Source organism: Plecotus auritus, assembly GCF_963455305.1.
Source record: "Plecotus auritus genome assembly, chromosome: 1".
NCBI classification, from domain to species: Eukaryota; Metazoa; Chordata; class Mammalia; order Chiroptera; family Vespertilionidae; genus Plecotus; species Plecotus auritus.
This window is the reverse complement of record NC_137770.1, coordinates 206,998,154-207,142,332: the sequence shown is the minus strand read 5'-3', so window position 1 is coordinate 207,142,332 and position 144,179 is coordinate 206,998,154. Positions and strand designations below refer to the sequence as shown.

At 36.5% G+C, this 144,179-nt stretch overlaps 1 protein-coding gene across 2 annotated transcripts; it reads right to left on the bottom strand.

Annotated features, from left to right (window-relative positions):
* Window positions 1-49,236: 49,236 nt before the first annotated feature.
* Window positions 49,237-130,572, bottom strand: TECRL (trans-2,3-enoyl-CoA reductase like). 2 transcript variants are annotated; one of them, XM_080685762.1, is made up of 12 exons: window positions 130,151-130,572; window positions 103,688-103,739; window positions 86,180-86,224; window positions 79,280-79,383; window positions 70,423-70,538; window positions 66,762-66,867; window positions 65,518-65,590; window positions 65,102-65,145; window positions 54,964-55,021; window positions 51,916-52,001; window positions 50,896-50,941; window positions 49,237-49,971 (listed from the first exon to the last, which is right to left on the bottom strand). In XM_080685762.1, the coding sequence occupies exons 1-12, from the start codon at window positions 130,382-130,384 to the stop codon at window positions 49,844-49,846; spliced, it is 1,092 nt and encodes a 363-aa protein (XP_080541888.1). In that variant the 5' UTR covers window positions 130,385-130,572; the 3' UTR covers window positions 49,237-49,843. The 2 variants fall into 2 exon arrangements, with proteins under 2 accessions (XP_080541888.1, XP_080541887.1); XM_080685761.1 differs by having other exon boundaries at window positions 49,362-49,971; window positions 65,090-65,145; window positions 130,151-130,462.
* Window positions 130,573-144,179: the final 13,607 nt, after the last annotated feature.

Genomic DNA, 144,179 nt, shown 5'->3' with positions numbered 1-144,179 from the left:
TCTTTGTCTTTTGCTCTTGGCATTTTAATTATGGTGTGTCTTGGTGTGGTCCTCTTTGGATTCCTTTTGTTTGGGGTTCTGTGCTCTTCCTGGACTTGTAAGTCTATTTCTTTCACCAGGTGGGGGAAGTTTTCTGTCATTATTTCTTCAAATAGGTTTTCAGTATCTTGCTCTCTCTCTTCTTCTGGCACCCCCATAATTCTGATGTTGGTACGCTTGAGGTTATTCCAGAGGCTCCTTACACTATTTTCAAGTTTTTGGATTCTTTTTTCTTTTTGCTTTTCTGGTTGAGTGTTTTTGCTTCTTTGTATTTCAAATCTTTGACTAGATTCTTGTGTTCCTCTAGTCTGCTGTTAGGTCTCTGTATAATATTTTTTTTATTTCAGTCAGTGTATGTTTAATTTCTAGTTGGTCCTTTTTCATATCCTCGAGGGTCTCACTAAATTTATCTCCTTTTCTAGAAAATTCTTGAAAAACCTTATAACCGTGGTTTTGAACTCTATATCCAGTTGTTTGCTTTCTTCCATTTATTTCATTTGTGATCTATTTCTTTGTCTCCACATTTTCACTGCTTCCCTGAGTTGGAAGAGTAGCTTTGTGTGGTAGGTGTTTTATAGGGCCCAGTGGCTCAGCCTCCCCCAGTTACCTGAGGTGGACACTTTTGGTGCACCCCTTTGTAGACTGTGTGCACAACCCTGTTGTAGTTAAGTCTTGATTGTTGTTGGTATCACTGGGAGGAATTGACCTCCAGGCCAATTGGCTGTGAGGATCAGCTGTGTCTATGCTGGGAGAACTTCTGTGCTGGAGACACCCTTATGAGACAAGACTTGCAAAATTGCAAAAGCCTCTGTGTTCAGCTTGGATGGGGTGGAGTCTCAGGGCAGAGCAGACATCCTTGGCTTCCCATCAGCCCTGCCCTATGAGGCCCCTGGGTCTCAGTGTCCCTTGGTAACCGCTGTAAGCACCTCTGAGAGAAAGCCGCCCTTGAGTTTTGCCTGCTGCCAGACAGTCCAGTTTCTCCCCGAATGAGTCTGGGTTCCCAGAAACTTGCCTGGAACTGGAGTTCAGCACAGTTGGGAACTTCCATCTCCCTCCTGCTTTAGAAAGCCAGCCCTGCACTCAGCCTCCCGTGCACTCAGTAGTCAATCCTCTCTGCGCGCGCCTTCGGACCTCTGCCTTCCGCAGCTCCCCTGAGTCGCAGTGCTTTCTCTTTTCCTGACAGTCCAGATTCCCTCCGAATGAGTCTGGGTTTCCAGAGTCTCGCCTGGGCCTGGAGTTCAGCGCAGTCAGGAGCTTCCATCTCCCTCCCGCTTGGGAAAGCCAGCCACACACTCAGCCGCCCGTGCACTCAGCCGCCCGTCCTCTCCGTGCGCACGTGTGTCTCAGTACCTCAGCCTTTTGCAGCTCCTCTGAGTCTCAATGTGCTTTCCTCTTTCCTTCTAGTTGTAGAATTTCCACTCAGCCAGCTTTCCTGTGGTTCTGGATGGTGTCTGTTTTGTCTTTTAGTTGTAGTTTTGATATTGTTATGCGAGGCAGCAGTTTAGGTGTTTACCTATGCCACCATCTTGGTTTCTCCTAATTATGGTTTTTAAAAATAGCCTCTCCATCATAATGTCTACTTTAAACTCAAGGAAAAAAATAAGTAAAATTAAAAACTGAATAGATTGTTCCACATTTATAATCATAATCTGCATCATTGTTTTTCTAAATCTGTTCTAAATTTTTAAACTACTCTTTGACATTGTTCAGTTTTATGATTTAGAATTAGGATATAGTTTAAGCTATTCACTTTGGATCTCAAATAGCTTTAATAATTATTTAGGAATATGACATTTATGAAGAATAAATGTGGGCTCAGGGAAGTTCAATAATTTGGGACAGAGGAGTATTTAATTATTCTGATCTCTTAAATGGAAGCTCAATATGTTTCCCTCCACACTTTAATATAGCATTTTATAATACATGAAATGCATGATTTAACATGCAAATATATTGTTTTGAGGCAATTATTTTTCCTTTGACATATTTATAAGATTTCAGGTTAGTATATAAATGTTGACTATTTAAGGAACTTAAATATGTTCTCCTTATTAATTCCAAATGGTACATCATAAGTTTCTCTATGTGAACATTAGATGTTGAGTTTTAGCTATAGCTCACACTTAAAATTAAATTTTATGATCAGGTGATGAAGTACTCTTTGCAGATAAATATTAAAATACTAATGAAACAATCTTCCTTATGAAATCTTAAAAAAAATAGCAAGCTCTTGTTGCCCCTAGGTGTGAACCCCAATGAAAATCATCTAAGCAAAGAATATAGTAAATTTGTTTGTTTGTTTGTTTGTTTGTTTGCTTAATTGTTGTTAATCCTCACCTAAGGATATTTTTTCCTTTGGTATTCAAAGAGCATAGAAAGGAGGAGGGAGGAAAGTGAGACAGAGGAGAGAGAGAAAAACATCAGTGTGAGAGACACACAATTGGTTGCCTCCTGCAAGTACCCTGACCAGGGCCTGCAATGGAACCTCCAACCAGGTATTGTGCCCTTGACCAGGAATTGAACTCACAACCCTTCGGTTCTCTAACCCTGGAGCCAGGACAGAAGTTTTCGTAAGAAATGCTTTATCTGATGTCCTAGGGGAAATTAAAACAATTAGCACTTATACAGTTTGATCACTAAAGAAAGCTCTGCAATTGCCACTTGAAAATAGTGTCACTTAAAAATTTGTATATTACAATAGAAAGAATGGTTAAAATGAGTTTATTATAATGAAATATTAGTATGTAATATATTTGAAGATGATCAGTTCCACATTTTAGGAATTTAGATACTGAATCAGATTTAAAGAAGCAGTTAAAATTAGTCATTATCCAAGAGAGTTATAATGTTGGACTTACTAACATTTTGAAATAAACGTTGATACTAAATATAGAAATCTCTTTTTTTGCCGCTGACATTACAAAATTTGGGAGTTTATAATGACAATTATTCATTAACTATGGTTTTGTTCTTCTAATTGGTTGGAAATCATTTATTCAAGTATTTGTTGAGAACTAATTATATGTCAGATAAATTTTTAGGCACTGGTGTCATAGCTTATATTTATGGGAGACAGAAAATAAGAGATGGAAAATGGGCAAAATAATTAAGTCAATTACAAGATATATCAGAATATGATTATGAACAAAGAGGAAAATAAAACAAGAGGGATGAGGATTGCCTCATTAAAGAAGCTACAGAAGTCTTCAGAGAGATGACATTTGCTCAAAGATGTGTATTTTACCAAGAATAAACCATGAGAAGATCCAGTGTAATTATCTATTAGACAAAAGTCTTGCAAAATCTAAAAGCCCTATGACAGGAGTAGACCTAAGGAGTTCCACAAACAGGTAAAGGCCAATCTGATGAGCTGATGAAGAAGGAGAAGCATAGATGTTGTTAAGAAGGTTTTTGGGGACAGTCTCTATTTAATTGTTAGAGGATCATAAGCCTTCTACTCTCTTACTTTCATTCCATAAGTGATTTCATTTAATAATTTGCCTTTAAATAACAGATACATGCCAACAAATCTAAAATATATAATTCCGACCCTAAGATATTCTCTAAGAACAGATAAAACAACAAACACACAACACAAGGGATCATTTTGGGTTTCTCTCTGATGCATTGACCTAGAAACAATGACATTTCCTAGTAGTAAGAACCTTTGCATTCTGATTTTGGTTCCTAAATTCCATTCCACCAAAAAGAATGAAGTACCTTGGAGGAGCAGACAATTCTAGGACCAGGGCAAGAAAAATACAGAATGTAATTGCAATATCTATGGCCATGAAATTAACATATGCTCAAGAAAAATGGAAGAATTAAAAAAAAAAAAGCCAGCTTGAAGGGTCTAATCAAATCAGGCACACTTTGAGTAACCAAAAAATAATGCCAGTAAAGTATCAGCATTATATTCTAATAAATAATGTAAATATGCACAGTCGGCATTTATAGAAAGTAGAAAGAAAAAAAGAAATGAAGAGGAGAGGAAGCAAAATATTTTTTTCTCTAGCAGAATGTAAACTAATGAATGTAGAAAAATCCTAAATTTTGAAAATTAGAGAAAAATGATTCAAGCAAGAATCATTAGTTGATGCTAAAATAGGTAAAAGGGCGAAGAAGGAGAGATGGCAGAATTTCAAATTATCTTTGCAGGAAACTATTTGAATTAATTACAAAGGGAAAAAGGATAACTTTTCAGTGGAGAATGATAATAAATACCACCTCAGCCAACTTCACCAATAATGGAACATACAGATTATATGTTTCCTGATGCAGTTCATTGAGAAAGAAGAAATGTTATTTATTGTAATATTTCTGTCACATATGAATGACTTCAATAGAATCATGGCAAAACAGCAGGCAAATCTAGATGGAAGGTCATACTGCAAAACATATTGTCTGTTATTCTAGAAAATGTTAACCATGGAAAACAAAGAAAGTCTGGAGTTGGATTCTGGGTCAGGGAACTATAGTCATAAAAATTTTTTTGGACAATTGGTAAAATTAGAATATGAATTATATCATAGTATCCTAAGCAATATATTATGGATAATATTATAATAGATAATAATATTATATGTAATAGATAATAGCCTTAAATCAATTTTATATTTTCTAAATTTGAAATTTGTTTTGGGTTTGTGAGTGAAATTGTCTTTGTCCTTAGAAATACAGACTGGGAAGAATAAAGAGATAATGGACCATGACGTATCTAAGCACTCTTTTAAGATTCAGAAAAGTTTGTGTGTGTGTGTGTGTGTGTGTGTGTGTGTTGTGATGTCTCTGTGTGTAATGCAAAAGCGAGAGATGCTGCACATGTTATCAAATGTTAATAAAAGCTTAACTGGGTAAAGAGTATATGGGAGTTCTTTAATTTGTAATTCTAGATGAAAATATATGAGAACTTTTGTAGTTGTTATCCCTTCTGCCAGTTTGAAATATAATAAAAAATGTTTTTTTAATGTCAAAGGATTCAAAACGTAAAGAGATTAAATATACCTGCCCATCTTAAGCAACAAATAAAACGACAAACAGTTGCACACCACACAATATGATCCCTGAAAGAAGGGAAACTAACCACAATGTGTGAGCCCTAACGTTGTGGGTTTTTTTTTAATATACTTTTATTGATTTTTTTACAGAGAGGAAGGGAGAAGGATAGAGAGTTAGAAACATCAATGAGAGAGAAACATTGATCAGCTGCCTCCTGCACACCCCATACTGGGGATGTGCCCGCAACCAAGGTACATGTCCATGACCAGAATCGAACCTGGGACCCTTCAGTCCGCAGGCCGACGCTCTATCTACTGAGCCAAATCGGTTAGGGCCCTAACGTTGTTTTAACTTACTGTGTGAAGATAGGCTGCAGTGCCTGGAATTAGGTTCCCTGGAATAGTTAGTGTTTGCATACTTACAGTTTTTCAGATCTAAGCTAAAATCTACCTTCTCAGTGGCATCTTTCTTTAACTTTACCTCATGATCATATGATGACATTACATGGTGTTCATAGCATCTATAACCTGAAGTTATCTTTTCCATTTCTTGATTGCTTAATGTAGGTATCCATCCAAAGGAATGCGATACTTAAGAGAGCATGAGAATTTATGAGGCAAAATGTCTGAAAATTTATTTCCTCAATGCTTAGAAAAGTCCATGTATTAAATAAATATTCAATAACTATAAACTGATTGGTAATGCAATTAATAAATGCAAATTATACAAAATCAGTTATATAAAGATAGAGATTTAAAAAAACAACAACAAATCCTATATTAGTTGTTCTGAATGATTAATATTTATCAACTCATTTAATCCTCACAACAGCCCAAGGAGTTAGGGGATATTATCATTTTTATTTTGCATATAAAGAAACTAATTATAACAAGTTTAAATATGTTAGCCAATGCCACACTGGTAATAAGTGGCAAAGCCAATCTGGCTTGACTTCTGTTTTGAATCTCAAGTTTTGACCACATTGTAGGGATATTTACCTATTATGTGTTATAAATGTACTATATTTTCAAATGATCAAGTGAGGTTGAGAGTTCAAGGAGGTTTAGAGACATATTAAACAAATAAAGTAGAAGAAAACCCAGGAATAACAATATTACGACAAGACATCATCACATTAAGGGCCAATAGTTGAAAATAATAAGACAAGATGCTTTCATAATAATAAAAATATAACCATAAATTTTAAACAGACAAGTAAGAGATTCTGCATATATAATCAAATGTCATAAAATAAAAAATGTATAATTTACAAAGACAAACATGATATGGATTCAGGAAGAGCAAACTGAAATACAAGATGTTTTTGTTTCAAGTTTAAAAACTTAAAAATAATTGCTAATGAGTGTCCACAACTGCCAAATACTGAGGTGGGTTCTGAGGATTCAGAGCATAAAGTACTCTTTGTAACATTTCAACACTTAAAGAGGGATTCATTTCTCCACTTTCCAACATATTATTATAGGGATCTCTAGGTTTTAAACAAACTTAAAAAAATAAAGGACAATTTCGCCCGTTGCAACAACATGGATGGGCCTGGAGAATATTATGCTAAGCAAAATAAGTCTGTCAGAGTAAGAGAAGTACCATATGATTTCACTCACATGTGGGATCTAAGGAACAAACTGAACTAACAAGCAAAATAGAGATAGACTCAAGATAGAGAGCAGGCTGACATCTCTGGATAGGGGTGGAGGCAGGGGGTGTAAAAGGGTAGAGCAAAACAAAAAGAGGAAGAAAGAAATGGACAGGGACAACAGTGCGATGATTGTGGGGAGGGGGGTGAAAGGAGGTAGAAGAGGGTATAAGAGGGATAAATGGTGATGGAAAAAATATAAAATAAAAAAATATGCTACTATATCTGAGAAAATATCATTCATTTATTGTTGGCTGATTAGAAGATATAGGGGTGGGAAAAAGTAGGGTAATACTAATAATTAAATAAATAATAATACATGAAAAAATTTGTTTTGTGTACTCACAATTATAAACCTACTTTTGCCCATCCCTGTATTGCTAGGAGTTAGAAAGAACTAATTTGTAATGATGATTTTTTATATTTGTATATTATTACCACTCTTGAGTGGAAAGAGTACATTATAGCCTGTTGGTGGTGTGATTGTACACTCTGTGAAGAAAGTATACTTGCATGTGGTTATAGATGACATCACAATGTGAAGATGAAATTTAAAAAAAGGAAGGTATTGAGGTAGCTTGAAATTATTGCCTCATTGTTTAATTCTAAATTCCAAGTCAATTTTTTCTTTTTTTTTTCTTTTTTTTTGGGGGGGGGGTGGGTTGCAATTACAGTAGCTTGTTGTTTCAAAATATGATGAGATTTTGAGGAAATATTTTCCAAAAATTATTTAGTATTCTTTTGGAAGAATTTAAACTCATTAACAGCGTCAGAAGGAATATTCTGAATGCCCCTGTAGTTCTGTTCAGGACTGAACTGTTAAAGGAAGATTTATGTACACTCTTGTACAAATGTGGGAACCACAGTAGAACCATAATGATTTCTCTCCTTAAAATATATGTTAGCAACAATCCTGCATTTCTCCTCTAGGAAAGAAAAGTCTCTCTGGTGTCCCTAAGAGTGATATTCCTCTATATCTTTCTTAGTGGGAAGTGTTAGCACATGAAACAACCCTAAGGAACAGAAAGATAGTAGTAGTTTTAATATTATCTTACCACCCTCCATTCTAGAAATCCTCATTATTTAAAACTAGAGGCCTGGTGCATGAAAATTCATGCACTGGAGGGGGGGTTCCTCAGCCTGGCCTGCCCCCTCTCACAGTCCAGGAGCCCTCAAGGGTGGTAGGTGACCCGGCGATCAGGTCTGCTGCTGCTACTGCCGGCAGCGCAAGCCTCGGCCAGCCGTGGTTACCTGAGACTCAGGTGGCCCTGGGTGGCTGGGCAGCCGACATCCAAGGCTTGCATGCTCCTCGGGCCAGTCCTGGGCAGCTGGGCAGCAGACACCAGAGGCTTGCCTGCACCTCTGTACCTCAGGCTGGCCCTGGACGGCTGGGAGGCTGAGAGGACTAGGGGACTCCAGAGGCAGGCGCATGGCTACCTCCCCAGTGGGGCTGAGGGGATTGGGCACCACCATCTTGTGGCTAAGGGTGCCGCCATCTTTAAGGGCGTGGCAGTCAATTAGCATATTCCCTCCTTATTGGCTGTGGGTGCCGCCATCTTTGTGACGGCTTGACAGTCAATTAGCATATTCCTTCTTTATTAGATAAGATAGTGTATTATATTATCCATCTGGGAATAAGGAACAATCTTAAAGTCTTGAGGCATTATTCCACCAATGATATGGAACTGTCTTAGAAAGCCTATCCTATATAATAATCCTATATATAAAGAGGTAATATGCAAATTGACCCTCACGCCCTTGCATCACAAGATGGCTGTTCCCATGTTGTCACAAGATGGCTGCCCATGTCATCACAAGATGGCCACCCCCACATCATCACAAGATTACCGCCCCCATGTTGTCACAAAATGTCTGCCCTCACGTCATCACAAGATGGCCACCCCCACGTCATCACAAAATGGCTGCCCCCACGTTTATAATATTAAATATTGATGTTTATAATATTAAAATAATACAATTCCTAAGTATATTTACTGCTTATTGCAACTTAGACATCATTCACATGACTTAGAGTCAAAGATTAGTCAAGGCAACAGAATTCTTTACCCTAATTGCTATTTCAAGACTATGATTTTATACCTAGTAGGCATGTCACCTTGCTTATGGGCAGTGATTTTCTTGTAGTTAATAATCTTATGAGGCAAGGTTTCTAGAAGTGCTGTCACAGATCATCTTATTTTAAAGCGAGGGTGCCTGTTACAACTTGGCTTTAAGCATTCTGTCAATGCTTTGTTTAGTTTCAATTCCTGAATCACCAAGGATGCTCTTGATGGTAGAAGTTTCTCAGGAGCCAAAGAGTGAACTTGTATAATGTTGTTATAAATACCCTATATAATAAAAGGGTAATATGCAAATTGACCGGCCGGTGGAACAACCAGTTGCTATGATGCACACTGATCATTAGGGGACAGACGCTCAACGCTGGAGCTGCCCCCTGGTGGTCAGTGCACTCCCACAGGGAGAGCGCCACTCAGCCACAAGCCAGGCTCATGGCTGGTGAGCGCAGTGGTGGTGGCAGGAGCCTCTCCCACCTCCACAGCAGCGCTAGGATGTCAGACTTCGCCTTAGGCCTGCACCATGGGGAGCGGGCCTAAGCTGTCAGTCGGACATCCCCTGAGGGCTCCCAGACTGCTAAAGGGCTCAGGCCGAGCTGAGGGACCCCTCCCACCGACTGCCCGAGTGAACGAATGTCATGCACTGGGCCTCTAGTATTACATAAAATAATTTATAAATGACTAATATCTAAACCAAAATACTATCAGTTTTAAGCCACTTAATATTTTAAAGAACACACTAGGAAGATTATGAGAAAAATTGAGTGTTGAACACAATCTATTTAAGTAAATGTAAAAATCAAATCTGTAGTCCTGTAAGTCTGTAGAGCACTAAATGCACTTCAACTAACTGACAGTGGGGCAGCTCTTTAATGCAAATGTTGCTCTAGGTTCAGACTTGCATCATATGGAATTCATGGAAATAGCTCCGCTTGGAAAACCCATATATTTCAGAGACCAATATTGGCAAAAGTGCTGCCAGTCTATAAAAGAGATTGACTTTGCTTGGCCGTCATAGCTCTGGAATGTGGATTACAGCATAGGGAGTATAGTCAATAATATTATAATAGCTATGCATGGGGCCAGGTGGGTGCTTGAAGCATTGGGGGAACCACTTTATCAACTACATGATTTTCTGGCCACTATGCTGTACATCTGCGTGGTATTGACCTGGTATTGAAAGTAGACTGCAATTGAAAACAAAATATGTATCTGGGCACCCAAGTTTCCACAAATAGAAATCAGGCTACCAGTTTGTTTCTATGCCCCAAAGAAAGGCAAATTTTCAATGCTCACTTACTAAATTGCAAATGAGGTCGACAGAAAAAGAAGGGCAGAGCAATGGTCTGTAGAGCTACACAAGCAAGAATTAGGCTCAACATCTATTTCCCTGTATTAATGGAAGTATTTACTGTAATTATTCTATTATATTCCTGATTATATGTGTGGGGCATAGGGGACAGAGGTGGAGAAAAAATATTTGTGTGTTTTTTTTAAATTTATAGGTCTCTAAATAATGTGCAATCACATCTGGATTATGAAATGTAGATTGTAAAATCCTGGTATTTGATTTTAGGTAGTGATTAGATGAGACACTTGAGATAAAGTCTTGGACGAAAGTAAATATATATTTAGGTGAGAGAGAAGAGAATATTATGAATAACAGGGTAGAGTGTGGTAGATCAGATTACCCTTCAACAAATATTCCCTCGCTCCTCCAATGTCTCTCTATACATGTTGTAACTCTTCTACCTGCTATCTTCTTTTGTAAACAGTAAATGTCCCTTGGCATATTTATTAGTATGCTCTATGTTTCTGAACTTCTGCATGTCTACGGTAGTTGTGTTTGGGCAACGTTTATAAGAATAGTGAATGTAAACTAAAAATACCAAAGAAATATTAACTTATATTAAACATGGGTACAGTTTTTATGGATTGAATTGTACTGCCAGTCTTTTACAAAGAATGAGTTATGTTTTTTTATAATTTCTTATTAAACACTTTTTTAAACAGATTGTGATAATAATTGAAGCATTTTATTCACTTGCCTTGTCAATAATTCCCAATATTTCACTTAACTTTTTCCTCATAAACAATTCAATGAAATCTTAGACCTTGACTTCTGCCCAAATTATATATCATATCATAAATTATGCAGACTTTAGCTTAATAAAACTTATAACACAGTGCTAATTACATATAATTTATATTTAATAAATAAGTATTAATTTATAATAAACATAAGAATTTTATTTTTTCTCATCTAAATTAGAAAGAAACAAGTTTTCTGACATGTCATGAATGGGCAAATGTAATGGTAACTAAACATAATTTTTTCTTGCTATTTATTTACTGGTTAGAACACTTGTACAGAACAATTGTACATCACCTGAATGGCAAAGTCATATTTTTAAACCATCTGTGGCCTATTGTGAATGTTTAAACAAATAAAAGAACTGCTGTGATTTAACTGCATTTCCTTTGATGCTTAATTTGAAAAGGAGGAAATGACTTTTCTTAGTAATTTATTTTTGCAGATAGTATTGATAGTTATTTAGTAGCAAAAATAAATATGGCCCTAACCGGTTTGGCTCAGTGGATAGAGCATCGGCCTGCAGACTGAAGGGTCCCAGGTTCGATTCCAGTCAAGGGCATGTACCTTGGTTGTGGGCACATCTCCAGTAGGGGGTGTGCAGGAGGCAGCTGATAGATGTTTCTCTCTCACAATGTTTCTTTCTCAATGTTTCTAACTATCTCCCTTCCTCTCTGTAAAAAAAAAAAAAAAAAAAAAAAAAAAAAAATCAATAAAAATATATTTAAAAAATAAATAAATAAATATTAATTTGTCATGTAATACAGTATGTTCACTGTTTATGAAATAAATGCTCTTCATTTTTTAGATTTATTACTCAGCTCTTGATTGTCTTCATGTATGCATCCTATGAGAATTAGAGAATTTTTCTCTATTTCTAGTTTGATTTGTATGGCAATAGACCTTGACAAGGAAATAATGATAACAAAATAGTAGAGGATTTACATTTGCTTTTTAATCCTCTACTATTCTGCTCTGTTTCTATGATTTCAGCTTTTTTAGATTTCACATGTAAGTGAGATAATACAGTATTTGTCTTTCTCTCCCTAATTTCACTTAGCATAATGCCCTCAAGGCCCATCCATGTTGTCACAAATAGAAATATGTATTTCCATTTATCTGTCAATGGAAACTTAGATTCTTTCCATATCTTGGCTATTGTGAATAATGCTGCAATTAACCTTAGAGGGCAGATATATCAAGATTGCAGTTTCATTTCCTTAGGAGAAACACCCAGAAGTGGTCTACTTTTACCATTATAACTTTAGCATATTAATTGTAATTGTTTTAAATTTCTGGTCTAAAAATGCCAACGTTTCTGCCATGTCTGATTCTGATGAATGCTCTTGAAAGGAGCTTTTAGGGGTAAAATAGGCAGGTTTAGATTGATTTAGGAATTAGGGGGTCTATGAGGGAGAACCATGGGGCTGCAAAGTTGGGAGCTGCCAGAAGACATACATTCACAGAATAAGGGGGCTGGGAGCTGCCAAAAGGTATACATGCACAGAATAAAAGAGAAAAAACACTCCTTTCCAGAATAAGGAAGAGGAAGCCACTCATTCGCAGAATAAAGGGGAAAGCCACAGGGAACAGAAAAACAAAAGGGAGAAGAGGAGGGGGACCCCACATCAGGGTTTGAGCTCTGAAGCTGCTGTCATGACCAATCAGAGGGGATATCAGGACACCAAGAACTGCAGCCTTTATAAACCTTAGGAAAGAGGGACTTGGTGGGTCTCTCTCCCCCTCCCCATGTGGGAGTCTGAGCTTGTTTCCCAATAAATTTCCACCTTTTCCTATACCACGTTTTGTCTGTGACTTCATTCTTTGATTCCACCTGAACAAGGACCCGGGAAATCACCTTTGCATCCTGTCCAGAGGAAAACAACGTGTTCCAGTTTAATTTCCGTGTTTCATTGTTTCTTCAAATTTTGTTTTTTGCCTTTTAGCATGCCTTGTAATGTTTTTCTTGATAGCCAACCTAATATACTGATTAAAAAACAAAACAAAACAAAACTGTAAGTAGACCTTTACTAATGTAGTGGTAAGGTGGGGGGGTTGTGGGGGAGAGTGTAGTCTGTGATTATGTCTCCGTAATTTTGTGAGCCTGTGCCTCTGGACTGTGAACTTTGCAAGAGCTTCTCTTTTTCTCTCCTCTGCCCTTAGGTGGCACAGGGTGGCTAGAGCCTATTGGAGTTGCTTAATTTTCTTCCCCAGATCAATTAAGCTCTGATAATAGCCACCAGGTTAGGCTCTGGTTAATTCGTTTACCTGATGTTAGGCCTCCTTAAGAAAAACAGGGTGCTCTAGTAGTGCAATTCAAGGTGGCTCCTTCCCCTCCCCCCTGCAGGAAGGAGGAGGGTCTTTTCCTGGGATACTTATTGTGGCAAACTGGTGAAGCTCCTGGAGATAAAGTTCAGAGTATTGTGGAGGCCACCTAAGACTGGGTCCTCCTGGAGTCTGACTCAGAATTGTCTGCATTGAGCATCCAGCAATTCATCAATTACAGCCCAGACTTTCTTACCGCAGCACTGTTCTCCTGGTGTTTTCAGCTTTTGAGTCTGCCCAGGTAAGCCATGGCTTCCTCTGTTCACTTATCTGTCTCTTTAGTATTGGGGGTAGCCATTTGCCCTGTGTCCTTCCTGAAAGGTCCGCAGTGGGCTGGGGTCGTGCACCTATGACATGAGGCCATAATGTATCAAAAAAGATTTTATTCCAGCTACCTGGGTGCAGGTGGGCTGAGACCCAGAAAGGCATTAACGAAGAGAGCAGGGAGAGATGGGTTTTTATTAATCCTTGCTGGCTGCAAGCCAGTCTGCTGACGTAAGGGTCTGGTCCATCCTTGGTTCCTCCCATGCCAGGTGTCTTCTGGTTATCGGAACTGTGCTGTGCTCAAGGCTGCAAGCTTTCTGCAAGATATCTGCTAAGCGCAATAAGTCTTTCTCTGCCCCAGTTTATTCTCTTTAACCCTTTCATTTCCTTCTCTTACGGATTTAGGAATAATATTTTTCAATCTGCTCAGCTTTTTACGTGTTATAATGGACTAGTGATTTTCAAGCTTTTTGCCTGTAGTACCAGAAACTAGAAGTTCTTTATCTTTTGATTATATTGTCTGTGAGTTCTCCACAATTGAATATTTCAACACTTCTATTATTTTCAAATTTTCTCTCATGTTTTAAATCTTTGAGGTATACCTCAAGGCCTGCCTAACATTAGGGGAAACCAATTAACCAGAGCCTATATATATAAACTTACTTTTGTTTTATTGTTTTTTTTTGTATTATTTAAGTAGGATGTGTGTGTTTTTTTCTGATTTATTTATGAAATTAGAGCAGTTTTATTGAAATTCTACTTTTTTATTCTCCCTGAGTTGTTTATGTCTTGAGTTTTAAATTTATTTTTCAATGTTTAATCAAAAGCTTTCCTAGAATTTGTCGTTATCTTTGAGCATTAATTATTTTTAGTCAGAGTAAAAGGTTGATTGGAAATTTTATGTGCATAGAATCTGGTTGCCAAGGTGAAGGTCTTCCTCTGTGGTTGATGCAGCTGGCCAATTATTGGAATCTGCCTATCTTTTTTTCTTTCGTTGGCCACTTCCTCCAAGAGTAGAAAGGAATCTTTCAAATTCCATCCTAGCTTGAAAAGCCTAGCTACCACTATTCTTCTCAAATGACTACCTAGACATATGTTTGGTATATATTTTATTTCAGTCTTTCTGTTTTTAAGTAGCATTTCCACTTGCAGCTTGCCTAGAAACCATTGATTCTCTTGATTCAATCATTCCAGAAACCTGTAATAGTCAGATGTGAGATTGTGTGTGCATGTGTGCTGGGGGTGGGGGGGGGGGGAGGGCGGGAGAAGTGATTTGGAGAACCTCCTGGGCAAATAGGTTTGGAGACAATGGAATGAAGGTGAGTCAAACAAATTCTTAGATTTTATCCAGTCTACCAATTTTGGTTTTTTTTTGTTTGTTTTTTTCTGCCTAACCAGGAAAAACAGCTTAAATAAGCTCAAATTCCTAAGCTTTTGGAGGTTCTGTAGGGAGAATTCTCTTGCTTCATGTTTTCTCTCTCTGCAGACCTGGTTTTAATTATATTGAACTAAGCCTTAAATCTGTTGATGTGTTAGTTTCTTTAGGGAGACAAGTATTTTCTTTTGGGTTTCCTATACAAAGGAACCTAAGACAAGGACTTGTTTTCTAGTATTTTATTTGGAAGGCAACTTCAAGAAACAAGGCAGAGAGAAGGGGAAAGGAAAGAGACAAGAAGGAAAAGCTAATCCGTGTCTCCATTTTCAAAGCGGTTGTGGTTTATGTAAGCTTGATACCTGTAAGACATCTTAAGATACCTACAGAATTGCTTATTTTCTGCTTGAAGAATGGGAGCACAGGAAGGGAATGGAACCTAGGGCCGCAGAATCATCTGCTCAATTGTAGTACAAAAGTGTACCTGGAGCCCTGGCTAGGTGGCTCAGTTGGTTAGAGCATCATCCCATACACCAAAAGGTTGTGGGTTAATTCCTAGTCAAGGCAGATACCTGAGTTGCAGGTTCGATCCCCAGTCTGGGAGCCTGTGGTAGGCAACCAATTGATGTTTCTCTCTCACACCCATCTCTCTCTCTCTAGCTCTCAAAAATCAATTAAAATATATCTCAGGTGAGGATAAAAAGAGAAGTATACTTGAAAAAACAGATATAATTATCACTAAATTTGAAAATTTAATAAAATAGAATAAGAAGTTCAGGAACTAATATATATATATATGTGTGTTTCATCAAGTTGCCAGTTCAAAATGCAGAGATGGGTGTGTTCTTTAAGAAATATTCACCCCACATTTTATCTTGGGAAGTATTAAATGTATCCAAAAGTGTAATTTCATAGTACGAATACTGTATGTAGTAACTATATTGAATGCTGCTATGCTGCTCAATTGATTACACAGATTTACTTATAAACTCCTTTCTAAAAGTAAATATAAAATGGGTTTGTAGTTTAGATATTTCTAAAAATGAATTTCTTTTTATTATTCTTCATATATATATATAAATAAATAATGAATTTTTATGGACATAAAAACTAGGTGTTCAGGGACAGAAAAATATTTTGTAGTTTATTTTATGCTGTGGACTGTGGCAGCCTTAACTTAAATATTTTATACTTTAAGATTTTATTTTTGTACAGCCAAGAAAAAGTTAAGGATGGAATACATATATTTACTCACCAAGTTCACCAATAATAACAATAATAAATAATGTATGTTGTAGACTGGCTTTAAAAACTTTCCAAGTGCATGACAATGGGATGAGCATCCCTGTGTGACTTGCTATTGTTTAGAAGTTACTTTAACCCTTATTCTCCATTTTCCCTTATCCTATTAGAATACACAATGATTTACATTTTTAGGTAATACATATTGTTACCTTTAAAAACAATTCCTCCCCTCACTGAGTAAAATTATCCAAATTCTGAGTTAGATATGTTATGCATCTATTTTCAGATTCTTTGGTAGTGATTACATCAGATTTCTCTAGCTGTTTTTGATACCTCAATATACAGAGTGTCCTAAAGAAATGTATAAGTGCTTTGAATGATTATAAAGGCAGTGCTTACTAACATACAGTTCATTTTCAAAATTTAAAAGACTCTACAGAAATGAATAATATTTTTGCAATCCCTGTTTTCAAACTGATGACTACTCTGGTCCAGGCACTGCTGATAACGTGAAGCAATGGAATCAAAAACATCAAGAATCATTTCATTCAGTATTTGTGTGGTCTCAATGCATCAACTATTGCCAGTTTTGTACCATAAATATCTTTTATAAATCACCATTAAAAAAAAGTCTAGTGGCACTTTAGGATAATTTTTTGTTTTGTTTTGTTCAGAGTTTAGTCAGGTTTCAAATCAGTTAAACCTGAAAAAGATTGAAAATTAAGTGAGTTATCAGCTGTTAAAAGTGTGTATATATGATTTTGAGACACCCTATATATTTTTTAAATTTCTGTAAAATGATATTTGTGAAAAAGTATATTCAAATATAAGCTTTGTATTCATAACTATGGGTTTGTTTCATTCAATGTTTAAAATAATTTAATAATCATGTATCATTCATGTCTAAGTAATTAAATAGTATAAACTAATTTATAATAACAGCTATAAAATATTAAGCTCTGTAGTGATTTTATATTGGTAAAGAAAGGAATACTTGGGTGGAGTGTTTGCTTTAGATACATAGAACGTATTCATGTATGCTTCCATGTCTACATTTATATAGCACATTGCTTTTTTTCTTTTTCCTGATGATATATCACAGATCTGGTAATCAGTTGACCATTTGTCGCTTATATCACATTTTTTCATTTCAATATTTATATTATTGTAAATAATTTAGTCATAATATGTCCAATTGCATTCCTTCTTGGCACTGAAAATATTTCAGTTCAGATTTCATTAAGAGTGAGTAAGAACAAAACAAGGACAGACCAAAAAAAAAAAAATCTAAACTTAGGCAGGTATTTTATTTTTTCCCTTTAGAAGGATGTCACTGTAGGTTTTGCAATATTTTCCTAATCCAAAGAAAACAACTCTTCCAAAGAGTGATTTTTAAAATATAATAGTAATAGAAATATGGAGTTGAGAGTGACTGTGTGGTCACACCATTGCTTGAAGTTATTTTCTCCTGGTGTTGCTCTCTGCTTTTGTGGCCGCTGCTTGTTATTTAGCCATTTCTTTTCTCAAGTTCTCATTACATTGTGTGAAGGATAAATGGGAATATCACTTTCCTCCCAATATGGCAATGCCATCCATTAGCAAGAGTGAAACCACACATGAATAAATATAACAATAAAGACAGACTGACATCACAGAGACATCACTGATGCAATAATTAGATGTAGATATCCATATACTTACAATATTGATATTTTTATTTTCTTCCATAACATTTGTGTAAGAAGAATCTCAATAACTATAATATACAAAAGTTTCTCCAGTTTCTATGGAGTAGCTAATAATTCCATATAGTGCTAAATGGGCTCTTTTCACAGTTGACTTCAAGTAAAGCTTTGCACTATTTTGGTTGGAAATTTCTAAATAAGTAAATAATATTTCACCCAACAGTCTTGTTCTGCAATTTGAGTTACTGCAAATTCTTGGTTGAGTTATTATTTTCAGAAGCAGACAGGTGTTTGAATGTGAGTTAATTAACATAAAACATCCCTTATATATTATTGTTAGTTCATGCTTAGTTTTGTCAAGCAATCTGTTCAGATACGATCCTCCTTTTTAATACAAATAAATTATTCCAAAGATGTTATTTTTAAATTTTTTTCTTTAATGATGCATATTATTATAGCATAACTAATGACTCTGATATCTATAATTTATTCGTCTCTCCTGTTTTGGTATCATGAATAAGATAAATAATCTGTCACTATTTAGAATATATGTGACAAATACCATTGTTGTTTACACACTATTAATTCATTTCTACTGCCTTCGATCTTTTTTTTTTATAAACAAAGGAAGGAAAAGACATGATTCATATTGTGATAAATGTTAATGACATGAGAATTTATTTCATGAAAATTATATCTTTCTCCAATTGTTCGATGGAAACAATGCATTCCAAATGGATAAGGATAATATGCAAAAAAATAAGGAAAATATTAAAAATGCATACATTTATTTTTTCTTTTTCATTTTATTATTTTTTTCTTTATTGATGAAGGTATTGCATATGTGTCCTTATCTCCCCAATGTCCCCCCACACCCCCACACTCATGCCCTAACCCCCCTGGCATCTGTGTCCATTGGTTAGGCCCATATGCAGGCATACAAGTCCTTTGGTTCATCTCTCCTCCTTACCCCCACCCTCCCCTACCTTCCCTCTGAGGTTTGACGGTCTGATCAATGCTTCTCTGTCTCTGGATCTGTTTATCTTCATCAGTTTATGTTGTTCATTATATTCCACAAATGAGTGAAATCATGTGATATTTATCTTTCTCTGACTGGCTTATTTCGCGTAGCATAATGCTCTCCAGTTCCATCCATGCTGTTGCAAATGGTAAGAATTTCTCCTTTGTTACCACAGTGTAGTATTCCATTGTGTAGATGTACCACAGTTTTTTTGTTTGTTTGTTTGTTTGTTTGTTTTTAATATATTTTATTGATATTTTACAGAGAGGAAGGGAGAGGGATAGAGAGCTAGAAACATCGATGAGAGAGAAACATCGATCAGCTGCCTCCTGCACACCTCCCACTGGAGATGTGCCCGCAACCAAGGTACATGCCCTTGACCGGAATCGAACCCGGGACCCTTCAGTCCGCAGGCCGACGCTCTTTCCACTGAGCCAAACCGGTTTCAGCAAGTACCACAGTTTTTAATCCACTCATCTGCTGATAGGCACTTAGACTGTTGCCAAATCTTAGCTATTGTAAATTATGCTGCTATGAACATAGGGATGCATATATCCTTTCTGATTGGTATTTCTGTTTTCTTGGGATATATTCCTAGAAGTGGGATCACTGGGTCAAATGGGAGTTCCATTTTTAGTTTTTTGAGGACACGCTACTGTTCTCCACAGTGGCTATACCAGTTTGAATTCCCACCAGCAGTGCAGGAGGGTTCCTTTTTCTCCACATCCTCCCCAGCACTTGTCATTTGTTGATTTGTTGATGATAGCCATTCTGACAGGTGTGAGGTGGTACCTTATTGTTGTTTTGATTTGCATCTCTGGGATGATTAGTGACTTTGAGCATGTTTTCATATGTCTCTTGGCTTTCTGAATGTCCTCTTTTGAAAAGTGTCTATTTAAGTCCTTTGCCCATTTTTGATTGGATTGTTTATCTTCCTTTTGTTAAGTTGTATGAGTTCCCTGTAAATTTTGGAGATTAAACCCTTATCAGAGATAACATTGGCAAATATGTTCTCCCATGCAGTGGGCTTTCTTCTTGTTTTGTTGATGGTTTCTTTTGCTGTGCAGAAGCTTTTTATTTTGATGTAGTCCCATTTGTTTATTTTCTCCTTATTTTCAATTGCCCTGGGAGCTGTATTGGTAAACATATTGCTATGACAAATGTCTGCTATTTTGGTGCCTATGGCTTCTTCTAAGATTTTTATGGTTTCCCTTTTTACATTTAAGTCCTTTATCCATTTTGAGTTTATTTTTGTGTATGGTGTAAGTTGATGGTCTAGTTTCATTTTTTTCCAAGTATCAGTCCAATTTTCCCCAAACCATTTATTGAAGAGACTGTCTTGACTCCATTGTATGCTCTTGCCTCCTTTGTCAAATATTAATTGAGCATAATGGCTTGTGTCGATTTCTGGGTTCTCTGTTCTGTTCCACTGGTCTATATGTCTATTCTTGTGCCAGTACAGGCAGTTTTGAGACCAGTAGCTTTGTAGTATAGCTTGATATCTGGTATTGTGACCCCTCCAACATTGTTCTTGTTTCTCAAGATTGCTGCAGCTATTCGGGGCCATTTTTATTCCAGATGAATTTTTGGTGAGATTGTTCTAGGTCTTTGAAATATGCCATTGGTATTTTAATGGGGATTCCATTGAATTTATAGATTGCTTTGGGTAGTATGGACATTTTAATGATGTTGATTCTACCAATCCATGAACTTAACCAAGGAGATAAAGGACCTGTACTCAGAAAATTTCAGGACACTGAAAAAAGAGATAGAAGAAGATATGAACAAATGGACGAATGTACCATGTCCTCTCAGTTTCAATGGTGAGACTTTTAGATCAGTATAAATAAATAAAACTGGGATAGAAAACACTTTTATTATGTCCTAAAGGTTCTGAGTATTTTTCTGGACTTTACATGAGATGATAATAATAATTGATTGAAGTGTTAAGTGCATTTTACTTTCCCTTGAGTATAAGTGAAAAGATCAGCTAGCTAGCTTAACTCGGAAGGTTTAGGGAATGATGAGGGTCCAGGGGAGAGGAATGCTTAGATGGAGACTTGAAGATGCCAGGGTGTTTATCTTACTTATACAGAGGATAGAGAAATGCCACAGGAAGAGGGGGTCCAGGCAGATGGAAACATTTCTGGCCTGAGCAATTAAAACAACCATAGACCAAGGACCAAGGAGATCAAAAGCAACTTCAACCAGGAAGATAAGGGGAGAGAAAATCGGGGGGGTGGGGGGAGGCACCACATGGGCTTTAAGCTAAGAAACTGATACCAGGTAGCAGAATGACCAACAAGGAAAACATGGGGGTCCAACATTAAGGAAAGGGACCAATAAGAAAGGGTCAGGTTCAGACAAAGAACTGCAGCATTTATAAACCAGAGACAAAGGTATATGGAGCATGATGTTTTTATTTTCCCACTAGAGGCCTGATTCACGAAAATCACAGCCCCGGCTGCCTCGGCCCTTGCAGTCGTCCGGACATTCTGCTGTTCAGCCGTTCAGTCTATTTGCATATTATGCTTTTATTATTATAGGTTAGAGAGAGAGAGCAGGCTGTTCCCATTGTGGGGCCCCTTCCCATGGGGTCCCCTTTGGAGACACCCCTGCCCAGATAGAGTTTGTATCTGCTTCCAACAAACTTCTACATTTTTTATTAATGAAGCCATTTTATTCTTCAAATTTCATGAGGAGAAGTACCCATGGGAAGCAAAGTCTGCACCCTGAACCCCACATTTCATAAGTTTAGATGAAGAAAACCTGAGAGGCATGTAAACTAACACCTTCACTATATTAGGGCACATACCTCTTACTATAGATTTAATAAATTAGGTGAATTTTTTTTTTTTTTTAGTTTCATATATAGATCCATTTTAATACCAAAATGTCTTAACTATTTTTAAATTTTATATACATTGGGGCACATTTTCTGACCCAAACAAATGCATCAAAATCAAATAGAAAATTATTTTATTGTAAAATAAATGACTTAGTGATTTGAATCTCAACTAATAGCTCCAAAATAGCTTTTGTCAGTAGACAAAAGTGGCACACAGCTAGTGAAAATGCATATGTTATGATAGAAAATATAAAAACTCCCATCAATAAAAAAAGCTATAAAGCTGATAGTATCATTAAAGGAAAGGCTCTCATTTTCTGAGTTTTGAACTATTTTGTTAACAGTTTTAGTGAAATGGATACATCAACAGTGCCACATAGATAATTTATATGTCACAATTTTTTTGACAATAGTTGGACTTGCAGATGTGTTTCTTGATAATAGTACATTTTTCGCTTTAGGGAGTGATAAACTATCACTGGTAAAGCTGATGTCAGCGAATTCAACTACTTTGATCTTCATAAGTTAATGCTTTGAAAATTAATGAGACAGCTACATGTGAAATCAAAATCAATTTACTGTTTTCTACAGTGGGCCGAGAATGAATTATCCAATATAAAGTGTGGAACACTATAAAGTCTGCAATCTCATCTCACTATTCTTATGTTTTTATAATAAACTGCTCATGCTTTTTCCTTGCAGTTTATGACATCAAAGGGACTCTTCTGTAAATTACAGCAATAAATTTTACCTTACGCTGGGCAGATTTTACTTCTTTTTTCCCTGTCTGTCATCCTGCTTTCCAAATAATCAAGGTATGACAAAACTGATTAAAGATTTATCTAGATTTTGTGAAATATAATAAATGCCTTACTGGTTAAAAAATGGCAATGTAAAAGCAGAGTTAAGTTTAGACCAAGATGCTATTATTTAACATTACACCAACAAATGAGCGATATTCAGGTAACTGAAAATAGCTATCTTTATTATCACTGAATATTTAATTCCTCGTAGTCCAAGATAAGATGGATTCCTTTATTACCACTGGCATTTGGCAAGAGTTGATAATCAGTTATTAAAAAAAATGCATTGTTTACTACCATCTGCTGTCACATCTGTTTTACAAATGCATAGCTCCAAAGAGATTATATATAGGTTTGAATACAGGGGTGGATAAAAGTAGGTTTACAGTTGTGAGTATGTGAAACACAGAGTTTACTCTTATATTATTACTAGAGGCCCAGTGCGTGAAATTTGTGCACGGGGTGGGGGGTCCCTCAGCCCGGCCTGCACCCTCTCCAATCAGGGATCCCTCTTGAAATCTGGGACCGCAGGCTCCTAACTGCTTGCCTGCCTGTCTGCCTGGTTGCCCCCCAACTGCACCCTGCCAGCCTGGCCGCCCCCCAACTGCCCCCCCTGCTGGCCTGGTCGCCTCCTAACTGTCCGGAAGGAATTCGGACGTCCGGAAGATGTCCGGTCACCTGGTCTAATTAGCATTTTACCCTTTTATTAGTATATATTTATTAACTAGAGGCCCAATGCATGAAATTCGTGCAAGGGGCTTGGCCCTTGCAACCCTGGCTTCATCAGGAAGGTTATCTGGACGGTCATTCTGCTCTTTGGTCTAATTAGCATATTAGCTCTTAATTATATAGGATTATTGTATTTTTCCATACAAACAACTATGAACTTACTTTTGCCCATACCTGTATATAACAGATACTTCTAGATATATTTTAAATGCTAAAGAAAGATTGTTTTTTTCAAAATGTCTAATCTAACATCTGAATTTTCAGAATTTTTTCAGCATACCACAAAGTGTTATCAATTTATTTTACAAATTGTTGCTACCTTACCTATTCCCTCCAAGAATACTGACATATAATTGTTGTTATAAATTGATTTTTTTCTAAAAATCTACATATTATAAACATTTGATTATCCTCCAAAGTTCAGTATTTACAGTTCTGTCCTTTCCCCATCTCACTTATCATCACTCAGAGATGATACCCAAATGCATATTCCTGCTTTTGATCTCCTTTTTTGTACAATTATAGCACCTAATTTGACCTTAATGTTTTCCCTGTTAACTTCTGACATCTCCAAAATAAGCATATGGATATGAACATCTGCCTCTAGAATAAGTTTTCTTTTGTGTTTTCTTGTTTTATTTTTTACATTTATTGACATGTTTCTTTGTATTTATACCAAAAAATAAACCCTCACTTATTTCTCATAACTATTTGGTCACTAAAGGCTATTACTAAATGTTGGTCACTAATACTAGTGAAGGCTCATTATCAATGTTTCTCACTTTCAGTGATACTGGTGCTATTCCCTTGGAATTTTACTGGTTTCCTACCTGGTCCTTTTGCCTCCTATTTTTTAAATTTCTGTGTTTTGTTAATTAATGCAATCATACCGATCTTTACACTAATAGTTTCATTGTCTCACTTTCTTGCTTCAAAAACTCAAACTTATTTTTCTATTTAAATTTCTTCCTTTTATTACTCTATTGTTTATTTCCTTCTGACTTATCAATTTTTAACTAAAATTAGCAAGAATATATAAATATAATATAAAATATCTCTATATAATTATAGTTTTATTTTTTATCTCCTCCTCTTTAACAAGGTTTAATTCTCTATCCTGCAAAATTTCCATTTTCATCTCAACTGTTCACCACATTCAGATACTCTTCACCTCTTACTTTTCTCACCATCTGCATATCTTATACCCTTAATGCCCATACTGTTGAAAATTCCTGCCTTGTTTTATATATTGTAGAATTAACCACTAGAGGGAGACTTAATAGACACCCCTACTCACCCATCACCCAGCATAGTTTATAATACTTGCTCTATGTATGTACAGTATACACCAGCTTTTGTTCTTTTTTTACTCCTCACTGTTTTTCCTGAAGCTACTTCTATTTACTTATTTATTTTTACTTTTCCCTCTCTTTTAAAAAAATTTATTGTTGAAAGTATTACATATATTCCCCTAATCCCCCATTGATCTCTCCCGGCCTCCCCCACCCCCCAGCTCAGGCCTTCAGTCCCCTGTTGTCTAGGTCCGTTGGTTATGCTTACATGCATACAAGTTCATTGGTTGATCTCTACCCCCCTGCCCACCCTCCCTGACCTTCCCTCTGAAGTTTGACAGTCTATTCGATGCTTCTATGTCTATGGATCTATTTTTATTCATCAGTTTATGTTGTTCATTATATTCCACAAATGAATGAGATCATGTGATTCTGATCTTTCTCTGACTGGCTTATTTCGCTTAGCATAATGCTCTCCAGATCCATCCATGCTGTTGCAAATGGTAAGAGTGCTTTCTTTTTTACAGCTGCATAGTATTCCATTGTGTAGATGTACCACATCTTTTAATCCACTCATCTGTTGAAAGGCACTTAGGCTGTTTCCTAATCTTAGCTATTGTAAGTTGCACTGCTGTGAATATAGGGGTGCATATATTTTTTCTGATTGGGGTTTCTGAGTTCCATTTATAGGGAACTCATACAAATTAACAAAAGGAAGATAAACAACCCAATTTAAAAAATGGGCAAATGACCTAAATAGACACTTTGCAAAAGTGGACATACAGAAGGCCAAGAGGCATATGAAAAAATGCTCAAAGTCACTAATCATCCAGGAGATGCAAATCAAAATGACAATTAGATACCACCTCCCATCTAACATTATGATTATCATCAACAAATCAACAAGTGACAAGTGATGGCGAGGATGTGGAGAAAAGGGAATCCTAGAACATTGCTGGTGGGGATGCAGACTGGTGCAGCCTCAGTGGAAAAGTTTAGGGTTTCCTCAAAAAATTAAAAATGGAACTCCCATTTGACCCAGTGATCCCATTTCTAGGAATATATCCCAAGAAATATGATGTTACTTTTAACCAACCCTTTATGTATTACTAGAGGCCCAGTGCATGACATTCATGCACTGAGAGGTGGTCCCTCAGCCCAGCCTGCACCCTCTTGCAGTCCTCTCAGGGGATGTCGGCCTGCCGGCAGTCAGACATCCCTCTCACAGTCCAGGGCTCTCGCAGTCTGGGACCCCTCGCTCCTTACTGCCCGCCTGCAGCGGAGGTGGTAGAGGCTCCCACCACTGCTGCTGCGCTCACCAGCCATGAGCCCGGCTTCTGGCTGAGCGGCACTCCCGCTGTGGGAGCACACTGACCACCAGGGGCAGCTCCTGCGTTGAGCATCTGCCCCCTGCTGGTCAGTGCGCATCATAGCGACCTGGTCATTCCGCCAGTAGTTTGGCCGTTTGTTGATTTGCATATTAGGGTTTTATTATATAGGATAATGTTAAGACACAGGACAGTAGTCCTCTTCTTTGTCTAGGGGTAGATACATGCTTTGCTAGCTCCTGTTTCAAAGAATTCTGTCTTAGCAACATCCATTTTACAGTAAAGCTCTAGTTCCCACCAGCAGGAGGACCTTGAGGACTGCTACTTCAGGTCCTAGGCGACGTCGCTGTTCCCACCTAGTGCTAGATTCAGTTCTAGGTCCTTTTGTTTGTCCCTTAGTTTGTTTTTTCTTGGAGCAGGACACAGTCAGCAAGCTGCATTCTGCCTGCATCTGCAATGCTCCACTTCCCCCACCAGCCTCCGCCCCCTGGCCCTGTCCCTGACTTGCCTAGCCCTCTTCTATCTCCTCAATAGGTAATCCATAAAGCTGGCCTACAGATCTTAGAATATGAGGCCTCAAAATGTCTCCTGTCATGTCTTTATGCAACCCTTTCTTCCAACATTACTGAATAATCCATATCTCTGCTAAATATGACTACTTTGTCACTCAGATTTATCCAAGCATCCCCTCAGAGCCTACACCTCTTCTCTACAAATTCCTTTTACTCTTTTGCCTTTTATCTCTCTTATGTGGACACTGCTTCCCCTTTGGCACTACCAAATATTAGCTATTTCCCTTTGACTCACTACCTACTATTTCTCCTAGAGGTTAAATATGAGCCCTTTTCACTCACGTTACTACTTTTACACACTTATCCTATATATTAAAAGCCTAATATGCAAATTGACCAAATAGCAGAACGACTAGTTACTATGATGCACACTGATCACCAGGGGGCAGATGCTCAATGCAGGAGCTGCCTCCAGCCTGCAGGTCCCAGGCCCGCCAAGGTGGGTGCCAGTGGGGGCCCCCGATCGACCCACTGGTCGCCCCACAGATCATCCCTAATCGTCAGCCAGACCTAAGGACCCTACCCATGCTCATATTTTGTGCATCGGGCCTCTAGTTAGAGGTAAAAGGGTAAGAACTGAGGTTACAATTGTCCAGATTTACCATGCTGACATAACTTAAAATTAATAGTTTTGTCTCTGTTAATTGTGTCTTTGTTGTACAAAGCTAGTGGTGGAATAATCCAAATATTACCAAATGATAATATGCCCATAGTAAGAAGTCTTCAACATAAAATAAACTGATATTTAAAACTGTCTATGAAAAATTTTTGCAATGTCTTTTCCTGTCCTCAAAGTCAGTTGAATGAGAAATTTCCATGCACTCTATTTAGATCATTCCATGCCTTCAAGGATTGTTACTGAAATTAATCATGAAATATAATGATGTTTTTTCCATTGGTAATAAACATGTTTGACTGACCCTGCTGCTTCAACAGAAATGTCATGGAATTTAAAACTGTCTTTTCATAATCTAAGCACTCAAAGATCCTCACATTAAGAACCAATTTAAAATGGGTGGTTTCTTGAAGGTTTTTGTAGTAGACAACTTTGATGAAATGCAGAAAGCTCATTACAGAAATAGGCTCACAGTGTTCCATTAAGAAATAACACCTGCTTTTGTTTAAATTCTAGTTTGCAAGAGAGTTAATTTAGTGGACGGAACAACTAATCCTGTAACATGCATTTGAATGAAATAGAATACATAAAAAACAACTATGTAAAATGTTGGCTGAAATATGCCTATCTCTGTAAAGGTTTGTTTTTCAATTTGCAGCAAATGTGTTCTTGTGCAATGCTTACCAAAAAGCATATTTCACGATGATTTAATTTAAATAAATTTTACAGCTGCTATATATTCTCATTTTTATTTTGAAACACTTTTTAAGATTTAAATAAAGTGATGATTTTCATAAAAATTTACAGGAATGTGTTAAAAATGGAAATTAAGAAATGAAAAAAATTAAAGAAACTTTCATTTCTGGATAGTTCTTGAATAATAATAACCACCTATATCTAAATAAAAATAGGCAGCTCTAACTTTTTATAGCCCTTCTTTGTACTTCTCTGTAAGGAATCTGAGTTCTCAGAAAATAAAAGAAATTATATATAACTGAAAATTTTAAGGATTAAATGAGATGCCTTATTTGCATGGCTTAGAACGTATTTTAGTACTTTAAAATCCTCTTTGGCTTTGCACTCTGCTCTCCAATCCCACTAGGGCTGTGGTTTTGCCTCTGCAATGTGGCTGGGTGAGGGTTCTTTGCTTCTGTAGGATAGGGTAGGGTCCCTTCCAGCTGTGGGCAGAGGTCTGCTGAAAGCCAGGAATGGCTCCTTTTGAAACTAAGGAGGTAGCCCTGATGATCTCTGAAATCTCTGAATTGCTGTGGGGAGGGGCAGGGGGGTGTCATTCTTTCCTTCTCTAGAAGAATAGAGTGCATATACAGCCAATTAGCATTATGGTCCTGTCCTGTAAAATCCAAATAGTCTGATAACTTCCCTTCATTCCTTTTGATTTCCTTTGTATTCAGTTTGAACTGGCTGTTTTCCTGCTGGGGTACTGACTACTAGTAATTCCCTGGTTCACACACTTATCTTATCACATGATTGCTTAGCATGAATGTGATAAGATTCTAATTTTTTCCAATATAGATAGGCTGAGAATTCCCAAATTTAAGTTCTGGTTAATTTCTGCTTAATAATTCTGCCTCCAAGTTATTGCTCTCTTCTCACATTCTCCTATAAGCAGACAGGAGAAACCAAGCTGTTCCTGCAACACTTCTGTTTAGAAATCTCTTGAGCTAAATATCCAATTTCATGGCTCACAAGTTCTACCTTCCACAAAACACTGGAACTCTGACACAATTCAGCCAAGTTCTTTGTAAGGAGCTTCACCTTCCTTCAGTTTTTAGTAGCATGCTCATTTACATCTAAGACCTAAGAAGACTCTTCGTTAATATACATAAGTCTACCAACGTTCTGTTCTCGATTACTTACATATCCTCTAGAGAGATGGAAGCATTCTCTAGAGCTCTTCTTTTTTCCTTTGAGACCTAACCTGAATCACCTTTCAAATTCCCTTCACAGAAATATCAGATTTTTTATTTCTTACACTTCACCACTCTTCCAGCCTCTACTAAATATTCATTTCTAAAGCTGCTTTCATATTTTGGAGTATTGTTTACAGCAGTACCACCTCTTGGTACCAATCTCTGCCTGAGTTCAGGCTGCAATAACAAATTGTCAGGCTAGCTTGAACAGGAAACATTTATCTTTCATGGTTCTAGAGGCGGTGAAGTCTAAGATCAAGGTGTTGGTAGATCTGGGGTCTTATGGGAGTCAGTCCCTGCTTGCAGACTAGCTCTCTAGCTTCTTTTTTATATAGGCACTAATTCCATTCATGGGGGTTCTACTTTCAAGACCTAATTATCTCACAAATGCCCATCTCCAAATACCATCACATTGGGGATTCAATTTTAGCATATCAATTTTGGGGGCGGGGATACACAATCAGTCTACAACAATCCCCAAATCTCACCCACATGCCCATACCACATACATATGCTTTGGCCATGTTCTGTTTGTTATTTATTCTGGAACCACATTAAGGAAATGGAATTTCTATCTCATTTGTGAAGTAGAGGAAAAAGTGCATGGTGAAACCAAGGGAAGACTCTTGAAGTTTCTGCTACAAAATAGCACAGATCACTTTTCCTTATTTCTTCTGGTTAACACAAGTGGCCAAAGATGGTCATGCCTTCTTCAATAGTGTGTAGAAGTCTACTTCTCCCTTAATGAGGCATTGCCAGTCACCCAACAAATGGGTGGGATATAATAATCTTTCTCCAGAGAGAGCAGAAAATAAAGTATCCTATCTAATAAAAGAGTAATATGCAAATTGATCATACCTCTGCTACACCCACAAGCCACGCCCACCAGCCAATCAGGAGGGAGTATGCACATTAACCCAACCAAGATGGCTGCGGCCACAGAGAGAGCAGGAGTCTTGGGTTTCTCCGGTAATGGAGGAAGCCAAGCTTTCCGCACACCCTGATGGCCTAGGCCTCCACTCAAGGCTACAAAGTTTCAATTATAGAAGATAAATAAATCCCAACTAAAATGGCATCAGCCACAGAGCTGGAGAGAGCAGGAGGCTTGAGTTGCCCCCGGCGATGGAGGAAGCCAAGCTTTCTGCCTGCCCTGGCCTGCTTTGGCCTCTGCTCAAAGCTACAAAGTTTCAATTATAGAACATAAATAAATCCCAACAAAAATGGTGGCAGCCATGGAGCTGGAGAGAGCGGGAGGCTTGGGTTTACCTGGAGATGGAGGAAGCCAAGCTTTCCGCCCACCCTGGCCTTCTTTGGTCTCCACTCAGAGCTACAAAGTTTCAATTATAGAAGATAAATAAATCCCAACAAAAATGGCTGCTGCCACAGAGTGAGCAGGAGGCTTGGCTCCACTCAAGGCTACAAAGTTTCAATTATAGAAGATAAATAAATCCCAGATACCAGGGCCTCTGCTTGGGTCGCCAGGGGACGTGGCTGGCCTGCAAACCACCACAGGCCCCTCACCCAGGCAGCCCCAGCCCCAAGGGAACCCCCACCCTGATCCTGGACACCCTTCAGGGCAAACCAGCTGGCCCCCACCCGTGCACCAGGCCTCTATCCTATCTAATAAAAGAGTAATATGCAAATTGACCATCACTCCAACACACAAGATGGCTGCCCCCATGTGGACACAAGATGGCCACCACAAGATGGCCAGCAGAGGAGGGCAGTTGGGAGGGACCAGGTCTGCAAGGGAGGACAGTTGTGGGCGATCAGGCCAGCAGGGGAGGACAGTTGAGAGACCCCAGGCCTGCAAGGGAGGGCAGTTGGGGGCGATCAAGCCTGCAGGGGCGGGCAGTTAAAGGTGACCAGGCTGGCAGAGGAGGGAAGTTGGGGGCAACCGGGCCTGCAGGGAAGGGCAGTTGTGGGGACCCAGGCCTACACAGGAATGCAGTTAGGGGTGACCAGGCCTGCAGGCGAGGGCAGTTAGGGTTTACCAGACCTGCAGGGGAGGGCAGTTAGGGGCAATCAGGCTGGCAGGGGAGCAGTTAGGCATCAATCAGGCTGCTAGCGGAGTGGTTAGGGGGTGATCATGCTGGCAGGCAGAAGTGGTTAGGGGCAATCAGGAAGGCAGGCAGGTGAGCAATTGGGTGCCCACAGTCCTGGATTGTGAGAGGGATGCCTGTTAAATGGGCAATCGGACATCCCTCGAAGGGTCCCAGATTGGAGAGGGTGCAGGCTGGGCTGAGGGACACACACCCCCGTGCACGAATTTCATGCACCGGGCCTCTAGTAAATATATAAAATGTATACAATGATTTTTGAAAGAATTGACACATTTTTCTGATAACTGAATTTTCCACAAGTCTGGTGTTTATTTTTCTTATTTATTCTTTGACACATTTTTTAAAGAATCTAGTCTGGGTAGCAATATAAAATGTGTGAAATATGAAAGTATTCCTGCTATTAAATAGCTTATAATTCTCTCAGAGATAAAACATTCAGGTAGTGGCATTTAAAATAAAATTTAATATAGTAGGTGACAAATACATAAAATTGTTTGACTTTGAATGTAATAGATTTAGGCCTAATTTGGTTGCTCCACTGAACAATTAATTTATTGTAACTGAGTTGGTTAACACTATGTGCCTCCTCATCATTCTCTAAATATCTCTCCTGAACCAGAAAATTTCATTCTATAATATAAACATTCATGTGAAAAAAAATTCTTCTTTGTCCTTTGGCATGTTACTTAATATAGGTCTATCACATTAATATTCATTATAGACAAAATTGTGCAGAACACAGATGAAAAAGAAATTACTTTTGATTGACATAGTCACTAAAGTTTAAAGTAAAATGTTATCAATTTAAGAAGATAAGCTCAAATTTTGATCATGTTAAGTGATGGATGCACTAAATCACATTTTTGAGATCTACTCCAAAAAATGACACTGAGTTTAATTTTTCAGGAGTATCGGTGCTTGAAAAAATAGTAATTAGTTAAAATTTAAATGTATAGCCTTTAGAATTTGATTTTAGTTTCATATTTGAGTGCTAAAGAAACCACAGAAATATTCTGATAGTAACTACTAAATGCATTATTAATGTTAAATGTCTTATTAAGTATTTTACATATATCAACTTATTTAATATTTAATAAACTCTTGTGATATAAAGGTAATTATTTCATATTGCAAACCAGAAATCTGAGATGTAGATAATTGATGCATTGATTGGGTTAAACTCTGATCTGCCTTCTCCAAAGTTTCACTAAATTCTATACTGTGGTTCAGGAAAAAGAACTTTGATGTGAATCTTATGTGTTGAATAGTTTGGAACATGAAGGAACTGGCAGATTGAAAACTGGCTAGGGAGAGATAATAATTAAGAAGTCATGTGATAATAACCTGAATTAGAAATTTTCAATGCGGTATTGGTTAACACCTTAAACATGAGTAAATTTTTGTGTGTAAACAATGTTAAATACATATAATAAGGTATTATGGAACTGCTATTATAAAAAGGTGCCAGAGAAAATAAGCACCGTTGTATTATGAAGTTAGAAAATTATGCAAGAAAAAAATGAAGATACTATTATGATGGTGTTATAATCATCATGTTTCCAAGTTGGCAAATGCTTTTCATCTAATTGTTGACATTTAAATAATAAACTAAAGGGTATAAATTATACAAAACTATGTATTGCCATTCCTTTGGTTGGTAACTATCAATAAGTGAAGTTTTTTTTTTTAGAAGGAATTGAGAGACCTATATTATATAATTAAAATAAAATAACACATAATTTTCAGTTGTAGCTTTCCCAATCAGTAAGGACATTTTTATGCAGAGTGACCTACTTTACATTTCTCCTTTTTTGTCAAAAAGAAACCACAGTCCTGCAGAAAATTTTAAGAAACCTCTCTAAAGCCACTTACTTTCTATTTAAGTTTAATAAATATTTTAAAATAAAAACATTTTAGCCTACTTTATAAAGTTATTTTGTAATTTTATATTTTACATAATCTAATATAAAGGAAGGGTACTTTTAGTTTGTTTTATTAATATTGTACATCAACTGTGTAAAACAATGATGATTTTACCATACCTGGAGATGTTGGATTCACATGTTCTCCCAGCACAGGCTAAGTTTGGATGGTTATAACAGTAAGGCTTAGCAATTGTATATACTTATGTTTGCTTTAAAACAGGAAGTTTTATGCCTTTTTATTGCCTTAAAATCCAATGTAAAAACCTATTAGTGGAAAAAATATATATATATATATAAAGAGGTAATATGCAAATTAGCCAGGACACCTTAAGGCAGTGGTTGGCAAACTCATTAGTCAACAGAGCCAAATATCAACAGTACAACGATTGAAATTTCTTTTGAGATCTGAAAACCGACTTCTGCGCATGGGCCACGAAGTTTCAATCGCACTGTACATGCGCGCCCGCATGTGGTATTTTGTGGAGGAGCCACACTCAAGGGGCCAAAGAGCCGCAGTTTGCCGACCACTGCCTTAAGGCATCACCACCGGCTCAGGAGGAGGAGGCTGCACCACAATTGGCTCAGGAGGAGCTGCGCGCAGATGGGTGGGAGGGGACTGTGTGCCACCCCCAGCCCCAGCGGACACACACATACCAGGGGTGGGGGCGTGCTCCGAGTGGCCGTGGCATGGCTTAGAGCACGCCTCCACCCCAGTGGACACACACCAGGGGGGCCTCTGTGCATGAGCTGCAGAGGAAACACCTTTTCTGACCATTCATTGGCTAAGTTCCTTGTATGCCACCACTCACAGTGTTCTTGGTAACTTGGGTAATAAGAATCCAAGAAGGTGATCTAGGGTTTTTCCACCTCACTCCTGGAGGAAAAAGTTAAGGTCTGCTGCTGGAGGGGCTAAGAAATGTCATATCCTGCCCTAGCCGGTTTGGCTCAGTGGATAGAGCCTCAGCCTGCAGACCACAGGGTCTGGGTTCAATTCTGATCAAGGGCATGTACCTAGGTTGCAGGCTCCTCCCTGGCCGGGTCCCAGGTCAGGGCTCATGCAGGAGGCAATCAATAGAACTGTCCCTCTCACATTGATGTTTCTCTCTGTCTTTCCCTCTCTCTTCCCCGCTCTCTAAAAATCAATGGAAACATATTCTCAGGTGAGGATAAAAAAAAAAAAAAAAAAAGAAAGAAAGAAAGAAATGTCATATCCTATGAAAGACACATCTTGAAAATGCCTAAAGAAAGTTGTCATTTTTTCATGGTGAAGAGACTGGAATCTGTGTTGATGAAAACACCTTGGCAGCTGAGGTGGCCAACAGTGGCAGCAGCAGAGGGGTGATGGGCATGGCACCTTCACCTGATCAGCCTGGTCACCTCACACAGAGGGAGGCCACGGGGAGTGGGCCTAAGCCATCAGTAGGACATCCCCTGAGGGCTCCCGGACTGTGAGAGGGGGCAGGCGTGGCTGAGGGGCCCCCCACCCCAGAGCACAAATTCCATGCACCGGGCCTCTAGTGTACAATAAAAGAAATGCTTCTATAATTTTTATTAATATTTTATTGAAAATGTTTTTGGCATGAAGAATACTATATGATAAAAGCAAGCTTTAAGAATGTCATTGCCTAGAAAGAAATACCCTCCTCATTTATCTATACTAATAAAAGGGTAATATGCTAATTAGACCAGGTCGACCAGACATCTTCCAGACATCCAACTTCCTTCTGGAAAAAGCCACAGAGGTGGGGGCCAAAGTAGAGGCTGTTAGGGGCAATCAGGCTGGTGCGGGAGCAAGCAGTTAGGGGTGAGATCAGGCCAGTGAGGGAGACCAAGCAGTTAGGGGCAAGATCAGGCCAGTGCAGGAGATCAAGCAGTTAGGGGGTGATCAGGTTGGCAGGGGAGGGCAGTTGGGGGCAATCAGGCCAACAGGGGCGTGGTTAGGGGGCGATCAGGCCGACAGGCAGAGGTGGTTAGGGGCGATCAGGCAGGTAGTCAGGCAAGTGGTTAGGAGCCGACGATCCCGAATTGTGAGAGGGATGTTCCTTAGGGATCAGGCCTAAACTGGCAGTCAGACATCCCCCAAGAGGTCCCAGATTGGAGAGGGTGCAGGCTGGGCTGAGGGACACCACCCCCGGCCCGTGCATGAATTTCATGAACTGGGCCTCTAGTACATAAATAATGGCCAAGCTGTGTATCCTACTGTTCCTGATAAAAGGAGAGGTCAATTTGTAGATATATTCTGACAGAATGAGGACGGTCATGTTATTCCTGATTAGTTGAATAATGTCCTGTGGCATTTTCTCCATTCATTCAACTTAGCAATGACAGCCTCATTTGCTGTTCATTCTGAACTTTCTTCTTTTGTCTTTTACACCCCTCTCCTCTAACAGACTTAAAGCAATCAGTATGTCCCAAGTTCTTAAAAATAAAATGCAATCTTTTCAGGCTTACAACACAAAAATGAGATTATTCTCATTATCATTTCCATCTACACTTTACTTTTAAAAAGTATGTTTTTTTTAAAATGTCATTAATTGCCCTAACCAGTTTGGCTCAGTGGATAGAGCGTCGGCCTGCGGACTCAAGGGTCCCAGGTTCGATTCCGGTCAAGGGCATGTACCTTGGTTGTGGACACATACCCAGTAGGGAGTGTACCGGAGGCAACTGATCTATGTTTCTCTCTCATCGTTTCTAACTCTCTATCCCTCTCCCTTCCTCTCTGTAAAAAATCAATAAAATATATTTTAAAAAATAAATTAAATGCCATTAATTACTGTAAAAATTAATTACCCACTTAGGTAAAATTTTAGTTTGGATAGACATTTTTTGAATTGTAAATACACTTTATTTTTATTACATTTTTAATATAAAACTATATCCATTCTTAAATATTTTAAACTATATTTACTTAAGTTAATCTATAAATAGCAAATAAGGTTTTGAAGTATATTTATAAAGGAAAAATATATAAAATCTGTATTTACATGTTGATAAGCTAAATAATCTATACAAAACATATGTTTTATTTCCATTTTATCATCTAAACTAATGGGGGGAGGCAAAGTCAACTTTGAGAAATTTACATTCTCATTATGAAATTACATGCATTGTTTTCATCAGTATGAAATATGTTAGTATTTTGAGTTATGATGTAATATAGCCTTCTTATTGACATTATTTAATATCAATTTGTAACAAGAGGTCTTTCAATGGAGTCTCCACAATTGCTAAAGATAGATGAGATAGCCACATATTAACAAGGGAAAGAAAAGTACATTTCCAAATAATATCTCATAGTAAACTAGTTGTATTGAATGTTTCACATATGCCATCACAAATTGTTTTTGTTTTTTGGTAAAGTCTGGTATTAACAAACTTAACTGTATTTATATCTGTCCCATTCAGCAGAAATATTTAATGTGCCTTGTAATTCTTACCTATTTCTATAATTAAGAAACATAAAAACATTTCCCCAGGATGCCATAGGACTATAAATACATATTTCAGTGGAAATAATAATTCTGTGGATCTTAGAATATTTTAAGTGATATAGAACAACCAAATAAACTTAAATGGAAGCTTAGGCAATAGAACTATAGTTAATACATAACTCAAATAATTAATTTGCAAGATATAAATTACATATTCTTGTTTAAAATGCTTAAAAACAAAAATTGCCTATAAAGCATATGATTGAAAGAAATAGTTATACTGATTTAAAGTGTATAGCTAGAATACCTACAATTGAATAATACCAAAATAAACAAGCCAATTAATAATTTTAAGACATGTCATTAAAGAAAATATAAATTTTCAGTAAACATATTCCAGATTACTCAACATAGATGCCAGACACTATAAATTAAGACCACAATGAATACCACCTTACACACAAGAATTACTAATTTGATGAGGTTTTGAAGCAATTCAAAACTTTAAGACTTGTTAGTGAATGTGTAAAAATTAACACAGATTTAAAAAAAAATTAACCATTTCTTATAAAACAAAATTTAGAGGGAAGGCAGGGGGCAAGGAAGAGACTAAACAAAGAACTTATATGCATATATGTCTAACCCATGGACACAGATAATAGTGCATTGAAGGCCTGGGGAGAAGGTGGGAGCAGGGTGGAGGAGGTCAATAGAGGACAAAAAAAGGGGGACACCTGTAATACTTTCTACCATAAAGATAAATTTAAAAAACTAAATATAAATATTTAAACAAACATTTCTTATAAAACTTACCCTGTACCCAGAAATTTATCAGTTACCCAAGAAAATGGAAAATGCATTCCACAATAGCTTTGACAAGAATTTCACAGAAACTTTATTTTAATAGCCAAAACCTGGAAAAAACCTTGACATCCATTAATAGAAGATTGGAAGTGTGCTTAAGTTGAAAACACAGCAAACTGAATGACTTGTAAAACCTTACACTGAGATAAGCCTTAAACGCAGAACAAATACTTGTTTCCATGTATTTTTTTTAAATTCTAGAATTGAATATATCTATATATATAAAACCCTAAACGACCAGTCAACCGTTCAACCGTTTGACCGTTCGACCCGTCGCTGTGACACACACTGACCACCAGGGGGGCAGACACTCAACGAAGAAGCTGCCCCCTGGTGGTCAGTGCGGTCCCACAGCGGGAGTGCCGCTCAGCTGACCAACGGGCGCCAGACACTGGACTCGCTGGCAAGCTCAGCTGTGGTGGCGTGAGCCTCTCCTGCCTCCAGGACAGCACTACGGAGCTGCGGCAGCGGCAGGCACAGCAGGGCCGGGATGAGCAGGAGCGGTGCCCAGCCTGGGCTTGGGCTTCTCCCTGACTGCCTGCCGCTTCATGCACTATTCCATCCCTCGGGGATGTCGGACTGCAGGTTTCGGCCTCCTTTGGGGATCGGGCAGAAACTGGCAGTCTGACATCCCCCAAGGGGTCCTGGATTGCAAGAGGGCGCAGGCCAGGCTGAGGGACCCCACCAGTGCATGAATCTGTGTACCAGGCCTCTAGTATAATAAAATGAGTATAGCTAAATACAGTACATCTAGAGGATGAGTATATATATCTTTATTACTCTTTCTTTTGTTTTCATACCCAGTACTATTCACAGAATATTGAACAAACTCTGTCCTCAAAATACATACAGGGCCTGGCCACACATTTATGCCTTTGTTTTTAGTACCCTGGTTCTAGTCATCATCATTTCTAGCTGGATTCCTGTTCTAGCTTTATAATTGCCTCCTTCCACCAAGTCCATTCTCAATAAAGCAGAATAATCCCATTAAAACAAAAATCAGATAATCTCATAACTCATCATTTCATGTGAGTAAAAGCCAAAATTTTACAAAACAGCCTCACTCCATGTCTTTTTTCTGACTTTATAAGCTATTACTCTCACTCAGGTTTGATTACTTCACTCAACCCAAAGGTTCATGCTTGCTATTTCTCAAAATAGCCAAGGATCCTCCCAAATAAGGGAATTTCTATTGGCTGTTTCCTCTGACTAGAACGAATACCTGTTTGGCTCACTCTCTCACATCAAGGAAGTCTATGTGCAAAAATTGCCTTTCAGTGAGGCCAACCTTAATCATGTTCTATACTGTTGCAATCCCTCAGCTCCATACCAGCAATGTTAATGATACCCACAACATCATTTTTCCCCTCATGTGACTTATCTACTAGTACATTTATTTACTCAGTTATTTAGTTATTATATTAATCAGTTCTTATCTGTCTTCATGAAAGGCAAACTCATGGGAAGCTGGGAAATTTTTCTATTTTCTTCATTCACATTTACAAAGCATAAAGATCAAGACTTAGGATATAGAAGTTACCAATAAATATTTCTATAATGACTCGGCCAGCATGGTTCAGTGGTTGAGCATTGACCCATGAACCAAGAGGTAACTGCTTGGATCCCCACTCAGGACACGTGCCAGAATTGTGGGCTGGATCCCCAACAGGGGCTGTACAGGAGGCAGCTGATCGATAATGTTTCTTTCATTGATGTTTCTATCTCTCTATCCTTCTCCCTCCCTTTCTCTCTAAAAATCAATGAAAGCATATTTAAAAGTATTTCTTTAATGACAAGTTTAAATAGAATAATTAACATAATTGTTCTAATATGTCTACATATTAACAAAATAAAATAAACTACTAAAGAATGTCATTATTTTTAAGCATACAAAGGATATATCAATTGAAAGCAACCTGAAAGCTCATAAATTTAACTGATTGATATCAGTAAATCACATTTTGACTCTAATAAAATTCGAATAGACAATAATGAAGAAAGACAATTTTTTTTTAAAAAACTGTACTTTTGGAAACTTATAAACACAATTGTAAATAATGTGTGAAAGGCTAGCAATCAAGTTGTAGGAAACTTTACAGTTCTGAATAATTACATTTATAAATATCTCATGATTCAAAGAAGACACAATAATCAAATTTTAAAATAATATGACCTGTTGCATGGGGAGCATTTATAGTCTTGAGTGCTAGTAACAAAAATAAGAAAGATGTAAGAAAAATAAGAAAAATGTAATTTTTAATTCACTTGTTTGGAAATTACAAAAAGAGTGACAAAATTTTAAAAATGAGGCAGAATTTATTTCCCAAAGCTACTTGAAGTAATATATGCTATTTCAACAATGTGATTGACTTTTCCCAAGAGATGCGTTCTTCATTTTGCTGCCCAGGAATCTCAGCAGAAAGTTGTGACTATTCATTTTAGTAGAGGATGGCAGAATGCTGATAGGTCAATTCTGAAGCTGGGTTATAAAAAGAATAGACCTTGCCTCTGACTTATTCTCTTATGAAAAATGCTGTGCGGAACCTGAGCTGATATGTACAAAGTCCAAATAGTGTGATGCCTCTTTGCTAAAGAGTCCAGATGTAGAAGCCACATAGAATAAAGGAGCTCAGGGGACCTCAGCTTTGCCTGCCCATAGCTCTTTGAGTTTTCTCAGCATCAACCACTAGATGTAACAGTAAATATGTTTGAGATGATTCTGTCCCTTGGTATTCAAAATTCTATACAAGATACCAAGTAGAGACAGAACTTCCCTGATGTGCCCTGTCCAAATTTCTAACTCACAGAATCTGTGAGCATGATAAATCACTGTCAACTTAGCTAAAACTGGAATCTATATTTCCCAAATTGCTCTTTCATTGCATATTTTTGTTAGAGTTGAACAAAACAGGAAGATGTATAAGAAGTGAAAGTGGAAAACAAAAGAAGAAGCATTACTTCCCAAAGGTCTCAGGAGCCAGTCAGGCGAAAAGAGAGACATAGAGGATCAAGAATAGTGGTAGTGCCCTGGCCAGTGTGGCTATGTGGTTGAGCATCAACCTATGAACCAGGAGGTCACAGTTCTATTCAGGTAGGGCACATGCAGGGGTTGCAGGCTCAATCCCCAGTAGGGGGACTGCAGGAGGCAGCTGATCAATGATTCTCTCTCATCACTGTTTCTATACCCCTGCCTCTCTCTGAAATCAATAAATTAAAAAAAAAAAAAAGAATAGTGGTGGTGTTTCAGACTACTGGCCCCAGCAGTCAATAATGAACTCACGTTATCTGCCAGGTCCTTTCCTGAAGTTGCTTCAAAGGCAGCAAATTCCACAGATTTCTCCACCAGTTTTCCTTTCATGGTTTCATTTTGACAGGTAGACATGCACAACTTCTAGGATGTTCCTTAAAACTCACATCTGCCAAACTATGTCAGTGACTCAGCCTATTGTTGACAATAATTGTACCTTATCTTTCACAGTTCTTATCTTTGTGAATTTCTCTTAGCCAATTCCTTTCATAGTTATGTAGATCCCAATTTCTATAATAAACTCTTTAGCCCTATCACTGCTTTAGTAGTTCTACCTACCTCATAAAACTTTGACTAATACAACTACAAATTTATCATTTTTTATATTAAAATATCTGTGGCAAATATAAACCTGTATTTAATTTTCAAGGTTAATATTAGACTATATCATTGGATATGCGGTCATGAACATAGGAAATCTACAAAAGAAATAACATAAATATAACCTTCATTTTCATACATCTGGAGTGGGGTTGACACACATTTTTTGTAAAGGGTCAGATAATGACTTCTTTACTTTTAAGGCTTTATAAGTCTCTGTTGCAACTACTTAACTCTGCAGCAGTAATTGTCACTATGTTCTGATAAAATTATTCTCACAGAAGCTGTTAGTCGTTCAGAATTGGTCCATGGACCACAGTTTGTTGAACCATGGTTCACAGAATCATGTCAAAGCAATTAAAAAGAGAAGAAATTGAGAAGCTATTTGACTTTGAATTCTACTCAATTTTAACTTACAAAATCGCTATGTAAAAAAGCATTTTGATTATATTTCCTTGCTTTAATGATTCATTACTTCTAATCTCTGTCTCACATGCATCATCCTTCTAACTGGAAATAATTTGGATACTACACTTTTGCTTTTGAAATGCTCAGCCCATTTTCAATTAAAGTCTAATTTTACATATAATTGGCAAATTACCTTGACTTATGCTCTCACAATCTCTTGTGTATCAACTCATTATATGCTCTAAATATTCTCCCATATTTGTTATGGAAACTTGGTGAATGTGTGGGATCCCCTTATCTATATTAATAAAAGGGTTAATATGCTAATTAGACCAGATCGACCAGATGTCTTCAGGACATCCAATGTCCTTCCTGATAAAGCCGAGGCCCAGTCCCGGGGGAAGCCGCCCCAGAGGCAGGGAAGCCACCCATGGTCGTGGTCCCAGGTGACTGCAGCCAGCCAGAGGGAGGGAAGCCTGGGTCCCGGGTGCAGGGGCCGAAGCAGATGTGGTTGGGGCATCAGGCAGGCAGGCGAATGGTTAGGGGCAATCAGGCAGGCAGAGTGGATAGGGGCATCAGGCAGGCAGGCAGAGTGGATAGGGGCATCAGGCAGGCAGGCAGAGTGGATAGGGGCATTCAGGCAGGCAGAGTGGATAGGGGCATCAGGCAGGCAGAGTGGATAGGGGCATTCAGAGAGGCAGGCAGAGTGGATAGGGGCATTCAGGCAGGCAGGCAGGCCAGCGTTTAGGAGCCAGCGGTCCTGGATTGTGAGCGGGATGTGCAACTGCCAGATTGGGCCTAAACTGTCAGTCAGCCATCCCCTGAGGGGTCCTGGATTGCAAGAGGGTGCAGGCTGGGCTGAGGGACACCTCCCCCCACTCCATGCACAAATTTCATGCACCAGGCCTCTAGTGGTAAAATAGCAAGGGAAATTGTGGTACACGGAATTCAAATTGACGGAGGCTCATAGTAGTGAACTTTAGCTTGTCAAACAAATGTGAGGATTTATTCCCTTTGCTCCGTGCTAATAGTACAGCGCTTAAGGAATGAAAAATAGAAAGAATAAATGAAACTAGAATTACAAAGAGCCTGAGGAACTTCTTTTTAAATTCACACTTTGTGGACTTCACTTCTTTTAGGCAATGAAATCTCAGATTTATTTGGTTTCCCTTAGAAGAAAATAAATTACTGTGACTTTCCCAAAACATTTGTAATTGTATCCCCAGGCAGCTTTAGAGCTGCCCCTTCATTAATACTTTGCATTCTGTAGCTGCTGTTGTCTGTTAGAATCACAATAAACACTGCTCACAACCAGCCATTCCTTCCTTATACCATAACCAAATTGCTCAGAATATATTGCCAGTTGGCTTAAATCCACACACATTATTTTTGCCACTCAAACTATAAATATATTCATCTCCAAATATTTCTAATGTAAATTTTGAGTAATAGGACTTCTCTGACAGAATTATATTTCAAAAATCATAAAATCCACTCTTGACAATACAAAAGACTTAAAATAATATTGAATATTTACATCACTGTTTATTGACTTTGAATAGTGACTGCCTAAGAGGATTTGGCATTTTCCTCCCTGAGACATGGCATTATTAAAAACTTTAAAGCCCTATCAATCAACTGCAGCTGTTGATTGTTCAATTACAGTGAGGTTCAATCACAGGTATTTAAAGTGAATGTCATCCTCTTCCTAAGTAAATAATGATATTTTCATCTATGAATTTAATTCAGGCAGGTATTTTTTAATCTGTGATTCACTGATATACATGGATGTATTTTAGCATCCTTAAATCCACTGAGATTGTATGCACAATTGGGCATATGATTTTTTTTCTAGTGGAATAGAAAAAATCTAAAGATACCAGTAGATTAAAAAATGCAACCATAAACCAAAATAATCATTAATAGCAAAATTATTGTTTCTATGACATTAGGATTGAAAATATAACTTTTTTTTCTGTTTTTCTCACTTCCTATAATAATAAATAAATAACATGTTTTAACTTGACTATGGTAACTTAGACTCTAAAATTATTTTATTTCTGGATGAAAAGTTTTTAAATTATCATTTAAAGACAATTTTCGTATCACATGCAGAGAAGTATTGGATATGATTTAAGAGAAATGACAGCAGAACCCTGCCTTTTGCTAAAATCAATAAATAACATTGTGACACATGAATATTGTAAGCCAGAATTTTTTATTATGCTTCCAATAGCAACCTGTGACCCATGATACAGGATAGCTATAAGAAGTTCTTTTTAGGGTTGTCATGGAATCAAGCTTTTCAAAGGTCTGCGCCAGGGCACCAACTGATTTTTACTTTATGCCTTTTGTAAAAGCCCAAACAAGTTTTTGTTGGCTGCTTGATTGATTTTGTTGTTTGGATGGTTTTGTCCTTTAAAGTATTTTAAAACCACAAAATCCAGCGCTTAGAGTATGTTCATCTAACAAATAGGTCTGGGTAGTCTAGAAGAGAGCTAATAGGGCATATTTCTAATTATCCTCATATAACATTTAAGTTAAAAATAAAAGAGTCCAATTTCAGAAGAATGAATAAAATAAAAGACACTTAACTTCCTGTAAATTTAATCTCATCATTTGTAAAATCTTTTCTAGCTCAAAAATGGTATGACTTCAGTTTCAAAAAAGTCTGGTAAATGAACCTTAGAAACAATACTGCATTGATCAGGGTAATGGGTTGAATGAGATGTAATGAGTATCAGTGATTCCATCTCAGAAGAATCTGGCTATTAAACACCAAAGGTCAATTACAGCCACCAGCTACTCAGATATTTTCATTTCAGATACCAGGTAAATGAGTTTGAGCAGAATCTGGGCTTGTGGACTTGAATCAATATAGTTGTACAAGAAGTACACTTAAGTATAGTGTCTTATGCTAATGAGGCAAGCAACCCATTGTTTCCTCCAGCTTCTTGAGTTGATCTAAGAACGGTACTTATTAAATACTGGTAGCCCTGCACACAAATCCGTGCACCAGTAGCTCACCAGTAGCTTGCTGCCTCCCTCCAGTAGTTCCCTCCATCCCCCTTCCCCCTGCCCCCCCCTTATAGCTTGAGGCCCTGCCCTCTCCTGTAGCTCTCTGCTACCCACTTGTAGCTCACTGCCCCACCCTTCTGATCCGTGATCCGGTTATGAAGTCAGTTTTTATGCTTCATGGCATAATGACCATTTGCATATTACATCTTTATTATATAGGATTATAATTGGAAGGATAATCTACTTTCCAGTGCCATAGAGCAAGAGGAACAATAGACTCCAGTAGAAGTGTATCAGAAACGTGAATCTTCTGAAGTGAAATAAATATGTGAGTGCTTTCAAACTGAGAAGGTCAGCTGAAAAAGAATAACATGACTTTTTTTATTTTTTAAAAACTATATTGAAACACTTGGCCATGTGTCCAATATTGAAATGTGTAGATATTTCAGTTATAGAAATTTATTTTCCTTTTGTTTATATGACTCACGGAAGAAGAGCCAACCCTCCTTTTTCAGTGAAATGGCATAAATAATTGCTCATTTTAGAAACATAATATTCAGCTACAACTGTCAACATTATTAAAATAAGTTCAAGTATGCTAATGAGAAAGTTGCCCCCATTAAAATATATTTAAAAATGAACATGAGCAATTAAGATTAAGAAATCTATATATAAAAGGCTAATATGCAAAGTGTCCCCTGGAGAGTTCAACTGGGAGACCGGAGTACAGTTGCTCACTATGATGGGCACTGACCACCAGGGGGCAGCGCAGAATGAAGGAAGGCCCTGGCTGGAAGCCAGAGGCCCCATTGGCCCTGATCGCCGGCCAGGCCTAGGGACCCTACCCATGCATGAATTTCGTGCATCAGGCCAATAGTATAAATATAATAAAAAATACTAGGAAAAATAATTGCAAATGTAAGAGATAGCAATAATTACAGTATATCTTCTCTTTGCCATCTGTAAATCTGTTTCTGTTTTGTTTCATTTGTTTTTGTTGTATTTTTTACATCCCACATATCAGTGAAATCATGCAGTATTTTGTCTTTGTCTATCTTTCTTATTTCACTTAGTATAATAACCTAGGTTTTGTGTTTTTAAATAATTTTGAGCATTTTTTTCTCACATGTTTTAAGCAACTTTATCAAACTACAGTTAAAAAACAAAATCTCACTTCAGCAGAGAACTTCTGCCTCTGGGAATGCTTTTGTACATTTCCACCACCAAACCTCCTCTGAAGGAAGGCTAATTACAGGCTTCAATATGCACCTGTGTGAAAATTAACTTTTAACTTTTAAGCAGCCTTTAAAATAAATGGCTTTTAATTATTATCATTATGCGAAAACTGTATAAATGCCTTTAATTGTACTTATAAAGTAACATTTGCTATAATCACCTCTAATATCCGGGAGCAACCAAAAAGGTTTTACTTTTTTATTATTAAAATAAAAATAGATGAAACCCTTCTTATTGATTCACAGGTCATTTTAGTTTATTTTATAAGCACAAATGATATAATTGAAATACATGGACTGCTAAAATTTAACATGTATTGAATAGTAGTTAGTTAAATTTAAAGACCTTGAAAATAACTTTAATTACTGGAAGATTAAAGGTCAAGGTACAAAATATTCAACTGTGATATTGAATTTTATGATTAGATTCAGCTTAGATAATGGGCATAACATTTTTATAGAGAAGTATGATTGAACATACACGTTTTAAAAATAAGAATGTTTTATTTATTTAAAAATTATTTGATGCTATTGAGACAGAAAAAAAGGTAGATAGACAGGGGCCAGACCATGGAAGGAGGAAGTGAAACCAGGAACCCAGCTAGGTGGAGTTACTAAGACACCCCAACTGGGGTGGGAAGGAAGGGTGCATGTGAGAGGCATGAACTTTAAAATGTATGGATATTGCTAAGATAGACAGTGTGCAGATTACCAATAACAAGGCAGTGAGGCAAACATATATGCAGAAATATCACCGGCTCCCTTCCCTACTCCCTGGGTGCAGCACACAATAGATACCTGACATTCCTGTGGTGGGGGAGCACATCCTCTGTGCCCTTATGGCTTATGGCCATGTGGGCCCCATACATGGACTATTCGACTTAATTAACTTGGACACTAGACTATTCCCGACTGTAACATGGAGAGGAATCTCCAGACACTGGCCTGCTCCTGGAACCCCAGCTGCACCTTTCCCAGGACTAGCTTCTCCCAATAAACTTTGGTTCCATTAATTGTTTTGTCTGTAACTTCATTCTTCAATCTTTGTGAGACATTCTTCAATCTTTGCATGCCTCCTACTGGCAGTCAAGCCCACAACCAGAGCATGTGCCCCAACCAGGATTTGAACAGTGACCTCTTGGTTCATAGGTAGACACTCAACCACTGAGCCACACAGGCCGGGCATGCTATGATATTTCTATTGTCTCCTTAAAAAAATCACATTGCTTAAAATTGCTGTGTGTGTCTGCAAATGAGTCAGAGAATAACTTTTATTTTCACACAACTTTGTTAAAAGACAAATGTACTACAGGTCTATTTTTATTCAACCTTCGCCAAACAATTTTTAGAAAATACTTGCAAACAATCAAAAACACCTTTAAAGCATCAGCTTGAGGTAGAAAGGATGGAAGGGGTGGGAAGAGAAACAGTATTCTGTGATAATATAGGGTGGCATGGCAGCTGATTCATCTTTAATTTTTCTTTTGATATTTTTCCCTTCTCCAGCTACTTTTAATAAGAAATGTGAACCCTAGCCAGTTTTGCTCGGTGGATAGAACATCAGCCTGCAAACTGAAGGGTCCTGGGTTTGATTCTCGTCAAGTGCACATGCCCAAGTTGTGGGCTCCAGTAGGGGTCATGCAGAAGGCAACCACCCAATGATTCTCTCTCATCATTGATGTTTCTATCTCTCTCTCCCTCTCCCTTCCTCCCTGAAATCAACATATAAATATATATATATATATATATATATATATATATATATATATATATTTAAATAATAAGAAATGTGTGAAGAAATATGTATGAGATAAAGAAGTAGTGTTTTACAAACACTGAAAAGTTTTATTTGGGGCTAGAAAAAGTATTATTCTAGGCAATTATTTAAAAAGTATTAGAGTATTGATTAGAATAAGTGAACTATAAGATTTATTTTTAATATTATATGTAATCAAAAATCTAGTAATAGTCATAAAATTCTGATGTTAATTTATTGAATCATGTATGCTTACTTATGGTTGCAAAATTTAAATATGTACATTATTGACAACTATTCTTAACAAACTCCAAATGGAAGGTGCAAAGCTCTGTCTTGTCAGGGATCATAATAATTCCTACATTAAGAGAGTTGGAGATAGAAGCTGTAATTTGTAATTGTATCTTTGCACTCCTGCTTAAAATTATTCCCAGCCTTTGTTTGGAAGAGTATATATATGTATCACATCCATCCTTGCTGCATCAAAGATCTTCTAGTCTGCAATGACGTATGAACTTCTGAGTTTGGCATCAGTTAGGATCCAGTTAAGAAAACAGAAACTACTCTTAACTAAGGGATATTTATCACAGGGAATTAATTACATAGATGTATGCGGTTTAATGCATTAGGTCTTCCTTTGGATTTGCATGATTTCATGCTATTTTACTGAATGGGTATGAGGGAGTTCAAGTTTGTTGCTGTCTTCCCCTGTGATATTTTAATATTATATATTTGGGAATGATAATGCTTTTAAAGGATTATTTTTATTATATTTTATAGTTGACTACATATTTCAGTAATAATTACTGATAGAATGCATATCAATTTATTTTTACCAAGTATATTTTCTCAAATACATATTTATAATAATAAAAGGGTAATATGTTAATTAGACCAGACATCTTCCGGACGTCATTCTGGACGTCCTTCCTAATGAAGCTAGGGCCAGAGGGAAGCCAGCCTAGGTCCTGAGTGCCTGCAAGTGGCAGGAGGAGGGAAGCAGCCTGGGTCCTGGGTGCCTGTGGGCAGCCGGAGGAGGGAAGTAGGCTGGGTCCCAGGTGCCTGCCAGCGGCTAGAGCAGGGAAGGAGCCCGGGTCCCGGGTGCCAGAAGGAAGCCAGTGCTGGCAGCTGGGAGAAGGAAGGCCTACTCTTGCATGAATTTTTGTGCATCAGGCCTCTAGTATAATATAAGCTTTAATTAAGATATTTGTTATGTGTATATCTCTATCTATAGTATATCTAAGAATTGGGAAGCTTCTAGAAATTAACCAATCTATAGAACCTCAATTTTAAAATGATGACACTGAGAATTTATTTTAAATATTTAACAAATGTGTTCTAATTTTTGCAATATCAGCCATTTCCTTGTCAAAATACATGTGCATATTCACACAAACACACAAAGCTTGAGAGGGCATAAGAATTTAAAAATGTAAAAGTAAAGCAAAAATCTTTCACTGTACATCTCAAAAAAATCACCAGTGCACTCTCTTCTTCATTCCATATACTCTCTTCTTCATTTGAAATGTACATATTTATAAATATATATGTATATTTACATGTAAACATGTTGTATATATAAATGAGTATATATTATATGTTAAACTAGAGGCCCAGTGCACAAAATTGATGCACTGGAGGGGGGTGTCCCTCAGCCTGGCCTGCACCCTCTCCCAGTCCAGGACCCCTCGGGGGATATCCGCCTGACAGCTTAGGTCTGATCCCTCTGGAGATAGGGCCTAAGCCGGCATTTAGACATCACTCTCACAGTCTGGGGCTCTCACAGTCCAGGAACCCTAGCTCCTTACCACCCACCTGCAGCGGAGGTGGGAGAGGCTCCTGCCACTACCACTGTGCTTGCCAGCCATGAGCCCGACTTCTGGCTGAGCAGCACTCCCACTGTGGGAGCACACTGACCACCAGGAGGCAGCTCTTGCATTGAGCACCTGCCCCCTGGTGGTCAGTGTGCATCATAACGACCAGTCATTCCGCCAGTGGTTCCACCATTCAGTTGATTTGCATATTAGGGTTTTTATTATATAGGATTTAGTTAAATAATGTCTAGAAGATATTTTAATTGTTATAATTTTAGGATGATAGCATACTGTGTATGTATTAGAAATAAATAAAATACAAAACTAATTACAAGTATTTCACTTTTAATATAGGTAAATTTTTCACAACAAATTGAACTAACATAAGACATTATATACTTATCAATAACATTTTGAACAATAAGAAAAAATTAATTGCTATAAAAATAACGTGTAAAATTCAAGTGACTTAAATGTCACAACTTTAAAAAGTATTTACTTTAGAATTCAGATATTCTAATTGTTTTAAGCCAACAGTATTATGGAATATTTAATGAAATAAATTATCGTCCAAGGTTCAATTCCTTGCAAATATATTGGATGCCATTTTTTATTACTTATGTCTTTAATTTATGTTTTTCAATTGCCTCAAGTCTATTACTCTAAATTTAGCTAAATTATACCATTTTATATTTTTATTCAGTAAAAATACTGTTATTTGTGAATTTCTATAACATAATAGTCAATCATCCTTGACCAAGTGTAAATTATATTTTTTCTATATAGGAGATTAGACCAATTATTTTTTTTTCTTACAATATGAATGGGATCATTGCTGATTTTCTATACATATAAGAATTAAATTTCTTCAGATAAATTTTATGTTTCTTTTGTGCCCACAAAGACATTTGGATACTCATCAGAAGTGTAAAAATTCCAACTAGAAGAAAAAAGAAATAATTACCCTTTCTTATTTTTGTGATAGATACAACTAGTTATATTATTTAAAAAAACTATCATATATTACTCTTAAAGTATTTCTCAAAAGTTTCATAGTTTTCTATCAATTTTATTTACTCACATTAATTGCCTAGCTTATATATGTTCAATCAATATTTATTTCATGGTTTCATAAGCAGAGAAAGTACATAGCACAGGTCAAAATAAATCCACATTTTCATATCCCATTGCCAAAAAGTATTACAAAATAAAATTTATCTCTGAATTTTTAATACAATTTTCATATGCATGTAATATACCTCTGCAAACATACATACAAATACATATGATAAACCATATTAATTATGATTCAAAAATTTTTTGCAGAGGAATGAAAAATGGATGTAATGGATATTACAAATATCCTTTCTAATACATGCACTTAATTGAAATACGTTTCTCTTGCATGTGTTACTAGTAAAATGCCCAATATGCAAGATTAGACATTCGTGCTCTCAGCCTTCCTTTCACAGACACTCATGGGCAACTGAAGAGCACATACACGCCTATGCACATGCACAAGAGTGAGTTTCACGTTAAATGCATATTACCACTACTTACATTTCCTGGCTTGGATTAGGCCACAATACATAGCAATACATAGTAAATAATGTCCCATTATACCAGTATATGTATTTTTTTATTGTTTACACTATTTCAAATGTCCCTATTCCTTCCCTCTTGTTCCCTCTTCCCTTTGGCCATCACTGTTATGTTTTAAAACTGCTTAGAAATTCGAAATAAAAATAAAAGCATAAAATCCTTTTGCAAACATGCCAAACTTCTAGTACTATAAAGTAACGTATTCTCAGAAATCACTTCTAAAGATACATTCACTTCAATTGTCAATAATCCTAGGTCTTACCTGGCAGTGTTTGTGTCATTACTGTGAAACTAATCCATGATCCAATCTGTTAGATTAAAACATAAATTAACATTTATCTATGAGTTACCTACTAATTTGTTCACTTGTAACATTAAATAGGTAATCCAAAGCTTCAAACGCATTAGAAAAATTATAGATAGAAATAAATTTTCCTAAAATAATTTGTGTTAAATATGATTAGATCATAAGAGATTCTATAAAACAGCATCATATTCATAAAAAAATGGAAGACATTGTTCCAAAAACTCTCACAAAAAATAAAATCTTAAAACATCTCAATACATTGTACATGAAGACTATAAAATTTTATTTAAATATAGATAAATACATGTACAAATATTCTTTTATTCTCAGGGAAAATTGTGGTTGAAATATTCCAATTTTCTATGTATATACATGAATCTAAAAAATATCATAATTTACTAGAGGCCTGGTTCACAAAATTTGTGAATGGGGGGTTGTCCCTCAGCCCAGCCTGCACCCTCTCCAATTAAGGACCCCTCAGGGGATGTCCGACTGGATGTCGGACATCCTTCTCACAATCTGGGGCTGCTGGCTCCTAACCACTCACCTGCCTGCCTGATCGCCCCTAACCACTCTGCTGCCTGCTTGATCACCCCTAACCCTTCTGCCTTCCTGCCTGATCACCCCTAACACCTCTGCCTGCAGGTCTGACCACCCCTAACCATCCTCCCCTGTGGGCCTGATGGCCCCTAACCTCCCTCCCCTGCCGGCCTGATTGCCCCTAACAGCCTCTTTCTCAGCTCCTGCCACTGTGGCTTTGTCCAGAAGGAGGACCGGATGACCGGAAGATGTCTGGTTGACCCGGTCTAATTAGCATATCACCCTTTTATTAGTATAGATAACTCTGACTATGTTATATTTACAGATAAAACATATATTATCATATATTAATCCACAACACAGGTAAATACATAAATGTATATATTTATTATATCATCAAATAATAATCCATTACATAAATACATAATAGCATACCTCATAGGTATAGTTAGGACATGAAACCAGGAAAAACATCCATGTGAAGGGGTTGTAATTTGGACTTGGAAAGCAGGCATTAGTTCCTTTTATCAAAAAGAGTAAAATGTCAATTATGCTATATATTACAAATTTGAACATATATTTGTTACATAATTCTAACTCCCTAGAACAACTATATACCAGATAAAATGTCATGTATTTATAGAAACCTATTTCACAAATTACTCAGAAGAGAACCATTTTCAAATGTTATGACCTTTTGACTCAGAAAGAATAGTTGTCATTTTCTGACCATGTCTATAGTTATGTTGCTGTAAAATCACAGAATAAACCATGATAACTACTTCTTTAAGAGTTTAAATAAAACAAAATATAAATGTTACTTTAAATAGCATAATAGTTGCAGTGGCATTGGATACTGAGATTAATGAATTCATTCTAATATTTGCATGCCTCTTTCTGTTCTCTTTTAGTGTCAAAGAAGATAATTTTGGTTGAGATTATTAAATACCTCAAATATTCTTTTCTATTAAATTAGTGAAAATCTAAAGGGAATTTTATAAGGATGTCATTTATATGGGAAAATTATAAAAATATGTCATAAGAGGATTACAGTAAATAACAATATAGTTAATATCAGAAATACCATATAACATATCCATTCAGCAATCATGATTGTTATTTACAGCTCTCTTTATCTTTAGTATATTGTCACTTGATTGTTGTTATATTTCACCTTTCAAATTTTTTCAAGAACCATTTTAGATAAAAATTTTATAATAATTTCAAGTTGAACTTTGAGCCTTGACATTTGTAAAAAGTAAATGTGAATTATATTACTGTTTATTCTCCATAGCAAGATTTAATCAGATAAACACATAAACTAATCTCTTTAGTTATAATTCTAAAATCATAATGAAATGTCAGTATGTTTTCAAAATTGTAACTATTATCTAAATAGCAAAGTAAAAAACATATTTAGTTCTGGGCAGATTTCATGCATTGCTCATTTAAAGATAAGAATAAATACACACGCCATTTAATATTAAGATTTTCTTAATAACATTTATATTAATATCTTTGTGTAGTATCCATATGTACATCGAAAGAAATATAATTGATAAAGCTATTCAAGTCATAGTAACTGAATTTCAGAGGTGAAAGTTGTATACAAGGTAATCTGTGTTAAAACCTCTACTTTATGACTCATCACTCCTGGAGGTAGAGGCTGATCAGGGGTCCACAAATAAATTTTTCTTCCAGATGTAGTTTGTAGATTAAATAACCAATATGTGTGTTGTGACAGAGTAACATGTATATAGGTGTCTTAAGTGTACATAGTTGCTGTTAATTGTAATAATAGCTTAGTTTAGGTATTGCTAATTTAATTAATTCCCATCATATGTTTTCTCAACCTATACTTACCATCTATATATATAGAAAACCAGCAACCAGAATGCCGTAACAACCAGAACGACCGATCGCTATGATGCCCATTGCAGCCAGTGAACGGGCCCAATCTGGAGGTGGGACTGGCCAGCCAACCTCCCGAAGCCCCTGCCCCCAGCTGGCTCCACACCTGATCTCCCCCTCTACCCCAATCAGGGGAGGCTGGCTGGCCAATCTCCTGAAGCCCCTCCCCCTGGCCGGCCCCACTGCCAATGGGCCCCCACTACCCTGATCAGCCCCCAGCCCCTCCCTCCATCCAGCTCCGCCCTGATTGGCTGCTCCCACACAAATTGGGGGTGGGGCCTGCTGGCCAATTGCCCATGGCCCCTCCCCCAGGCGGCCTGGCCCTGATTGTGTCCTGATGGGGCAGGATGGCTGGCCAACATCCGCTGTCTCCTCCTCCTGACATGCCTGGCCCCAATCCGCTCCGATTGGGGCTGGTCTGGCCGGACTCCACCTGTGCATGAATTTGCGCACTGGGCCTCTAATTTATAATAAAGCTTCTTTTAAATTAATTTCTGAATTTTTTTTTACATTACAGTGCCTCACCACCTAAGTTTTTTAAGCAAAAAGGGTTTACTCCACCACTTCAGGGAATATTGCTCACAGGGAACCTTCAACCCTTGGCACTCCCTATGAAGGATGTGTGGTTGAAAGGAACAACCTCACCCAAGATTACACTCACTTTTTGGTTTAGTCCTTTTTTTTTCTTTTCTTTTTAATTTCTCTTTATTGTTGAAAGTATTACAGATGCCCCTCTTTTATCCCCCTATTGATCCCCTTCTCCCCACTCCTCCCTTAGGCCTTCACCACACTATTGTCTGTGCCCATGGGTTATGCAAAAATGCATATTCAATATTTGATCAATATATCAAATGGATGTCTCAATCTTGCAACATTGTTAGTTTATTCCAACTTTATAATGGTCCATAGGTTCATCTGAGACTCTCATTGGTACTACATTGCTCTCAATTTCCTACCCAAACATTATTTTTCCCCCATTTGTAAACACACTGTCTAACACATCTCCTGACTGCTGATTCCCATACAAACTTTATTTTAGAGAACCCACTCTTAGGGCATATGATGTAATTCAAATATTTGAAAAACTTAGGCATTAAAGGTTAAGGATTAGGGCATATCTTAAATGTTTTCAACTATTGCTATTTGCCATTCAAAAATTGTGTGTGTGTGTGTGTGTGTGTGTGTGTGTGTGTGTGTGTGTGTGTGTTTTAATTACATGTAGTCAGTATACAACCCTGTGTTGGTTATATTAGTCTCAGATGTGTAATAAAGTGATTTGACATTATTATACCTTACAATGTGTTCACCCCACTAAGTCTAGTAATTATCTGTCTTCATGTAAACTCATCTATATATTATAAAATATATTCTCCTTTCCCTTTTCACTCATACCCCATTCTCTCCCTTCTGATAACCATCCCTTAGTCTCTGTTTCTGTGAGTCTGTTTTTGTTTTGTTTGTTTTCTTCCACATATAAGTGAAACCATATAGTGTTTGTCTTTCTACTTAAGGCTTTTTTAAAAATAACAATGTAATTAACTCTAGAGGAGATTAAAATAAAAAGGCACTCACCTGTGTGATTGGGATGAGCCAAGACTACATTGATGAAATGATTTCCAGCTTCACAAATCTGTAAAATATTTTTTTAGTGTGAAATAGCTGTGCCTCTTAAAATACATATTCTACAGATAGATAACTATCCAGGCAATATATTAACCCTAAAGATTCAATAAATATTTTATTACTCTAATTGCATAAGGAGAGGAAATTTTGCACCATCACAATACAAGAAGTTGTTTGTAGTCATATATAGAATCAAAGTAATGTCACATTGAGTTAGAAATTCTGAAGATATTCTTGACCTTTGTTAAGTAGGTTCAAATTGCCTGATGAATCACGTTGTGCTGATTACCTGGTTTGTACTTGTTACAGGGGTACACTTTTATGTCATGAAGAAATAAGTCATGCTGCTATAGATAGACTTGACATCGGTTTACATTTTCTAAATTTATTAACACAGTAGCAATCCAGTTTGATTCCCAGCTGGTTTCATGTCAATTTAGAAAACCTTTTGTAAGTAGTACTGGCTGCTGTCTGTCATCTGACTCCTTACTCATGTATACTCTACTAGTTGTCCTTGTTAGTCGGCCACCATGACCCTCTAAGAAACTCAAGCCTTACTAACATCTTCTGGGGCTAATGCTCCAAAATCGCAACATACAATCCTAGGAATGTATAACCATTTTCTTTGGCTGTCATATACACCTTATCCTATTTAACACAAAGTATGTATTCAACATAAAAATACTATGGTATTAATAATGGTTATGTTATCCAAAATATTTATTTTTTAGAGTCATTCAATTTTCACTATAATATATCTATTTTTTACTTAGTGCCTTTAATGTTTTTTTTTTAATATATTTTATTGATATTTTTTACAGAGAGGAAGGGAGAGGGATAGAGAGCTAGAAACATCGATGAGAGAGAAACATCGATCAGCTGCCTCCTGCACACTCCCCACTGGGGATATGCCCACAACCAAGGTACATGCCCTTCACCGGAATCGAACCCGGGACCCTTCAGTCCGCAGGCCTACTCTCTATCCACTGAGCCAAACCGGTTTCGGCTAATGTTTTTAACCTCTTCAATTATAACTAAATTTGTTCTTTTTTGTTTCAGCATTTTTTGTATACATTTCTTCACATATAACATCCTATCTAATAAAAGAGTAATATGCAAATTGACCATACCTCACTAGCCCCCACAAGCCACGCCCACCAGTCAATCAGGAGCAAGTATGCAAATTAACCCAACCAAGATGGCTGCAGCCACGGAGAGAGCAGGAGGCTTGGGTTTCCCCGGCAATGGAGGAAGCCAAGCTTTCCACCTGCCCTGGTCTGCCTTGGCCTCCGCTTAAGGCTACAAAGTTTCAATTATAGAAGATAAATAAATCCCAATAAAAATGGCGGCAGCCACAGAGTTGGAGAGAGCAGGAGGCTTGAGTTGCCCCCAGCGATGAAGAAAGCCAAGTTTCCACAGCCCTGGCCTGCCTTGGCCTCTGCTTAAGGCTACAAAGTTTCAATTATAGAAGATAAATAAATCCCAGATACCAGGGCCTCTGCTTGGGTCGCCAGGGTGTGTGGCTGGCCTGCAAACCATCACAGGTCCCTCACCCAGGCCACCCCACACTCCAAGGGAACTCCCACCCTGATCCTGGACACCCTTCAGGGCAAGTCGGCCAACCCCCCCCCCCCCCCCCCCCGTGCAACAGGCCTCTATCCTATCTAATAAAAGAGTAATATGCAAATTGACTGTCACTGAAGCACACAAGATGGCTGCTCCCATGTGGTCAAAGATGACTGACCCAATGTGGACACAAGATGGCCACCACAAGATGGCCAGCAGGGGAGGGCAGTTGGGAGGGATCAGGTCTGCAAGGCAGGGCAGTTGTGGGTGGTCAGGCAAGCAGGGGAGCAGTTAGGCATCAATCAGGCTTGCAGGGGAGTGGTTAGGGGGTGATCTGGCTGGAAGGCAGAAGCCGTTAGGGGCAATCAGGAAGGCAGGCAGGCAAGCAGTTGGGAGCCAGCAGCCCTGGATTGTGAGAGGGATGTCTGACTAGGTATCAGGCCTAAATGGGCAGTCAGACATCCCTCGAGGGGTCCCAGATTGGAGAGGGTGCAGGCTGGGCTGAGGGACACCCCCCTCCACCGTGCATGAATTTCATGCACCAGTCCTCTAGTTATTATGATAATTGCAGAAGATGCTCCTTGTTTCTCAAGTTATCAAAGTACTAAGCTGAATTTTGCTTTTTCAGATAATAATTTCATAGTTGAAATTATTTATGTGTTAATGTGTTTAAGAGTGTGGACTTTTGGTTAGATGGACTTGTGTTGGAATACGATCTTTCACATACTCTTTATTTGAGACTTAAGTGATTTAGATATTTGAAATTTCATTTCTTCATCTAAATAGCAATATTATTTCCTGTCTCATAGGTATTTTATGATGATTAAATAAAATCAAGTATTGTTAGAAATTGTTCAATAACATTATTATGATAATTTTAGTTACCAACATCATCAATAGAAACTTCTCCAGAGAATTATTCTACATTCATTTCACTTCACTAAATTTGTCTCATACATTGTCAGTACTACGAACGATTACCAAATTAATTATTATATGTATAGTTTTCATATATTTTGCTCATCTGTCAGTCCATACACCCTGTCATACTTATTTTTCATCACTCTCAGTGCCATCACAAAATGGGATATATGATAAAATATTTATTAATAAGAAAATTAACCTACCGCATCTTTGGTAGTAAATTATGTTTTTGAAAATATGGTTTTCTTTCTGGTAAAACATATTTACTTTGTGATTATCAATATTTTAAACTCACTCAACCATCAAAATATTTTATTCTTCCTACTTTCCTCAATAAAACTAAATATTTAAAAAATCAGTCTTCTATCCAAAGTATGAGCAATGCATAAAATAGCATTTTGGGTTCAGTTAGTCCAGTAGAGCAGTCATATACTAACGTCATAATTTATCATTAGATGCTCTTTCCCCAAACTAATCAGTAGTTATAGTGCTGAAATGTGCATCTACATTCTGGGAGTAGGGAGAAAAAAACAACAACTAGATCTATGTGGTTAGAGATACTTAGTTTATTATCAATTTAACTCCCTAGTGGATTTTTAAGAGCAATTGTGACCATTTGCAATTTTCACCTTAAGTATTGGGAATGAGTCCAATACTGTCTGCAGTGCTAATTGATCTAGATAAAAGTGGTTGATATAATCACCTCCTGGTTTAGGAGTAAGATTAGAAAATTCAGTCACTGCCACAACTTAATAAATGGTTCTATCCCTGTTTAAAATTTCAATTTCAGGGGCACCATTCTAATAGAAAAACAGTGATATCTCATTGTTGTTTTAGTTTGCATTTACCCGATGACAGATGGTGCAGGGCATTTTGATATGCATTTTGGCACCTGTATATCTTCTTTGGTAACATGTCTGATACAGTCTTGGCCCATTTTTAATTTTAGTTGTTTGTCAACTTATTGTTGAATTTTAAGAGTTCTCTATGTAATTTGTATAACAGTTCTTTATCAAATGTGTCTTTTGCAAATATTTTTCTCCTGTCTATGCTTGCTTTCTTATTCTCTTGACATTATCTGACACATAGCAGCTATTAATTTTAATTAAGTAGCTTTGCAATTATTACTTTCTAGGATTGTATCTTGGGTATTGTATATAAAAAGTCATTGCCATACCTAAAGCCATCTAGGATTTCTCCTATGTTATCTCCTAAGATTTTTATAGTTTTGCATTTTTTATTTAGATCTGAGATATATTGTAAGTTAATTTATGTGAAGGGTATAAGGTCCGCATATAGATTCATTTTTTAAATGTGTATGTCTAGTTGTACCAGCACCGTTTATTATGACTCTCTTTGCTCCATTTTATTTCTTTGCTGTAACCAATACATTTTACTTTTGAAAATTAATAATTGTAATATTTTAGGTAAAAGTTCAAATATTCCATTTATGCAATGGTATAATATGTAGACTAAATGTTGTTTTATTATTTTATTTGTTGCATGAAACTGGTATTTTATTGTGTAAACTTTATTCTAAGAGATGGCATTTTTGATCTATAAACTCAAATATTTTATTATGGAATTGATTTATTGCTTAAAATCAGTTACCTTTATTTTACATGTTCTGCCTCATTACAACATTCTGGGAACACTTAAAGTTTATTTTTAACCCATAGAGATTTTGTGAACTATTGTGTAACACAAGAATGTGCACACACAGTACAAGAATACAGTATAAGAATGTCACCATACAACAAAATTTTTAAAAAATTAAAATAGATACCTTTTATATACTAACTCTGTAGTTAATTATTACTAAAACACACTTATGATAATTATTTTTTTTCAGGAATTACTTTTACATTGGCTTTGATATGATCTGTTCTAGCAAAAAATATTTCTATGGTTATAGTAGCTGCTGATTTTAATTGAGATAATGAGTTTAGTTAGGAGTAACTCAGTTTTAGCTGAAAAACCAAGTATGATTATAACCAATTATAATAAAATAGATATATAATATTTGAATTAACTACACATAATTAATTTCTTAAGCTAGTTTTATAAAAACATTATGTAAGAAACAGGAACTCCAAACAAATTCAGGTATGACATTTAATTTCTATGCATGTTATTATTTATATTATCTCCCTTGGGATTTGAGAGGAAACTAAAAAGACAAATGATGGAAAAACACAGAGTCTTGGATTTTTTTGTCTTCAAGAAAAAGTAAATATAAACATTTTATTGTTGCTTATCACTAATAGATTATCAGAAATATTGTCACAACCAAATTTAAACAGAATGCTGAGAATGAAAGTACTTAACATTGGCACACTTGACTTCCCTCTCTCATCTCATCCACAAGCACCAAATATTCACATGCAGTTTCCTAGCCTATCTGCTTTCCACAACCAGGCCACACTCTCCTCTACTTTAATTAAAAGCGATGATACATTGTTCCCAGCATCCTCTCCTCTAATCAAAAATATCTGTCCTATGTCCAAGGGCCTTCCCAGCTAAATGTTACAGGAAAAGGTGTGACTACTTGTTAAGAGTATTATTTATTACTCTCTGAAAATATTTGCATTTTAATAAAAATCTTAACCTAAGGAGTGGATAACTAATGATGAAACTGAAAACAGAGGCAAAACCAGGGAGAGGAGTTACGTTCTTTACAAACATGTATGTTATTACCTACTCCTCCCATATCCTACATTGTTGAAGAGACAGTAAGGGAAGAAATATGTATTTTTCTGATGAAATGTTTAATGTACAAAGAATCAGCAAAACAAAATTGCTTCTGGAGAGTAAAAATAAAGTGGAGAGGAAGAGTAGATAAAGAAAACAGAATTGTTAGTTATAAAATACAATCTTAAAAATTATAAAACTTGTTTTGCAGTTGTGAATTTGGTGCTTTTATTTGTTGTTTGGTGAGTGGAGTTGGGTTCAGAGGATGAAAAGGCGTCATAGAAATATGAAGAGGCTGAATTATAGTGTCTGTGACATCTAAAAATTGTAGGGAAAGATATTCTGATGTCTTTGTAAATTTGCCAATACTGTATTTGATTCTACTTGTTTTATTTTTTTCCTTGTGGCTTTTGTAATAGCAGATTCATGTGACGGAAAAGGTTATATTGAAAGAATTTACACAAAGGGAGAGGTAATGATAGAGTTCTCATAATATTGTATACACATGGCAAAACTCATCAAAATAAAAGGTTTTCCACCAGGTGTTATTATTTAACTTTTGAGTTCGTTAGGTACCATTGTAAAGGGTTTTTATTTTTTGTGCTTACAATATATTCTGTTTAGTATATTAGAAACCTCAGAATAGCAATAGAAAAAAAAAAACAGCGAAGGAGCAGAAAAGAAAATTTTAATTTTAATGGTTAGTTCACAAAATGGATGATTCACATATGAGTAATTAAGAATTAACTACAATCATATTTAGCAGTGTTCTATTATCTCATCTTCTTACCAGGTGATAATCTGTCTTTACATAACAGCAAAAGCAAAGCCAACTTTTTTTTTGGCAGTTAGGTCAGTTTTTTATTATAAAAAGTGGGGATAATGTTCCTTCCAACTCTCTTTATTCTTTACTCAAAGACAGAGATACTTCATGAAGTGTGGTTTTTTGTGTAGTTATCTTTTTTATCTTTTCTCTTTTTTTAATGAAAAGGAAACTTTCTAACCAAGTACTAAACATAAACCAAGGGCAGGGGCAGAATACTTTGTTTAAAGTCCCAGCTGACTGAATTTTATATGTTACACCAAAACACTCAAGTCTGAGGTTGAAATGTTTAGTTATCACTCATCTCAATTTAGATAAACTCAGGCTTATTGGGTCTGGTGGATGGATTAAATGCCAGGTACAACAAAACGCAGTTTGTTCTCTGCAACGTTGAGGGGTCACTCTTTCTGGAGTTCACTTATTGTTTTCGAAGGAAATGAGATGTCCTTTGGAGAAGAGATACACACCAAATCATCCCACACGTGTCTCCTCAAAGTGCTTCTAGTGCACCTGGTGTCACTTAGAAGTGATGAGAAAACACAGGGATAATTGTTGTTACTTAACACTGCGTTTTCTCACTTAACAAGGGCCTCTGAAGTTTACTTTGCTTGTAGTTTATGGTCCACATTTACATTTCTGTGAATGTTGACTGAATTGTTAACTATGGTTGGCTGTAAGAATGTAATTTTGCATTATTTAAAATGTGTACACCATTTTATTTTGGGAGGACAATCCAGTGCATCCTTTCAGGTCTACTGCATATGTACAATCTCTGGGAAGCTTTCCTCTCCATCCCACCCCCAGACGGAAATGCAAAGCCTCACTCCCTTTAAAGCCCTTGGCATGGCACTATCTATATCATCCTTGTAAAACTGTTGCTGTTTTACTTTTCTTCTTCTCAGTAATTGCTGAGTAAAACCAACTTTAAATGAATGGTGTTCCTTCCCCCGTCCTTTATGTTGAGAGTACAGAGATCAGTAGATGAAGAATAGGAAATTTCGCAAACATAACATTTTATCAGCAAAAAGTTAGCACTTGCAATTAAGATAGCCGTTTTTTCTGGCTGAATTTTAAATTATGGAAGACTGACCCATGAATTTCCCCTTAGTTCCTTATATATAACAATTGATTCTCCTATAAACTGATACTTTTAATCCTATATAATAAAAGGCTAATATGCAAATCGACCAAACAGTGGAATGACCGGTGGCTATGATGCCCACTGACCACCAGGGGGCAGATGCTCAACGCAGGAGCTTCTCCCCTGGTGGTCAGTGCACTCCCACAGGGGGAGCGCTGCTTAGCCAGAAGCCAGGCTCCCCAGCGGGCTCACAGCTGGGGAGCGCAGGGGTGATGGCGGGAGCCTCTCCCTCCTCAGTGGCAGGCGGACATCCCCCGAGGGGTCCCAGACTGTGAGAGGGCACAGACCGGGCTGATGATTACCCCCTCCCCTCAATTTACAAATGTGGTGCACTGGGCCTCTAGTATAAAATAATTTACAATGCATTGGGCTTAAAAACAGGTTACTTATTCTTTCCAACTATTTGCAAATATATTATTTGTGATAAATCTCAAAGGTACACACTTTTGGATTTGGTTATTATGAGTAAAAAAAACTATAAGATGAACCTTGAACTGTAAGATGTTAATTATACATGCATTCATTAGTTGTTAGATCAATTCATTAGTTGTTACATCCTGTATTAGAATATTAGAATCGGTTTTCTAAAACTCATTTCACAATACCATATTTTATTTATGAAAATTAAGTGTCTCCTCTACACTCATCATTATTAAGAAATTCCAGAGCTAGAAGGTCTTTATAATTTGTCATCACAATTGACAGTTTTAAGAGTCACAATGGCCCTTCTGTATAATTTCTAAATTTCTATTTGCAATGGAATACAATTACATTCAAAATTTTGACTTTTAATTAGTTTTCCCATACCCTCAAAAGTATATATAATTAAAAGCAGAGGTTATTCTTGTTTGTCTTAATTTAAGTATATGATTGAAACAGACAATGCTTATTATGTGCTTAGAAATATAGAGTTAAAGTTATTACTACATCGGCATTGGACATAATCTATGCTTCTCTGTATCAATATTTATGTATTTTGGTATCTTGGCCTTTAGAAGATAGCAACTATGGTAACATTTTACTCTTTGCCTAATTCTTCTATTTATTATTGTATTATTAATTTTTACATGCAAAATATATAAACAAAGGCATGTGTGAAGAAAAATCATTAGTAACTTAAGGAATTAGAATTTTTTAAAGTCTTTGGTGGGGATATGTATAATTTAAACTACTAGAATTTTGCTTTTTTTAAAATATGTCTCTTTTAACTTTTTAAAATTAAATTTATTGAACTAATATTGGTTAATAAAATAACAGTTTTCAAGTGTACAGTCCTATGAACAGTGTATTGCATTGTGTTCTCACCACCCAAATTCAAGTCTTCTGTCACCACATACTTGACCCCATTTACTATTTATTGCCCTCACCCCCTTCCCTTTGGTAATCACAATACTGTTGTGTGTGTCTACGAGCTTTTGTTCATTTTTTCTTGTGTGTTTTTATTTGTTGCTTTCAGTTTTATATACCACATTGAGTGAAGTCATATGGTTCTTGACTTTTTCATGTCTGACTTATTTTGCTTAACTTTTAAGAAAAACATTAGAGCCCTGACCGGTTTGGCTCAGTGGATGGAGCGCCAGCCTGTGGACTGAAGGGTCCCAGGTTCAATTCCAGTCAAGGGCATGTACCTTGGTTGTGGGCACATCCCGAGTAGGGGGTGTGCAGGAGGCAGCTGATCGATGTTTCTCTCTCATCGATGTTTCTAACTTTCTATCCCTCTCCCTTCCTCTCTGTAAAAAAACGAATAAAATATATTTAAAAAAGAAAAATATTAGAATAATAATGACACGTGATGTTTTAAAAAGCTGCAACTTTAAAAAATTATTTTATACTAAAGCCAAGTATTCAGTCATACTTTGTTGGAGAAAGGGAAAAAAAGAAGAATATTATATAAAATGAGAAGTGTGTAAATATTTACACAGGAATAAGTAACAGTAAAAATTATAAAAAATAGAAAATGAAATCATAAGGAGGATGAGAAAAATAATCAGATGTGATATAAAAACACATCTAAATAAAGATCAAATATGTGCTTTTTGTTTTGTTTATCCATTAATTCATTCTTCCATTTGCTCAAATTTACTAAGCAGTTTACTCCACAGAGAGCATTAGACTTCGTACAGCATAGGTTAGCAATGAAAGCATCAATATGAATTACTTCATGATGAGGGCTGGGAGGAGGGAGGGTAGATGGAAGTGGAAAATGATATGGATAAATGGTGATGGATGGAGACTTGAGTTGGGCTGGTGAACACAAAATACAGTGTACAAATGATATGCTGTAGAATTGTGTACCTGAAACCTGCATAATTTTGTTAACCAGTGTCACTCCAATAAATTCAATAAAAGGAGAGGGGGTACAAAAGCTCACAGGGATGTAAAACAGCACAGGGAATATAGTCAATAATATTGTAATAATTATGCACGGTGCCAAATGGTACTAGACTTACCAGGTTGATCACTTGGTAAGTTAAATAGAATGATCTGAAGCACTAAACAGAACAATTAGGAAATATCCATGTTTCATTTTTAAAAAGCTGACTATGTTTTCACAATTATGTTTTAACTATTATGCTAAAGTGGTTTTTGTATGTTCATATGTTAAACTTGTTAAACTTTTTGCCCTTACATATTTATAGGTTGGTAAATTTGCAGACAATAAGAATTACTGAGTATAATTTTTTCCAATCTTACTATCTTTAAACTAATTCTAATTATCCTTCATAGATGAGTAGAACATTTTGATTAAAAGATTTAGAGAACTAATGACTTAATAATGGAAAGTCATTTTATTTACTTCATTTAATACCATTAGGCACTTTATATAAAAATAGGTCACATTATCTAATAAACAAATACTCAAATATATTCTGTTTTGCATTTTTAATAATACCACAATTGGAGCATGACCAGCTAATAATAATACTTACATACATACATACCAGAAAATTAATAGCTGATACTGTGACTTGCCTGTTTCCAAATGCTAGAAAGGAGGAGAAGATAGATGATAGGTAAAGACTCATATTTTGGATTGTCATATTGTACACATAATTCAGGGAAGGTTCAGTGGATATCACTACCCTCTAATCAAAAGTACTATGGGTTATATAATTGACTTTTTGGAATGATACCTTTGCAATCTAAAAACATTTAACGTAGAACTTAATACAGTGTCCTAATGTTATCTTGTTCATGGTGGGGAAGTTGGAATATACAAAAGTACTAAAACATATTATCTGATAAGCTCACCATTTGTTTTAACAATTCCATTTCTTTTAGTTTTATGTGATTGTGTAGACGTGAAATTTAGTATGGGGTTAGTTAAGGAGAAATTCTACATACATATTCTACATACATGGTGGTGTATACCGTGGGTGATTAATGTAGTAGGCAATCCAAGAAGTGAATCCCCAATAAAAGGCACAGCCCTACAAATAACACAAAATAACATTTAGGTTTTTCATATATGATATATATATCCCATCATTTTAAACCATTCCATACATTTATATGTCACACTACAATAGATTTACATGAAAAATGGTATACATTTTCTAAGTTGGATAAATGAAATGCTTCTTCACCCAGTAAATTAGCATTTTAAAAGTACCTATTTAATATCATTCAAGTAATGCATTTCTTTGCTCAACCCTTATTAATATAAATGGGTATTCATGATATAGAGTAAATGTAAGTATATTTTGCAAGAATAATTTTGTCCATTCAGTAAGAAATATGAAGTAATAAAATAATGAATTATATATTAGATAAGATATATCAATAATCATTTCCCAAATGAAAATGAACAAAAGAATGAATTTTAGAACCATTAGTAGTAATACATGTTGATTGATTAGAAAGGACGATTGGCTAATTTTAGAAGTCCTAGGCTATAACACTGATCTTGCCCTGTATAATACATTTTAATACCTTCTGTCAAAAGAGAAGCTAGTCTAAATGACTTCTGAGATTTCTAAGAATTATAGAATTCAGTGTTTCTTTCCAATGACAACAATGGAATGGCTGCCTTGTTCAAATTTTTAGAAAACAGATATTTGGAGGAAAAAGGAAGATTTTAGTAAGGATATATTAATATTGAAAGTATATTTTGAATTGGAAAATAAATTTTAATTTGAATTGGACATTTGAATTGTGGCATGTTATCTAATGTATATTTCCATTTCAATGTTTCAGAAAATTTCCTATTTTCTTGATAGTTATTTAACAGTTAATAACTGTTGCATTTACCTTTTATTTGAAGAGCAAAAACATCATAAAATGGGTGCAGTATCATTATTTTAATCACACAAATGTATATTTATAGCGGGTTCATATAAGAGATTCTTTCTCTTTGAATTCAGTGCTAAGTATTTCCAAAATAAAAGGTTTCTATGTACTGTTACTGGTTGAAGGCAGCTCCAGGAAATGGCATTTCAAAACAGATTGTTTAAGATATGCTGATAAGTTGAATAGACAAAAACAACAACAACAAAAAACCTAGACTTAAGGAAAATAAACATGATTGAATTATTTTGCAAATAGTTCAATACACAAAATATCTCAATAATAATTAAAATTGTAAAACATATTACTCCTGACCTTTATCAAATTTTTCAAAGGTGTATGCCCTGCAGAAACTTTGTGAACAAATAAGGTTTCCAAAAGATATCGAATATAGTGTATACAATGACAGAAGCAGGCCAAGCTAGAAACAAAAACAAAAACATGAACACGTTAAATTCCCTTCTAAAAATATGGCTTTCCTTATGCATTTCTTTTTTAGTTCACTCTGATATTCTATTTTAGGAAATATTGTTTTCAGTAATCAAAACACAGGTGTTTTTTAATACTTTTATTCTAGAAATTTAAAAACTTATTTAAAATGTAAGTACTGTTAAAACACTCTATAAATTTACTTCTGATGACACTAGAAATATATTATATACCCATCATAGGCTATATGTTTGCACCTGTAGACAGTGCCTGGGAAGGCACATGGGCATTCCTTAATTATTGTCAGCCGAACCCAGTGGCGTCAGTAAAGCCAGGCCCTGGGAACACCCCAAAAGGGCAAGGGTGTTGTCAGCTTGACCTTCATTTCAGCCCGTGGTGTGGGGAAGTGGTTTTGATATCTAAATCCAGCCTAGCACCAGGAATGCTCAGGGCCTACTCAAGAATGCAAATAATCTCCTTTTGTCTTGACCTTTTGGTGAAACTTCCTGGTATTTGGGATATAAAATAAACTCGATGGATTGGCTCTGGGTCCCTGTCTCTCCATCAGAAGAGGACGGTGGTCCCACCTGGTCCCAGCTTTTTCCTTCTATCTCTGTGTCTTGTCTCTTTTATTTCTCAATCCCCAGCAGCCCCTACTCAGGAACTGGACCCGCTCTCTAGCTGCACTGGATGCAGAAAGAGAGAAATACCTACATGCACCTGCTCCAGAATATACATGAATATAATAATTGCAAATGTGCTCATATCAAAATGACTCTAAATTGAAGCAGATAATTTACAGTTTTAAAAATATCCAAAACCTACTTAGAATGCATATGACATTTTATAATATTCAGAGTAACTTTTTCATTGTCTGGTTGTCCTTTAGCAAGTGCCATAAATTAAGTTTGAATTTCATTTTCTATGGAGCCAATGCAACTTGTGTTTTGTTTACTTTATTTTATCTACAAAGTAAGTCTCAACGGAGCTTCAAGGGAGGCAGTGCATCAGGTATTCTTGAGGAAGAATATGAAAGCAATAATCAGACAAAAGTTGAAGAGAGAAGAGAGTTTGCTAATAATGGACTTTGAATTTTCGGGTCACGGTGGAAGAATTCCCAGAGTTGGGGAGGACTTAGAGAAGGTAACAAATAGAAGACAGTAGAGTTTATTGAAATAGAGAATGTACATGAAATTTAGTACGGGATTAGTTAAGGAGAAATTCTACATACATGGTGGTGTGTCTGAGGGATGATCTGAAAATATGGAGTTAATGAGGTGGGTGAACTAAGGACAATGTGTCTAAATATCTAACATGTCCTCTTGCATTTAAGGCAGATAATCAAACTATGAATGCTGAGTGCAGGAAAGGTTTCTCTGGTGTCTTTTTCCATTCCTGATGATGCAACAAGAAGCTGTAAGGAGGTGTGGTCTTAGCCACAGTGCAGCTAGTTTACTCAATCCCTATGGTAATTTTGAGTATGTAGCCTCTATCTTAAATACTGTTGGTTGAATTGAAGAATAACTGTTACATCAAGCTGTGGACCACCTTTCCCTACAGTTGGACAGAAAGATCCTGCAAGAAATTTAGCCTTAGCCACAGTGTGTAGATGCTTCTAAGAATTGTGTGGCTGTTGAGTCACACATAGATCTAAACCTACCTGAAAAATACTTTGTGACTTGATTCAAAGCATTTTGGGAGAATTAACATTAGAGTATGTGGCAAGTAAATATAGCATTTGAAATTTGATCTTTTTAATCATAAGAAAGTATATCATCCATCCTGAAATTAGTTTGCCTTAGGAGCCTTGTGATTATTTTATAGAGCTCTACTAGACACTTAAATTTCAGAAGTAGTTTGTGTGTTTGTGTTTCTGCTCTGGAATGATTTCATATAAAGTCAACATATTTGTTATTTTGAACTATGTTGCAAAAATACATTTATTACTGAGAGGTTATAAAATATGATGTGTTTGTGTTTAAGAATAGTAACCAACAGTCATCCAATTGCTTTGAGACTACCAGGCGGGGGTGGGGAGGGGTGGTGTTCCTTTTTCATGCTGTGCTATAAAGCTGGTACATGTTATATCTTTGGTCTAAAAACTGAGTGCAATTGCCTTCTCCTTATGAACTCTTCACTCCATAATCTTTCCAAATGAATTGGTGATTCTCTTCACTTAACAAAAAGGAAGACAGATATTATTGTCCAAAGACCCCTGAGCAACCTGTTCTATACTGACCTGACCAGCCTTCCTGGAATCTGACTCATCTTTCCAGAAAACAAAGAAAAAAGTTCAAATGCAACTGTCTTAGAAAAGTTACCTCAGAGTTCCCGTCAATGTCAGGTTTTTCTTTTATACTCTAAAAGAGTACATTGTAAAATAAATATGTATATAATTCGTTCATCCACCTTACTATTCAAAACATTTTTATTGCATATTCCCTGTAAATCAGTCAATGTGTTAAGCAGTGAAGATAGATGGAACATCAAAGTATGTCATGATAAAACTTTAACTCTATAAAGGGAAAGACAAATGATCGTGAATATATAATTTTAAAGTAAAAAAATATGTATAAAGGAAAAACACTTTAGTATCATATTTGTCATGGAAGGAATCGCAATGGCTACCTTGAGTAAGAAATGTTGAACTTCTATTTGAAGTTTGAGTGAGAGATAAGGAAGAGGGAGGAGATGAGGATGGGGGAATAGGAATGGCATGTGTAAATGCCTTGTGTGAAAGGGAACATGGGAGGCATAAGGACAAGGAAGGGAAGTCAGTGCAGCTGGAGTACAGACATTAAGGGCAAGGAAAAGCTTGATTTGAGATGACAAATTCAGCAGTCAAGTCATTCTCTGTCTTCAAGTATCCCTAAGACCTAAAATCTGCTTCTTAACTCACTTAGAATGCTTTCATTTAATCAGGTTCTTTCTGTTAAATTGCTAATCCTACATTTTTACATCTCAGTGTAGTATCTTGAACAATATTTCTCTTTCATTTGGTATGGAGAAAGAGAGAGAGAGGGAGAGAGAGACTGCCATAGTTGTAAATTCTGCTTATTTTATTTTTATGACTGTCCTAGTCTTTATTTTTCCCTTTATGTCTTATTTCAAACTAAAATTTTACTTTGGATTTTTACTTACTAAAGGAAACTTGTAAAAAATCCTTCCTCCCCCCTGTTTTTGACTTAGGTAATTATGTATTTCCTATGCGATGTTGTCCATATTTTTAGAGAAATATTTATATTTTATGCTCTATACAAGGCCTTTCCACTTCATAATTTTAAGCTTTTTTGATATTTCTAAATGTCCAGATTTCTCTTGCTAATTATAAGTATTAATAACTTAAGCTACCTCCATTATAAATTATATTGAATTCCTTGCTTATACTAGTCAATTTACAAGTTGGTATGTAAACATTCATGGTTACCTAAATATATTTCCCTAAAATTGAATGCACTGTAATTGATTGTACAAACAGCATTTATGAACATAATATCTGCATTCTTGCTCAACGCTTTAATTTATATGTGCCATATGTATTACTTACTGTACCACTAGGTGGCGGGACCTTCTAGAGCTCTCTTTCATGTCATATATATATGGGATCCTCAAATAAAAGAGGAGATATATTAACAGGGGTCCTGTGTATTCAGCCAAAAATACCTGAAAGTAAGAAGGTGATTTAGATTAAAGAACACATTTTTATAGATTGTATTAAGGTTTGCTTATTATACCTGAAAATAAGAAAGTAATTTAGGTTAAACAATAAATGCTTATAGATGTTATTAAGGTTTGCTTTGACCATAGGTATATCTACAGACTTAGCCTACTGCATGAATTGGTGATGCAAATAACAAGAATTCTCCCTTGGAAGAAATAGCCAAGAAATAAGGAGGACAAATATACATAGTCAGTTTAAAATAAAAATAATTATTAAACCTAATGTAATGATTTCTTCATAAATAGTACAGGGAGTTTTTGTTTAAATAACCAAACTATTATAAACACATTTCTTCATGTCTCCAAAACACATACATACTCCATTTTCTATGGGAACTGTCCCTGTCACTGAATGGTATAGGCTACTGTGCCTGCCTGTCTTATCTTTTTTTTTTTTTTTTTTAGTCTTTTTATGACAATGTAATGTTGAACTCAATTGATTCAACCCTGATTCAAATTGATATAATACAGTTCTCTCTTTTGAAAGTTTTAGACTTTAATTCTAACGAGTCTTAAAGGGTTCCTCTCTGATTCTGGAGCTGAGGGCAACCGTATGTGTGGTGAGAAATATCTCATCTATGGAGAGACGATCAGAAGACTTGGAAATATTATTGGAAACAACACCATATTACTGCAAAAGATCATGCAGCTAACTGCTTTCTGATAGTTTTTCAATCCAGTAACTGTCCATTATTTGGTTTGGTTTCTATGCTAAAGCCAAGTTAAAGTTACTCCCTGGAATTTTCAAAGAAGGGAAAGTAATTTACCTGTATGCATTCATGGGAGGAGAAAGAAAACACACGTGGCAATGATAAATTTGACTGCCATTCCTACCTTGTCTTTGCCAATTTTTATTAATTTCCAAGGAAGAAAACTTGTACATGTCTTTCTCAAATATGCAACTGTGAACATTAAGTACAAATTGTATTTTTATCAGTAGTTGGTGAAAATTTTGCATAGTTATATGGTTATAATATATGATATATATGTGTTATATATGCACATACATATATGTAATTATATGTATATATGCATACACATATAAATAGCTATTTATATATGTTGGTTTTTCTAGTTATAATTATTCCTTTTAACAACATTTATCATCTCAGAAGATAAGAAAGACTTGTACATGAGGGTAAAAACAATGTAACATCCAGGGCCCTAGCAAGTAGCTCAGTGGTTATAGCATAGTCTTGATACACCAAGGTTACGGGTTCAATCACAGGGCACTTGCGAGCATCAAGCAATGAATGCATAAATAAGTGAAACAACAACTTGATGTTTCTCTCTACTTCTACCTAAAATCAATAAATAAAAAATGTAAAATAATGCAACATCTGATAAATTCAGTATAAAAGCAACCTTTCTACTGAAAGACAATATTAATTTATGGCATACAACATGCCTGATTATTCAGATATGAAGAAAAATATTTACCACTTTTGAATGTCTACTAAATAGAGTCTAGTTCAGGGGTGGGCAAACTTTTTGACTCGAGGGCCACAATGGGTTCTTAAACAGGACCGGAGGGCCGGAACAAAAGCATGGATGGAGTGTTTGTGTGAACTAATATAAATTCAAAGTAAACATCATTACATAAAAGGGTACGGTCTTTTTTTTATTTCAATAGTTTTATTCATTTCAAACATTTTAACAAGAAGAATGTAAACACTAATTATTATAATTTGAAACTTCAAAAAATGGAGGAATCATAGCACAATAACATACCTTATATTGAAGATGGCAAAGGCAAAATAAAATTGCCTAACAAAGGAAAGGTACAAAAGCCTTTCAAATTAAACTTAAATATAATAAAATAATTTAAAACTAAAACAAATAGAAAAGAACAAAATGTGTAAACAGTAAATTAAACATTTTCTTTAGTGCAACTTCCAAATTATGCCTGGGGCATAGATGTAGATGGCAATGTAGACTGGGTTGAAAGGTTTTTGGTCTTTAAAACATCAACTTCAGTGGGAACAGTGTTGTTGGTCTCCTTTTTAGCTAATGCTCTGATACTGTGCTCTCCAGGGGCGTGTTTCCCTACATCACCAGGATAATGTGTCTACGCATTCCCAGGGTGATGTCGGGGGACACGTCCGCGGGCATTAAAAGGAGCGTCTGGAAGATTGAGGTTGTTCCTTCTACTGAATGGGTGGATATAAATCCGCCCACTCAGAAGAAGGAGCTGCGGCCGTGTTTCCGACGTTGCCATGTTAACACTGCTGCTGGTGAAGGAGCGGAGGGGAGAGCAAGAGAACCCTCCACTCTTTCGGCTCCGCAGGCCGGATAGAACAGCCGAACGGGCCGGATCCAGCCCGCGGGCCGTAGTTTGCCCACGGCTGGTCTAGTTAATGCTCTAGAACAGTGGTCGGCAAACTCATTAGTCAACAGAGCGGCAAACCGTGGCTTGCGAGCCTCATGTGGCTCGCGAGCCGCGGTTTGCCGACCACTGCTCTAGAATAATGAAAGTGATTGTTTATTACAAGAAAAAGTTTAAAATACTTATTTCAACACCATCTAGTCAAAACAAATTTGAGCAAATCCTCTTGTTACTATATCAGATATGAAAAGTGTTGTGAACAACAGTCAACCTGGAACAAACGTCTCTCTCTATTAGATTAATAAAAATGCCATCACAAATGTGAAGTTTTTTTAGATCAGAGGAAATTAAATTACAGTCTTCTCTCCATCATCTCCTAAAAATAAATTGAGAGAGACAGCTAGCTTATAATAATATGTTCTAGAAGGCCTGATATTCTATCAAAAGTATTTTTCATGCTGAAACATGGGGTTAAAACAGTACCCAAGAATGAAGCACTTGCAAATGACCAGAACTAACTTTTGGACAATGCATCTTTCAAGAAAAGGTCTATTTGGTGCAAATAAAAAAGAAGAGATATGCTTTAATAAACATGAAATGTAATCAGAAAATAGTTTCAGAATAAATAAAAAGAAGGGCTAGATAGACAATTAATGATAGCCTTCTGAAAAAGAAATTGTTCTTTCTATAAAATAGGAGAAAAACCAAAACCAAAACCAAAATAATAAGGAAATATGCCAGGTATAAGCCCAAGCAAGTCAGACAAATTTACAAGAACTAGGAACTCCATTATAATTCAAAAATTTTATAGAGTTCCTATAATCAGAAAAAGCAGATGCACTTGCTTTTTTCGCTGAAGATCTTCACTTGTAAATTCCAATTTATTTCCAATATCGAATTATATGCATGTTTCTCCATTATAGGAAGTTATCTGTATTAGACTAATGTCTTGCTTTAAACATAAAATTCACTACTTCTACTGGGAAAAGTTGATAATTGTGATTTCTTGAAACTTCTGTGGAACATTCAAGTTGCTATTTGTCTAAGTTGAAAATGGAAGTAGGCAATAACAGAATCCCCGTGTGTAAGCTGTGCTTAATGCATTTCATTCTCTTTAAAAAAAAAAAAAAACTTTTTAATTATTAGCTGCTGGATTTACTTATTTTCTAAAATTGAAATTTATATTGGAGAACAAAATGAATAGCACATTTCACAGGTGTTGAAAATGAAGTAATGCCAACTTTAATTTTCCGAAGATAGGAGACCTACAAACTAAAATTATGAGAGCATTTCCCAATAGTAATATCACATTGTACTCAGTAAGTACTATTGACGCTACTGTGATAGTAGAAGAAGGTTTTTGTTTGTGTGTTTAATTTAACCACTATATGAATAACATATAATGCAGACTTTTATTCAAGGTTATTTAAACAAAGAATTCCAATGAGATCAGTGAGAAAAACTGAGCAAAATATTTTTTAGGCTTCAAAGAGTTACTGATTGAAAAATGAGAAAGTTAAAAGACTCTTTAAACAGATCTTTGGTGCAGTGATTGACCTGGGACTTGAAGCTTAATCATAGTCTGATAAGAGCACCAAATCTTTTGAGGGTATCTGAGAATGCAAGAATTTAAAACTGTTGCTTGTTATCTTTCAAAGGTAGAGGTGGCCTTAAATAATCTACAGAATATTAGGTAAGGACATACATTGGTGTGAAGATAAATATGAAATAGAGCTATCTTTGCAGGGACTGAAGCTCAGCCTGAATCATTGATTGGGTTAAAATGACCTGGACCCAATAGTGCCATTGGCCTATCTGTAGGATGATAAATTACCTTTGAAAGAAGATAACATTACTCTAAGCCTTATGCCATCTTTAATATATTTTTGCAAAATTTTCTTCACTAAGGCTGAAATATGTAGTTATATAAGGAGTATAGGTATTGTGACGAAACCAAGAGAAAGAGCAGAAATTCAAAATAGATGAACTGAAGATTCACCTAACAGAATTATCAGAGATATACTAAGAAAAAGAAACTTGTCTTTTATATGTTTAAAGAAATAAAGGACAGCCCTAGCCAATTAAGCTCAGTGGATAGAGCATTTGCCTGTGGACTGAAGGGTCCTGGATTCGATTCTGATCAAGAGCACGTGCCCAAGTTGCTGGCTCAATCCCCAGTAGGGGGTGTGCAGGAGACAGCCTGTCAATAATTCTCTGTCATCCTTGATATTTCTATCTCTCTCTCCCTTTCCCTTCCTCTCTGAAATCAATAAAAATATATTTTTAAAAAGAAATAAAAGACAAAGTTGAGAATTTTAGCAGATATTTGAAAACTATAAAACAAGATATATTTAAATGTAATATAAACCCCAGAAGGAGATTACAAAGAGAATAATAAAGAATCAAAAGATAAAGAGAATGCCAAAACCGGTTTGGCTCAGTGGATAGAGCGTCGGCCTGCGGACTGAAGGGTCCCAGGTTCGATTCCGGTCAAGGGCACGTACCTTGGTTGCAGGCACATCCCCAGTAGGAGGTGTGCAGGAGGCAGCTGATCGATGTTTCTCTCTCATTGATGTTTCTAACTCTCTATCCCTCTCTCTTCCTCTCTGTAAAAAAATCAATAAAATATATTAAAAAAAAAAAAAAGATAAAGAGAATATCCTAACTATTTTTTCAGGAAATATATATAAATATACTCAGGATTAAAACCAAAGTAGGATAAATAGGAACATAAACTTAACTGTGAGCACCGTAGTCAAACTACTGATAATCAATCAAAAGAAAATTATGAATTCAGACACATTAATTTCAAAGACATATAGTAGACTTTTTAACAGAAACAATGGACATCAAAAATCAAAATAATGAAGTTTTGTGAATAAAGGTGAAAATTACTGCCAATATGGGATTATTTTCTACAAAAATATTCTCCAAGAATAAAATTAAATTAACACATTTTAACATGAATAAGAATTGAGAGGATTCATTAGTGGCAGAACTACAATAAACACTAAAGAAGTTATTCAGGAAGAATAATTTTTCTACATGTAAGCTCACCATTAAGAAGAAGAACTAAATTGTCATAAAAAGATAAATCTAAATAAAATTGGGCCATATAACGTTGCTTTAAATAATATAAACAATTAGAATATACCACAACAATAGGAGATAAGCCAGGAGGAGCTCAAGTATGTTCAAAGTCGTTCAACTATCTATGAAATCTCTTCCCATTAGTAGACTTATATCAAGCAAATTATATTAGTATTTAATATTTTAAGATTCATATTGTAGTGATGTGGGTAACCACTAGAGTTACTAAAAAAGAAGTTATAACTACCAAAATAATAGGGAGTCTAAAGAAAAGAAAGTGCCAGAATAAATCCAAAATTGGGCCAGGAAAAAACAAAACAGAAAATATATTATAAAACACATGAGGTAAATTAAAAGAAAATGTTAACTTTGGCAATTAAAAAATAGGTGATCCTTAATGATAAAAAGAAGCGGATTAAAGTGTAAAATATAAAGCTATTAAACTACTGGAAGAAAATATAGGAGCAAAACTGCCAGATTCAGCACTAGGCAACATTTTCATATATGACAAGGAAGGCAAGATCCTTAAGAAAAAACATTAATAAATTAGAATGCATTAAAGTTGAAAACATTTTGCACAACAACAATAACAACACAATTTTGTTAACATGATGAAAAGACAAGTTAGAAACTGAGAGGAAATATTTATAAACCACATATCAGATAGAGGATTTGTATCTAGAATAGAAAAGGTACTCTTGAAACTCAACACTGTGTCCCAGATAATAAAAACTTACGTTCACAGAAATACCTATGAATGAATGTACACTGAAATATAATACCTATATTTGTAATAGCAAAATACTGAAAACCACCCAAATGTCTGTCAGTGTCGGAATGTTTAACCAAACTCTGCTATATCCATACAACTGAATACTATTAAATAAAAAAGAGCTGAATATTGATACTTAAAACAGCCAGATGGATCCCAAAGGCACTATACTTAGAGAAAAACAAACATCAATCTAAAAAAACTGATTCTGTTTATATAGCTTTCACATGACAAAAATATAAAGATGCAGATTGGTGGTTGCCCCAGAGTAGGGAAGAGAGTGTGTGAACAAACAAGGGTGACATGTGGGCGTTCCTCTGTGGGCATGGACAAATTCTGCATCTGGTATTGCTGGTATATACCAGTACATGAATCTATGCAATAGATAAATTGCACAGAGCAATATGAATGAATGTACAATGATGAAAACTGTAAGGTCTTTAGTCTAGTCTAGTTACTAGCATTTATATAGTGAAGTTTATAATATTAACCTGTTCTCCTAAGTCTTTCAATAAGTCTAATTTTCTCCATAATTCTGCGACAACACACGCTTACTTGATAAAAAATATTGTGTTATTTTCGACCTTGCTAAATTAAAGAGATTGTTTCTAAAAAACCTAAAAAAACAAAGACAAAACAAAAAACTTCACTATGATAATGTTTCTATTCTAGGAATGCATGTTAATCTATAATAATAAAAGGGTAATATGCTAATTAGACTGGACAGCCGAACAACCTTCTGGACGACCTTCCGGGCGAAGGTACTGCATTTTGGGCATGGGGCCTCTAGTATTTTATAAATAAGCAAAAGTGTTATGTGTGATAAAGTATTTATTTTATTGTATAATTTAGTTGATATAAAGTGGGGGTAATGTGCATATTTTTAGCATTTAATAGGAGTGACTCATTTGGAGGAAAAGGTTATGTGAACGATAGGATTGATTTAAAAATATCTAATCTATTTCCAGTGTTCTCTCTGTCACCTAAATGACTCTCCTCTCAGATAGGCTATAATTTTCTAGTACTGTTTTCTTAGAATTCCACCTTAGAAATTTTTCTCCTCAGTGCTTATCCAAAGGTGCAGCTGGGGTTTCTAATGAACTCACAGTTAATGCCACTTACTCTGTCTACAACTTCTGTAGACAGAATTCCCTTTTAATCATAAATATAGACAAAGACTCTGAATATTTTAACCTTTGCAGATCAAAATTTGCTTGTCCAAAATCTCTTTCAGCAAACATCTGTGGATACCACATTTAAGTATTAAACCCTTTGCTTACCCAATACCTCTGTCAATAGATTGTTTTATAAACATTATAATACATTTCACAAAGATTCAATATTCTAAACTCAGTTTTTAGTGCAACAAAGTAATAGGCAAAAGTTCAAAAAACTTTGGAAACTAAAGTAACTATTTAACAAAAGAGTGAATATATAGATAACATATATAATATGCAGGAAGATTATATATGTTAAAGGAGAAATTGTTAGAAAAGTAGAGAATGAGACTGTATTTTAATGAATGAATACAAACTTGAATTTCTCTTTTTGAGAATTAAATAATAAATATCTTATTTGTAATAATTTAAAAATTGATTACTGTTAGATAAAGAGAAAACTCAAAGCAGTATAGATGATAACTTTGATTGCTAATGCTGGCAAAAAGGAAAGCCATTTTGAATAGAAATTATTAAAAGTGTCATCACAGATATCTAACAGAATACAATTAGAAAAAAAAATCTTTAAAGTCTAAACAATATAAGTAAGTTTTATTTAACTGAAAAATATAATGATTGCATTATTCTTTGTATATCAGTGTCAAAAGTATTTATTAGATTAAACATTTCATTGCCTCTGTTTCTAAATATCACATAGTATTTCTTGTTAATGAATGTATTCCATTACTCATGAAGAGCACGAAACTTGTGAACTGGTGTCAAGTATTTTCTGTTTCTGAGTCCTCCAAGTCTTTTAGTGTAGTCTTCATTCTTTTAATGACTTGGATACAATTACCACCACTTTGAAAGCTTCTCCTCCAAGTAGAGCCCAAACAACACCCAAAGAAGTCTTACTACTTTACTCTTAGTTTCCAAAATGCCCTTCCCTTGTTAGACCATTTCTACTGAATATTTTCTCTCCCTTCTTTCCAATTTCCAAAAGGATCTTGTTTATCACCAGGCTCCTGGAAAGAAAGCCGAATAAATGCCATTTAAACTGACAAGGCATAGGGGGAGCAGAAATGAGGCCATCAGTCACTGGATACACTAACATATAAAAAGAAATTTATCTTCCTTCTTTCAATTGTTCCTTCTTCCATTGTTCCAATTCTTGTATGTAATGTTAGCCACTGCTCATAGTAAATACGGACAATTTAACACACCATTCAGTACAATATTTTGTTTCACCTATAAATTATTTGACAGAGAGATTTCACATCAGCAAATATTTCACATCATAATGTGGGGCATTTACATTGCATTTTAAACTAATACTTACTGTGGTCCATCTGACCTGCCGACCTAGATCTGTAAAATAGAGTGTGACAATGGAAGATGCCGCAACACTTTGAATGGTTATGTAGTCCTTCAGAAAAGGCCCACCTTAAATAATAAGAAATATTATTTTAATACAATTTCAAGGCAAAATGATAAATAAATTTTATGAGCAACCAAAAAAATCTAAGATGAATTTAACACAGAAATAGTGATGTATAGTACATTTTTGAAGTGAAATAAAATGTGAATATACCCATTTTATAAAATATATCTAGCAAATTTGCAAATGCACAGTAATTTTCCAATGCTATCTAACCAAAGTAGACTGCCAATAGCTAATATCCTAATGTGTTCTAAGAAAATGTAACATTAGATAATGTCATAATAAAATATGATATAATGTACTTTTATGTTTTAATATATTTTTATTAATCTTTACAGAGCAGAAGGGAGAGGGATAGAGAGCCAGAAACATCGATGAGAGAGAAACACCAATCAGCTGCCCCCTGCACACCCTCCACTGGGGATGTGCCCACAACCAAGACCAGAATCGAACCTGGGACCCTTCAGTCCACAGGCCAACGCTCTATCCACTGAGCCAAACTGGTCAGGGCCATATATAAGGTACTTTTAAAGTGTAATTTTGGGTGTCAGTACATAAACATATAATTTTTCTCTAGGTGATTTTATTATAGGATTAATTAATTTTGGTAAAATTATTTCAATGGTTATTGCAAAGCACCGGGGGAGAGGCAGGGTTTACCTTTTTAAAAGACCTCAGTGGATATTGTGTGAAAAATGGGAGGAAAAGAGCAAGGAGATTATTTAGGAGGAAATTAGAATTTGTCAAGAGGTGAATAATGTTTGGATTAAAGTGGCAGTTGTGTAAATGTTAAAAATTCATCAGTCACAGATATATTTTGAACATAGAGTAGATTTAACTTGAGAAGAAAGGATTCAGTGAGATACTGGTCTTATATATTTGACCTGAGCATTTAGGTGCATTGCAACCTCATTAACTGACATGAAAAAGACTGAGAAAGGAGCAGGATTTGAGGGTAAAAATTAAGATTTTAGTTAGGGTGTGGTAAGTGTGATAATGATCAGACAGTTAAGTGGGAGCTGTCCAGTAGGCAGTTGGGTAGATGTTTCTATAGGTACTTGAAAATCATTAAAATTTAAAATCATGAGGCTTGATGAGGTTATTTATGTGTTCACTTTTAAAAGAAGACAATGGAAACCAAGACAGAGCTTTCTAGCACTCCAGAATTTTAAAGTAGTTAGAGAAATATACAGCAAAGATTATTGAGCAGAGAATCCAACCACATTGCGTCTTCAAGCTAATAAATTAGTGTTATTTTAAGCTGCTAAATTTGTGGTAATTTGTTGCACATCAATGGGAAGCATGTATCAAGGTAAAGACTTTGATGTCCAAATGGTCAGCAATGTTGGTGTGACAATCACATATAACAACATGATATGTTAATAATGAAAAAAAAATTCTGATGGCATTTAATTCCTTGAAAGTGTACTGAAAACATCTTTCCAACATGGCCTTATGGACATCCTTGGGGAGGTGATCAGTTTCTACTCTTTTATCTATTCTTTGCTAACTTTAAGGAACAGAGTGCTGCCATTATGTTTTAAAATGTGGTTCCATCAATATGATATGTGAAAAAAACAACTTGATAGAATCCAGACATATCATTAACTAGAGGCCTGGTGCACGAATCCGTGCACAGGTGGGGTCCCTTGGCCTGGCCAGCATTCGGGGCTGATCAAGGCCATCTCGCACAGTCCTGATCAGGGCCGATTAGGCCGGCCGGGCAGGGAAAGGGACCGCAGGAGGTTGGCCAGCTGCGTGTGGTTGGCTGTGGGAGTGCACTGACCACCATGGGGCAGCTCCTGCATTGAGCATCTGCCCCCTGGTGGTCAGTGCACATCGTAGCTATAAGCTGGTCATCTGGTCGTCAGGTCATAATGGTTGTGTAGGCTTTTATATATATGTACTAGAGGCCAGGTGCACAAAATTCGTGCACAGAGGGGATGGTGTTCCTCAGCCCAGCCTGCATGCTCTCCAATCTGGGACCCCTCTCACAATCCAGGACTGCTGGCTCCCAACCATTCACCTTCCTGCCTGCCTGCCTCATTGCCCCTAACCGCTTCTGCCTGCCAGCCTGATCACCCCCTAACCACTCCTGTTCCAGCCTGATTGACGCCTAACTGCCCTCTCCTGCTGGCCTGATCACCCACAACTGCCCTCCCCTGCTGGCCATCTTGTGGCAGCCATCTTTGACCACATGGGTGCGGCCATCTTGTGTGTTGGAATGATGGTCAATTTGCATATTATCTCTTTATTAGATAAGATAGATTATACCACTCTTAGACTCAGTTATCAGGGACCCCTGTTTTTGGTCTTCCATGCTTATGCCCTTTTCCAAAGAGAGGAGAATTTATAGGGTCAAGAGAACATGTCTAATGGAGCCCATACCATTATTGCCTATGTCACTTCAGCCAATTAAGGCCCTTAAGTTTTCTGCATAAGTTAACTCAAGCAATACATCTTCCAGGGGCATTTCCTCTCAATAAGGGTCCAGATACTAAGGTATATACCTCTGAGCCTAAGGGTTTGTCAAGGCTCTTGTATAAAGGGTGTGGATGGTTGGAGCAGTAATAGGAAGACGTGGGCCAACTTTACTTATGCTTCACCTTTCTAGTGTCAAAAGCCAATGATTCCAGGAATCAGAAATTCAACCGTCTACTTCCAGGACATTATGAAGTCCTGATAATTAATCAAGTGAGAAGGGAGCACACATTTGAGTTGCCAGTTTGTATGACAGGTTTATTGCAATCATGGCTGCAATTCTTCACAATTTCCATATCCATCAACTTGCAATATGACTCTTAGTTCCTCCTAATTCAGTAGGTCCTCGGGTTACGTCAGAAATCCGTTCCTATGGTGCGATGTAACGTGATTTTCGCCGTACGTCAGAACCCACCTACATAAGCAACTACATCACTCACATGGAGCACATACAGAGCAGTAATGAAAGGAAACAGTAAAAAAAAAATTAAAAGAAAGATAACAATTCCTGACCTTTACTTGTGGTAAATAAATAATAAAAAACATAAAGCACATATGTACATACATCTAAATGATGGAACTTTTTTTTTTTTTTTTTTTTTTAGTAAATAAATGGGAGATGGCGATGTAACCTGAGGACTGTCTGTAAGAATTGGTGTCTATTTCCTCACCCCTTGAATATGGGCTAGACTAGTGACTTGCTTTAACACACAGAATGCAAGGCAAGGAATCAGATGCCAGTTCCAAACTTGGGCCTCTGGAATTCTTGAGTGCTTGTGCTTATTTGTTTATACCCCTATTTCCACCATGACAACAACTTCATAATATTCTTCTGAAGCATGAGAGACCGCATAGAACTAGAGCAGTGGTTGCAGTTGTGAATATCCTAGAACAGTCAGTCCCCAACAATTCATCAACTGATTACAGCTGCATGACTGAGCTTAGCCAAGTAAGGCCAACTCCATCTACCCAAGATCAACAGAGCCATTGAACTCAATAAATGTTTGTTGTTTATCCCATAAAAATCAATGCTTGCAATTTTATTTATGTTTTAGTGAAGAGTTTTGTGTGGGGAAACTGTAAAAGACTAAATTCACATGGTATCATTGTTTGTAGTACAATCATTCTGGCAAATATATTCTGACAGTTAATATATGTAAATATTCAGGCCTTGAATTATTTTGCTGTTAAGTCATTTTTTCTTAATATTATAACTGTGTTTATAGTTATAACTATGATTGTTAAAGCATCTACCATGTGCCAATCAAAAAACAGTGTTTTATAAACAAAATCTTACAAAAAATAAGTTAGGTTCTTTATCAGCTCCACTTTACAAAAAAGACCCTATAGATAGGTAAGCAGAGAGTCAGGTTGAAAATTCTGAGTAACCCCAAATAAACTCTTCTTTGAACCATAGTATGCTTACCTTACGAAGTTAATTGACTTTTTTTCTTTTTTTTAATATATATTTTATTGATTTTTTACAGAGAGGAAAGGAGAAGGATAGAGAGTTAGAAACATCAATGAGAGAGAAACATCAATCAGCTGCCTCCTGAACACCCCCTACTGGGGATGTGCCTGCAACCAAGGTACATGCCCTTGACCAGAATCGAACCTGGGACCCTTGAGTCCGCAGGCCGACACTCTATCCACTGAGCCAAACCAGTCAGGGCTTTTTCTTTTTTAATAATACATCATCACATTCATATCTAAGGACACTTGGCTGTATTTCATTCAGATCACATACTGGTACATCAACTAGGTAAATAAATGTTCGGGGAAAGGAAAAAATTCACATTTACCAGGAAGTTTGAACTAATACATATTCCCCAGTCCCTTATAGTGTCCTTCAAATTGAAGTTACATTTGACATTGATGTCTGTGACATTCTCAGAGTCTTCTTTATATGAGTCAATTTCAGAAAATACTACTCCTATTTCATTTTCTGTTATTTCACAATCCATGTGTTGAAAGGCATTTATGTGCCTGGCACATACTAGGCCCTGCAAAGACAAAAATAAACAAGACAATGATTTGTCTCCTTTGAACTCTAGCCAGAAGAGAATTTGTCTTGAACATTTGAACTTGGAAGAATTTGAGACCATCAAGAACATGTGATTCTAACATGGATTTCTTTGTTTTCAAGATAGAAGTCTCAGGCAAAGGAAGAATATCTATCATAGCAAGGAGAGCAACTGCAACATCTGAGAGAGATGCAAGGAAGTCATTATGTGTCCATATGTGAAAAATGATAGTACAAATACTTTAAAAGCACCAGAAAAAAAATGCAGTTCGCCATTGTATTGAAAAATTTAGAGATTGGAATTTCTTAATAGATGCTCCTTGTTATTATGGACTTTGACTAAGTATTCCTCTAAAATTTACAATCTATCCACAACTTTTATTTAACAAATCAAATTTCAGGGTCTTGTTGATCCAATGTCAGTAACAGTGATTCTTAGCAGGACTCATTTTTAACTGTTATATTTTGTAAGTTTTTAAACTAGAGAATAGGAATTAAGAATTGAAACTTAAAGCTTAATAATGGATATAATAATTCTCCCTGTAATTTATTTGGTCTGCTCCTGTTTACCTCACTTATCATGGTTTAATATAGCAAAAACTGGGGGAAAAACAAAAACAGATTAAAAGATAATCTGTATTCCTGAGAACATAATAGAAGGCAGAAGCATCTATATATATAAAAGGCTAATATGCTAAGTGTTCCTCCAACTGTCTGACTGGTCACTATGACACGCACTGACCACCAGGGGGCAGACACTCAATGCAGGAGCTGTCATAATGCATACTGGCCACTTACAAAGAAACGACATTGCAGACCTGGTGCAAACAAAGCAATACTCAGCTTCCTCCAAGTGGGACACAGGCCCCACCACCACCGCAGAGCAACACACCACCAAATTGCAACCGATGTTGCTGAAACCCCATGGCACAAAATGCAGCCCACAGCCCAGCCCAGAAACCGTCTCTGTGGGCACTGGGTAATGACATTACATCGCAATGCCCGGCTTTCTCTCCCTAGTGACTAGCTTCCTTGCAGTTTCTTCAGCCCAGGAACACGACTTGCTTTATAGCCAGGTACAAACATTTTACACTTTAACCCAATGTCTGTGAAGTGTTTTCCCATGCCTCATCTCATTTGATCCTCACAGAAGTCCTGGAGTAGGTAGATAGGAGACTTGGTAGAATCCTATTTTCTTTTCATTAGCGATACAATGGAGATTTAGAAAGTTTAGAAACTTGACCCGACTGAAAAGAAGTAAGAAATAGTGGACTTGAAAATGACTTCAGGTTTCCTCATTATGCAGAATATAGTCAAACACTGTTACAGTTAAATATTTCACCCTCTGTTATCCCTGCATGATCTACAATAATAACCTGCTTCATGTTGATATTTACTGCTATGTTGCTGACAATTACTTGAAAGAAAAGTTGGGGTGCTTCACTGGGCTGGAAAAAGTTTGGCTAAATCAGAGAGCAGGTCTATTTAAGCAAGTTTATCTATACACTGAGTGGCCAGATTATTATGATCTCTGAATGCATAATAATCTGGCCACTCAGTGTATATGTAGATAGATGATGATAGATAGATAGATGATAGATAGATAGATAGATAGATAGATAGATAGATAGATAGATAGATTAGAGGCCCAGTGCATGAATTCGTGCATGGGTGGGGTCTGGCCAGCCTGGCCAGGGGAAGGGGACATGGGCAGTTGGCCGGCCTGCCTGCTGGTCGAACCCCTGGTCGAGGGGACAAGTTGCATGTTAGCCTTTTATTATATAGGATATACACTGAGTGGCCAGATTATTATGCGTTCAGAGATCATAATAATCTGGCCACTCAGTGTCTATATAAAGCTCTTGCTGGCAGCAATCGCACGCGTCTGTTTCCATCTGTCATTGTCGATCATGAATTTTGTTGACACTTCTGTTATAGAGAAAGGGTGAATAGCAATATTAAAATATTTCTTCTAATTAATTTTCTTTCAGTGTGCACAAATTCATGCACTGGGCCTCTAGTTAGATCAATAAAAGCTTTAGAGACAGAAAGATATTCCTTTAGATCCTTCCTCTAATACTCTACTGACAGTGAATGGCAAAAGTTATCTCTTTGAGACTAAAATTCCTCATTCATAAAAGCTGAGCACTGGCATGTTGGAAGGATCATATTTGATAATATATTTGTGGCATTTACTACAATGTTTGCCATTTAATAAGTGATAAATATTAGCTATTGATGACAGAAAAGGTATTCCAGATTAAATGAATACATAAGTGAAAGTTGGTTCTTACCATGTTCTAGCTGCAGTCCAATTTGGGAAGGGCACCACTTAGGATCTATTAAATGAAAAATAACATTTAACTGTCAGCACAAAGTAAAACACATTTTAAAATTTAGAAATTTTCATTGGAAGACGGATTAGATTTTAGGTCATAGTAAAATGGTTACCCAGTGTCAGAAATGGAAATAGTGGTTACCCTTGCAGGGTGCTGAGAAGAAAGCAAGACAGAAATTTAAGGGTTGGTAATTTTCTGCTTTTAGACATAGGGAGTGGGTATGTAGATGCATTCATTCTGTGGACATGTACCAAGGTATGTGACCTACGTATGACTTGTGCACTTTGTACAAGTTATTCTTCAGTAAAAAGCCTAAACATCTTCATTTAAAACTGGAAGACTTGCCCCGGCCAGGTGGATCAGTTGGTTGGAGTGTCATCCCATACACCAAAAAGGCTGTGGGTTTGATTCCCATTGATTCCCGGTAAGGGAACATACCTAAGTTGTGGGTTCAATCACTGGTCAAGACGAACAGGGGAGGCAACTGATCAATGTTTCTCTCTCACATCAATCTCTCTCTCTCTCTCTCTCTCTCTCTCTCTCTCTCTCTCTCTTTCTCTATTAATCCTCACCCGAGGATATTTTTCATTGATTTTTAGGGACAGTGGAAGAGAGAGGGAAAGACAGAGAGAAACATCGATGTGAGAGAAATACTTCGATTGCTTGCCTCTTGCAGGAGCCTGGCCCAGGGCTCGGTCCAGGGAGGAGCCTGCAACCAAGGTACTTGCCCTTGACTGGACTCTAACCTGCAACCCTCTGGTCCGCAGGCCAATGCTCTCTCCTCTGAGCCAAACCAGCTATTCGGCTTCCTCTCTCTTTTTAAAATTAGTAAACATATCCTTGGGTGAGGATTTAAAAAAAAATGGAGGACTCTGATCTCATGTAAAATGTATTTAATGTTGGCATGTGAAAGTGGGTTACTGTCTCTATTAAGAGTAAGGCACTTCATCTGAATAATATGTATTATTGACTTTTAATATTATGGGCATATTGATCATAGTAGAAACATCACTTTAGTATCTCCTACTTATACTACCGTTAAGAATAAATAGATTACTAAAGAATTCTATCTGGATAAGAAAATAAAAATTTTCATTATATACTGCCATAATAAAAATGTTGGTTCACAATTACCAGGATATAATTATTTTCTTCTAAAATAAATTCTAAGTTATTTTAAAGTCTATTGAAAATTTAATTCTTGACTGTGTGATCCACTTTTAAGCAAAGAAACTTGATAAATAATAAATTAAGAGCATTATCAAAGGAATATTCCACAATTATTTTGATTTTAAAACATTACTTTTTAAAGTGTTCATTAAGAATGATGATAATGTGACTTAACTAGACTATTGCAATCAATTCTCTGTAAATTTACTGCAAAAAGACAATTTGTACATGGAAATACTAATGATAAAATAACTTGTAAGTCAAAAATTATAAGCACCAGTAAAAAGATACTTAGGATTATATGTAAACAAAATTTACATATAATATGTAATAGCATGGCAAATGAAGAAGGCGTAAGTGTTTAACTCTGGCATTTCCTTTTTTTTAGATTAGAAAATATGCAGATAAAGGCACATCATTTTTATTTACTAATGCAATTGTTATTATTTATATAACCATTTTCTGTTCTGGAATATATGCTAATATTATTTGTTGAAAAATATTTAAAAATAGCTACCTTATTACTCATAGTGAAAATCTATTTTCAAAAAGATATAATGCAAATGAATTCAAGAGAGACTCCTATAGTTTTGAGTTTCCCATCTTGGGTATTGGAAGAAATACAAAGCTTATGAGAATCCAGTTATATTGGACAAATAGTCATTGAGCACCTGTGATTAATGTACATAAGCTATCATAGTCTGACCATTCCAATAATATTCATGTAAGACATCATTTTCAGTACTGCTTTATGATGCCTTTAATGGTGGGAATGTCAATGTAAAACTAAATCTATAATTCTAAGCAAATATATATGTCTATGAACCACATAAGTGAATACTGACAGAACCCACAATGATGATGAATAATTAGAACTTAGAAGCTCTAAACACATTCAGGAAAATCCATGCCTTTCCAATTCTTTCAACATGGCTAAACTATAAAACTACTTATGAAATACACTTGGCATTTATAGGTTGTCATCTTTGAATACTGTATGCTAGTGAAAGAGAGTTATTAACTGCCTATGTTAACCTTTAGATTAGTTTCAGTTATTTTTAATTCCCTCAGTTATCTTTTAAAAGAAAAAAAATATACATTATCTGAAAAGTTCTGTACTTGTTGGAGTAGGCTAGAATAATGGTAGGAAAAAAAGACTATAAAGGTTAAAGGACATAGGTTACAAAAGGATTTTTAGTAGCATGAATAGAAGATTATTTATAATGTTGAGTATATAGAACTTGAAAAACTGTCTGACAGCTGAATTATCATTATGTAGTAGGTCTAATGCATCATCCAGGATCTTACATTATCTAAGATGCTGAACTTGATTTGTATAACTCTTATCATGTTTTAGCCAAGCTTTAGAGTTTTTTTTTCTTAATAAAAGAAAAATTGTTCATATCACTATAATAACTTTCTAAATATGTAATGTATCCATGTAATTCAAATATATTTATTTTAAAAAGGTGGCATTTTTCCAAACTATTGGTTGTGACCCTTTAGTAAGTTAAAAAAAAATGTAATCAGTATGTTATTCTTAACATTATGGAGAGGAGAGGGGAGGGGTAGAGAGAGGAGGGGAGGGGAGGGGAGGAGAGGAGGGGAGGGGAGGGGAGGAGAGGAGAGGGGAAGGGAGGGGAGGGGAGGAAGAATAGACTAGAGTAGAAATGGATTGTCATAGTGTCATAGCACTGGCTGCAACACTGCTAGAATAAATTCTAGATAGATAGGTTAAGTATTGTTTTTGGAACTTTTGTTTCAATAGTTTCGATATTTTGTTTTTATAAGACTAATACTCTTGATCAGAATAAAAAATATTTGAATTCTATGGATCTAAAAATACATGTTTAAAATGTCCTAAAGCTATTTATTATACAGCTTTTACATAAAAAATTGTCCTCAGTGATTTAATGAAATTCTGTAACATAAAATAGTTTTGAAGGGTTTAAATATTTTACTTCTTCAAAAAGATTTAAAATTTTGAATTATTAAGGAAGAGGGCAATGATATAAATTATATTAGATTTAAATCATCTAAAATATGTTATAAGCCAGATTTGCTCAAGTACATAGGCCAGATGCCTGCCCTTGTTTTCTTTTAATCTAAGAGCATGTTAAGGCTATAATTTTTATTATGATTAGTGCTTCTTCTATAGGAAATTGGTCAACTGTAGACATTTTAACTTAAATGCACATCTTGTATTTTCCCAGGTCCAATTTTAGACATGATAAAAGTTGGCAATAGACAAGTGAAATGAAATATTGTATTCTTGACTTAATGATGGCATGCAGATATAGAGCCAATTAGTAATCAAAATATACAGACCAATATTTATAAATGAAGTTACTTAGTGAGGATTTAATTTGTAAGATAATTGATAATTTTTATCATAATATGAAACCTATGCTTCATATTATTACTGAAAGAAGAGACATAAAAAAAATAGTGGAGACATTCTCGGAAATAATTAATAACCTGATTACCTAGAACCTTGAATTCCTCACTTAAGACTCTACATAAAACTTGCTCCCTAGTCCCTACCCTTTCTTGGTATCACCAATTCTACTAGGAAGGATAAGTACTAAGAGCTGTTAAGAGTCAGTTATAAAAATAGTCATGAGGATATAAAGTAGATCATAGGAAATATAGTCAGTAATATTGCAATAACTATGAATGATATCAGATGGGTACTAGATTTATCAGGGTGATCATCCTAATATATAAAAAGCCAGGGGCCGTCACGACCTAAACGACCAGCCGGACAACCGAACAGCAGGCTAGGGTTCCAGCTGGTGCGGCAGGAGTCAGCCCTGGGTCCCGGCCGCCCACAGTGCAGTGGTGGGAGGGATCTCTGGGAACCAGAGCCATGCTGCAATGGGACTGGCATCTGGGTCCCTCCCCGCAGCCTGCAGGCTCCAGAGAACCAACGAATGCATAAATAACTGGAACAGCAAATCGATGTTTCACTTTCTTTCTTCTTTCCACTCTCTACCTAAAACTCAATTTTAAAAAAAGCTTTGCATATATTGAATGGTAATTATAGTTTTTTTAATGAATAGAGAATTAAAATCATATAAGAGCTGAGAAGGAGTGGATGGGCACTAAATATTAAGACTTAAATCCCTGGATATATATTTCATATAACATTGAATCATCAAAAAAATTTTATGTGATTGGCATTTTACAAATAGTGCAGAGGAAAAGGCACTGGGAAAAGAACAAAGTGGTGGCAGCCCCATCCTGGAACAAAAAGAAGGAGCAGAAGAAGGTTCTGCAGCGGGAAACTGAGTGGCTGGAGGTAATGTATGCAGAGCTAAAAACTCAGATGGATGAGCTGAAGCAGGAGTGGTAGCAGCTCATCCTGATGGCTCAGCCAGCATTGCCCCACCTGATTCGTCAGGACCCACAGTGTTAAGACCTCCGACTCAGAAGGCAACCCACTGCTGGAGCAGCTGGAGAAGAAGTGACCATGGCTGGGAGGAGGAGGAGGAAGAGGATCCCAGAGGGCTTTTCCTTGCTGCATGAAAAACTCTTCAATGAGGCTCAGCACAGCCAGCATCAGCCAAGCTTTTTGTGAAACTCAGATCAGCCACACCAGGGGAAGAAACCCAGGACCAAGTGCTGAGACCAAAGTAGTATTGAGGGTGGGCTGTTCTGCCTGGGGCCAGACTTGCAGGAGGCAGGACAGAGGCTCTGGGCTGGAGAGATGCCCAACCACTTCTCCAGCTTCTCCACCAGGGCACCCACCCAAAGGACCTCCGAGCAGCCAGGAAAAGCCATTAGTTGCAACCAAAATTAGGCTGAGTATGGAACTCAGAGTGAAACTGCAATCTGCCTGCCCCCCGCCCTGACCCTGACCCTGACCCTGACCCTGATCCTGATGCAAGGCTGGAGAAGGGCACGGTGCCAGGCCCTGCTGAACCCACCCACCGTGGTCCAGCTCAGTCCTGCCCGGAGTAGCAGCCAGAGCATACTCTCACCGGCACTGCTGGAGTTGCTGTGGGCACGAGGCATGGACGCCCTTCCAAAGCACATACTCTCTGAATGTTTGCAGAATGGCTGTCCTGGCAGGGCTTTCCACTACACATGTTTTTTATACTTTCTTTTTGGTTTAATATTTTTTACAAAAAATAAAAATTTATACAAGCAATATATAAATGGATTTCTATAATCACTTGATGTGACACAGTATAAATATGCTATGGTTTGTTTGTTACAAACAGATATTCAGCAGTTATGGCTGTTTGTGTAACTTCTAAGTACTGTAGTCTCTGGCTGTTGGGAGTAGCAGGGGCGCGGTGCGGTGCATTTCCATCCTGGTAAACCCTTCATAGTACTTAGTTCTGTATCACTCAGTAAACATTACTCTTACTTAAAAAAAAAAAAAAAAAAAAAAGAAAGAAAGAAAGAAAGAAAGAGGGAGGCCCAGGCCATTGGCCAGGATGCTGTGGCAGGTATGCGGCTGGCCAGCAATCACCACACAGAGGGAGGCCCAGACCAGCCAAGCCATCGCACCCCATGCCTGTCATAGAGGGAGGTGACTGGTGGCAGGGGAGGTGGGGCAGTGCTGCACAGATGGCAAGTAGTGGCAGTGGCAGGGGTGGGGCCAGCTGCCTGCAGCCAGGGGAAGGAAAGCCCCGATAGACCCTGATCTCAGGCCAGGCCTAGGGACTCTACCCGAGGGTCCCAGATTCTGAGTGGGCGCAGGTTGGGCTGAGAGATACCCCCCAAGTGCACGAATTTTCATGCACCGGGCTTCTAGTAAGTTATATAATTGTCTAATCACTATGTTGTACCCTTGAAACTAATATAATATTGTATGACACCTGTAATTTTAAAGAATAATTAAACAACATGCATTACTTAATTTATGTGATGGAATATTTATAATGAACCATAGAGAAAGAAATTGGTGACCAATTTTTATTATTCACGATCTGAGCTGTCTATATCTGGTGTAGTAAGATGGATGAAGGGTAAATAGAAACAGAATATAGTTCTGAAAAGTATGCTATGCAGAGCTTGCTCATTTCAAGAGTTTAGTAGAAAAAAACATAAAATAATGTTCTATAAGTTTCTACATGGCTTAGTTCAATTTCTCAAGATTCCAGAAATTCATGTAGGAGAAATAAGCAAAATGTGGTGTCTTTGAAGGAAAATGTAATGGAAGGACATTATTATTTAGAGTACCAAATCTTATACCCAGTAGACTCTATTAGTAGATGAACATCTAATGGATCAATTTTGAGAAAAACAAATTAATTATGGTTCTAACAGATGAGATAAACAAAACAATGTTAAGCAAAGAAACATATATATATATATGTGGATAATTTTATATAAAAGAATAATGCAGATAATAATGATAATCTGTATTATTATACACAAATAAGATGCTGGACAACAATAAAGTACACTGGACGGTGTTTGGATTTAAAGTATTCTGAATGTAGAAAGAATACTTCTGTATGTAGGAAGAATATAGAAATAAGGATGAATCTTAGATTTTTGATAAACAGGATTTTAAATTACACAGTTTTATTAATAAAATTTCATACTTCTATGAAGCCAAACTTTTCTTAATAGCTTCCACCAATTTTCCTTGCTCTGTTATCCAAAGATGTACACAATTTTCTCCTTTCCTGTCAGGGAAGGGCTTGCTCCAATAGGAAGTTCTCATGTGTACAAACAAAATTAAGGAGAGGAAGTATTAACCAGGTGAAGGGATGGTAGACAGGAACACAATGGCATGACAGAATGCATGTGCACTTTACATTAGCACTTTGGTTATATTGTTTCATTAGTTACTACAGTATTGTTTTACTGTTTCCAAATATTAAAAACCTAAAAGTCTTAACAAAAGGGCAGGCACATGAATTCTGTTTCTTTTATCTTAAGAAATAAGCATCAACTATTTTTATACAAAACTCTGCTTTAATGTACTAAAATACTTGCTGCTGATTTAATATTGTTAAATCAGTAGTTTTATTTGTTAGAAATGATTCACTTACCACATTACTTCATTGGAACTAAATGAACCATTTTATTCTCTGTAAACCATTTCTCTGCAGTCTTAAAAATGCCACCTAGATAATTAAGTGATCTAGCTAAGATGGATTCAAGAAAGCCAGTAAGGCATGATATGTATGATAGTGTTTATGCATCTGAAAAATGAGACCCGTTTCCAATACCATACCCAACAACAACAACAACAACAACAACAACAACAACAACAACAACAAAAGTTTTAACACTCAAAGCAGCACCCAACATGTATAATTTTGCCGACCTTGCAAAGAAAATGCATCTGCTAGAGTTTACTCTTACGAAGCACTCAAGCAAGAGAAAGTGCTATAGCACTGTATAATCAGCAACTACAAAGCAAGGCTTCTGTAGGAAAACAGACATGGTTCTAAAAATGGAAAAATTTTAAAAATGTATGAACCAATATTCAAAAAGTATGAAAATCAGAGTCATAAAGTAACAAGCCAATTTCACAAATAAATTTAGTAAATTACAAGACACAAAGCAAAAAGAACAAAAAGAAGAGCATACAGAGTACAACACCACTATGTCTTTGTCTTTAAGTTTATAATTAGGTTGTTCATCTAATTGCCCATTATAGTCCTAGGGAACTACAGGGATTGATCAGAATGCCTGTACTGTCATTTACATAAGATGCCATTAACTGTCCAAGTCTCCCACATCATCCATCATCACCAGGACACTTCTCCCAATGTTACCTTGCACACTATGTACTGTCCAAATCTCCATGCTTCCTAAGACTTCCCAAATGTACTTTATAGCAGGAACTTCTATATCAATTATCACTGAATAGTTTGTGGGTTTTTGTGTTTCTTTTTGTTCCCACCAGGATAAATACCCTCATACACACACCTATAGTGTGAGAATATTATGAGGACCTTATATGCCATAAGGAACTTGAACTTGATACTGGAGGAAGTAGGGAGATAGGGATAGGATACAGAGCAGGTCAATATATGAGAAAATGTATCAAACAGGAGACTATTATAGGTATTTAAAATTTTAAATGTTTGAAATGTGGTTGTGAGATTTCAGATTACCAATGTTATAGAATTGGTAATATTTTTAATAGTAGTCATTTAGTTAATAGTCAGAGACCCTTTTCAAATAACAATATTGTGACACACTATTTAAGTATTTTAATAAAAATACTTATAATATGGCTACTTATACACATGCCTACATAGCCATATACATATACAATTACTTGTCCTTATAAATAATATATTTCATTTGTTCTGGGATTAGACAAGTTTATATTAATTTGCCATTTTCCAAACTCAATAGCTTCAAATTCAAAACAAAATGCCTGGGTGAATATGGTTTCTCATTATCACAATACTTTAAATACTGATAAATCCAAAAACAGTTTTCAGGAGAGGCAGATAAACAGTTCTGATGTTGAAAATCTTCCACATGAATCCTCTGGCATAGTGTTTTTAATCCTCACTGAAGGAAATTTTTCCATTGATTTTTAGAGAGAGTGGAAGAGAGAGGGAAAGACAGAGAGAAATATCCACATGAGAGAAACACATCGATTGGTTCTGACCAGGGCCCGGGGCCAGGGAGGAGCCTGCCACCCAGGTAGCTGCCACGGACCTGAATCTAAGCAGGCATTGATCATCATGCCTGTATTGCATTATGTGCACAGGCTGGCTAGGGCAACCCTCATTTTGATGGCACTTGCACACTGCAAGATAATTCATCATGAAATACATTTTCCTATTTATTTTCCCAAGAGTTACTTCCTTTCAGTTTCCACCAATGCTTAGAATTTGGAAAAGAAACTGGAATGTTTTCACAATGAATCTATTACTGCAGCTTTGTGAGTCAAATCCTAATGAATCCGCAAAGGTGTCTGGAAGATCTATCAGATATTGAGCTGCCACATTGGCTGTTTAATATACAGTCACAAGTTCTGGGAAGGAGGCAGTTTTGATTTTTTTATTCATTAGTGGTATTTTCTAAACCATGGAAATTATTGAGAGCACACAGAAAGAAAAACATGTGAGAATAAAACATAAATCAATATTTTTAAGATTAGAAGATAAAAATACTTTTATATAGGCCACACAAAACAGAAAATATAAAATGAATAATTGATTAATTTAGATCTATAAAATTTAGTTTTCCAGCCAAATTGGGAAAGTGTATTTGTGACCTGTACATTAATTTATAAAGACTTTATATGTATAACAATGAAAGCAACTAAATAGACAAATATGTGGGTAAAGACAATGAACAGGCAATTTCCAGAAAAATACTTATAAATTACAATTAAGAGTATGAAAAAAGTAATTTACCAGTGATACAATAAATTGAATCTAATACTAAATGAAATATTTTTTCCACTCATCATTATAAAAAATTAAGTTGTTTATATTGAGTGTTATTGAGGAAAGGGAATAAAATAACATTCTGAAGTAAATTAGCAAGGAATTTAGCAATACATGTTAGGATTTCAAATAATTTTAAAAAAATTATTCTTACAAATACAATTAAATAAGTTCACAAACATATATTATTCTGGTGAATACCACCATGCATAGTACACAATAAATGTTCCATAAGTATTTTTTTAACATTCACTAAATATTGTTGAATAAATAAGCATATATTGCTTTATAATAGAAACAATTAAAATGTGTCCAGAGAATGTATATTACATATCCAAGCAAAAGTATACTATATCTCCACTAATATTTATCATGTAGATAAATATATATTTACACAAAAATACATCAAGAAAATATGTTTATAGGGAAATCTAGAGAATAATGATTAAAATATATAAAATTATGTATATAGGAGCACAGAGGTATCTCCAGAGGTATTTCAACATTGGTGAAAATGTTAATAATTGGTGGATAATGTTTTATTCTTTATCAGTTTTTGCATTTTAGAAATTTATCTTGAGCCTTGGCCAGGTAGCTCAGTTATTAGAGCATTGTCCCAATATTCCAAGGTTACAGGTTCAATCCCTGGACAGGGCACATACAATAAGCAACAAATGAATGCATAAATAAGTGGAAAAATACAATGAACTCTCTCTCTCTCTCTCTCTCTCTCTCTCTAAAACTCAATAAATAAAAACTGAAAATAGAAATTTATCTTGTATTTTATTATAGTAAAGATTGAAGTTATTATTATCTTTCAAAAAGAATGTAATTTATTTAATCTAATGCTGTGCCAGCAATTTATATACAAGCCAAAAAATCATACATGAAAATGAGGCATTGGCACACTACTATCTTTTGGAATTATAGAAATAGTGTGATACAATTAAGCACATCTGGAAATAGCAATGAGATTATTTTCAAGAAATTTATAATAGGATCTGAGTAACTATTTGAATATAAACTGTTTTATAAAATGTAAAAATGATATTTTTCACTTACTAGGTAAATGAGAAAATGTGAAAACAGATAACCTTCTTTATGACATCTTCTTATAATAACAAAGTCATTAAAGCATTTTTAAAGCTCACATGCTTGCTTTTAGATTGTTTACTTAGAATTCCACTGTGATGCATTTTGTGTCTTTCTGAAAATTTCCTTACGGAAGAAAATCTCAGGGAAGAGAGAAGACTATTGCTGCTTCAAGCTACATCTTAATAGGCTTCCTTGACTTTTTATATTACTCATCATACATCATGTCCATAATCCTGTTAATGAATGAAGTTAAATCAGAAACAGATGCTGCCAAAATAAATATTTATAAAGAGAAAGCAGAAAAAACATTGAACCTTTATTGAAGTTTGAGATATGATCTTTGTACCAGTGGTTTTAGTGCTCTGTGTGCTTCCTGGAATCATATTATTGAGACTACTAGAGGCCTGGTGCATGAATTCATGCACAGATGGGGTCCCTCAGCCTGACCGGCAATCGAGGCCTATGGGGGGCTGGCCGGCAGGGGAGAGGGACTGTGGGAGTTTGGCCAGCTGGTCGGGAGGGCCAGCTGGCCAGGGGGAGGGGCCGTGGGAAGTTGGCTGGCCGCGGGAGGTTAGCTGTGGGAGTGCACTGACCACCAGGGGGAAGCTCCTGCATTGAGCGTCTGCCCCCTGGTGGTCAGTGTGCATCATAGTGACTGGTTGACCAGTTGGTCTGTACGGTCACGTTGTTCAAGGGTAATGGTTGCTTAGGCTTTTATATATATAGATTCCTTTTTACAATATGCTAGCCAGTCCTTCTCACTCTCCAGTCATCTATCTCCCCTGGAAATTTAAATGTTGTCACACAGTCACACAGTCACACATTCAAATATAAATATAAACTGGAAATCAATCATTTGCTCTAGATAGACTATCTGCACTAATATTTGAAGCATGTATAATGTACATATTGTTCAAGTTCAAATGTTGCTAACCCAACCGTTTTGATGCTTGGTGATTATGAAACAAAATATTTTAGGGTATCAGGCTTAGGTAACATTACAATGTCATAAAAGATGATCAAAATAACCCTGACATTGCACAGCAATGCACAGGTTTAAATGCTGTGCCATGAGGGACAAAACAATTTACAGACAGGATCACACCTCATGCATTTTAGGAATTGCTATTAGTTATGACAGCTTTATTACATTAACCTTGACTACCAAAACAGCTGACCCTTCCTAACAGTTCTATCTCATAAGATTCTGTAAACAATCATATATCATATATCATATATCATATATCATATAGGTAAATAGAATCCTCAACACTTCTCTGAGTATCCAATGACATTACGTATACAGCAATGTAAATATGACCAATATTCTAAAGTGGTCACAGTGAAGGGAAGTACATTTTCAATACTGGGATACTAATATGTGCCTGTGGTTTATATTGTGATTTAGATTAAAGGCATAAAGAAAACACTGGCTTAAGTAAGAAATTTAAGGTATATAATTAAGGCAGTTTAGAAGACTTGGAGAAAACAAAATTGTATTATCCTGTACATCTTCAGCTAAATTTCAAAATAGCAAATATTAAAGAAATATAGTAAGAAACTATGTTATGAACTCTGCATTATAATGACATTTCTCTGTAAATTATTGACAAAGTTCATAATTCCTTTTGTCAAATGAACTATTAGAGAATGTTAGCTACTTCTGAGTTACCAGCAAAGGGCTTTTTCTAAGAAAAGCATTCTGCCACTTCTTTCTGTGGTTGCATTTATCATTTTTCAAGTTTCTTTTGTTGAGAGATTAGGAAATTCTACAGCCTGGTCCAGGAGGCTCCTTTTAAATTGCCTACAGAATACTCATTATTCTATACTATATATGATAAATCCTTCTAGTCTGTTATCTTTGTTTTGAGTTACTCTCCTGGAACCTTTCAAAGTTTACCATTGTTTATATTCCCCTGGCTTTTTGGCAAGATTTATATGCATTTCAACTGTCACAATAAATTATATATACCTTCATGTGGCTAAAACTACGTTCACTCTGCTAATTTCATTGTTCTTTCTCTTGCTTTCTTCCTAAGGCTTTTTCTGGGAACTGCAGAGACAAGTACTCCAGTAGATTATAAACATTGAAATGCTTTATGGTGTTGTCAAACAATAGGTAACACACAAGCCATAGGCAAAATTATTTTTCTTGTCTTTCAGAAACTTTTATGACAGTTAATGCACAAATTACACTTTAGCTCATTATCATCCTTTTTTTACTTAAGTTCATATACTAGTAATTCTTAGATTAGTCTCACAAGAGAAATTTCATTAGCACTTTCTAGTCATATTTGCATTATTTATTATACAACTTTGTGTAATGGCAATATTTTGTATTTTGTTACAGATTCCTAACATTACAGGAGTAAAGACCTCAGTTCCTAAAGAGTATATTCATTCCAACTTTGCTTGAAAATTCTTTATTTTTATTAGCATAGCTTCTATTTTATAACTGCAAACTATCCCATCATTCATCCCTCTCTTTAGAGGTTTAAATTATAAAAATTTAAATAATTTTGAATATGATAAAGCATAGAAGAAATAACTTCTAACAAATCGGTAGAACTTTTTCACTAGAATGCATTTGTTATTTTGACAAACATCTTGATTTTTGATCAATTAAATATACAAGGTAGAATATATCATTACAGATTTAAATTAGTATGTACGTATACAGTTTTTGGAACATTAAATGGGATGAGGGGAAATAGGTGAAAGTAATATGTTTGTGTGTGTGCATGTATGTGTTTGGGTGTCTATATATAATTTTTAGCTTAATAGGTGTCTCTTCTTTATGAAAACCATTGCTCCTCCTGTTTTCCCTTAAGAGCTAACATTGTAATTGCACTTTCCTCCTCTATTTCCTCACCCATCTCTTTGATGGCATTACCAGGGTAATCTAAAAAATGACTCATAACAAAGCAGAACTGAAAAATTATGAATCTTGGAAGAACCTAAGATAGTCATTGTATGAGACAAAAATCAAGGTAAAAAAGTTCCAAAATAAAACTAAAAATGTAAAGCTGGTAGAAGTCAGAGAAATAGTAGGCAGACAAGAAATCAATATCAGTGAGAACACCTAAGAGAACAAAGGCCAGAGATAAAAGACGTGTAAGGAGTATTCTTCCCTCAGAAAACCAGTCTTTTGATCAGTTATTTTTTTTCTTTCAAGGTTACAATTCTTATTATAACTTCAGGGCCTGGAAATAAACAGCATCAGAAATGTAATAATAATAATAATTATATATATATACACATATATATATACATATATATATACACATATATATATACACATATATATATATAATTTGGCATCAGAAAGTAAAGAAATCTATAAAAACCTAACAATTGTAGTTAGATAAACATAACTATATGTAAAATATACTAGTATATGATTATTTTTGAATATTTTTATAAATTTGAATAAAGTATTCAATGTTACATGCTCTTAAAATATGCTAAAGATATAAAATGTGAAAGCAATCAGTGCATAACGTTTAAAAATCTCTATGTACAGTCACATCATGTTAGTATTAAGATTTTTTGGGGGGGTTTCCTTTTCTGATTTGGAAAACATATTAAACACAATAACAATATCCAATTTAATTAAATTTGAGATCATTCCCTGTAATATAATATAAGGAAAAATGTTTTTGTGTCTATATTTTATATAACCTGAAGATCAATATGTTATAAATGCAAAATTTTCTGAATATAATTTTTCTGTAAGAGATGGATATATTTTCAAAATAAAGGTACTTTTGGAAAAATGAATAAAGTTATTTATAATTTATAGAAAGTGTTTAAAGTTTAAAACTGTGCTTCAAAAAATAAAATAATAGTTGTCAAGAAATCCCTAAGCTTTGCCAAAACCGGTTTGGCTCAGTGGATAAAGCGTCAGCCTGCGGACTGGGGGGTCCCAGGTTCGATTCCGGTCAGGGGCATGTGACTTGGTTGCGGGCACATCCCCAGTGGGAGGTGTGCAGGAGGCAGCTGGTCGATGTTTCTCTCTCATCGATGTTTCTGACTGTCTATCACTCTTCCTTCCTCTCTGTAAAAAAATCAATAAAATATATTAAAAAAAAAAAAAGAAATCCCTAAGCTTTGATATATATAATTAGCTATTAAAACTAACCATATTATTGTCATTATCCAATTTTCCACTTCTAAAACTGGACACTTCTAAGATTTTACATAAACTACCTAACTTCACTTGTCTAACTACTAAAAATAGGCTCTGGACCACATAAATATAAAACTTCTGACTCTACAACTTTAAGATTCCATGTAATTTTCATGTGTCTATCTGTAGATACAAACTATCATGGAGCAGTCATAGAATCACACCTCAAAGTGACTGCTCATTCTTTCTATTCATATATTAGCCTTTGATTCATTTCCTCACTTTCAGAAAAATATAGAATTAATACATTTCTTATATTATCATATTAATTTAAATGTAAACATTCTCTTGCACCTTTTACTTTATAGTAAAAAAGTAATTTTCAAATATCTTCTCACTTATTATTACAACCTAAATTTTTTGAAATTATTTTATTAGGAAAAAAAAAAGATCTAAGTCATTCCAAAGATGGCAATTCAATTACTACTTTAATGAGAACTATATTTTATGCAAAGAAAAGAATAACTCAAATCAAATGCATTTAGGATATAAATAAACTGGAAATAATCATAATTACATTGGTTCACATGGATTATGTGATTAGATACAAATTTGGAGTTTGAAAAAAATTTTCAATAATTTATAAAATATTGTCATAATGTGCACATGATTTGATTGCTAAAATAGAGAGTTAATCCATGGTAGATCTTTTGTTTTGACCTCTTATCTTTTTTTGTCCTTTTTTCTTATTATAATCCCATTCTAGTTCTCTTCTGCATATTCAATTCTTATATGTCCTTATGGTAAAATATCAGGACTCAGCTTCTGTATGAATTTAAGCGTATTTCAAGTAATTCTGTTCCAACCTGTTTATGCTTTCTATTCCTATTAAAAATTCTAAATCATCTTCTCCCCAATGTTTATAAGTTTTAGATACATTGACTATTTTAATTATCTTCCTCATGAAGCTATTTTTTTTTAAGGTTAACAGGGATATCTTATACTGGCATTTAATCATTATATCTCATGTAATGTCATATATGTAGCAAGTATTTAGTAAATATTTTATTTTTTTCCTAAAGAAATAATGAAAATAATAAAAACAATTATTTCTATTTTACTCTAAATACCTATTTTACCCTAAATACTTTAAAAAACTTAATGTTCTAATTTGTGAGCTTTAGGAATATTTTCAAAAAAGAAACATTGTTCAACTAAATCCAAAGGATTGGAAATGCAGTATATACCTTCAATGGAACATTATTCAGCCTTAAGAAGGAAGGGAATTCTGACACATCTACAGCATGGATGAACCTCGAGGACATCAAACTAAGTGAAATAACCCGGTCAAAAAGAAAAAAACTAAAACAAATATTGTCTGATTTCATTTATTTGAGATATCTAAAGTAATCAAATTCATAGAAACAGAAAGTAGAATGATGATGCCAGGGATTGGAGAGTAAGAAATATGGAGTTATTGTTCAATGGCTACAGAGTTTCAGATCTGCAAGATGAAAAAGGTCTGAACATATTTCATAACAATGTAAATATAGATGATACTATTAAACCATAAACTTAAAATGGTATGTGGTTTTATTTACCAAGATAAAAATGCATGAAAAAAGAAAAGAAAATTCTCCCTAGCAAAACCTATAGATTGTAGAGCACCAAGGATGGACTTATATGTTAACTATGGACTTTGGATCATAACGATGTGTCAAAGTAGATTACCAGGTTGCAAAAAATATACCACTCTGATGTGGAATGCTATTAGTGGGGGAGGTTATGCATATATGAGGATAGGGGGTAAATGGAAACTCTATCTATTTTCTGTCAATTTGGCTATGAACCTATCAAATTGCTCTAAAAATGCTTATTGAAAAATTCTTCCTAGCAATTACAGTTTCAGTATGTTTAAGGTATGAGTAAACTTTGTTAAAATGTTTTAAAAATCAAAATCAAATTTATACAAACTTCATATAAATATTTTCAAGTAAATAATAATGAGCTCTCTTAATGTTTAGCTATTAATAAAATTAAATAATATATTTTAAATGTATAAATAATTCTTATGTGGAAGCAATTTGACAATAATAAATACAATACATAGAGTAAAAACTTTGAATAAAATGTTGCTTAAATATAAAGAAATAGCATTGATTAATGCTTTTTATACTTTGTATTGATTAATGCTGTTAGAATGAAAGTTGTTCAAATATTAACTAGAAAACAGTTTTGTGAAAAAACAAAAGAATAATGAGGATTAAAGGATCAGAGAGTAAGATGCAAGAATGTTCATGGTCAAGAGAAATTTAGCATAATATTATTTCTGAGTTCCATGCTAAAATATGGTTTCCATACACACTTTCCATCATAATATTGAACTTATTCTTTTAAAAAATATATATTTTATTGATTTTTTAAGAGAGGAAGGGAGAGGGATAGAGAGTTAGAATCATCGGTCAGTTGCCTCCTGCACAGCCCCCACTGGGGATGCGTCTGCAACCAAGGTACATGCCCTTGACTGGAATTGAACCTAGGACCCTTCAGTTCACAGGCTAATGCTCTATCCACTGGAGCCAAACTGGTTAAGGCTGAACTTATTCTTACTAATACATATAATTTTGAACCAATTTGATAAAAATAAGACTATAATATAAATTCTAATGTATATATAAAACTTACATATTTTGTGAAACTTTTGTTTAACATCATGAATAGTAGATGTTTGCATCATCTGCAAAGGACAAGAAAATAGAGAGAATTAGTATAAGGAAAAGGTGTTTATCTGTTTGCTGTACATTTAATAAGAAAACACAATTTAATATGTTTGAAGAGTAAAGTTATTACAAAATAGCCTGTTTGTTTTGTTTAGTTTAACTTTTAGTCATTGTTGCTTTGACAACTTGAAACATTGCTTCAAATATATATATATATGTGGCCTGGTGCACAGATTCTTGAACATTGAAAGGAAATTAGTTAGAAGAAATATTTTCATATCCCTATTCACCCTTTCTCTATAATAGAAGTGTCAACCAAATTCACAATCGACAGTGACAGATTGAAACACACGCATGCAATTAGCACCAGAAAAAGTTTTGTATGTATCATGCATGCGCCAGTCAACTTAACCTTTTACAGATATAGAATAAATTTGCTTAATGAGACCTGCTATTGGATTTAGCTAAACTTTTTCCAGCCCAATGAATCACCCCAACTTCTCTTTCAAGTAATTGTCAGCAACACAGCAGTAAATATCAACACAAAGCAGATTATTGCTGTAGATCATGCAGGGAGAAAAAAGGGTAAAATATTTAACTGCAGCAGTGTTTGACTATATTCTGCACAGTGACAAAACCTGAAGTCATTTTCAAGGTCCACCATATCTTACTTCTTTTCAGTCGAGTCAAGTTTCTAAGCTTTCTAAATTTCTGTTTTCTGGCTAATGAAAAGAAAATAGGATTCTACCGAGTCTCCTATCTACCTACTCCAGGACTTCTGTGAGGATCAAATGAGATGAGGCACAGGAAAACACTTCACAGACATTTGGTTAAAGTGTAAAATGTTTGCACCTGGCTATAAAGCAAGTTGTGTTCCTGGGCTGAAGAAACTGCAAGAAGGCTAGTCACTAGGGAGAGGAAGCCAGGTGTTGCTACTACCCGGTGCCCACAGCCACCGTTTCTGGGCTGGGCTGGGCTGTGGGCCACATTTTGTGCCATGGGGGCTTGGCAGCATTGGCTGTGATTTGGTGGTGTGTCGCTCTGGGGTGGTGGTGGGGCCTGTATCCCACTTGGGGGAAGCTGAGTCTTGCTTTGTTGGTGCCAGGTCTGTGGTGCTGTTTCTTTGTAAATGGCCAGTTTGCATCATGGCAGCTCCTGCATTGAGCGTCTGCCCCCTGGTGGTCAGTGTGCATCATAGTGACTGGTCCAGGGGTCCTCAAACTTTTAAAACAGGGGGCCAGTTCACTGTCCCTCAGACCGTTGGAGGGCCGAACTATAGTTTAAAAAAAATATGTATGAACAAATTCCTATGCACACTACGGGCCCGGGACGAGTCGGCTGCTAAGCAGGAAAGGCAGCGGCACCCGGCGGGCCAGATAAATGCCCTCGGCGGGCCGCATGTGGCCCGCGGGCCGTAGTTTGAGGACACCTGGACCAGTCATTATGATGCACACTGACAGTCAGAGGGATAGCCTTTTGTATATATATTTACAAATTTTTAATTTAAATTATAGTAATAATAGTATTATTGTATGAGTTCATCCTAATCTATATCTCTAAAATAAATTTTTGAATTTTCTCTGTGCATAATATTCAATTTCTGGTTTATAAATAAGTGAGATTAGCTATTAAAAAATGAGTAAGTGCACAAAAAAATGGAAGATAAAGAGTGCATACAGGGTGGGGCAAAAGTAGGTTTACAGTTGTTCATAAATAAAATAATACAATAATTAATAAAAATAATAAAAAAGTAAAAACTGTTTTTCATACTCACAATTGAAAACCTACTTTTGTCCCACTCTGTATATAACAGAAAAGCCTGAGGATTTGAAATTAATGTACATGGACAAAAAGGGAAATGTTTACTTGAGAATATCATGAGAAAAAAGTCCTATCTAAGCCCCATAGTTACTTGTGTTGTTAAAACTCCCATCAAAAATTACTATTGGTTCACAAAATCCATATTAGATATATTATTTGGATTCTTTATGTGCATAAGGGTCTGACCAATTATTTGGTCCTAATTTGCTAGAATTAATCCTTTCTAATATTAAAATGAAAGAAATTAAAAAATGTTTCTTCATCTATATTGAAAATTGATGAGGATAAATGTTCTGTCAAATCAAACCATTCTAATACTTTTTGACTTTCTGACTTTGTTCATATCAAACTTGAAAGCTAAAATTCCTTTACACCTCTGATCCCTTTCATTGGTTCATGAAAAACTTAACTGTCCTTCAGAGTCTGCATCAAAAGACATTTTCATGATCATGCTAGAAAAATATTCCTCTTTCTCTAAGCATGCATAACATGTTTCATACATTTTTAATTTTTTTGCTACATTAAGATCTGCTCAAGGTTATTTTGGGAGCGTGAAATGAAAAAAAAGTGCACAAGAGATAGTAGTATTAATACCCAGACAGGTGTTATTGACATTAGTATATTATATTTAATTTTTTATTATATATTAAAAGCATAACAATGAATACATTTTTACCTTATTTCACTCGCTGCTTAATACAACTATACAGTAACAGTGTGCTATACTATTTATTTTTCCTAATTTATTCTATGTATATGCTTTACTAAATAAAAAAGTTTGAAGATGTAATCCTGAAGAATGACATTAATTCTTACGTTATGTTGTAAATAACAAAAAGACCCTAAAGGATTCCCTGAGAATAAAATTTTCAAATATTTTGAAGCATCAATCTATTCTGGAAGATGCTAGGGAATATTTGAAAAACAGTTTTTAGGGAAGGTTATATATTTGTATAGCTATAGATGTGGTCGTATTTTAATCTGATTATTCAATTATATTTATAAAACCTGGTGGTTTTAGCAGTGTTTATTGTTTAATCTCACTCTTTCTTAATCACAAAGCACACATACGTTGCTTCCTCTATCAGGGATGCCTAAAATTCATATGCAATTCCTTAGTGTCACAGATATTTGTATATTTTAATTTCAAGGACCATCTAATTTGGAAAAACTAAATTCATGATCAATAACTCCTCAGTTAGGGTTTGCTATGTGTTAGCTGTCACTCTATGAAGGCACTTATCTTGTACTAGTGGCCCCTAGTGGCCCGGTGCACGAATTTCATGCACTGGTGCAGCGGGGGGGGGGGGGGGGGGGGGTTGTCCCTCAGCCAGGCCTGCATCCTCTCCAATCTGGGACCCCTCAAAGGATGTCCTACTGCTGGTTTACAGGGATCGGGCCTAAACAGGCAGTCGGATATCCCTCTTGCAATCCGGAACTGCTGCCTCCTAACTGCTCACCTGCCTGCTTGCCTGCCTGATTGCCCCTAACCCTCTGACTGACAGCCTGCTTGCCCCCAACTGCCCCCCGCTGCTGGCCTGCTTGCCCCCAAATGCCCCCCCGCCAGGCTGCTCACCCCCAACTGCCCCCCTGCTGGCCTGCTTGCCCCCACCTTCCCTTCCCACTGGCTTGCTCACCCCCAACTGCCCCCCTGCTGGCCTGCTCACTCCAAACTGCCCCCCCCTCCACTGTCCTGATCACCTCCAACTGACCCCCACTGATGGCCTGCTTGCCCCCAACTGGCCCCTTTGCTGGTCTGCTTATCCCCAATGGCCCCGCCCCCCACCAGCCTGATCACCTACAACTGCCATCCCATCCTGGCCTGATCACCCCCAAGCTCCCAGCCGCTCCTTTTTTTCTTTTCTTTTTTTTTCAGTACCTCCTTAAGCGAAGGCCAGGGCTGGCCAGGGTCGGCAGGAAGCTTGGCTTCCTCTATCGCCGGGGGCAACCCAAGCCTCCTGCTCGCTCCAGCTTTGTGGCCCCCACCATCTTAGTTGGGATTTATTTATCTTTTATAAGTGAAACTTTGTAGCCTTGAGTGGAGGCCAGGGCTGGCTGGTAGCCTTGGTTGCACCTGGTAACCCATGCTACCAACCCCTCCTTGAGCAGAGGCCAGGGCCAGCTGGAAGCAGGTATCTGGGATTTATTTATCTTCTATAATTGAAAATTGTAGCCTTGAGCAGAGGCCAAGGCCAGCCATGGTGGGTGGAAGCTTGGCTTCCTCCATCGCTGGGGGCAACCCAAGCCTCCTGCTCACTCCAGCTCCCTGGCTGCCACCATCTTAGTTGGGTTAATTTGCATACTTGCTCTTGATTGGCTGGTGGGCGTGGCTGGTGGGTGTAGTGGAGGTACAGTCAATTTGCATGTTTCTCTTTTATTAGTGTAGATTTGCACACTGGAGGGCTAAGTGGAGGTGGGAAAAGGGTGGGGGGGAGAATGGGGATATCTGCAATAATGTAAACAATAACAATAAAGTTAGAAAATAATTTTAAAGTAACTTATTTTGAAGTGAAAAGTAAAACAGAGACTGAAAATTCAAATGAAAAGAGATATAAATTCCTTAATCTCATGTGAAATTTCTTTCAAAAATAGATTTCTGTGGGAAAGCTGTATGCTTTTCTTAAACTAGAATAATTTAAATTATAATCTTCTAATTGACATATGCATTTTTATCTGTATTTACCAGCTTTCAAGACTAAGATTATGTGCTTCTGAAAGAAACCTACATGTGAAAGAGGGTTGTTATTGCAAGCTTTTAACAAAGTTTTAAATTTTCTTTATTTTAATTACATTTGACTTTCACATGTTAGAAAAGCGCTGATTTTGAATAAACCTTTGAAAACTGCCCTTTCTGGAGCAATTTTAGTCAAATACAGCAGAAAAAAAAAAGTAATAATTAAATAATTAATCCTAAATCAGTGGTCAAACTCATTAGTCAACAGAGCAGCAAACCACGGCTCTCGAGCCGCATGTGGCTCGCGAGCCGCAGTTTGCCGATCACTGCCCTAAATGCTTTAGACAACTAAGCTTAATTAACCACAAGACTGTTTTGATCAACTCTTTCACGCCTTTAGTTGTATTTAGAGCAGAAAGAGAGGAAACAATGACAATTAATAGAGCATGTAAAGCTTTTTGATTACTAGATTCATGCCTCAGTAGCTTCATCAGGAAGTTTATTCATTATAACTTTTACTTTTTAGCCAGTTTACAACCACTTAGAAAGGACAAACTATCATTTTTGCAAATCACAATCAATTGTGCAGATGGGAGAAATTTGAAATCCTGAAATTCTCATTAACATTTTTCTCATCAGAAAAAATTCATCTTACACTGTTAAGTAGACAAGTAAATTATACTTCTTAGTTGAGTCAAAAATGTACTTATAAATTTTAACTGATCATATTTGAAGTGTGGGTCATCATCATTCCTTTATCCAACATTTAAGTTATGGATATAGTAAAATTCTTTCACAAACTAGATTCTACCTGAATTTTCCCCATACACAGGTCCTGCAATATTTCACACATAAAAAAATAAAATTGTGTACTATTGCTGCTTTTAAAATTTTCTCAGGAACTTCTTGAAATGAGCGGATGTCTCCAGAATACTATTTACCCTACTTAGAGAAATGAAATTTAATGGGTAAGGAAAAATAAACAACCACCACATGAAATTCACTCTACAGAAAAATAGCAAAGTGCAATACAAAAATTGTCAGTAAACTTTGTGAAGAAAAGGAATGTGTTCAACAATGAACACACAGAGAGAAATAAAATATAAGATAAATTGAATAGAAATAATTAGCTGCAGAGGTGTGAAAATACACACACATACACATATAATAACCCGTGCACAGCTTCTACCTGGCAAGAGTCTTGCTTTCTTATTTTGGGGACACAGGAAATAAAACTAAACTAGTCTAGAGAATCATATTTTAAATTTAAATTTATTAAAAAATTAATCATATTTAAAATTATATATACATATAAACATACACTCAGATATAGATTTTAGATTTTTTTAATCATAGCAAATGTTTCTATATATATAACAACTAGAGGCCTGGTGCACGGATTTGTGCACCGGTGGGGTCCCTTGGCCTGGCCTGTGGGGATCAGGCCAAAACCAACTCTCTGACATCCCCCAAGGGGTCCCAGATTGCGAGAGGGTGCAGGCCACACTGAGGGACCCCACTGGTGCACGAATTCAGGCCTCTAGTATGCATATAAGACATTTGGTTAGTCTCTTCCCACCCTCCCCCTTCTCCCCTTTCTGCTGAGATTCATCAGTCTGTTCCATGTTCCCATGCCTGTGGTTTCCACTCCTACATTGAGCATCTGCCCCCTGGTGGTCAGTGCATGTCATAGCTACTGGTCAGCCAGTCAAACGATTGGCCGGTCACTTAGGCTTTTATATATATAGACTAGAGGCCCAGTGCATGAAATTCGTGCACTCAAGGGGGGTTCCCTCAGCCTGGTCTGTGCCCTCTCACAGTCCGGGAGCCCTACGATGGATCGCCCCAAAGAGGTAGGCCCTGCCCACCCACTGCTGCGCTGCCCCTGGGTAGCCTGGGCCTCCCTCTTTGGGGCGATCGAATGCTCCCCATAGAGGGAGGCCCTGCCCACCCGCTGCATCCCGTTAGTCAGTGGCCTAGACCTCCCTCTTTGGGGCGATCATGGAGCCCCTGATTGATTGATTGCCCCGCCAGCTGGTGGCCTGGGCCTCCCTCTGCAGGGTGATCATGGGGCGATGGCCGGGCCCCTGACCAATCGCATCGCACCCGCCTTGGTTGGCCTGGCTCCAGTGGGTGTCATAGCATGGTCATCTGGTTGGATGTTCCTCTGTTTGGCTGTTGGGTCAATTTGCATATTACGCTTTTATTATTATAGATAACACATATAACACATTTGGTTATTGTCCTTTCAGTTCAAAAAGAAAATATAATTAGTATATAAATTAATTTCTTTAAAATATTCACCATATATTTAAAAATATATTTATCTAAATAAATTTCAGTTATATAAATACTTTTATTTCCAATAAATTATGTGTAAATTTTATTTAGGTGTATAGGCCAGACATTATCGATATTGTAATAAATATATATATATATATATATATATATATATACACACACACACACACACACACACACACACACACACACACACTGACTGGCCAGATTATTATGATCTCTGAACGCATAATAATCTGGCCATTCAGTGTATATCCTATATAATAAAAGGCTAATATGCAAATTGTCCCCTCAACCAGGGGTTCGACCAGCAGGCAGGCCGGCCAACCCATGTTCCCTCCCCCTGGCCAGGCTGGCTGGACCCCACCCATGCACGAATTCATTTACCGGGCTATATATATATATTGAGTGGCCAGATTATTATGCATTCAGAGATCATAAAAATCTGGTCACTCAGTGTATATAAAACTATAACATATTTAAAATATTTTTTAAAAATATAATCGATATTAGATTTTGAGATCCTAACAAAATACAGAAAGGAGAAATGTTTTATAAATTAGAAACTAATTTATATTTTGAGAACACAAAGTTTATCATGGTGAATTCTCTTTGTGAATATTTTTAGAATATGTTTTGAAACCTAGATTGGAATACTTTAGGTCTAGATGAGTTTACAAAGACCACAGAATTAAGAGCATATGTTTAAGAATAAAATAAAAGCCTCCTGGAATTAAAATTTATAATTACTTCTCAGATGACTTTTATTATTCTTTTCTATTGCAACTTGTGAAACCAAGAAAATAGTGCTTGCTTGTAGAAAAGTTTACATGCAACAGGGTATTACTGAAATAAATAAGTAAACTCAAGCTATATTTAAATGAAATGGTTTCTGTATAAACCCTGAAGGACTATCCCAAATAAAACAGTATTACCTCTGTAAAACTAATAAATAATCATAAAAATATGTTAAAAAAAAACACTAGTAATCAAATGACATTTTTTTTCAAATGTTCATAGGTATTATTATAAGAAAGTTAACTGCAGTATAAAGAAAGTAACAAATGACTGAGTCTATTACCCATGGATTAATTATTTAACATCATGATAATAGGAAAAGGACAAAATGTATGTGTGCATACTCCAAGTTAATTTATATTTATTTTGCTGAAAAAGTGATATTTCTTAACCCGAAAAATTCTACATCTAATATAGTTTATTAAAATGAAAATGCAGATGAAACTGGAGGGAGAAAATCTCTATGTGTTAAATTTTAAATCTATTTTGAATTTTCTTAATTATAATCTGTAAAATATTTCAGGGTTTATTTTAACTGATATAATTGCTCAATGATGACCAGAATGAAAAGGCTTTTGCAAAATAAGAAGTGATAAGTCTGTTGTAAACTTATGGATTAAAGCATAATTGGCTTGTACTTGATGATTTGCAGTAAAAAATGACAGGGACATTTGCTAAGTCACTTTTTCTTCAGTTTTAAAAGGAAAATATAGCATTTATACATACCTTCAATTGTATTGCCATAAATTATACTTTGAGTAAAGGCACAAATATAGTGGAAATAATGAGTGTGATAAGTAATATTGGTTCAGTGTTAGTAGGATTTGGGAGGAAGAGTAAAATAATTGTTACAGTATTATCTATCAATCTGTTTTGTGTATATGTATATATACTATTTATTAGTAATAAAAGTATACATTATATACTATACTATACTATACTTTTGTGGTGATTGGAAAAATAGCCACAGAATTTTGCAAATTCTCCCATCAAGAGGTACAATTTTTTTCTCAGACCTTAAATTTATCTTGACTTCTGATGTATTTTGATTACAAACATGTATTGAAGTGAGGCTGTCCAAGTTGCAAATCTAAGACACAAGAGGTCATACATATATTTCTGCTTCTTCTGATCACCCTTTCATCAGCACCATGTGGAGAAGCCTGAGCTAGCTTCCCAGCTAACACCCTAATGAGGGTCACCCAGCTACTTGGCAACTGGCTGCACATACTTGAGTGAGCCCAGCAGGAACTAAATCATAAAATGACAAAATAATGATATAAATAAATGGTCTTTGTTTTAAGCTACTAAGTGTTTCAGTAGTTTGCTATCTAAAACTATTTGTAAAGAACTATTACAAAATTAATTATTTAGAGCAGCAATTTTCAACCTTTTTCATCTCATGGCACACAAACTAATTACCACAGTTCTGTGGCCGATTTGACAAAAAAAAAAAATTGCTATAACTTTGATTTGTTCACACCAGATGGCTACTGTTGTGTTGGCTGTTGTCATGCTTTTACTTGACAATCTAAGGGAAAAAAGGTCAGTGCCCCTGACTAAATAGTCAGTATTGCATGCTTTTAAAACTTTTGTGGTACACCAGTCAGCTGTGGCACACTGATTGAAAATCATTGATTTAGAGGAGAAAAGTAAAAGTAAACATAAGTAAAAATGCTGTATAAAGACATTTCAATTGATAATGATCTGCATATTGGATGATGAGCTCCAGAAAATTATAGTGGAGCTAAAAAATTCGTATCGCCCAGTGACATCGTAGCCTTCCTAACAACATAGCACAGCACATTAGTCATGTGTTTGTGATCAAGCTGCTGTAAACAAACCTGTTAGGCAAATGAAAGTGTAGCACATACAATTATGTACTTGTATGATAATACTTGATGATAAGTGACTTTGTTACTGGTATGTGTATTTACTATACTATACTTTTTATCATTATTTTAGAGTGTATTTTTTCTACATATTGAAAAGTTTGCTGTAAAATGGTATGCCTCATACATCTTGTGTCCACCTAGTCTCTAGATTGCATAATTTTCTCTTGTGTTTAATATATTCTCACTAGAGGCCCGGTGCACGAAATTTGTGCATGGGGGTGGGGCAGGGGTGTCTGTGTCCCTCAGCCCAGCTTGCACCTTCTCCAATCTGGGACATCCCTCTCACAATTCAGAACTGCTGGCTCCCAACCGCTCGCCTACCTGCCTGCCTGATTGCCCCTAACCACTTCTGCCTGCCAGCCTGATCACCCCCTAACCACTCCCCTGCCAGCCTGATTGATGCCTAACTGCTCCCCTGCTGGCCTGATTGCCCCTAATTGCCCTCCACTGCTGGCCTGGTCACCCCTAACTGCCCTCTCCTGCCAGCCTGGTTGCCCCCAATTGCCCTCCCCTGCAGGCCTGATCACCCCCAACTGCCCTCCCCTGAGGTCTGGTCACCCCCAATTGCCCTCCCCTGCTGACCTGGTCATCTCCAACTGCCCTCCTCTTCAGGCCTGGTCCCCCACAACTGCCCCTCCCTGCAGGCCTGGTCCCTCCCAACTGCCCTGCCCTGCAGGCTGGGTCACCCCTAACTGACCTCCCATGAAGGCCTGGTCCCCCCCCAACTGCCCTCCCCTGCAGGCCTGGTCCCTCCCAACTGCCCTCCCCTGCTGGCCATCTTGTGGTGGCCATCTTGTGTCCACATAGGGGCAGCCATCTTTGACCACATGGCGGCAACCATCTTGTGTGTTGGAGTGACGGTCAATTTGCATATTACCCCTTTATTAAATAGGATGTTGTTGTATCATAAATCAGCAAATGAGATACAAGACACCTTAATAAGCCAACTAATTAGGACTCGTTTATTGCGCGCGACCCAGAGGGAGGTATCTTTTCCAAATCTCTGAGCACCACATACAGAAAGTCTGTATTTATACTTTTCGATCCTATTTGTTTGCAGATATCACAAAGGGCTCTGTGTGAGTTATTGTTACAGACAGTTGTAACCTTGAATACATAATGAGTTTGTACTTGGCATAAGAATATGGAAATTGTTATCAGTATTAGTCTATTTTAGTCTATTACATTAGATGGCTAGCTTGCAAGGTCAGACAGTTAAGTTTATCTTTTTCTATTATTTGAACTAAAAACAAAGTCATTTTATAGAATAACAGACTGTCTTAAAGTGACAGAGTTTATAATGACAGAGTTTACAGGAAGGGACTACCTAACAATAGCAGAGAGTTTCAAACAGCAGTTTTTTTATATACAAGATGGAGGTTACTATGCTTCAATATTAGCATGTACAGTAATATGCTGAACAGGCTGGAAGCCTAGAAGCAATAGGCTATACCATATAGCCTAGGTGAGTAGTCGGCTATACCATGTAGGTTTGTGTAAGTGCATGAAATCATCTAATGATGCATTTGTCAGAAGGTATCCCTGTACTTAAGTGGCTCATGACTGTAGCTCAGTTATTTCATTGTAAAAGCTGCAAACACATTCAGGAGGGTGACTTTCACCTTTTAAAAATTTACATCCAGTTTGTAAATCAACTGTAAGTTTAACTCTGTTGTTTAATTAATTTGTTTATTTTTTGTTCTACTGATGGTATTTTAAGAGACATGTTGATTAAATTTCACTTTTTAAAATGCACTTAAAAATTCAAATTTTACGTACAAAAATGGCACCACTGTGAAACAAACATGCCATGCATTTCATATTATAATAACTACTTCTGACTCACAAATATTTGACATTTACATAAGTATTCAAGATACTTTATATTTGCTTTTGAAAAAGTTCATGATACAGTTAAACTGAATTTCAGCAAACACACACAAACTTATCATGCATAAAAAAATATTAAAATGTGTAGTTTATTCCACTGGTGATTCAAGGAAATGCTCATTCTAAGACAGAGAGTATATTTTGGGAAATAAGTTAATATGGGTAGCCAGTTTTCTCAAAAAGTAGGATTTTTACCTACCTCTTTAAACATCAAATATTATTAATCCATCTAATTTGAACACTCCTCTTCCTAAAATATATTTCTTGTCCTAACAAGATAGGAATAATTTAAATGGTTCTTGGAAACTGAAGCTTTATAGCAAAATAAATTATTTTGGCAAATATTTGTTGTATTCCTCATCTCCACTTCTCGAAGGGATCACCATGCCAAGAGTGTTTGAGAAATGGCAAGCAGGCCAGTGGGTTGGCAGTAGAGTGACTTAGGGACAGAGTAAAGATATGACCAGAGAGATGAGGGTGCAAAGATCTAGCCTTTTAGAATATGAGATATGAGGGAACTGTACTTGTTGGAGGGTTTTCTTTAGAGGAGTGCCATGATATCTTAGGTTTTAAAAGAATCAATCTGGCTTCTGTAAATTAAACAGATTCTCAGTGACAATTAAAATGATCACGCAATGACAGAACCATTTCATCTGCATTATTGAATTCCAAATGGTATTTTACCTGGTGATATTGTGGAACTTGATGGGCTGTAACTACATCACATAGAAACTACAGTGTATGTCTTTGTGTTCCTACATACACTGTGGGTGTTCGGTGAAGACTCATTTAGATCAGTCCACATTGTAGAGGTGATGGTGACGAGGATAGTAACAGTTCAGTGAGGAGATATATTGTGTATAGAATAAAATGATTTATTGCCTAATTGGATATGGTACAAACAGGAAGAGATTTCAGAGAGTTGGCAGCTTGATAAAGGAAGGTTGGACTCTTTCTAGAGCTCATTAAATAATTAGTCCCACAGGTGATTCTCAATTGGAGGGGAGACTTTGATCTTGCAATCACTTGCTGAGTCTTGGCCTCTTCAACCTCATAGATAAATAGTCATGAGGCTACAGCATGGGCATATCTTAAAACATTGCTCATTCCATCACATATACATTATGTATTTTAGAGCTGGACACATTGTCTACTCATTTTAGGATTGATTCAAAATATGTGAGTAATTAGAAAAGACATAATCAGGCAAAGGGGAAATGGGTCTTTGTGTGCAGAAAAGGCGGAATTTGAGTACCGATTTTTTTTTTTTAATGATAGCACTCTATAGCCCCAAGAAGAGTTAGCTTGAAAATTAGGTACTTTAACCAAATTGTTCCTATATACGTGAACTATGACGTACATGGACCATTAAATTATACGGATTTATGGCCAACAAAGGCCTAAGAAGACATTATATCTGTACATGCCAGAAATGCTGATTGAAAACTAAAATCAAATAGCCTGCCTGTGTTGCTCAGTGGTTGAGCATCAACCCAATCCCCATGAAGTGCTGGTTCCATTCCTGGTCAGGGCACAAGCCGGGGCTGCAGGCTTGATCCCCAGTACGGGGTGTGTAGAAGGCAGCCAATCAAAGATTCTCTCTCATCATTGATGTTTCTGTCTCTCCCTTCTCCCTTTCCCTTCCTCTCTCTAAAAATCAATTAAAAATAAAATAAAAGCAAATAAGTAAATTTATGAATTCATTTTTTAACTATAAAAAAGTATTTGATTATTTTCTTTCCATTTTAAAATGAAGCACATTTTATTTCAGCAATCAACAGCTCAGTTGTGGCTGTTCTGATGTTTATGTTTTTCTTACCATGTCAAGAGTTAAAATTTTTTCTACATAAAATATCTCTTAAGATAAAAGTAATTTATCAAAAATTTTAGAGTGAGAGCTTTTTGAAATTGTCCATCTATAAAAATGAGGAGCATATCATCTAAATAAAGGCCTCAGGGTTCTGTGTTAAACTCCTGATTAAATTAAGTTTGGATTATAACAGAATCTTATTAAGTGAAGTTTATGAGAAGCAGGTAATAAATCTATATTCAATGGCAGAGAGACCAGTGTTGACAATGAAAGGACTCAATTAGCCAGTAACTCATCAAATGTTTTGCTAAAATAAATTACAAATTATATTACACTTTGATTTTTTTAAAATCAAATAACCAATAATGGCAAAGTTAGAAACACCCAAACATGAAGCAATATTAAATGTTTATTTTGGAGGCAGTAAAAGTATGGAATGAGAACACTTAAACTGCAATAAGAAAAAAAGGATAGGTAATAATGGATTTGCTCTTTTCACAAAATGATGTTAGAATGATGAGTTTATAAGAAGGCAGAGGTATAGCCTTCTTTGATATAAGACTAAGATCAATTCTCAAATAAAATATATGTTATCTAGATGTAATAGGCAGTTCAAAATAAATCTGCCTCAAAGAGAATTAACTTCTCATAGGGAAATAAACGAGTGTGACATTCATAGGCTTTATGTGGCTACAGACTGCTGGGCTCAGATTACTCAGCTGAATCCCGGTAGATCAACAGGGATTGAAAATTATTTGATGATTGTCAGTATAAAAATCCACTAATAAAATATAATATACTAATGGGATGGAGCCCGACACGTCTGCACCTTTGAAAGACTTAAGTGGGTAGGGAACTCATCTTCACATCCCTTCCTAAATTCTCCAGAGAGGTCTTGCTAGCAATGTGCCTTCAGTCAAAGTCTGAGAGGCTAAGGATGTTAGGCATTGAGAGGAGATCATTTTTACGTTCGGAGATGACTCTTTACTCTTAGAGATATCCCCACGATGGTCCTTCAGTGTGCTGGGACTATTTGTAACTGGAAGAGATTTCTAGAGCCACTCTCAATTTCTTCACTAGGAAAGAATATTATCTGTCTGGGCTCAGCACCACTTTGTTCATACCTGTTTTAGTCTGTGTTAAACTATCTTGTGTGGGACTACTGACACGTCATTACCGATCCCAATACTGTGAACACCTAAGGGAAAGGAATATACAGGATGTGGCAAAAGGAGGTTTACACTGGTTCATATGGAAATAATATAATAATTGGTAAATAATAATAAAAAATAAACTCTGTGTTTTGTGTACTCACAACTGTAAACCTACTTTGCCCCACCCTGTATTTGGTTTGGTTTGATTTGTTTTTCATGCTGGTGCTCAAAGTGTCTGTGCCTAACAGCTGGAAAATTAGTATTCTTCAGTGGATATGAAGGAAAAAACAATCAGGAAAGAAGAAAACGAGAGAGGAAAGGAAGCATGAAGGATTGACAGTGTTCTAGGATGATGTCCCTGTAAGCTGTTTTTGGAGTTTGTAAATAATCATAATCAATTGTGAAAACATTTTAGGAATAACAACTTCAAACAATGATTGCCCTCTAAACCTTTGAGCTCTTGAAATGTAGTAATGCAAATAGCATAATTTTCACAGCAGAAAGTAAGATGCAATGTTAATATACATGAATCAAAGATCACTTATATTTATGTATAATTTAGGGATGTGTTGAATTTAGATGCAGTTATTATACAAATTCTAGCAAAAAATATATTTCATTATGCCTATACTCTTGATAATGCAGACTTAAGACCTCAGTGAGCACATATTTGTGTCCAGAAACATGAGATATGAGGGCATTAAAAGTCTTAATGTGCCCTGGCTACTTTGGCTTAGTGGATAAAGCGTTGGCCTGCGGACCTCAGGGTCCCAGTTCAATTCTGGTCAAGGGCATATGCCTGGTTGTGAGCTTGGTCCCTGGTAGGGGTGTGCATGAGGCAGCCAATCAATGATTCTCTCTCATCATTTATGTTTCTATCTTTCTCTCCCTCTCCCTTCCTCGCTGAATCAATAAAAATATATTTGAATAAAAGTCTTAATGTGATATGAATATTAGTATCCAATTGCTGCAATATTACCCCTTCAAACCTCTCTCTGAAGTCTTTAAATAATCTATATATATAAAAGCCAAGTGACTGGAATGACAGGAACGACTGATCGCAATGATGCGCACCGTGGCCGGCCAACCAGTTCGATGGGAGCAGTGCAGCCCAGCCGGCCAACCTCCCTCAGCCCCTTCCCCCAGGTGGCTCAGCCCCCAATTGGCCCCCTACTCTGATCGAGGGCGGGGCCAGCCAGCCAACCTCTTTCGGTCTCTCCCCCGGCTGGCTGGCCCCTATCGGCCTAGATCAGGGCAGGCTGGCCGTACCCCACCTGTGCACGAATTCATGCACCAGGCCTCTAGTTTAAAATATAAAGTAATGGAATTTGTTTTGTTTTTTTAATCCTCACCTGAGGATTTTTTTCCCATTGATTTTTAGAGAGAGTGGAAGAGGAAGGAAAAGACAGAAAGAAATATCAATGTGAGAGGAACACATTGATTGATTGCCTTCTGCACATGCCCAGGCCAGGCAGGAATTGAACCTGGGACCCTTTAGTCAGCAGGCTGACATTCTATCCACTCAGCCAACCCGGCTAGGGGTGGAATTTGTGTTTCTTCATGCTGCCTTAAGTTATTGATCATTTTTTTAACTCCTAATTTTATGAGGAATAGTTACAGGGAAGTAATAACTTTGTCAGTAGTAACTTTGAGCACTAAGGTACATGAGAGGAACAATAAAAATGTGTTAAGGACTCACTAAGATCACAGAAACAAATTAAGTAATTATTTTGGTAGTTATTTGTTAGGCTTCCAAAAAGTACCAGTAAAATGTCAATCTGAACATGGTAGATGCTTAATATATGATTTGCTTTTAATTTCTAAATAAAAATCAAACAAAAGGTCATAACAAAATTTTTTCCCAGAAATGTATTATGTAAGCACCGTCTTTATCTTTTCTGTTTGAGCTGTTAGATCTTGAAAGAACTACGAATCCCTTCATCGTCAACTTTTTGATAATTGTACAGCACTTACATCTTCATGTTTTATCAAGAGTTTAGCTAAGCTACTCCATGCTATTGATGCCTTGATATTAGCAGCCTACGTGACTTTAAACTGACACCAGCCCCTCATGCTAGCACACACCCTAGACAGTGGCCCTCAGAGTCACAAGTAAATGAACATTCCTGATACAATTTTCCCAGCAGCACTGTAATCAACAGCCCTCTGCCTCCCAGTCCATTGTCCTCGTGTGCACCTTAGAGAAGACCCCTTTGGGGTTTACTAAAATCCTGCTCTTTGAATTGATCAATCCAGCTTTAGCGCAGGAATCCGAAAGCATTCCATGCCCCACCCTGAAAGAGGCATGTGCCCCAGAGCCCGCCTCCTCTCTGTCTGCACTCTGCCATGACCTCCCTGTAGGGCATGTACTTCCTCCAGGACCTGGGAGCATTTTCTATTTCAGTTTCCCTTGTTGTCTATTGTTAAACCACAGCTCACCATCTGGCAACCTGTTCTCCACTTAACAACTATTACTTTGACAATTTCATAACAGTTTTACACATAGAAGTTATTAATTTATTATATATCCAAACAGTAAAGTCCTAGTTAAACTTAATTTAACTGAAATAAAATTATAAATGCAATATTATATTCCTTTCACCAAAAAGTTATCTCTGTTTACCACTCAAAATCGCCTTGTTTTCTTTCTCACTATAGAGATATCTTTGCACCTAAAATTACATCTACATTCTTTGACTTCCGAAGGAGAGAATAGAATCAATGAAGATCTGAACTGCATTTGTATGAGTGAATGCATTATCTCAAACACCTAATAGAGCACTAGAGAAATATCTCCACAAATATCTAATGAATTAATAAATACTTCATTGTAATATTCTAAAGTCTCATAATAGAGAGTTTGAGAACCACTGAATCTGGTAAAGTTCAACTCTTCTAGATGCATCCTCTAAAACTTATTTATATATGTCGACTTTCTAAATGGAATATCATTGTATCTCATGTATTAGTAGATAGAAATTACATCTTCTTTATAGTGTAAGCATAAATAAAAATAGCTTTTTCAGATTTATTTTGTTAATGTTATTCATGCATTGTTTTCTGTAGGGAGTGGCTATAGGGTTAAGCCTAGGGCTGACCACAAATAAGTCCCAGCTTGGAGGGCAGAGCCCTCTTAGCATAATTAAGTTTAACCTTATAGCCCTCCCTAGTTCCTTCCTAGGTAGCCAATGGGCTGTGGGCGTTGCAGCAAGTGCTGCCAAAACAAGGTGCCACTCACAAGAACATTGTAACCGTGTTGACCACTCCCTTGTTTTGCTTTGTGTGCTCTGACTATAAAATAAAGCTTGGGCTTGCAGGCTGGGTCACTGTTTCCTCATCAAGGCACCGTGATCCGACCTAGCCCCAGCTGTATTCTCTTGTCTGTCTTACCTTCACCTCCCCCCTCAGGCTCACTGAACCTGGCTATGCTGGTGCGGCACAGTTTTCTAGAGTTTATTTTCCCAACTGTTACATTGTATGCAATGGTTATATCTTCACTGGCATCTTTCATGATATACCATGATATAAGTAACAGATTGATGTTATTTGGGGTAAGAGAGTTGGACATAAAAAGCTAGAAATTGATGTAACACCTTAATCAATAAATAATTTTTTTTAAAAAAACTAGAAATTGATACTACAAAGATAGCCTCTGTGACTATGCTTTCCAATTTTAAAATGCTTCAGAATCATTTTTAAAAATGTTAATAATGACTATCATTTTAAAAGTGCTTAAATCTGAATAGTCATATTAGAGATGCATTAATTCCATTATTTCCCTCACTTCAGTGGAATAATCATATTTCTAATAGGTTGGCACTATCTAAAATATTACATTCATTTGTGCACAACTAACCATGTGCATACATGGTTTTACATTTTAGTTACAAATATAGAATCCTTACTTAATCCTGGAAGACAGATATTTGCCCTACTTTTGATAAAGGAATACCAAGATTCAGAGTAGTTCAGTAACGTAAGATAATAAAATAATAATTTGCAAATTTACATAATACTTTGAAAAAATTATTTGTGTCTAATTAAGGCATAAATATATCTGCACTCAGAACATAAACCACTGTACCACATTTCCTCTTGTGACATATATCTGATAATTATAATAAAATTACCATTTATTAGAAAAATCTAAGTGCACCAATTTTTTAAAATTAGAACTGCCTGCAGTATTGTGAAATTCCCAAGTACATCCAAAAAGAGGGGTGGGTGTTGGAGCTCCTCTGGTTTCACAGAAAACAATTATGTTTATCATCTCTTTTGGTAAAAAGATCTCAATTTTGTAATTTTTAATTATATAAATCTTGATAGTACATTTTGTATTTAACTTATTCTTAAAAGGTACTTTAAATACATTTTTAATTTCTAGGTTTGAATGTTAACTAATGTTATTTTATGTCTACATAGAAAAAATAGAAAGAATGATTAAGAAATTTATTTTGTCTCAAAAAAAAGGGCAAGTAGATATCCCCTAAAAACATCGTCTTTATCCTGAAACACAATGTCTGTGTCAGAAGTCAGACTGCTCAGTCATGAAATCAAAATGAGCATGGGAATTTGGGCTCATGACAACTCATTATCTATCCAGTGGGTGTATAATAGTTGAGAGAAAGGCACAGAACATGCATTGGCCAGGTTCATAGCTTGGTTCTAATACACATTAAGTTCTTCATTTCAATTATCTGCACCACAATTTCTCCCCTGTAAAGGGCAATAATAATAATACTTAAATCATTTTATAGAAAATAATATTAAAGTACAGAGATATTGGCTCATGTCCATGGAAAAAGATAAAGCAGTCAGACATAAATTCTGCTATGACTCAACCCAAAGTTTATAAGCTTTCAACTATATCATGCTACATAATAAGAAGCAGGAGAAAGGGCACTGAGGAGGAGGGAGAAAGAGGTGTGGGGATGGGAAGAAAGGGTGGAGGAGGACATGTGGAAGAAAAAAAGAGGAACAGGATGATGAAGGAGAAGAACAGAAGAAAAAGAAAATAATGTCATTTATATATACTGAGTGGCCAGATTATTATGATCTATGAACACATAATATATATATATATATATATATATATATATATATATATATATACATTCAATATATATATATATATTTAAAATTATATATATATATATACATTCAATATATATATATATTTAAAATTAATATTTTTTATATATTTTTGATGTTCCAAGAAATATTTAAGAATGATATTTAACCATATATTTTAAATCTATTCTCTACCTTATCCTTGGTTAGTCATATTTTTTAATCATTCATGGGAAATAACTAAATTAGTTAAATATCCCCATCTGTAATGTCACCTTTGTGAAAATCTTGTTAGATTTTGTAATTATAATGTAACTAATATATATATATATATATAATGTAACTAATATATATATATATATAATGTAACTAATATATATATATAATGTAACTAATATATATATATATAATGAAAATCTTGTTAGATTTTGTAATTATATATATATATATATATATATATATATATATATATATATATATATACTAGAGGCCCGGTGCATGAAATTCGTGCACAGAGGAGTGTCCCTCAGCCCAGCCTGCACCCTCTCCAATCTGGGACCCTTGGAGGGATGTCCGACTGCCCCTTTAAGCCCGATCCCACCAGGATCAGGCTTAAACGGGCAGTTGGACATCCCTCTCCCATTCCAGGACTGCTGGCTCCCAACTGCTCGCCTGCTTGCCTTCCTGATTGCCCCTAACCACTTCTGCCTGCCAGCCTGATCACCCCTTAACCACTCCCTTGCCAGCCTGATTGATGCCTAACTGCTCCCCTGCCAGCCTGTTTTCCCCTAACTGCCCTCCCCTGCAGGCCTGGCAACCCCTAACTGCCCTCCCCTGCAGGCCTGGGCCCCCCAACTGCTCTCCCCTGCAGGCCTGGGTCCTCCTTAACTGCCCTCCCCTGCAGGCCTGGTCACCCCTAACTGCCCTCTCCTGCAGGTCTGGTCCTCCCCAACTGCTCTCCCCTGCAGGCCTGGGTCCCTCCCAACTGCCTTTCTCTGCAGTCCTGGTCACCCCCAACTTCCCTCCTCTGCCGGCTTGTTCACCCCTAACTGCCCTCCCCTGCAGGCTTGATCGCCCACAACTGCCCTCCCTTGTAGGCCTGGTCCCTTGTGGTGGCAATCTTGTGTCCACATGGGGGCAGGATCTTTGACCACATGGGGGCAGCCATCTTGTGTGTTGGAGTGATAGTCAATCTGCTATTACTCTTTTATTAGATAGGATAGAGGCCTGGTGCACAGGTGGGGGCCAGCTGGTTTGCCCTGAAGGGTATCCAGGATCAGGGTGGGGGTTCCCTTGGGGCATGGAGCAGCCTGGAGGAGGGGCCTGTGGTGGTTTGCAGGCCGGCCACGCCCCCTGGTGACCCAAGCAGAGGCCCTGGTATCTGGGGTTTATTTATCTTCTACAATTGAAACTTTGTAGCCTGGAGCGGAGCCAAGCCTTCTGCTTGCTCCTTGGCGGCAGCCATTTTTTTGGGGGATTTATGTATCTTCTATAATTGAAACTTTGTAGCCTTAAGTTGAGGCCTGGGCCAGCCAGGGTGTGCAGAAAGTTTGGCTTCCTCCATTGCCGGGGGCAACCCTAGCCTCCTGCTCTTTCCAGCTCCATGGCTGCTGCCATTTCTGTTTGGGTTTATGTATCTTCTATCACTGAAACTTTGTAGCCTTGAGTGGAGGCCTAGGCCGGCAAGGGCAGGCGGAAAGCTTGGCTTCCTCCATTTCCGGGGAAACCCAAGCCTCCCTCCTGCTCTCTGTGGCCGTAGGCATCTTGGTTGGGTTTATTTGCATATTCGCTCCTGATTGGCTGGTGGGCGTGGATTGTGGGCGTGGCTTTTGGGTGTCGCAGAGTGATGGTTAATTTGCATATTACTCTTTTATTAGATAGGATATATTTATATATGTGAAAATCTTGTTAGATTTTGTATTTATAATGTAACTAATATGTATTTATTAGAAGCCCGGTGCATGAATTCATGCATGGGTGGGGTCTGGCCAGCCTGGCCAGGGGAGGGAACATCGGTGGTTGGCCGGCCTGCCTCTGCTGGTCTAACTCTTGGTCGAGGGAACAATTTGCATATTAGCCTTTTATTAAAACAGGTGCTATTCTCACTTTACAGATGAACAAATGGAAGCATCGATGTGCTAAGTAGCTTGCCCAAGATGAAATATTAAAAGTGGTAATGTCAGAAGTTAAGAATTCTCAAAATTTCTAACTAAATATTAAAAGTGCAATTTTTACGTATTCTTACTGCACTATAATTCTCTCTGCTGTTTTCTGGTAAAAACTGGTATTTTGCTGTAAGAAGGATTGGAGATGTATTGAGTGCTTTACTTTATTTGTAACAGTCTTTGAAAAGCTTTTGAGAGTTTTGACATAAAACAAAGTAAATAATAGGAGGAAGAGGGCTCTAGTGGTCAAGTTCCTTTGAAAAAAAATTAAAGAAAAAAGAATGGGATGATATTGGAAACGTTTATCAAACCAAGCTTTTAGAGTTCTAGCCATGCTCTTGAATCATTGACTTATTATAAGACAAGCTTCTGACATTTTACAAAATAGAAGTGAGACAGGGATAATTAGCAACTAGAAATAATTCATTGTTAAATTTTTAAAATTATTATTTCCGATATATTTTTGATGTTCCAATAAATATTTAAGAATGATATTTAACCATATATTTTAAATCTATTCTCTACCTTATCCTTGATTAGTCATATTTTTTAATCATTCATGGGAAATAACTAAATTAGTTAAATATCCCCATCTGTAATGTCACCTTTGTGAAAATCTTGTTAGATTTTGTAATTATAATGTAAATGTTTAGGAAGTTATACACTAATCCAAAGTTAAATTATATACATCATTGTTTGTAGCAAACCAAGAGGAATTTGGGCATTCAGTAGAATGGATGATTTAAATGCTTTTTCTATTAATATATTAACATTTATTGCATTGATAGTTTGATTCAGAAAATAGTAAAGTTTATTTTTAAATATTATACATTTCTACCTTGAAACTATCAGTGCTAAACAAAAGTGCATCATAAAAACCACATATCTTTTAAAGAGGAATTGTTTTAGTTAGTACATATTGGTTAAATGTTTTCTTTGTGCCAAACACTGTTCTAAATGTTGGATATACAGGAGTGATAAAAACCAAATCCCTGATTTTGTGAAGGTGGCATAAAAAAATAGGCAAAATAATAAACAAGATGAAAAAAGAAATAAGGGCTATTAAAGAAATAGAGCAAGGAGGGGTAATGGAATATATTGCCAGATTTTGAAATTTTAAGTAAGTAGTAAGGAAACTCCACAAGAAAAAAAGTGACAGTTGAATCAAGACCTAAAGGAGGACACTGGCTGGTTTTGAGTAGTTAATGATGTTATCTGACACAATTGAACAGGCTTGTTCTGTTGCAGTGTAGGGGATATATTTGAAGGTACTAAGGACTGACACAGAAGAAGAAACCAAGAGTTCTAGCGTTCTAGCAGGAGAGGTGGTTAAAATGTTTCAGTGTCGGGATATATGTGAAGGCACAACCCTGAAGATGAATTGTGTGTGTTGTGAGATTAGATAAGTTGTGTTGCCTCTAAGTGTTTGCCTTGAGCTATTTGAAAAATGTGATTCCACTTATTGACCTAAAAAATCTTGTGGAAAAATTTTTTGAGATGATCAAATGTTGAGTTTTGGATATGCAAAATATGAGATGCCTAGTAAATATTGAGATAGATAGGTAGGTAGATATGATAGATTAGATAGATAGATGATAGATAGATAGATAGATAGATAGATGATAGATAGATAGATAGATAGATAGATAGATAGATAGATAGATAGATGATAGATAGATAGATAGATAGATAGATAATAGATATACAGATGATTACCTAATATGAGAAGTTCTGATGACTGAGTTGATTACAGTCCACACCTAATAAATAGGTCAGATAAAGAAGAAGAAGCAAGAGAAAAGGGAGGAGCCAATAATGTTGGTTTTTTAAAAAAACAAAAAAACAAAAAAACAACTGTGTAGTATTATCCTGGAACTCAAATAGCAAAAGAGTTTTAAATAGGATGTACTTGTACTTAACAGTGGCAAATGCTCATATGTTCCTCATGAGTACGATAGCATGAGAATTGATCTTTGAATTTAGCAAGGTATTTACCACTGCCTCTGGTGACCTCAGCAAGTTCATATCCTGGAAAGTAATAGAGGAAGGTGCCTGAATAGGGTGTGTTTAGGATAAAATGAGAAGATAAATGATGGGCAGATGAAATGAACACAATGAAAATAGTGAGGGAAATGGGGCACAAGCTGAAGAATATATTTAAGGCAATAGAAAGTGTTTTGTTTGGGGGAGGGGTGTGCGTGTGTGTGTGCAGAACACGATTCCATATATTTTCTTTAATCCCAGGAATTCTCTCAATAGTTTGGTCTCATGAATATCCTTGGTACATTCTTTTTCCATTCTGAAGTTATGTTATAATATTTATATACAAACACAATTTCTACAGAGCTCAGCATATATTGCTAAGATACATACATCCTATTCAAGATACCTAAACATTTATATCTAACAAATCATGTTAATGGATAATTATTAAGAATTCAAATTGAAATTCTGTGCCAGTATCACAAGGTTCATCACTTATTTTTTTTCTTAGATTTTTACATAGATGAAATTTATCTCTCTAAATGATTATTAAAACTACAAAAAATATTTTCCCAAGCCTATGCAAGGCACTATGCTAAGCCGGTTAAATATACTTTTCCTCCTCTTCACTATACACTTACAAATAGATTTTTATTAACCTATATTCTAAATAATGGTCCTGGGTTTAGCAACTCAGTGACTTTCTTGAGCCTTGATAAATGTGATTGATGTGGCAGGGATTCGGTGCAGCTATGCATACTTCCAAAGTACATTACAACTTTATTAGACAGTACTTACTGAAAGATAAGGACTAAGTCATAAGCAACACTTCTTTTGTATGGTGGATAGAGCTAAATGCAATGAAAGACTCTTAACATGACCTTACTGTTAATATAGCTATTAATTTGTCTAAGAAAAACAATGTCTTGAAGAGCAAACACAATCAATCTTTCTCATGGTTACAAATTTGATCTAGTAAGAATCATGAAACAACAACAAAAAAGTAAAATAATTAAGATTTTTTTCTTTTAAAAGTCATGCCATCATTATGAGATAATTTACCAAATTACAAAATTAAATCTTATAAGATGAAATAAAATTCAATTCTACTAGCAAGACAAAGACTTGTACGTAGTAAGTTGTACATCATATGGTGCTGATTGTCCAATAAAGGTTGATGAGGCATTCAAAACTAATCCCCTGTCTAGCTTACTGAGTTTCCCCTAAAAGTTTGCTACTGGAAATGCAAATACCAGGAATCTTACATTTCAAATATGAGATTCCTGAGCCAAATACATATCTCCAAAAAATGCTGGATTTCTGGATGCTTATTTTTTTTTTATTTTTATTTTTTTGCAATTTAAGTATTGCTAGAATGTCAAATGCCATGTTTTAGCTTCAAATGAATCACAATAACATGAGATATAAATGTGAGGAAAATAATTAGGAGCACATCCTCTTTTCAGTATTTTAATGTGGATTTTTGGTCAAGGTTTAAATACATATCAGAAAGCACACAATAACCAGTTTCATTTTAGGATCTTGATCTTCGTAAATCCTTGACCAATTTAACATCCATCCCATTGATTGCCATATTTCCCTTAATTTAAATGTATTATTTTAAAACTTTTTGAATGGTGAGCATTCAAACGTGTCAGCAACTTCCAGATTATATTATTTTTGTCATATTTTTGTATAATGCAAAAATATAAAATCTTTACTGAGATGACAGAATAGCTTATGCTGTGTATTAAATTAATAAGTTATAATTATTTATACATAACATACATATTCTCATGTATATATGGCCCCAATGGTACTAAATAAAAAGAGTTGCATAAAAATGGTTTTAATTCTATGTTGTACTTATGTCTTGTATGAACTTGTAAAAGTGCTTTATTTTTCATTTCCATCAATAAATAAAAGTTAATATTACCTCAAAATAAACCGATCATAAGTTATAATTACTAAATAAGAAAGTATATATTATTTTCTTGGCAATTAAAACAGTAAACAAGTACTTCTCTTCCATTCTTATCTAGAAACAGGGCTAGAGATTAGTTAAATGAAATCCGTGATTCAATTTTACTTTTAGAACAAAAGCAAAAACTAAACGTCAGTACAGAAAAATAAATGAATATTTTATTTAAAATATCAATATTTCTCATAATAAATTAAACTACTAATGTCTTTTCAAACTTCTGAAAGACTAAAAGTGTTTGAAATATTGTACATGCATATGTTATCTACAATGTACACAAGATCTTGTAAGCTAGACAGTATATATTTTTATCTTTAATTAGTGAAACATCTGTGCTCCGAATATACTGTAAGTGGGTAACATAAAGCAAGAAACTGTGGTTTTGAAATAAGTAAGCCTTTTATAAAAAGTGAGATTTTTTTTTCAAGACAAATAATTAAATCAATCCTAAATAATTTTTAATGGAGAGAACTCATCATATATGTCAAATAGAATTTTTAGTAATTTCAGTGACTTTTGCTTGCTATTTTCTACAAATACTGTTACAACTCTCTGATAATATAAATATTCAAGTGCATGAAGAGAAAAAATGTAGAGGCATTTTTTTAATATACAATGAGAAGGTGAACAATGGAAATTTTGCCTCCCGACAATGGTCGACCTAATATTTATTAGCTACCATTTAAATTGATTATGCGAAATGCAATAAATTTCTTCTACTGAAACAATGTACAAAGTATCTATCCTGCTCATTAAAAAAAAAAAAAAAAAAAAAAAAAAAAAAAAGCACTAAAAGCCAGGAATGTGTTTTACTACAGTTTGGTCAGCATTTTAGAGATTCATAATCATTGTAGCAGAGAAGAGAAATTTAAGTAAGTAAACTCACCTTATCCACAATACATATCTGCTTTCTTGTTTGCGCATCAAGTATTTCAATCTCAAAGTGAGCTGCTTTTGAATGTTTCACTGCTGGGGCTGACTTTAGAGGGCCCGCTGCAAGTATAAGTTGAGAAAAAGAGTGAAATTTTCTCATGTCATTCTTTGCTGTGGACCGCGTAGCTCCTGGGGAAGAAAGGTCTCTCTTGCTTTCTGAAACAAGGGACTTCTGCCTTCTGAACATTGTGTAAACCTCCAGGAGAATCTGTCATGTCAAAGAAGACACTTTGCAAGTGTTTTTCCTTCACACCAGTTAAATACTGCTCCTAACGCCCGAAAGGTCAAGTGGCATGCCATTCCAATAGTTCAGTTTTATTTAGCAGGATTAAAACCAATGACTGATCTTCTTTCTATATATAACACACCGTTGTGAACTGCTGCAGTGTAGAGGCTTACTTTACCAGCATTCAGTTTGTTCCTTGCTTTCTCCTTTTATCTCTGCTTCTTAATATGGTATCTGAAATTCCAAAGCAAGAATGGGATAGACAATTTTTTTTATTATCTCTGAATTCTGGATGCACTAATCTTCAAACACATATATTATTATGCACATATTCATATTTAAAAGTATTTGAAATTATCTTAGTGCAATCTCATAGTTAAATTTAAAAACACATAGTACATTACTATATAATAATTTTTATAGATGCTGCCTAAGATAAAGTCCTGTGGCATGTTTTTAATATACATCTATCTGACAGAAAATGAGTAAATTATTCCCTCCATACAGGGATCAGAAAGGTGGCAAGTTGTCTATGAGATTAGAATATGCAGAGAGCAATTTTATAACTTACAGAAAAGGAATTAAGCCTGACTTTAACATTTCTACACTGGAAAATCATTGAACTTATATGCAAAATCAGTACTAAGCATCATAATTGCTCTTCCAAACTTGTCTTCCTGCATCAACATTGGCCCATCTGTAGTCTCTTTTTAACACAGCAACTACAGTGATCAACGTCTGTCTATATTAAAGCAGATGATGCAATGATATGCTCAACACCCTGCAGGGGCTCTCTATCTTAAGTAACAAAAAACCAAAGTTCTCTGCAAAGGCCCATAAGGATCTGCTTCATCAACATCTTGTTGTATCTCTGATCTCATCCCCTAAGCTATCTACAGTGCCTAGAATCATCTCTGGCACACAGTAGGTGCACAATAAGCATGTACTAAATCAAAGAATCACTAATAAGTATATATTAAGGGTGTAGGGAGAAAGATGTGATGCTAATTGTATGGCTTGTGTAAACTACTATTGCATTATATTAAAACTAGTGGCCTGGTTCACAAAATGTATGCACATTAAAAGGGAATTAATTAGAGGAAATATTTTAATATTGCTATTTGCCCTTTCTCTATAAATAGAAGTGTCAGAGGTGAAAGGAAATTAGTAAAATGTATATGAAAATAATATATAAATTTATTAATAAACTGGACGGGGACACATGCAGGCAGTGTCACATCCCTGGCCAGGGGTGCAGGCAGGCATCTTCACCTCAGCACTGGGCAGGGATGCACTCAGGCAGCGTCACATCCCAGGCCAGGGATGCACGCAGGCAGTGTCACGTTAGTGTTGAGCAGGCCTGCCCGCGCCTGCACCAGGGGCCACCCCCGGGCCAGGCAGCGCAGCAGACCTGTGTGCACCTCCGCTGGGGTCCGCCTCCGCCAGGGGCTGCCCCAAGCTGGGCTGCGCGGAGGTCCTTCTGGTGATGGCAGTCCCAGCTCACCCGCTCCTACTGTGCATGCCTCCTACTGAGCAGTCGTGATGTTATGGCATCCCGGACACTTTGCATATTCCTCTATTATTATATAAAATGACATAACTTCAACCCATATAATGTATCTTTACAAATAGTTTCTATTTGAAAAAGGGAATTGTAAAAGGACACAGGAGCCAAACTTATAGATCTCTCCTTTACAAAGCTGCAATAATTCAAGTAAGAAAATAAATACTGATGATAATATATTCTAATTCAAAGAACAATATAAACTCAAATAACAATAGTCCATACTATTATAAATACATGAATAAATAAATAAATAAGGACAAGAAATGGAATTTTCTTACACAAGAATTTCAACTAATATATAGAGATACTCCCCCCCTTGAGTGTAGTGTTCACTTAATGACACACTGACAAAAATTAATTAATGAAAAAAGAAAATAGAAACTTTATAGTGGAGAAAACTGGCAAGCAGGCAGCATTGTAACCAAGAGGCCAAGTCTACTATCACCATGAAAAGTCAGGTTGATATCATGTACCCACTGATATCAACTGAGGATACTTCACCTCTGTTGTATTCTTCCAAATGTTCATGACCTCAGCTTAACGATGAGAAAACATCAGACAAGCACTATTTGGGAGGAAATCTACAAAATACCTAACACTTAAAAACTGTCAAGGATATAAAAATAAAGAAAACAAATGAAGAGATTAAGAAAAAAAACCCTCAAAGAAACAGATAACAATATGGTGATTACCAGAGGGAGAGCAGGTTGGGGGGAGGTCGAAAGAGGTAAAGAGGGGATGGCATGTGCCCTGACTGGGATGCTGATGGAAGGAGACTGCCCACTGGGGTAGTAAAAAAATAAACAAATAAAATTCTGCCATTGAGGAAAATTCAGAGACTGTGACACATAGAAAATGACTATATGGATACATGAATAGAAAATGCAAGGTGGTATTCTGATTTTTTCCTGGAACAGAAAAAAATAAGGGAAAAACTTGTGAAATAAGAATAACATCTATAGTTTAATTGACAATACTGAATCAAGGATAAGTTATGAGTTTTGATAGACATACTAAAGTTATGGAAGATACTAAAATCAGGGAAGCTGGGTTGAAAGTACACCCCAAAACCTCTGAATTTTCTTTTCAGTGTTGTTGTAAAAGTATTCCAAAATAAAAAGCATAATATAAACACCACTACCACCTGCCCCCCCCCCCCACACACACACACACAAAAGAATAGAGAAGAAAAAAATGAGAATATAAGGCATTATTTAACAGGGGGAAATTGTAATCTCTACCAGTCAACTAAGGTAAAGCATTTTGGAGGAGAATAAATATTATTTCAGATATTATGCTATTTATTATTCCATTATTATTTTTGAAGTTATTGTAAAAGTAAAATGTTTTATATTCTCTAAGGTGTTCTTATAAGGTTATTAGATCATAATGAAAATAACACCCTGAATTTAGATTTATTTAATACTACAGTTGGACATCACTTTGTAAACTAAATTATAATATCAAAATATATTTAAATGAAAAACTATTATAAAAGGTACAGTTTCAAGTGGGAATCTCTATTCTAATTGCATTTATCAATAGTAAAATGTAAAAGGTGAATTAGACTATCTACTTTTTATCCCCATATTTTTCATATCTTTTTTTTGACAGAAAGTATTCTATTTCAATTTATTTTCCTTTTAAAGTGCTACTTCTTCTTAGATCATTTTAAATAACTAATAGAACAATTTAAGTTTAGAAAAATTTACATAAAAATTGAGTAATTGAGAATACAGAGGTTCCCCCCCACCACCACCCCGTAATACACAATTTCTGCTTTTACTATTAACATCTTGCAATGGTATGGAACATTTGTTACAATTGATGAACCAACATTGATATTTATCAACTACAGCCTATCTTAAAGTTTAAACTTTATATTTTATAGTTTTATTGGTTTTGGCAAATGCATAAAGTCATGTATCAACCACAATATATCATATAGAATAGTTTGACCTGAAAATACACTGCAATTCACTAAAAAATCCCTCCTCCTACCCTGCTTCCTGAACCCCTAGAAATCACTGATCTTTTTACTATCTTTATAGTTTTGCCTCTTCCGGAATATCACTAGTTGGAGTCATACTGCATGTTGTGTTTTTATACTGGCTTCTTTTATTTAGCAATGAACATTTAAGTTTCCTCCATGCTTTATCAATACTTAAAAGCTCTTTCATTTATTGCTAAATAATACCCATTTCACAGTTTATTCATTCATCCATTGAGACATTTTGGTTGCTGCTATAAACATTCAGGTTCAGGTTTTTTGTGTAGATATAAATTTCAATTTATTTGAGTAAATAACTAGGAATGTGATTGCTGGATTGAATGGTAGGCCTATGTTTAGCTTTGTAAGAAACTGTCAGACCGCCTTCCTAAGTGGCTGTACCATTTGGCAGTCCCATCTGCAATGAATGAGAGAGCTCTGTGGCTCTACATCCTCTCCAGTATTTGGTGTTGGTGTTCCAGTTTTGCACCATTCTGATAGGTATGACATGATATCTTAATTTTTAAAATATGCAATTCTCTAATAATAAATGATGGGAGGCATCTTTTTTTTCCTTTTTAATATATTTTTATTTATTTCATAGAGGAAAGGAGAAGGAGAGAGAGACAGAAACATCAATAATGAGAGACTATGATTGATCGGCTGCCTCCTGCATGCCCCTTACTGGGGATCTAGCCTGCAACCCAAGCATGTGCCCTTGACCGGAATCAAACCCGGGAGCTTCCAGTCTGCGGTCCAACTGTTCTGGGCTGCAAACATTGCACAGCTCCTCCGTTGCCTGGGGGGCAGGTTGCCTTAAGACAGAGGGAGATGGAGTAGGTCACCGAACAATGGGTCAATGGGTCAGTTGCAGTTTGGAGGGAGGTGGCGGTTCACACTCTGGCCAAGCGTGCCCAGGCATTGCACCTGTGCCCTGAGTTTCTTAGAAAGGGCTGAAATAGCTTTTGTAACCTTTGGGTTGTCATTGTAACTGTCCCAACTCCCTCTTGTGGTTCCCGAGTATAAATTTGCTATAACACCTGTGGTCTGCACTGCAGGTCGGCCTTTACCGTGGTGAAGTGCTGCAACTGTAGTCACTGGCCAGCTTAATAAAGGCTCATAAATTTTGATCTCTGTCTGTGGTGGTCGTCTCTTGCGGGTCACCCCATAACACAATGCTCTATCCACTGAGCAAAACCAGCTAGGAGGCATCTGTTTTTGTTTTTTGGCGTTTTTTTTTTTTGTTTTTTTTTTTTTTTTTAGCAACTTTTATTATGCTTATTTGCCATCTCTATATCTTCTTTGGTGAGGTATGTGTTCAGAACTTTTGTAGATTTTGTAATTTATTTTTTTAAGCTTAAGTTTTTAATTCTGTTATTATTGACCATAGAGAGAGGAAAGAAGGGGAGGAGGGGGAGGAAGAGAAGGAGGAGGAGGAGAAGGAGGAGGAGGAGGAAGAGGAGAAAGAGAGAGAGAGAGAGAGAAACATTGATGTGAGAAACATCAACAGGATGCCTCCCGAATGCCCCCTCCTGGGGATTGAGCTGGAAACCCACGCATGTGCCCTCACTGGGAATAGAACTGGTGACTTCTTGGTGCATGAACCGATGTTCAACCAACTGAACCACATCGGCCGGGTTATAATTACATTTTTTTTTATCAACATTCTAGTCAAGTAATGGAAATTCTAATTATCCATACATGTTTCTGACATTTAACAAATGATTCTGTCACTCACCAGACCATAAGTTTCACAAGGCAGAGACTGGATCTAATTTTGCCCATCCCTCTAACTTCAAGGAATAGTATAATTCCTGGCATATAGTAAGTACATAATATTGTTTATTGAATGATTAATCACATGAATGGATTTTCTTAAATATTAATCAATGATATCACAGTAAGGTGACCTCTGGAGTTTAAGAACATCTTTAATAGTAGGAAGGACCTCATAATAAAAATGATGCTTTCAATCTATATTAAAGGTCACCACAGTAAATCCTGGAGGTCACCAAACTTGGGGTTAGGTGGGTGGAAGTGAAAACAAAATAGGAAGCCAAAGACAAACCAATTGTTCTAAGTACTTATTTTCTCAATGCTCATGAAAAAATCTTATATGTTAGGTACAAAGAATAGGAGTTTAGGAAGTTCAAGTGTGAGCAGAATATCAACATATATATGAAGATGCACTATATTTGGATCTAGGCAAATATATAAGCAGTAATATTGTCTAGTAAATATCATTGTTTAGTAGAAACAGTATGAGTTTAAGAAGTTTTTCTTTTATTTCTTTTATTTTTTTAAATAAATCGTTATTCAGATTATTACAATTGTTTCTCCTTTTTTCCCCCATAGCTCCCCTCCACCTGGTTCCCACCCCACCTTCTGCCCTTACCTCCCCCACACTGTCCTCATCCATGGGTGTATGATTTTTGTCCAGTCTCTTCCTGAACCCCCCCATACCCCTTTCCCTCTGAGAATTATCAGTCCACTCCCTTTCTATGCCCCTGATTCTATTATATTCACCAGTTTATTCTGTTCCTCAGGTTTTTAATTCACTTGATTTTTAGGTTCACTTGTTGATAGATATGTATTTGTTGTTCATAATTTTTATCTTTACTTTTTCTTCTTCCTCTTCTTTAAGAGTACCTTTCAGCATTTCATATAATACTGGTTTGGTGGTGATGAACTCCTTTAGCTTTTTCTTATCTGTGAAGATCTTTATCTGCCCTTCAATTCTGAATGACAGCTTTGCTGGGTAGAGTAATCTTGGTTGTAGGTTCTTGCTATTCATCACTTTGAAAATTTCTTGCCACTCCCGTCTGGCCTGCATAGTTTCTGTTGAGAAATCAGCTGACAATCGTATGGGTGCTCCCTTGTAGGTAATTAACTGTTTTGCTCTTGCTGCTTTTAAGATTCTCTCTTTGTCTTTTGCTCTTGGCATTTTAATTATGATGTGCCTTGGTGTGGTCCTCTTTGGATTCCTTTTGTTTGGGGTTATGTGCGCTTCCTGGACTTGTAAGTCTATTTCTTTCACCAGGTGGGGGAAGTTTTCAGTCATTATTTCTTCAAATAGGTTTTCAGTATCTTGCTCTCTCTCTTCTTCTGGCACCCCCATAATTCTGATATTGGTACGCTTGAAGTTGTCCCAGAGGCTTCTTACACTATCTTCAACTTTTTGGATTCTTTTTTCTTTTTGCATTTTCGGTTGAGTGTTTTTTGTTTCTTTGTATTTCAATTCTTTGACTTGATTCTTGTGTTCCTCTAGTCTGTTGTTGGGTCTCTGTATAATATTTTTTATTTCAGTCAGTGTATGTTTAATTTCTAGTTGGTCCTTTTTCATATCTTCGAGGGTCTCGTTATATTTATCAGCCTTTTCTAGGATATTCTTGAAAAGCCTTATAACCGTGGTTTTGAATTCTATATCCAGTCGTTTGTTTTCCTCCATTTCTTTTGTTTGTGATCTGTTTCTTTGTCGCCGCATTTTCATTGCTTCCCTGAGTTGGTAGGGTAGATTTGTGTGCTAGGTTTCCTATATGGCCCAGTGGGTTGGCCTCCCCAGTTAACCTGAGGTGGACACTCTTGGTGCACCCCTTTGTGGACTGTGTGTACAGCCTTGTTGTAATTAAGTCTTGATTGTTGTTGGTATCACTGGGAGGAACTGACCTCCAGGCCAGTTGGCTGTAAGGATCAGCTGTGTCTATGCTGGGAGAAGTTTGGTGCTGGAGATAGCCTTATAGGATTAGACTTGCCAAATTGCAATAGCCTCTGTGCTCAGCTTGGATGGGGTGGAATCTTAGGGCAGAGCAGACAGTCTTGGCTTCCAGTCAGCCTTGCCCTTGTGCGCGCGCCTCCAGACCTCTGCCTTCCCCAGCTCCCAAGTCTCCACCTGAGAGTCCAGATTCCCCCCACAAGAGCGTGGGTCCCCAGGGGCTCACCTGGAACTGGGGTTCAGTGCAGTCAGAACTGGGGCTCAGTGCAGTCAGGAGCTTCTGACTCCCTTCCACTAGGGAAAGCCTGTGGCAACCTTTGCAGCCTTTGTGCACACTGGCAAGCACGTGCCTCCAGACCTCTGCCTTCCCCGGCTCCCAAGTCTCCGCCCGACAGTCCAGATTCCCCCCACAAGAGCATGGGTCCCCAGGGACTCACCTGGAACTGGGGTTCATTGCAGTCAGAATTGAGGTTCAGTGCAGTCAGGAGCTTCCGACTCCCTTCTGCTAGGGAAAGCCTGTGGCAACCTCCGCAGCCTTTGTGCACACTGGTGTGTGCACCTCCAGACCCCTGCCCGCCGGGGCTCCCCCGGGTCTCCCCCGGGTCTCCGAGTCTCCGGGTGCCTTTCTCTCTACCTGACAGTCCAGACTCCCCCTGTATGAGCCTGGGTCCACGGGGTTTCGCTCAGGACTGGGGTTCAGTGCAGGCAGAACTGGGGTTCAGTGCGGTCGGGGGCTTCCTTCCCCCTTCCACCAGAGAAAGTCAGCCAGGCTCTCAGCCGCCCTTCCTCTCTACGCGCAAAGACCCTTTACTGTACCTCCAATTCTCTGTGAGCTTTTCTCTTTCCTTCTAGTTGTAGAATTTCCACTCAGCCAGCTTTCCTGTGGTTCTGGATGGTGTCCATTCTGTCTTTTAATTGTAGTTTTGAAATTGTTGTGCGAGGCAGCAGTTTAGGTGCTTACCTATGCCGCCATCTTGGTTTCTCCTCAAGAATTTTTTTTTTTTTAATTAAACATGTATATGATCTTCAGCTGTTCATTATCTTTCATTTTGATCACATTATGACTTTCACAAGACTTTTATGAAATCTAATATAACACATACAAAGCTAATAGATAAGTTTCTCAAAAATAGAGGGCATTCTTTATGTACATACAATGTATTTCCTAAACATTGGCCTCCAAAATCAGATTTATGCCACCCAAAATTAAATCTAAGCCTTTTTTTACCCCATCACCCTACTCAAGCATTCAGCTTATACCTGTTTTCTATCCAAATGGTTATACTGGTTCACAGAAAAGTGAAATTTACATAATAACCTTTCTCAATCCAAATGGTTATACTGGTTCACAGAAAAGTGAAATTTACATAATAACCACATTAATGGGCAGACATGGTCCTAACCTAGTTCAATTGATTCCCCAAATATTTGCAAGTATGTTACATCCTCTTCCCCTATAAAGTTTATATTGTGTTATTTTTTTCTTCAGTTTTCCCAATTTTAGTGATACCAATGAACTATGAAATGGGCTCTAAAACAGCAGGCTTAAGGTGAATAGAAAGGACTTAGCAATACAAAATAAATTATTCTCTGAGTCTCCAAAGTATATGTGATTTCCCCAAAGAATATTTTATAGCCTGAACTGTTACTCAAACTTTTGAAAGTCCTGAAACTACAAAGTGATTAAAACCACTAATCTTAACATTTCAACTAAAACATAAAAATTGAAAAATTATGCATAATAATTGAAAAATTATTTTGGTTACATAAAATAAATCACTTGTAAAAGGATAAGAATAAAAACGGTGTTCTTACCATGACAGAGTTTCAGTTTTACATTTTTGGGAAATAGATTAAGATAGTTGATCTAAAACAATCATAAATATGAAATAATGCTGAATAAATCAGCTCACATTATAGATAAACTAGAGGCCCAGTGCATGAAAATTCATGCAAGAGTAGGCCTTCCTTCCCCTGGCTGCCAGCACCAGCTTCCCTATGGCACCCTGGACCTGGGCTTCCTTCCTCCAGCTGCCAGCAGGCACCTGGGACCTGGGCTGGCATTTCCCCAGCCATGGCATCGTCAGGAAGGACGTCTGGAATGATGTCCAGAAGATGTCTGGTCTAATTAGCATATTACGCTTTTATTATTATAAACTAGAGGCCCAATGCATTAAATTCGTGCACGGGGGCAGGGGTGTTCCTCAGCCCAGCCTGCACCCTCTCCAATCCAGGACCCCTTGAGGGATGTCCTACTAAGATTGGGCCTCAACGGGCAGTCAGACATCCCTCTCACAATCCAGGACTGCTGGCTCCTAACTGCTCACCTGCCTGCCCTCCTGATTGACCCTAAACACTTATCACTGCCAGCTTGATCACCCCCTAACCACTCCCCTGCCAGCCTGATTGATGCCTAACTGCTCCCCTGCCAGCCTGTTTGCCACTAACTGCCCTCCCCTGCAGGCCTGGTCACCCCTAACTGCCCTCTCCTGCAGGCCTCATCCCCTCCAACTGCTCTCCCCTACAGGCTTGGGTCCCCCCCAACTGCCCTTCCCTGAAGGCCCAGTCACCCCCAACTTCCCTCCTCTGCCGGCCTGGTCACCCCTAACTGCCCTCCCCTGCAGGTTTGATTGCCCCCAACTGCCCTCCCTTGCAGGCCTGGTCCTCTCCAACTGCCCTCCCCTGTGGGCCTGATCGCCCACAACTACCCTCCCTTTCAGGCCTTTTCCCTCCCAACTGCTCTCCCTTGCTGGCCATCTTGTGGCAGCCATCTTGTGTCCACATGGGGCAGCCATCTTTTGTGTTGGAATGATGGTCAATTTGCATATTACTCTTTTATTAGATAGGATAGAGGCCTAGTTCACAGGTGGGGTCCAGCTGGTTTGCCTTGAAGGGTGTCCCGGATCAGGGTGGGGGTTTCCTTGAGGTGTGGGGCAGCCTGGGCGAGGGGCCTGTGGTGGTTTCCAGGCCGGCCACGCCCCCTGGCAAACCAAGCAGAGGCCCTGGGATCTGGGATTTATTTATCTTCCATAATTGAGCTTGTAGCCTTGAGCGGAGCCAAGCCTCCTGCTTGCTCCATGGCAGCAGCCATTTTTGTTGGAATTTATTTATCTCCTATAATTGAAACTTTGTAGCCTTCCTTGAGTAGAGACCAAGGCAGGCCAGGGCTGCGGGAGCTTGGCTTCCTCCATCGCCGGGGGCAACTCAAGCCTCCTGCTCTCTCCAGCTCTGTGGCTGCCACAATTTTTGTTGGGATTTATTTGTCTTCTATAATTGAAACTTTGTAGCCTTGAGTGGAGACCTGGGCTGGCCAGGGTGTGCGGGAAGCTTGGCTTCCTCCATTCCTGGGGAAACCCAAGCCTCCTGCTCGCTCCGTGGCTGCAGCCATCTTGATTGGGTTAATTTGCATACTCACTCCTGATTGGCTGGTGGGCGTGGCTTGTGGATGTAGGGGAGTGATGGTTAATTTGCATATTACTCTTTTATTAGATTGGATTATTATAGATGATAGCTGCTCTATTTAAAAAGACAGTACAGCCTGGCCAGTCTGGATCAGTTGTTGAACATGGACCCATGAACCATGAGGTCATGGTTCCATTCCTGGTCAGGGCACATGCCTGGATTGTGGGCTTGATCCCCAGTAGGAGATGCTCAGGAAGCAGCTGATCGATGATTCTCTCTCATCATTGATGTTTCTACCTCTCTCTTCCTCTCCTTTTCTCTCTCTAATATAAGTAAAAACATATTTTTTAAAAAAAGACAGTACAGCTAAAATGTAGGGGAAAGTGCTCTTAAATTATAGTCACAGTTAGAGGTTTTTGTTCTAACTCTACCAAAATGTGTTGTGTGATAGTGCATAACTGGGTGACCTGTCTTAATACTAACTATATCATTCATGGAACGAGCACATTCTTAACATGATCTAATGACTCTTGTATCTATGATTTCCAAATAATATTTAAGTTTCTTTCCTGTTTAAAATCAGCCATAATAAAAACTAAGTAGAAATGAAACCTGTCATTTCTGTACAATTATCCTTCCCCACGGGGTTATTGTACAGTTACAGTAATATATGTACATATGTATTGTGAAATCCTATAATATTATTATTAACTAGAGGCCCGGTGCATGAACTTGTGGTCCAGTGAGGTCCCTTGGTCTGGCCTGCTTCTCCAACATCCCCTGAGGCATCCCGGATTGTGAGAGGGCACACGCCAGGCCGAGGGACCCCACCAGTGCATGATCGGGACTAGGGAGAAACGCAGGAGGTTGGCCAGCCAGGGAGGGACCGTGGGAGGGCTTCAGGGTGTGTCCAGCCTGTCTTGCTCAGTCCCAATCGGCTGGACCCCAGCATCAAGCTAATCTACTGGTCAGAGCATCTGCCCCCTGGTGGTCAGTGCCCATCATAGCGAGCGGATGTACAGCCTTAGCATATCATTAGCATAATACGCTTTGATTGGTTGAATGGATGACCAGTTGACCAGACACTTAGCATATTAGGCTTTTATTACATAGGATTAGCAAATCAGACTGAAGTGAAAGTCTATACTTCAGCAAGACTATGGTGAAATTAAAGGGTTTCCTAAAAAGCACATCGATTAGATTGAGATTTAATCTTTCTCAAGAAAATTGGGGAAAATGTAGCCTCATCTTGTATGTGTATAAGGTTCAAGTTTCTTATAAAATTAAAATATCCATGGAAGAGAAAAAATAAAAAGATGACAGAATTTACTTCATATTCAGTTTCAAGCAAACCATGCATTTGTGTTTATCTTGTCTTTTTTTTTTAATATTTACTAAAATGTTTTCTTTGAACCATGTATACAAATTACAAACTTACTGTGTAGTGAACACACAATGCAATATACAGATGGTATGTTATAAAATTGAGCACTTGGAACATATATAATTTTATTAACCTATGTCACCCCAATAAATTTAACGAAATTTTTAAAAATTATTATAACTCACAAAAATATCATTTAATCTCAATCTTTAACTCAGCTCTGCCTGCTTCATTTTCCTTAATTGCATGCTATGCTTTCATTAGGGCGGTTGGCTCTGCCCACTCTTGTGTTCTCTAAATCATCCCTGGAGAGTTTCCAGATCCTTCAGGCCTGCCCCTCATCAAGTCCTGTCTTGTGATTACAGTCATTCTCTGATGCCATGTTGGCACACACTGCTCTTTATTTTGGGAGCTGAGACCATGCCTATTTCTCCTCCTTTCATGGAGTTCTTACCTTGAATAATGTAGATTGTTGAGTTCCTTTACCAAGGTTGAAAGAAGAACTTGAAAAAAATGCCAATATCCAGGACCTATTTATTTAGAAACAAAATTAAACATTTTCTATGCAGTTTTCTCTGTATTTTTGGTAAGTTGTGGAGAAATCATAATCAAATGAAAAGTTAAGGTTCAATTTGTTAATTGACAACATAGTTTACTTTTTATTATATGTACTTGTTTAGGGTTTTATTTTTGTTTGCTCGTTTGTTTGTTCGTTGGGGGGCTTGGGGATTGAAGCTAGCTTACTTCTTTCATTTCATATGTCTTCAAGAAAACTTAAAATGCATCACATAGGTATGATTAAAACAGTACAGCCTCATAATTTAAAATTCAGTAATATTTTTATTCAGATTTTTAATGCACATTTTAAAGAAGTAAGATGCACTGCGATATTTGAGGTACATGTTCACCTGGAGGCAGAGAGATTGACTTTCAGAGTTTGAAATATCATCTTGTTTTAAAATTCTCTGGGATTGTCATGTTGTTTTCATTTGTATACATGTATGCCACAATTTGCATAATTTAATCTATTTAGAAAACAAAGTTATGTTTAAACTAAAGTACTTGATATTCACAGAAAATAGCCAATGACCACCTGAGGTGTATTATGTTCCAGTCAATAGACTCAGTGCTTATACGCATAGCAACTATGTAAGATGGTTTATACTATGGATGTGGAAACAGGCACAGAGTGTTTTAGAAACTTGACCAAAATGATATAGTCAAAAAATTGCGTAATTGCTCACAAACTTACTCCCTTCCCAGTATCATCTTTTATAGTCAGGCATACACATACATAGCTAAATATATATGTAGGGGTGTAGTACGCATCATTACATAGTTAAAATTATTCAACAAGATGTATGTATATACTAGCAAATATAATGGTGACCGCAAAATGGTAGACAACACAAACACATTTTAAGTGGCACAATTTCAAAACCTAGGATGCTTCACACAATACCTATGTATATGTCTCTGCGTACGAATGTGTGTGTGTGTGTGTGTGTGTGTGTGTGTGTGTGTGTGTGTGTGTGTGTTGCTTTTTGGAGAGCTTGCTTTTAATAAAATACAAAAACAGTGTCCCTTGACTGATACATAGGTTCATGCTTCTCTATCATTCACTATAACTTTCCCCCATTAGTCACTTTTCCCACTATTCATAGGGGATCCCAGTCATTCAGGGATTTCTTGGGCCACAGT

Excerpts from the sequence above, each read along its gene's own strand:
- TECRL (XM_080685761.1), bottom strand. The coding sequence starts at position 130,384 with ATGTTCAGAAGGCAGAAGTCCCTTGTTTCAGAAAGCAAGAGAGACCTT. Across the intron at positions 70,539-79,279 it reads GGCAGGTCAGATGGACCACA|GTATTTTTGGCTGAATACAC; the intron begins GTAAGTATTAGT and ends TCTTACTTTCAG. Across the intron at positions 65,146-65,517 it reads CCCACGGTATACACCACCAT|CATTTGGAAACAGGCAAGTC; the intron begins GTATGTAGAATA and ends CCTCCTTTCTAG.